The following is a 141,534-nucleotide window of genomic DNA, read 5'->3' on the forward strand; positions in this document are numbered from 1 at the left end:
TAAAAACAGGTTAACAACATAAACAATAGTATTATTAAAGTGAATGATTTTTTGTAGTGTTTAAATAAAAGTACATAGCAGCCACTTCTGGTATAGGGTGAAAGGCAAATAACTATTGATATGTTTTGCCACATTGCTGTCCTTTTCAGTCAAGCGATTCTACCTAACCTTGTAAGAGCATAACTGCCATTCGGGGCCTGGACCATACGTCATCAACTAGTTTCTCTCATACCTCAGTAATAAGCCAAGATACCGCCTTACCCTTCATCAATACGAGATAGACATCGGGGTCGCTTGTTTACTTCTTGGCCTTGTCGCACTCATCCCCTAATAGGTCCTTGAGGTAGTCCTTACAAATCTTCTCCCATATAGACCAGACGTCTATTGCATTTATAGCAACCCATGTAAAAGATTCTTACATCCAAGAAAAATATATATTAGTATGGGAAATTATCCAATGTTATACACTAATACTATATCCTTACGTTACCTCAAATTTTCGCCACATGTTATCCTTGTGCTTATGAAGAACCTACCTCCATATCGACCAAGGTCCACTGAAGTTGCTCTTGATAATTCGCGTAATCGTTAGAGTAACATCAGTCTCCTTAAAAGTATTACAAAATAAACTTATTGTTAGTAAAATGTATAAATTAATTAACTAAATTGACTACATTTAATTAATGACATAAATTGGAGTAAAGGAACTTACCTATCTCTTAGAGGATGTAGAAATATCTGTCGGTCCGAATAAGTCAGAGTCGACAAACAAAAACTCAACCCTCTACCTTTAAACTATGACATGTTGAACGCCATAGTAACGTTTGAAGTGGGGGTTTCCAACTGGAGTAGTCGAACTCTGCATCGGTACCTCTGCTTGTACCAGAATAATATCTATCATTGCAAGTGGAGTCTATGGTCTGAGAAGAGGAGGCGACGAATGTTGCCGTACAAAATGTCGAGCAACCGAAGGGCCTGCTACTATTGGGTCAAAAGCAATCCTTCATCTTCTTCTTCACCGTAACCATGTATGTCCAATAAAAAGAAAAATATACAATTGTTAGTATAACTATAAAAAATAGAATATGCATATAAACATTAATTTAAATGTCATAGTCGAAATAATAAATTTGTATAATTTTTTTTAAAAAAAAAACAAAAGATCCATCAATCATCATCGGAATAAGGTAACTCATTTTCTTCGTTCTCATATTCATAATCATCGGTATCGTTTTTATCTTGTTCGTCTGATTCTTCCTTTGTCTCATCGTATTCTTCTTCAACTTCATCATCTTCTTCATTATGTTCAATATCCTCCATCGTATTAACCTCTTCATATTCACCAGTAAGAAGAATTGTATTATTGTCAATGTTGACCGAACTATGATCAAATTGTGAATTGAAGGAAGCTTCATCTTCTTGATTCACCTTTTTGTTAAGGTCAGTCATTTCCCAATCACTTTGCTCATTGTCCATAATGGGAAATCGACTTTGAGCTTTCGTTTTGAACATTACCCACCAATCCGTCAATCTCTTTTGTTTGATGGATATGGAATGTAGTACAATTGAGTTACTTGTTCGGCTAAAATAAAAGGCTCATGGCTAGCAAGAATTTGTTGTGGGTTTAGTACTCATAAGTATACATATTGAACTAGTAATTTAGACAGTAAATTTAAAATCGTATCCCATAAGGATTTGCTTCTAATTATTCAAAAGTATCAAATTATGATAGATCAATCCTATTCAAGTAACTTGATTTTGTAGAAAATTAATTAAAACTAAATTCAATCTAAAACTAAATTTATTAACAAAAACTAAATATTCACTAAAGAAAGGTAATAGACTAAAACCTAGGATTATGGGTTTATTCAACACTTCATTTAACACCAATTTCTCTTATTATTTACATTCATGGGTGGTTTTGCTAACCTAAAATCCAAACTATGCACAAGTATCCATCGAGATGCTTGTACAAGTACCTAATTTAATTGGGTCACTATATATGTATAGTAATCAATTAAATGAGGTATATTAAGCTAGTGTTCTAATTTGGCTATGTATGGCATTGAGGAGTATGTTTACCTTAATTTCGAATGAATCACCTAAGTGACATGAATATACACTATTCGAACCTTAATCTAATCTACAATGACTCTGTCGAGTCTCATTCAGATTAACAAATCATTCAATTGCTAGCCAGACAACTAAAAGCATTATGAGCAGATTTGAATAAACAAAACCATACCCATTCATTGTAAATAAAAGAGAAACAAATATTCAAATTACATGTTGAAATCCATCACAATCCTAGAAAGATAGTTTAGCTCATAATAACTAATAAAAATATCATCCAAAGAAAATTAGTTATAAATCCAAGTCAAAGAAATTAAGAGAAACACAAAAGTAGAGAAAGAAACTAATAATTAAAGCTTTTGATCTCAATTCTCCCTCAAATTCTTTTACTTTCTTGCTTTGTTTTCGGGTTTCTTTTCTCCAGAATAGTTGCTTGTTAGCCTCTCTTGAAAACCTATGAAAAAGGCCCCTTAAATAGTCTTCAAAATCCTTAATTTCCAAAATCCCATGACAAAATTTTTTTTTGGAAATATGTCTAGTGTTGTGGCCTTGGTTTCTCAAGCATCGAGGCCTTGGCTCCTCAGGCATTGCGACCTTCCTTCATCAATGTTGTAGCCTTGAGATGAAGTATGGTGCATCTTTTTCTTCTAGCACTGCAGCGCTTTGCTCTTTGGTGTTACTATGATGCTCTGAAGCATCTTGGCGCCGCGACCTTGACTTATGTTGCCTTGTGTAATACTGCAACAATCTAGCCTTTTTTAACATAATTTTCACCGTGATTTGATTCAAACTGGGTGAAGTGGTAAATATGAAAGTTGTAGTCCTATCTCGTATATTTTCAATGGCTTAATAATTATGTCAATTGGACTTCTGTAGCTCAAGTTATTCTAAAAATACTGCAGCATGTACAAATGAAGTCATCTCCATACTTACAAGATTTTTCATCAAATAAGCCTTTCTCATCAAATTCCTACAAAAGTAATGAGAGAAATCAATAATAATTATACTTAAAGTAATTTAGAACAAAAAAACTTAAAATTATCTAATAATAACTTAAATTAAACTAATCAATACGGAATCAAACTTAACTAAGAAAAACACCAAAAATACTAAAATTCGAACCTAAAATTTCAAAGATCTAGTTACTTAAGTCCTCAAAATGTGTCAAAATAACTCTATATAATAGAGCTATCATACCCTTATACTTAAGATTGTGCTAGTCCTTAAGCAAAATATAAACTAAAATGCAATAACATAAATGAAGAAAACAACTTAATTAGAAATAAATTACACCAACTTAGCAATCACCTTTAATATCCTTATAAGTTAATTCATAATCTCAACTCTAAGCAACACACAAATATTATTCAAATCCAAATGCAAACTCATCATCATATGGATTTCTGTGTGTGTGTGTGCAATCTTTTCACCAAGAACATTATACAATTCGGATAAGTTTAGATGCATACAAAATTTAAATTATTATTGAAATTTCATATGTTTGCGTTTCATCTCTCACTCCACTAATGTAGACTAATACTAAGTTAAGGATCAATAGGACTTTATTAAGTTTGTAATGTATGGCTAGGGTTAAGGTAGAATATAGAATATTATGTAGCTCAAATCACCCTAAGCACATAGTCATTCTAAAACATATTTCGAGTTTTATTTTTGTCAGCAAGTACACCCTTTTTTCATCAAAATTTTCTTTTTGTTCAACACTTCATTTTTTTTCTTCTTTTTCTTCTCTTTTCTTTTTTCTTTTTTTTTTCTCAATATCACACCTCCAAACTTATTTTTTTTATAAGGTAGTAAACTGAATACAATCATACTTTTGATCTTTTAATCACTTTTCATCTTTACTACCTTTCTCACTATCTAGCTCATTACATTTCCTAAATTGACTTATGCACTTAGGAGTGAGGGATGCAAAAATTGAAATTTTTTTATGTAAGGGTTTGGGCTAATAATTAAGTGTTAAAATAAAGAAAAGGTTACATTAGACTTAAAAGCGGAAACTAAGGATAAATTATGTAAAAGTAGGCTAAAAAGGCTTAATTGGTCCAAAGATGGCTTAAATCATTTCCTGAACTAAGTACAGCCTAAGATTTCAACTCAAAAGAGAAATCAAACAAATTCTAGAACTTAACACATAATTCAAAAATTTACATTTACATAAACCTTTTTTTAAATACGTACAATGAATCTAAACAAAAGATATGGTGCTCAAATTTAAAAATCTCATCCTAACCACGAAGCTTAGTATAATAATTTACATAATACTTAAACAATAAGAATCAAAATAAGAATATAACTAGGTTCTCATCATTGGATATGTAAATTAAAAGAAATTGGTGCAATGAAATCTAGCTCAAGTTCTTAAAACATGCAACAAATTAAATGATACATAACTTAATTAAACTTAAGAGCTAAAACCATAAATGCATAATAAAGAAAACAAACCTTAAAAATTGAAAATTCTCCCCTAAACTTAAAATTAACATTGTCCTTAATGTTAAAAAGTAAAGAAGAAAAGTCAAGAATACTTTCTTGTGTAGCAAGATCCTCTGATCTTCATCTTCATCCTCATTATATCCAAAGTTTTTGGGAGGATCAATTTAAAGGTTTTCTACCAATATGGTTGAAGTTGCTATGGTAAAATATGGAGTCGTGAACTAGAAACTACTAATTGTTGTCCAACCTCAAAATCAAGATAACTATGAGGTGGTGGAAGATGCTCTTCATGCGATTGCTTGGTTCTGATATGTGGAGGTGGTGGTTTTAACTCAAAAGTTGGTGATTGCTCACTTGTAGATGGAGAAATAGGTTTACCCTCACCTGCATCAACTAAATCCACTCTATAGCAATTATCTGTAAAGGCAAGATGTTTAATTGCAATGAAACTATTAAATTCGACTGCCTCCTCTCCAACTTTAAAAGCAATCTTGCCTTCCTTCACATCAATGACTGCACTTGCAATAGCCAAGAATGGTCATCCCAAGATTAGAGGAATTTTCACATCCTCTTCCATCTCAAGCACAATGAAGTCCACTAGAATGTAGAGACGCCTAACTTTAACAAATACATCCTCTATAATCTCAACAAGGTACTTGATTATTCTGTTTAATAACTATAAGGTAACTATAGTAGGTTAAATCTCCTTATAATAAAGTTTCTTGATAATAGACAAAGGCATTATTGTTACACTGACGCCTAAATCACACAAAGCCTTAGAAATTTTAAAACTACCAATAGTGTAAGGAATAGAAAAACTTTGGTGGAAGCTTATTCTAGATTATAGCATTGCACTCATCAATAAGTGCAACTATCTCAAACTCTTCTAATTTCCTCTTCTTAATCAAAATGTCTTTTGAAAACTTCACATAGCTTTGCATGTTTTCCAAAGCTTCAGCAAAAGGAATGTTGATGTAAAGCTTATTAAATACTTCTAAGAACTTTTGGAATTAATGATCAAGCTTTTGTTTCTGAAAGTGTTGAGGAAAAGATGGTGGTTGTGGGTTTGCCTTTGTATCCTTCACTTGAACTGGCTTGTTAGCATTCTCAACCATTGTCTCATTCTCAACTAACTTATATTGATGTTCAGTTTACTTGCTACTAATTCCAACCTCTTTTCCACTCCTAAGAGTAATAACATTGCATTGTTCTTGACCTTCGCTCCTAGGATTTGCCTCTGTATCAATAGGTAAGGTCTATTGAGCTTTGTTGTTTAAGAAGTTGGCAAGTTGACCAACTTGGGTCTCAAGGTTCTTTATCGAGGCTGCCTGACTATGTATGATGGAATTGATCTTAGCTATGTACTGCATCAATAATTCCTCCATAGATGGTTTCTTTTATAGAATAAGAGCTTTTGCCTACTGTTGGAATCCATAAGGCATGTTTGACCATGAACCTGAAGATGATCCCTAATTATTGCCCTAAGAGATGGTTGTATGGTTCCTCCACCTAAGGTTGTAGGTGTTGGAATAAAGGTTGTTCTGTTGTCAGTTCCCCATAAATTGAATTGTCTCTGTATTGCTTGGACACAGATTATTTACATACTCATCTCCACAATACTCACAAACTACAAAAGGACTTTGAATTGAGTTAGCACCAAAAGAATCAAGTTTCTTAGTTAGAGTTGCTACTTGTGCTGATAATGTTGTAATGGCATCCACTTCATGAATTCCAACTACTCTCTTATGCATTAATCACTTTGCTGGCCACTAGTAGTCGTTCGATGCCATCTTCTCTAACAGGTCATATGCCTCATCAATTGATTTTTCCATTAGAGCTCCTCCTACATTAGCATCAATGGTGGTTTGAACATGACCAATAGTCCATTGTAGAAAGTTTGTAGTTGAAGCCACTTTGAAAAACCATGATAAGGGCAATGCTTAAGTAGATCTTTTTATCTTTCCCAAGCCTTGTACAATAATTCTGAATTTAGCTACATGAATGATGTGATATCATTCTTCATCTTTGCTATCTTAGCTAAAGGAAAGAACTTAGCAAGAACCTTCTAAGCAATGTCATCCCATGTTGTGATGGATCTAGTAGGGAGCGTATTCAGCCACACTTTAACTTTTTCCCTCAATGAAAAAAGGAAAAGCCTCAAACGAATTGCATCATTTATGACTCCATTGTGTTTAAAGGTGTCATATATCTTTAAGAAATTCAAACTATGGGCATTTGGATCATTTGAAAGACCATTAAATTGGACTGAAGTTTGGATCATGGTGATGATGACTAGCTTAATCTCGAAATTGTTTGCTTGAATAGTCGGCCTTCTAATGCTTGAGGGAATCCTTTGTACTAAAGGAAGAACATAATCTCTTAAACAACGATTCTTTTCCACTACTCGTTATTTAGATTTACTGCTCACCCTATTGATTAGCCATTGCAACAGTTTAAGTACAAACTTGTTCATTTTCTCATTGAAGTCTTCGGAATGTTCTATCAATCTCTGGGTCACAAGATACAATTCCCAAGCTTTTTGCTCTTTTCTTACAACAACAGATTAAACTTGAAAAACAAAAAGAAAAAAGAAAAACTCAATTAAAACTAATTTATTGACTTGTAACATTAGCAAAATAAATAGGAAAAATAAATCTCCGGCAACGACGCCAAAAACTTGTTATGGGTTTAGTGCACATAAGTATATGTATCGAACAAGTACTATAGACAGTAAGTCTAGAATTGTATCTCACAGGGATTTGCTCCTAAGTGTTCACTAAATACCAAATTTATGACAAATCAATCATATTTAAGTAGCTTGATTTTGTAGAAAATTAATTAAAACTAAATTCAATCTAAAACTAAATTAATTAACAAAAACTAAAAGTTCACTGTCCCTAAAACCTTGAAGCAAACAGTAGAATTCAAGTAAGTTAAATCAAAAAATTTTCAATCCTTAAAAGCCAAAACCTTACTAGCTTAGGTACGAGTGCAATGAATGGGAGAAAGGAAAAGATGAAGGTCGGCTGGATGAGAGGTTCAATGGTGGCCAGGGGTGGCCAAAGGAGCAGTCGGGAGAAGTGGGAGAAGTGTAAGGATGGGGACTCAAAAGTGGGAGGGCTATGCGATGGTCGGCGTGGGTCGTTGGTCATCGTGGGTGGGTCTGTTGTTGGCAAATGGCGCGCTCATGTGGGGTGAACAGTCAACTGGAAGGATCAAGTGGAGAGTGAAGGAGATAGAGAGGAGAAATGAGAGAAGAGAAATAGGAGAAATGAGGGGAGAAATCCCATGCTGAGATTTTTATTTTAATTGTCGATGGAAGAATCCTGTCACTAATTAACATAGTGATAAATTGGGGGAAAAATCTCGTGCATGAATTTTAAGATTTATCACCGACTAAATCATCGATGAAATATTTCGTCGATAATTAAAAAATAAATACCGACGAAAATTCCTTCAATAAGTTCGTTGGTAAACTTACCAATGTCTTACCACATTACTAATCAGGTAATCTGTCAATAATAAGGTTGGCAAATTCCATCAGTAACATATTACCGATGGGCAAATCTATCGGTAAATTTCGTGCTTGTTCATGCGTGCAATTATATTATCAATGGAATACCAACATATTTCATTTCGTTGATTTTTTTTTGTCGATATTTCTCAAAATCTTGTTCCATCGATAATTGCCGATAGATTATTATCGACATAATGGATTTCATCGGTGAAATCTAGTTTTTTTGAAGTATATAAAAATAATTAAAAAGATTTTATTTCTTAACTTTTTAATGAATTATAAGTGCTTTCCCTTTCTTTAAACACACTTGCATTATCACGAAACTTACGATGACCACCAATGAGTTAAAACATTCATTAGAAAAAGCTTTTAATGTCTCACTAATTGCATCCCCTTAATTGGTTACAATAGTTGTACAAGAACAATCTCTTTAGGCAAAATTTATAAACTCTCTCTCCCGCTCGCTCTAAACTCTTCTCCCGATCCTCTCTATCTTCCTTATTTTTCACACTTGCCAAACCACTAGAAATTTCAGAATTTGCTTCAATCTTCCTTTCTATTCCTTTCAACACACTCTGTTTTACTTGCTTACAATACCACCTTTCCCCGAGGACCCAGGGAGTCCCACTAGTATGGTCCCCTTTCTCACGATAATACTTATTTTTCTATCTTCAATTATTCATTCATTGTCCTTCCTGTTTGTCTAATAATTTACAAAAAAATGTCACTAAATTATTCAAGACTTGCACCCTTAAATTTTTTTTAAAAAATCAAAATTTATTAAATTCTAACCAAACGAGAAAAACATATTCTCAATATTCTGTTCATCAGAAAATTTTTAATATCAAGTGATGGAACATAATGAAACACATAGTAATCAACTATATCAAAATCTTTATTAGCCATGTAATCGGCTTACACATTCCCTTCCTTAAAAATATGTTGCTTTTTAATTTCCCATTGAAGCTGAAGAAGTTGTTGAATGGCTTGAATAATATCCCAGTTAGCACGTGGCTGAAAGTGAGATGAATTAATTGCCTGCAAGACTAATTTACGATCCACTTGTAGCTCAACTTTCCGATGACCAATTTCCCAATGCACCCTTACAACTTTTATTAGTGTCTGATTAATTATTTAATGACACAAAAGTGGAGAGGTTCATTAAATGGGAGAAGGGACTTAAGGTTTAACAAATTGTTGTATATATCAAACAATAAAATTATTATTTGTATATATATTATTATATTTAGGATGAAATAATTTTAAAAAAAGGTATAAAATAATATTTTTATGAAAAATAAATAAGCAAATTAAATAAAAAATATAAAATTAAAATAGCGAGATTTGAGCATAAGATTGAAGCTTCGAAACCTCTTTCTCAGGGTTAAAATAAGACGTCAACTGCCATGTAGAAATTTCAAATTTGGTGTAGAAAAGGCTCAAATTAAGAAACAAAAATCATATACTATCACCTTTTTTTTAGGCGACCAAGGGTAAACGGTCAAGGTAACTGGTTCACCACGGCGGTCAAAGAGTCAATGACTCAATCATTACGGTTTACCTCCGTCAACCCCAACAACCATAACGCCGTTATGTCCCCCAACTACCCCAAATGGTGACGTGGGAAGATCTTACCCGTTCATGTATTGAAGCTTCCGTAGAGCGTCGGATGGAGGCGCACGCGAGGTGATGACTGTTTTTGGGGATTTACACAATTATTTCGAGCAGATACAGGCGTGGTAAGAAAAAGATTGACCCCGACAATTTGACTGCAAACCATCAGTAAAAAAAAGGGGAAGGGGCAACTTGCAAAGTCATAAAAAGATTTCGACGAGAAAAAGAAAATAATATCCTAGTTTCTTCTAATACTCAGTTTTTTTTTTTTCCAATTAATCATCAATTCTTGGCATATGAAATAAGTAATGATCAGAAGTTAATTTTGAGATTTTGAATAAAATTAGCATCATCCATTTTCAAAGCAAAATTTATGGCATTAACCAAAGTTTTAGAAAGTGAATTTGGGTGGAGATTAGGTAAAGTTGAAGGGGTTTATTAATATATATTATATTATATTTTTGGAACCCACATTTGAAGAAATGAAGCTATAGGATGCAGAAATGCCAAAACGACTGCATGTAGATTGTTCCATGACAACTTGCAAACAAAAAATGCTCAAATTTCAAGAGCTTTCGTTCAGGGTTAGGGTTTTGGTTTTATGTTGTCCCCTTCAGCATTGCAAAATGAATAGAATAAAATCTAGTAAAAAAATCTCATCTCCCACCAAAAGAAGAGTTATCATCATCAGGTCTGAAAATTTTATTTTGTCACGGTGCTTCATTTTCAACTCTTGACACGCTCAGTTGTTCTTTCTCGTGCTATCCCTTTCCCCGCTTTGTGCTGCCGCCTGCCTGCCTGCGCTGCTCCTTCTGCTCCTCTTGGCTCTTGCTCCTTCACTTTTCCTCCTTCAATATACTACCCATATGCATTTATATTCTTCCTTTAAAAAAACAATTTTCAAAATGGGTTTACTGTCTTTTTGCTAACATGCACCGTTAGATTCGGTGTTGGTTAGCGGGATACGTGTTAAAGAAATAGTAAAGCACAAAACAAAAATTGTGAGAACAGTGGGTAAAAGGTTGCCCGGACTGCTCAGTGAGTTGTCGGTGGAGTTGATCTACAAAGTTGATGTAAGAAACAGCAAAAACCCAAAGATTGAATCACATTCACTTCTGGTATAATCAACAAAGATTTGTTTAATGTGGTGATCAAATAATTTCTTTCACAGCTTGACAGGTGAAAAAGGAAAATTTTACATCTTTTCCTATTACAATGTTATATTTTGACAATCAACTACCTTTTAATAAATCAAAGTGATTAAACAACATTGATCAAATATCTTTAATAGTAGTAGTTTGATTACAATTTACAGTGTTCACAAAGAAGAATAAATATCATAAATTCAAGTTTCTTTCTTTCGTCCTTTTTTTATGTCTACAAATGGATGATGTTCATACAAATCTAAAGTCATCTCGCCTTTTGTTATGGTAAAGTAAAGGTTTTCTTTCTCTCTTTTTTTGCAACACCAGACATAAAGAAAAATTTAGAGAAAAATAAAACAAATAAAAAGAAAAAAATTATAATATTAAGCAAGGCAGCTATCCAGAAAGGCCGAAGAAGCTTCTTTTTCTGCTTCATCAAAAACCAGCTCTCCCCAGAGCCTAACCAGACTGGTTCTCTCTCTTTCTCTCTCTTCTCACATTAGCCTTCTTCTTCTTTATTTTGCTTGTTGTATTGTATATATTTAAGATAAGAAGTTCTTAGAGTTTCAGACTTTGATGTCTACACCTTTGGAACATGATTACATAGGCTTAACAGAGACTTCTCCAATGGAAAGAAGCTCTGAGAAGATCTCTTCTTCTTCTTCTTCCTCTTCAACTCACTCCATTGAAGACAAAGCCAACAAAACTACCAACAATACTACTCTTAATCTCAAAGAAACTGAACTGAGGCTTGGCTTGCCAGGTTCTCAGTCTCCTGAGAGAAAAGTCTCTCTTTTTGGGAAAGATTTGGAGAGTAATGATAAAAATAGTGGTTTTTCTGTAAGCCCTTTGAAGAACTTGGTGTCTGGAGCTAAAAGGGGTTTCTCAGATGCTATTGATGCGTCTAATGGGAAATGGGTTTTCCCTATGAATGGTAAATCTGATGTAGAGTTGGCTAAAGGTGCTGGCTTGGCCTCTTCTAGAGGTTGTTTGGAGAGCAAAAACAATTCCCAGCAAGCAAAGGTATCTATACCTGCCATGAAAGAGGTTGGTGGTCTTCCTCAGTCTCCAAAGCCAGTTCAAGATAAAAAGAATCTTGTTTCTCCTCCAAATGAGCATGCTAGTGCTCCTGCTGCAAAGTATGTTTATCTTCAAACTTGTTGCTTCTTTTACCTTCTTTTTAATTGCTGAGGAAATTTGTGAAAATGGGGAAGAAATTGCTATTTTGAAGTTTTAAGGAAAAACAAGTTAGCTTATAGTGGTTTTTTTCTCTTTCAACAAGTAAGCAATATCTTTTTCCTTGTTCGTGCTGTTGATGGTACAACAATTTTCGAAGCAATATGAAGCACGCATCTGATTTTCCGTATTTTAATTGGTCTACTCTTTCTTTGGCAGTTTATTTGAAAAGTTCTTCTGAAACCAGAGGGGCTTTTCTTAGAGTTTTCGAGTTTTTAATGCGGTGTTCATCTTAGCCCATGTCTTGCTTTCTTTCTTTTATGCCATCACATACTTATTTCTTTAATTGTTGGGAATTTCGACCTCTTTGGTCAACTTTTGTTTGTATAACAACTGTTCAGTTTATAATTTTGCATCAATTATTGAGCAAGATTTCCGTAACAGGGCACAGGTGGTAGGATGGCCACCAATTCGTTCATTCCGGAAGAATACCATGGCCTCTAATTTGGCGAAGAACAGTGATGATGCTGCTGGTTGCCTCTATGTAAAGGTGAGCATGGATGGAGCACCGTACCTGAGGAAGGTTGACCTCAAGACCTACAAAAACTATACGGAACTCTCATCAGCTTTGGAGAAGATGTTCAGCTGTTTTACCATTGGTATGATTGCCCAATCCCATCAGGCATACATAGCTCTACTTTAGCATGCATTGTGTGCCCACCATTAGGTTGATTTAGAAAGGCAAAATTGGTCGACTAATCATGAGTACCATAAATTACATCTTTATTGTGATAAAACGAGTTACGGTTGCATTAAGTGTGAATATGTTCCGTAATTTTTGTTCTTTTCCTAACTCCAAGAAATGATTTTTCATGCTTGTTCTGAGCCACAAGGTATCTTTTTTTTTTTAAAAAAAAAAAAGGGATTATCTTAGTATCTGATATGTGTACTCTACCTAAAATTAAATAAGGGTTTTAACACCCTTTTTAGAATAAAAATGCCCTCTTTTCCTTTATTTTGGATTGAGTTATCACATATAATTAACTGCCATAATACAAATTTTTTACAAATATAAATTCTTAAGTCTTCAAAATATTTTTTAATATTTTGATTTCCTAATTCTATAACAAACTGTATTGCATAATAAATTATGCATAGAATATTTCATTGTCATTATTAATTTCATTTAAAATAGTGCTCATATATAACAAGATTCATGTGCAAAGTAGGCATAAATTAAAAAACCTTGTGGAATAAAAAATTCCTTGTATATGCTTGTTGGCAAGGTTTTGAACTTTGTGTGGTGACAGTTTTGGTCTGAAATTCTCACTGCCAATGCAAGCTTAGTGAGTTTTTAATAGCTTCAGCCACCAAACACTCTTTAGTAGATCATGAGTGTGATTTTGTTTTGTAACAGCCAGAACATTACTGTCATTTTGTAGTCAAGTGTGTGCTGACTTGGGTGTATGGATGACTGTGATTCAGGGCAGTGCAGTTCGCATGGGCTTCCCGTGCGAGATGGTCTCACCGAGAGTCGCTTGATGGATCTTCTCCATGGATCTGAATACGTCCTGACATATGAAGACAAGGACGGTGATTGGATGCTTGTCGGTGATGTTCCGTGGGAGTAAGTGCTTATCCTCCTAGATAGCACTTTACATATTCTTTTCAAAATCTTGGATGATTCTTGGTGGGATGTGGTTTTTGCGCTAAATTGTGTAATTTACAAACTCAGGAAAGAAATTGACTGAAATTATCTGCCGTCATTTCCTATATTTGATCATGAAGAGTTATATCAATGCTGATTTGAAAAATGGCTTGGCATTATTGTGCAACTTGACATTGCAACGTATCACACTTTTCCTAAAATACAGCCTAATTGATCTTATATTCCTGCAATCTGATTTCTTACATTTAGTTATTGTCTTACTATATTATTTCTTTATGATGATAGATTCCTTTATCATGTCATCTTTGTTACTCAGGATGTTCACGGATTCATGTAGGAGACTAAGGATAATGAAAGGTTCGGAGGCAATTGGACTAGGTATCTCTTACTGATTAAATAATGGCATTCTTTTCCTTAATCATGGTTCCAACTTTAAAATCTTCGAGCAGAAACACCAACGTATTCTCTCTTTTTTTTTTTTTTTCCCAATTTTATTTATAATTTAAAGGCAACATTGAATTGGCTTGCTTTAAATTTTGATCACATATTTGATTTCCCTGAGTATCAATTTGAAGTCATCCTGATATTGAGTGAGTCCATATGCCTGCTTCCAGCTCCAAGGGCCATGGAGAAATGCAAGAACCAGACCTAAAAGGAAGAGCATGGTGAAGACCAAAAACAAACAAGTCTTGAAAACTCCGGAATTTGAAGGGTGATGAGTTGAGCACTTTACTCAAGAATGAATGAATTAATTATATATATATATATATATATATATATATATATGTATGTATGTATTGTTTCAGATATGATAAGTTTGANATATATATATATATATATATATATATATATATGTATGTATGTATGTTTTCAGATATGATAAGTTTGATGTATTTAGCGGAATTTTAAAAAAAGACAGATGATGGCATTGGAGACGTATCCAATTATTTAAGGTTGTCTGGTTTACCTCTCTCTTCTTTTTATCTTTTCTCCATTTCTGTATTTTCAGTACTGTGTAAATGAATTGGTTGCCGATTGCCAATCTCTCCCTCAAAAAGAAGAGCACGCCTGCCTTCAAAAAGTCTTTCTACTCAATCAGACAAACAAAAAATAAAAAGAGAGAGAGAGAGAAAAGCCTCTGATTAGTTGCAGTTGCAGTGAATCTAAAGCTTGGGTGACAAATGTTAAAATGTGATGAGTGAGAACAAGCCCGCTTATCCCATCAATTCAAACTTTGCATTAGACTCATTCTGATTAGAGCAAATAAAGAATGACCCTGTTTCAGATATTTTCTTTTTGGGTAATGGATTACTCAGCATGGCTTTCACTTCCATGTTGCTTTCGCACCATTCCTTGATAATTATTTAGGACACCCGGTTTCTATGTGAACGATAAGATTTATCACAACAAAATTTAATTCAGACATAGAATCAATAGTGGATGATCAGTGAACTCTTCCGAAGATTACTAGATTGTGCTTTTGGATGACAAGTAAAAAAAAAAACATTGATAGTCACACCAGTAAATTACAATGGAAACACATCATAAGGTATGATCCTAAACATTTAACAAGAAAATATTCTCAACTGCTATGAGGAAAAGAAAAAATATGGACACGAGTGTCATCTAGTGAAGTTAAAACAGATCTGATCCTGGAAAATTTCAAGATTCTGGTTTCGAAATCTGCAGATACACCATCTGCGTATATCCATTAAATACAGATCTCTCAAGCCTGCCTAAACCGAGCCGCTGAAACAAGCCATACCGGCCATCTTCAACAATAGGAGTAGGTGCCCGAGCAGGATCATAGCGAGTTTGATGGGTGAGGGATGGACCAGCCGCTGGTGGTAGCTCCCAATAGACATCAAGAATCGATTCAACAAACCTGCTATTTTGGAAATGTTCGCCATAAGAGATTGCAGTCTTATTGTGGTTAAAGTTATCCCGCATCTCCCCACTAACACCCCACCATGCTTCATGTGGCCCACAAAGTTCATCTATATCCACAGCCTTCTCCCAGAATTTCTTTCTTTTCGATCTAATCCTGGCTTCATCACTGTCCCTAAAGCAGCTATGGCCACCTCCTGAATGAACAAAGCTCAATATTAGGTAAGACAAGAAAACAACCTCAAAAACCAATGATTCAAACATACTATATTTTATATATTAAAATTTACACAAACTATTATCGCACTTAGGGAACTACAGAAGAACTCGAAATAGAGTTTTAAAGAGAAATACCAAGCCTCCGAAAATGAAATAATTCCTCAAGACACAATGTGAAATCTTTTCTTTGTGCTGGCAAGAGATCATATTTATACACTATAAGTTAACACTTGCCCATCATCCAACTTCAAGCAACAACAAAAGGAAATAAAATACAAGATACTAAGAGAAATAAAACCATATGAGAAATACCAGAACATTTGGTCTTATTACGCTTAAAAGTATAATCATAACATTTTAAGAGCCCAGTCTTTCACTTATGAACTGATACAACAAAAACTTCATTTAAGCTTTATTGAAATTTAACTAATCTCATTTCTGTTCATATATGCTTTTACTGGCATGAATTTCAATAGTGATAAATTTGCAGGAAAAGCAAATAGAAAGACCAATCAAGACGTGATGGCCATGCAACAGCATTGAACCCTTCTAGTCTGCCAAACAAGAAATACCAGAAGATTAGGTCTTGTTACTCTTAAAAGTATAATCGTAAACCAGTCTCTCTTACTAACCAAGTGATATGACAAAACCTTCATTTTAGCTTCATTTAAATTTGACTAATCTCATTTCTGTTTATATATGTTATTACTCACATGAATTTCAATACTGATAAATTTGCAGGAAAAGCAAATAAAAGAACCAATCAAGACATGATGGCCTTGCAACAGCATTGAACCCTTCAAGTCTGGACTGGTAATGTATGATATTCACTGCATAGCTAGACATCACAACTGTTGGTTAAGCAGCAGTTTACAACACGGAGAAGATGAACAAAAAGGAATTCAACTAGAAATGATTACACACTTAGGAGGTAAAATGACAATAACGAGGGACAAAATCAAGAAAGCCAATTCAACTTATTAGTCATGTGACAATGACAATGATGATTCTAAAGAATAATATGATTTATGAAGAAAATTGGTATTCCAACTTTTAGAACTCCTAATCAGATACCTACTGATGATCTTACAAAAGGTATGGCAGAATGAGGGAGGACAAGAATTGAAGTCAAGGATATACATAGCAGACAAAATGAGAGAAGATAAAAGTAGATGCGGACCAGAGAAAGCAATATGAGAGGACACTCAGAAACTGAAAGGAATAAAAGAAGAGAAGATAAAAAGGGTGTGAGAACATGTACCTCTTATATAGAACTGGTCACATATCTGCCTCAATGAATAATGATCTCCGGTTCCAGTATCATAATTGTCTTCAAAAACAAGATGGTGGAAGCCAGCTTTCAATGCCTGCTTTAGCCTGTTCATGAAAAGCACAAAAAATTCAAAACCAAAAAAGGTAAAGTGCAAGACATTAAGTAGTCTTAAATCATCATAAACAAAATTTTAAACTTGTTAACCAATACTTAGATGCATTTAGTACCTTTTCAATTCATTTTGATGGTCATCAAAGAAGACAAGAACCCGGCTGAAATCAGAAATTCCATGATTTTTCAGCACCCTATCAAAATCAACACTTCCAAAATCCACAAAATCTTTTCCAGCAAAGTATGTGCAATTTCCATCAACATAAGCTGGCCCCTTTTTCAAATACTTCTCAGGATGCCGGGGTGTGAGTGAAATGATTGGTCTGTCAGGCATTGCTTGCCGCAGAACCCACGTTGAATGCCCCTTGAAAGCACCACTCTCAATCATTATATCCGGTTTCAGCCACCGGGCAATGAACCAAAGCCCAAAGCTGTGGTCAAAACCCATTCCGTACATGTTGTTTTTGATTGGACGTGTTTCATATACTGGTACAAACTCCTCCAAGCCCTTGATTAAATCTTTGGATGTCCATTCAACTGTTTTTCCATGTTTCGATCTGCCTTTTGCCAAGGATATGATATGCATTAAATGGGCACAAACGTAAGAGTTAAGAGTTAAGATTAACATAAAATCAGTTGTTTAGCATGAAAAAAAAATTTAATAAAATCTGATCAAGTTTGGCATCAAATAAATAAGTCCATCTTAAACACCATAAACTACTACAAAAACAATCCAAGGAGCATATCGCAAAGTTAAGAGGTCAAATATTATTAAATAGTCCAAATGGCCTAAATTTTGACATGGACAATAAAAACTCATACTATATAACAAATGACCAGGAGAAATTGAGGATTAGTTCTTGATCAATTGACATTGAACAACAAGCAATAAAGAGGGTTGAGCATGGATTCATGGTTTCTTATGAACAAAATACAGATTTGAAGCCACGTAGGCAAATTCAAATTGATTGATTAACAAACTTAACTTAAATTAGAAAGAAAGGATTTGGATTTCAAATTTAATATAAATTGTACAATAAAGCACATACAAACATATGACCTTCATGATTATTTTCATACTCATGAATTTATTAGCATCCCTATTTAGTGGCAAATTTGTGAATTTAAAATTCATCTTCTCATACCCTTTCAAATACATACATAGGAATATTGAATCTTAACTAAATTCTACATAGTGTATTCATTTCATCCTCACAATTTATATAACAAATACAAATCCAAATTCATGTTTCCAAACATGGCATAAACGTTTTAGCCAAATTTAGTGAAAAGATAAATCTGCTTGAAAATTAGTTCCCAAATAAAGTTGAAAAGTATCAACCCACTTTCTTTAACCGCTATCAAATACTATTATAGAGATAGTTGCATGACCAATTATTCCAGAACTAAGCTTTAAAAAAAAGAATCAACTTTTATATTTATGCTCTAATAAATGCATTAAGTAAAATCAAAGATTTAATAGTACATACAAAATGGTAATTTATTTAATTGTATTCAAAAGGTTATTTCAACTAATTAATCATTATAGGAAAAGAATAAACATTTGATCTAATCACCATTAAGAATCTGAAAATCAAGAGCAGATAGTGATATGCATAGCTCAACAATGGAAAAATGAAGCTAAGCAAGGCAATTTATCATAATTGAGCAAGGAAGCGGCGCCGCATTCAGCTGATGAGAATGAAGTAAACATAAAAACAAAGAAAGTTTCAGATCCGATCGAAAACTCCAATAAATCATAAAGCAAAACTTACACCAAGGAACGCCGAGGGATCCGAAATCGGAGTCGAGCCCATCGAGCCCGAAGAAACTAGCCCGCGAGATCGGGTCATAAGAGGAAACGCAAACGAAGGACCGAGAGTTGAGCATCAAAGAGAAAAGCATAAAAAGGACGAAAAGAAGGCAAAGAGAGAGGCAGAGACACGGCGATTTCACGAGTCCCAAGCGAGAAATGTAATTAGTGGCCAAGAGATAGAGGTGTTGTTTCTTGGTTTTGGACTCGTCGGCGAGTAAGCTTGAGGACTCCAAGTCGGAAGAGACGGCGGTGGGGGCGGCGGTGGCGGGGAAGTCGAAGTCGGAGTGGGGCTGCGTGCGGCGGGAGGAGAGTGCTCGGTCCAGCATTTTGGTTGGGGTTTTGGGAGAGTGAGAGTGAGAGTGAGAGTGAGAGTGAGAGTGGGATTGGGAGTGCCGAGTACTCATTTTTGGGAAGCGAAAACCTGGGGAAATGGTGGGGCTGCCTTGTTTAGTTTATTTCTTTATCTTTTCATTGTCTATTTAATGGTTGATCTGATTTTACTAAATATTAAGTAATATATTTTTTAATACATTAAATTTATAATTTTAATCTTCAATTGCTAATTTAGCAAAATATTGCTATTACAGAGAAATTTTAAATTAAATTTTTAAAAATGCTTTGAAATCATTATCCCTACTTCAAAACTTTTATTTTATTTTTTGGGTTCTATGGGCTATTGTACTAGGCCAAGGTGTATAACCCAAAATCCTTAATAAGTCCACAACAATTTATCTAATTATTCAAATCACATATTATAATATACACACTCATATTCAATTTAGTTAGAGATAAATAAAATATTTTAATTAATGTATAGATAAATATGTTTTGTTTTCAAAAAAACGAATTCATTACAAAAAAAAAAATCAGCTCATTAACTTGTAAAATTAGAAACAATTAGAAAGCAACTCAAAAGTTCATGAAGTTGGAATGTGGTGAGAAGTGAAGTGTTAGAATGGTTGAATGATAAAAGTTAAGGATCTGGAGTGGTTTGGGAAATTATAGAAAGGAGTTAATGGCTCTCCAGAGTTATAGACGAGATTGCAGTTATACAATACAGTATCTGATTGGACAAATCACCAGTACTATTCACTTTTTTACACCAGAAAGGTTGACCGTTCACTCCTTAGTCCATAGGATGTTTTACCACCAATCTTTTCTTTGCATTTAGGAAGGGAAGGGAAGGGAGAGACGACCCACCATAGCCACCAAGGTCCACATAAATCATTTACAAGCTCTTTCAATTGCAATATTGCATAGGAGAGAGAGAGATCATGGCCTCCCTGGACTCCCCCAACTCACCTCCAAACTCATCCTTTGCAATAAGGGAAACAACAACTCATCCCAAAACGAATGTGGCCTCAATATTAGACCCAGCTCCCAACTCACCTCCAAACCCTTCTTTTGCAGTAAGAGAAAGTACAGCTCATAGCTTCTTGAGAAGCATCTCCACCAAAGAGGCCTCCTTCGCTGGCTTCCATTTCTCCCCGCCTCGTTACAGCACTCCAAGTCTCCACTCTACTTCTCCTCTGTCCTCACCTCTCCGCACGTTCAGCCCCAACCCTGCTTCCAACCACACCATCAGCCTTGACGCTTCTTATAAATGCCTGTCTTCAGTCCTCAAAAAGGACGGTCAGATTCTATCCATAGCCATCTCGAATGGGATTGTTTACACCGGCTCTGATACCAACTTAATACGTATATGGAAGCTGCCCGAGTTCTCAGAATGCGGAGTGCTTAAGACTAAGGCATGCACCGTTGTTGCAATAGCGGTGTCCCACGACAGGCTTTTCGCGGGCTATGGTGATACCAAGATTCGTGTGTGGCGAAGGACGTGGGATGGTACGTTGAAGCATGTCAAGTTGGCCACGATTCCGAGGACCGGAGGCTATGTCCGGAGCTACATCGCCGGGAAAGATAAGATGGTATATAAATGTGTGCATTTATGACATTATCTGTTCTAGACTGTTGCCTGCTACGTGTCGTGTTTTGCTTGATGAAAAATATGGTTGAAAATGAGGGACAAGAGTTATAAACTCTGGAGATATCTTTATGACGGTGAGAGTGGGTCCCTTTTAGATTCAATTAAACTCAACGACTAAATTAATTTTAGGAATAAGGGCTTCACCTCATCCACTATAAGTTTACCCTGCTTATTCATGGAATTAATTTGGAGTCTAGTGCTGAAAAGTTCAACCATATTTTCTTTTTTTCAATCTTATCTTGCATTCCATTTTATACGGTGGATCAATTGGAGTCTCTAATGGATTGGAAAAGATATCTCCTTAATACTTATATATGTACAACAGCTCCCTAATGGTTAAATTGGTTGGAAAAGAATGAGGTTTATTATCCACCAAGTTCAATTTTTGAAGAACATTCAAATGTTTGATTCATTAGTTGATAGATGATCCTTTATTTAAAGAATAGAGTTTGGATCCTTTTATCAAATTTAAAAAAAAAAATATTCAGTTTTCCAAGAGGCTCATTGTTGAAGCATAAAACAACAAGGAGAAAAGAAAAAGACAGGAATGAAAAGGAATATCACTTCCCACCTTAGACACCGAATTAATTATTGTCTTACACATATTGCTAATGTTCTTTATGACCATAAATGCACTAAACTCTGAAAATTATTGGTTAAGTTACAGAAAATAGTACTGTTGGAGTTAGGCATTTCAATTTCAATGTGTTAATAGCAGATGAAAAGGTTCAAATCAATGAAGGTAGCACAGCGACCTCTTTTCTATACCACAAACACAGACGTTACTCTCTCTCTCTCTCTAATTATATGTGCAGAGAGATCGGGTTGGAAAGATTGATGAGTAGCTGCTATGATGATTTCAACAGAACTTTTCCTTTTTTCCATAAAAAAGGAAATATGTATTGCATGAGAATTGAAGTGTCAGTTCTTGAAGTTCATTTTTTTCTCCTTTTTAGACTGTTTCATAGATTCAGCACTTGTGGATTCTCTCAGTAGTTAGTTATAATATTTACCTTAATTTTAAGATAAAATGTTACATGCTATGAATAGATGTATACATATATGAATTGTCTCTGACCCTTGGTGACAGTGTTCACTTTAAATTTTAATTTGCCTCTCTCTTTTTTTCTTTTTACAATATAAATACCTAAGTTTGTGTTTCTCTGTTTATTGGAAATGTGACACTAATTAATGTTGTTCAATAAATTAACAGATGAGGCATATGGGGCCAATAACATCACTAGCAGTCAACATATCCGATAACATACTATACTCAGCTTCTCTTGATAAAACGGTGAAAGTTTGGAGAATATCAGATCTCAAGTGCATTGAGAACATCCCAGCCCACTCAGAACCAATCAATGCTATTGTTGTGGCTGATGATGGAATACTCTACACAGCCTCTGATGATGCCACCATCAGAGTTTGGCGGCGCAATTTTTGTAGAGGGGAGTGGCCGCATTCACTCATGGTAACCCTACCCGCTAAATGCTCACCTGTTAAAACTCTAACTCTAACTGGAGATGGGGGAGTGTTATATGGAGGGTGTACAGATGGCTACGTGCATTACTGGCTTAAGGGCTGGTTGTCAGGCCAATTGCGATATGGTGGTGCTCTCCAAGGTCACACTCATGCAGTAATGTGCCTGGCCACTGTGTCTAATTTTGTGATTAGTGGTTCAGCTGATTCATCTAGTAGAGTTTGGACTAGGGAACAAGATGGCCAACACGTATGTTTAGCAGTTTTGGTAGGCCACAGAGGACCTATCAGGTGTGTTACTGCTTTTTTGGGGCATTCAGGGGAGGAGGTTGAGGATGGTTGCACGATCTGCACTGGGAGTCTTGATGGAGTCCTAAAGGTATGGCGTGTAACACCTATGAAAAGTGCAAGTGGCCGCTTTGTGAAAAATGATTATTTTGAGTTGGAAGAAGAGGGAGTTTAAGTAATTTGTCTTCCAAGTGTACAGTGTAGTTGTTAACTATAAGACTGCAGGAGTTATATATGTCTAGTTTATACCAGTAATGAAAATTTTGCAGTATACTAACAAGCATTAGTCTCTATATACATGTAAATGGCAGCTATTCTTTTGCTAAATAGATATTTAAAGCCAAAGATTTTCTAGCGGGGAACCTCGATGTTTCAGGTAAGTCTTCAGATTCCATTAGTGGCAGCCAACAAAGGCAAACAATTAGTTTGATGTTTTTGCTGTGTATACAGTTATATTTATTTCTTTTTTTCAGTACAATGGTCAGGATGCCAGGAGGTGAGGGCATTGAATCCTGGTCCTGTATCTCCCCGCCCTCTAACGAGTGTATGCCCTTATCTCATGACATTGATTGCATGATGTGGCGCCATTCTTCTATTCTCTCCTTTTCATTTTCTTTTACCTTTGGGCAGATGGGAGGGAATTGACTGCTGCATTTTCTTTTCGTTCTTTCGTTTTTTTGGGGCTCTGGTTAATGGAGGAAAAACCTCCCAACTCCAGCAGGGGCCATGAAAGGCGAGCCCATGGACCAAAGGCTGTGGCTTTTGAACTACTAAAAATATATAGTTGACCTATGATTCTTAATTTGCTGCTACAAATGACATGGAACAACACACCTGACTAAATGTATGTATGACAACTTGATGAGAACTGTATATGGAGTAATATTTTCCTCAATATAATCGGAAGATATGTTCCGTAAGCAGAACTAGCTAGTAAGTAGTAAATGACAGAATGTTAAGAGTTAAGATTGGGTGCTGCGCAGCTCACAATTAACGATGACCTTCTCTAGGTAAAATACACAAACCTGGTTTCTGGCAATGCTCTCCTTAGGCAAACCCTATCAGCATGACTAGCATTTTGAGGTTGCATTTCCAAACCATCATTCAAACTCTCAACACCATGACCATCCCCCCTCTTCAACAAGCGGTAAACAATGTAACAAAGTATACGCAAGCCGAAAAGAGTGGCTATAATCACCAAAGCTGACAGAAGATAGTCTTTCACCGAACGGGAGCGTTTGCATCCAAACACAACATCTCGACAAACCATTGCTAGCTCTAGGCATGCAAAAGGGTTGTGCATGTTTGTAAGATACGGTAGAAAGAGTTATAATTGGGTGCCTTGATTATTGTAGAAGGTTTGTAGGTGCAGTCTATGGAGGTTACTTGGTGTATTCTTGCCTTCTATCCAGACTGTCTGATCCCTTCTTTCTCAAGTATGGTATAGAAAATGTTGCAGGCCATCAAAAGAAGAAAAAGGAGAGGCTGCTTCTTTAGACAGATTCTTTAAGATTCGTTTTTCCTTTTTGATAAGCTGCTTTTGCTTTCATGGACAGGTTTCAATTAGCCCAAGTTCCTCAGCTTCATTACATTTCTCAAAAAGCTTTTTCCTGCTCCTTAACCGTCTTTTAAATATTAATATTGGCAAAGTACTCAAATAAGGTTTTATTCTATTCAAAAAAATTTAATTAAGTCTTTATTTTTTAAAATTACATTTAATCAAAATTTTCTATCTTTATTTTAAATCAAATAAATGTCTATGATTAAAAATCAATTAATTAAAAATTACTTATTATTTTATATCATATGATAATAATGTGATATATTAACATGTTATAATAAATAATAACGTGATATATTGATATAATATAATGACATAATTATATGATATTTTTCATTATTTACATCAATATTATGTGAGTTTAAACAATAAAAAGTTACATTTTTTACTAATGGTAACTAATCAATTATTAGTTATAAAAATACACGTAATAGAACAATAAAAACTTATTTAAACTGTTTAAAATAATTCAAAATTTTTTAAAATATTATAATTATTTTAGTTACCTTACCTATCAGAAAAGAAAAAAAACTAATCTTTTAAATCCGAAAAGGGTTAAACACAAAAATTACATGGTCAAAAATTTTAAGAGGCAAAAAAAAAAAACTCTTTGTAGAAGTCAAACAAGTCAGATTAAAATGTGCAAAATAAATTCATAGATATTATTAATTGATTATTCTAATGGTAGAAATTTTAATTATTATTTTTTTATTTGATCTTTTTGATTATTTACAAGAATAGTTCAAATCATTAAATTATTTTATAACATCTAAATTCAGAAAATATATTATTTTGGCCGAGAAATTCAAAAAAATTCCTAGAAAAATAAAAGGTAATAAGTTTTTATTTTCCATTTTGTTTTTAAGTATTATCCCTGCATATTTTTCCATTAACACGTGTTTTACACAAAACATTCAAACGTGTGCAAACAGAGAAGAAACCAAAAAAAAATCCGACTTGGTCAAGTTCGCAGGGAGAGCCGAAGAAGTAGAAACATACGAATGGTAGCTTGCAGGTCTCTCTTCAGGTACGCTTCTTTTACTTAACCCTCTGTTTGGTTGCTGAGAAACTTATAGAAACTAGGAAGGAAATGATAGCACTCAGTTAAAGACCACCACCGTTTTCACCATTTAAACTTTGTAAAACAAGAAAAGAAACCCTCCCCAAAAACACAAAAAAGAAGGGAACTTGCACAATGAAGTTGTTTGTATAAGGTTTCTTTCCCAAATAAAATAAAAAATAGAGTTGGGTTTTTTCTTGTTGCAAATAGTTGGATTCAAATTTTACTTTCTTTTATTTTTCTCTGTTGTCCTGTCTGTTACACAGTATATATAAATTTGTTGCAATTAAAGCAGTTGTTTAGTGTATTGGGAAGTTTGATTAAGTTTAAAGGATTTAAGAGAAACACCAATGAAGAAATGATTCATGAAGCTTTTAATTGCTGAAAAAGCTTTCTGTTTTTTTTTTTTTTTTCTTTTTGAAACAATATGTTAATTGAGTTGTTATTATCTCTGCAGAGTTGTCCGTTTGTTAAAGTTAACAAACACTTATGTCAAATTGAAGCCTTTCAATTACTTTCAGGTTCTGAACTCAAAGAATTTGTGTTAAGATTACCATGATTTCAAAGATTTCCTTTTTCCCTTAAGCATTGGTTAATTATAACTTTTCATGCGATGAATTGCAATTAACTTAAGTAAGAACAGCCTTATTGCCAGCATTTAAATTTGATTACTACCCTTTGATTTTTCCATGCTGCCAATATGTTTACTTTGGCTGATATTTTGCAAATAAAAGATATTTATTATTGTGGTTTCCCTTGTGATTCCATCAGTGTAGGCATCTTTTGTGAGAAAACAAATCATTTGTGTTTTTTGAAGTAACAATAACGAAGATACCTTATGTTATATTTTCTTATCTTTTTCTGAGATGTAAACTGTATCATGAACCTAGATGGAGCATTCGCTCAAAATGGTAACTTTGGTAGTTCATCAAGTTTTATGAGCAGGCTCTTTGAGATTTCCTTGTTTCAGCAGTGCGATTCTTCGCCTTTTTCCTTCCCTAGTATTTTAGGTTGATCTTTTGTGTTATCTGTTAATGATTATGAAGTCCTTTACTGCATTGAAAGAAATATTAAACTTCTGGTTCATAGAGGAATTCTGTACTTGTCTTGTTGGGTTGAGAGTATTTATATTTGCAAAAGTAAAGAATTTGGAAGATATGTCACAGAATTTTATTTTTCCTGAAATTAGTGGTCTTATACACATTATGCCAATTGTAGTATTCATATTCTATAGAATAACCAGAAGGTGTCTGGATATAATTTGTTTTTTTTTCTAAATGCATCTAAATTTGAATAGACCATAGATTTGCTAGAGGTGGAGAAGATGAAACTTGTACAAGGTTGTGGCCAGGTTGATTAATGTAATACCAATTCATTTACAGGGGTACTATTCTTATCATAGTTTGAGCCTTGATTTGAGGATAGGTGTGGCAAAAAAAAAGCTGGGTACCATGGACAAGAAGAAAAGAAAGATTGGCACTCCTGTATGGAAGCCAGTATGTACTCAACCTAGTTCCCTCGAAGGTTTGTTCTGTTTTTGAAACTACATAATGTTCTTCTTCTCTTTCGTCTTCCTTTACTCAATGTGAATTTAGGTTAGGCTTTAATTTTGTTCCACAGTTCTTTTTCAATGATGTAATCATACATTTGTTTATTGGCGTGAATAATGATATGGTAGAATATTTCTAATGCTTCAATTGACGTAAATATTCCTACCGGATTTATGGAAGACATAAAAACTTTCTATTTTGTTTTTTTGGCTACTCGGTTTGCTGCATATAATTTTTACAATTTAGCAGTTTGGGAGCATATACTACTTTGCAGTAGATTTGATTGATAGTTGGATTTTTTGTTGATTTAAGTCATACTTTCTGTCACCTGTGAAGTCTTTTATGTTAATTTGCAGAGCATGCCATAAAGGATGTGATGGTTGAGTCTGAAAATGGAAGTGAAATGCAAGAAGTGAATGAAGTTACAAATGCAACTGTTAGTCCTAAGGCTTTGGAGGATGATATCGAAGATGGAGCGTTAAAAGAAGAGCCAGTGCTTTCAGATGAAAAGCACTCACTGTCTGTTGAGGTAAATTCTAATTGTTGAACCTAATAACAATTCTCTTACCTTTCTGATAAACAGTTGTTGAGCCTACTGGAGGAAATGATTCTAGAATAGGACTTTCTTTTAAGATTTATGTACAACATGCTTTTGCAGCTTCTTTTATTCTAGCTTTAGCGCCTGCTTCAACTTTCTGTTTATATATGATCTTGGTATCTACTTTAGGCATTTGACATTTCCTTCCATAGAAGCTTCAATTTCCCTTTTGTTTTGTGTGCTTGATATGCAGATTGGTGCATGTTTAATTCAATTTGTCAGATTAAAAGAGTATGAAACTCAGAATCTAAAATTTTTGTTTTTTGTGCTTGATATGCAGATTGGTGCATCTTTAATTCAATTTGTCAGAGGAAAAGAGTATGAAACTCGGAATCTAAACTTTTTAAGTCTTTAGTTACAGTTTTTTTCTTTGATTTATAATATCCTCTGCAGAGGATCTACAAAGGAAAAGATTGAAAAGGAGATGGGAGTTCAGATTATACTTCCATCATCAAAGCAGGAGGATTCTATTAGTAAGATTCTTTTTATCCTCTAAAAACGTTTTTGGTTGCATTCATTGACTATTGTGTATCACATTTCTTCCACAATTTTAATCTTATCAATGTCACACTGATCTGGTTTTAAAGATTTTACTCATTGTATGGTGTTAGTGAATTAAAACTTTTCTTGAACCTTCACCTAAATGTTTAAGCTTCTATTTAATGGTTCTTGACATCGTATTAGACCCCCTTTGACTGTGTGGTCCAGAGTTCAAAACCTTTCTGCCACTGTTCTGTTGAAAGTTCAATTCAGCATTCAAGGCATGTGGTGTGCCTGTAGATTGTCCAGCTTTTAACCCGATGGGCTTGTGCATGAAGGGGTGTCTTGGTGAATGAAAACTATTCTTGGACCCTACCCTACAGCTTAAGCCTTTAGGTTGAATTTTGTTTGACATATGAAATATGTGAATACATGGAATTAATTACGATAGTTATTGCTTGCAGTGATTGAAGGCACTTCAGCTGATAGTGTAACTAAAGCTTCAAAAGAGATACAACATATAATCGATGAGGTTGGTCAGCTGTTTTCCTGTATTTTGTAGTGCTATTTGCTAAAATATTTAGTCAGAATGCATGAGACATGGTACTGATGATCAATACATTGTTTATGATTCTTGTTTTCATAAGAGCCTGATGACTGTTGGTCAGGTCTACAAATCTCCCCCACCAAAAAAATTTGCTTTGAAAAGAAGCATGCAAAAGAAAAAACTATTGTTGTCAATGAAATATTGGTTAAATTTCAAATAGAGTTTAAACAGCATCATTTGATGAGCAGCAGGAAAAGAAAGACTTGTCATGGCATGATTCTTGTTTTAACTTGCCTACATAAGGCAAATGTTTTCCATTTTTCTGTTTCTGCTTCCTATCTTTCTTTAAATTGTGCTAAAATTTTTACTTTTTTGCATTTTGTCCTGTTTTAATAGTTATCCTATTATTTGCATTGTCTACTGTCCAGTGCTATTGTCATTTTTAATGCCTATTTGTTAAATGCGCTCAGCTTTTCCCCCACATTTTCCCTTAGATCCTCTGTCAAAATTCTTGAATAACACTATTCATCTTTCTTTGAATGCTCCCTACTGTCTCTGTTTTTTTTTTTTTTTTTGGGGGGGGGGTTGTGGTGTGCGGTGTTGGTTTCCATTTACAGGCCGTTAAGACCCCAAGTCTTGACTACTCGCACTTTGTCTCTCTTCCTTTGGCTATACATCCTGAGCTGGTTGACAAGCTTGTCGACTTTCAGAACTCCATATTGGGAATTAGTGATGCCTGTGTAGATGACAATCAGGAAGACAACTCAGATGGAGATACTTCTGGAGATGAAGCTCAGGAGCAGCAGTTAGGTAAAGGACCTGACATGGCAGTTGAAGTTAAAGTTTCTGATGACAAGAAAAGTGTTAAGGTGGATGTAAGCGGCATTCCTCTTGTTAGTTATGTACCTAAAGAATCAAAGTCTTCTAATTTATCAGGCAAGCGAACAATCTGGTTCTTTGATGCTTTTCTTGCTTATACAGTTTTCTATTCAGAGATCTCATTATTCTATATTTATAGCATGATACTCTGGTGCATGTGCACACATGTACACAGACATAAATACTTATATTCTATTTGTCTGAAATTGAAGTTAATTCTTCTTTTGGTTGTTCCAAGTATTTGCACAGATTTAAGGCTTGAAGTACTGAATTATTGTCAACTTCAAAAGTTTCCTGGACTTCTAAGAATTATCATTGTTTGCAAGGTTTTCATGTTTAGATAATTTTGGGAACCATTGCATTTTGTATTGGATGTGAATAAATAATTTCCTTCTGAAAAAGGATTCCCAGAGACTTTGTGGTTGTAAGCCTTAGCCACTGAATAACATGCTGCTGCCTGGTTTTCATTTGCAATTGCCAAAAGTTTTTAGTTGATTATTAAGTTGCAATGCTATGTCATATACCTTGGGAGTTTAAAGGATATTAATCAAGTAATCGCATCTCTGGCCAATATATATATGCTATCTTGTAATCCTATCATGTAGTTAAATTACACAGCTATTTCTCTTCCACCTTTTGAGAGTATTATATCATCTGATAGCTTTATTTGAATTTGCTGATGCTCTTTTCCTTGTATTTCTCTTGCCAATTAAAAACTCTTCTTGTTCTTATCATTTTTCTCTTCCTTTTGCTTTAACAAACCTCACTGATGTATGTTGCACATTACAGACTTGGGAATTGAAAAGTCCATATTTATTAAACCTAAAACATTTCACTTGACGGTGCTCATGTTGAAGTTGTGGAACAAAGAAAGAGTTAATTTAGCAGCTGAGGTATTGAAGGTAAATTCTCTTAAATCATATAATCAGTTAGATATTGGTCGGTTCTGGCACTTCTTATTGAATAATCTATTGCTTTTCTACCAGAGTATCTCCTCAAAAGTGATGGATGCTTTGGATAATCGACCTATATTTGTAAGACTCAAGGGTCTGGTAAGTTTATTATAGCCCAGATATTCTGACAGTGGCTTACTTAATACGTGGTTTTGACTTGTTAAGAGGTTCCATTGAAAGTGGTAATACTGTTCTAGCCGTTAGTGTGCTATGTCAGAGAGCATTGACTCTTTATGACTGTCCTTTAGTGCTGGGCTCTAGTTTATGGTCTTTTCCTTAATTAATTAATTAGTTTCAATTTATTTTGATGAGATTAGGGGGCAGAAAGGGTTGCTTTTACTTACTATTTATATGTTTGAGGGCCATTATATAAGACACACATGTGCACATATTTGAGGTCCAAATCTTTCTGTATGTGCAGAATTGCATGAGAGGTTCTTTGGCCAGAGCCCGAGTTGTTTATGCTCCTGTGGAAGAAATTGGCAGTGAAAATCGACTTTTATGTGCCTGTGGTATCCTATTTTTCCAGGTTATAGTATTTTTTTCTTTTGTTTCTGCACTTGGAAATAGGAAAAAGGAAACAAATAATTATGGTCCCTGTTTTCATTGAACTTATAGTTTATTTTTGTGTGTGAATATTCTCTTTTGAATTCCTTGATATTTCTTAGAAGTTATTATCAATGCTTTTGTTGAGGCTGGGCTTGTTCTAGAGAAAGATGCTAGGCATGAGTTAAAGGTAAGACTTTTGACCTTCTGGGTTTCATTCTCTTGTCCTCTAATATTAAATGCTTGTGCAATGCTTTTCTTTGAATAATTCACTCTTTCCTCTTACAAAGTCTCTGTATTTATCAATGATGCTTATTCTTTGAACAAAATATGGCATGCTTGTTTGTTCTAATCTATCCGCATAAAGAGATTTTAGTCTTTCCTTCAAACTAGAGTTACCATTTAGCAATATATAGAGCTTGTGACCTGTAAGTCAAAGACCAAAGGACAAACTTGTTACCTGCGAACCTACTTAGACTATTGTGATGAAGGAAATTAAGAGGAGAATGAAAATAACTTCTCTAGAAGTAGATATTTAAACTCTTGCCTGATGTGAAGCACTGTTTATTGGTTCTTTGTAGTTCATTTGCTTTTCTTTCCTTTTGGTCTCAAAAGTATTAATGGTATCTTCTGTTGTTAAATTTCAGTTGCATGCCACTGTGATGAATGCAAGGCATAGAAAAAGGTGCCACCCTGTTTCCTTATTTTGTTTGAATTCATTTCTTTCTTTTTTTAAAAAAAAAAAAACATGGTGCTTTACAACCTCCATGAGTTGGTCCTTCCCTGTGGTTGTTTTCTTCACCCTTTTCCATACTTTTGGTGTAGCTAACATTTAGGCTGTACTGTTCAGGAAGGGAAAGAGGGGAAAGTTTGATTCCTTCGACGCACGAGGCATCTTCAAGCAGTTTGGATCTGAGGAATGGGGCGAGTATCTCATCCGTGAAGCTCATCTTTCACAAAGATTCAAGTTTGATGAGAATGGTTATTACCATTGTTGTGCTTCAATACCTTTTCCTGAAAACATGCAAGTTGACTGAGTCCCCCAACAAAAATAAATAAATAAAAAGAATAAAGTATTAGAGAGATGGTTTTTTTGGTGTTGAATTCATGTTTACATGTATGAAACAAACTCCTTCCAACAGAAAAATACGGCGAGAGAGTCCTGTTTGATTGATGGCAAAGTTGGAATAGAGAATGGCTAAACTTCATGTTTCATGGCTCGTTTCGTTTTATCTGTTTGACAAATTGTAGAAGGATTTAAATCCTATGATCCTGAACACTTGAGGCCAGGATCTTTCCCGGAATTGTTTACGCTTAAGCTTCAAGATTCTAGCTTTTCCATAATAATGGATCATAAACAAATTTTATCAAGATTTTGTTGTCTCCGACAAATGCTTTTATGTGTGAAGCATTTAACAGGCAAGCCCCATTTGTTGGACAGCAAGCAGGGGTGATGGAATGAAGCCATTAAAGTTAGAAATGCCAAGAGGGTGGGGTTGGGGCTACCTTCCTCCCGTTAATACTAAACAGGGATGGGGATGTTCTCCATCTTCCGCATCACAGATATTAGACACATGCATTTGTATTTGTATTTGTATTTGTATTTGTATTTGAGTCGAAAATGAAAACGATATGTCAAATCCCAAAGAAACAAACACTAGAGAGTTTCTTTCATGATAAGAAAGCTTTTGTTCCAAGAAATGGATAAAAACATACAAAGTTTATATATACTCAAGGGCATTTAGCAGTTGAGCTAAAATTCAATGCCTGGGAAATTAAGTTGACTGTCTTCATTATCGGGTCTGTCCCACAGCCGATGAAACACTGCTAAATGCTGCTGCATTGCACCAGTCACTCTCAACCGTGGAAGTAGATAGCATCATAGTTCTGTACCCCCTTGAAGTAAATGCTCCTTAAACAATAAACATGACTTAATTCTGATTGCAGTACCAATTTATTTGAATTTTTTGTGGCATCCCAGTTCTACAAAGTATAGATTTTGGTCGTGGAAGAAATCATTGGGAAGGTCTAAAGAAGTTTGGGCTTTGAGTTGCTTAAACAGATGTTGAGGAAACCATCAGCTCAATGTTGAGATGCAAACATTTGTGATAGTGCATGTCATTTATTAAAGAAAAATGAGAGGAAATCTCAACTTGTTGAGATTAGCCAACTACCTAACATTGGGATAAAAAGTGGTTTAATTGGGAATCTTTGGAAATTAGCAAAGCATGGGATCCTCCATTAGAGAGAAAATTCCAGATTAGTATAATTAGCATTTCATCAAAAAGTCTTGATTGCCTTCTTACCCCATGCCGCTTAGATGACAAAAGAAGGTGACCCCATAAGGTGAAATTCATCCCATCATTTTGGATCGTCGGATATGACTGAATAATTTAGAACCCTTTTATGCTTTTGTTGATGACATGCTTACCCCTTTTTGTTTGTGTGTGTTTTCATTTGAACAGCCTCAAATCCTTTTATATAGTCATGATCACTTTTTATTTGGTTATGAAATTTCAACACTACACTTTAACCCCAAATGATAACGCCATGACAATTGATATTTCTTTGTTTTACGAAATTTAAATATTACCCTTAAACCTCAATGCCTCATGTGTCATTCATTATTTTATTTATATATTCTTCGTTTTATAACTAAATATTAATCTTAAATATGTGACATTAGACAATTTTGATTTGATCGTCTCAGTGCTGAAGAAAGTTTCCTAGATAAGAATTATTAATTTTTTGAAAGTGTAAGTGTAGGTTGAGAATTTGATTGACTTAATACCTTTCTTAGTGTAATTAATTATTTAGGGGGCCTAAACCATTGAATTTTTATGTTTAACCTTTATTAACTTTCAAATTCTATTACCATTAACGAAATAATAATGGGGATTTGGGTTTATATTTGATGTAATATCAACATATAATATTTATACACTATTACTTAATTAACTACAGAGTGCCACCTTATATAAATATATAAAAATAAAAGTTAAATAAATATTGTTAAAATTGTAAATATTTATTTTTTACAATTCTCAATTTTTAAATTTATTTATTAACAATATGATCATATTTGGTTTGTATGAAATCTATACACTAAGAATGTATCAACTATAAATAAACCCTTAACTTATTTAGTATTTGACACTATTAATTAACTTTTGTTTGCTTAAATGGTCTAAACTAAAAACTACAATGATCAATATGTTTATATGTTTGAGTTAACGTCAAAATAATAACATTTGTTAGCTAATTTTAGAATTTTATTATTGCCAAACCTATAAGGATCCAAATAGTTGATTCAACAAAATGAAGATTATAAAATTGTAATTAAATATGATGATGTATATTCTTACTCAATAACTATTAATTAACTTTATTTGCAAATACAAGTAATTTCAATTGAATTATATCCAACGGTCCAAATTAATGAGATCTCGTTACAATTCTCTAATGATTAATAAAAAAGAAATACAAAGTGGATAATCAAATCTCACCATTTGATGAGATAAACAAATCAATTAAGCTCAATAATAAACAGATAATATTAATTTAAAATGAAATTAAAACCCCTATCTCCTTTTGCATATATAGTAAATCTACAAGCAGGGCCAAAAGTTGCTTAAGATTCCTCCCTGTATGTATAATACATGTATCTTAATTCAGCCGTTCTATTCTTCATAATTCAAATGAAAAATAAGTTAAAAGCCAAATATTTACCGACTCTGGCTGTGTATCTCATCTTAATATAGTACCGATTAAGACTCGACCACTCATTTTTGACATCGCACCGACCCCGACCCTCATTCCTTGAACGTGGTCGGTGCACTGTGTGGCCCAAACCAAGTCACCTCCTATCGTCCCCTTTTTCTTTATGGTTGTTTTCTTCACGTATGACCCCATGGGATCCACTCTCAGACAAACACAAAAGAGAGAGGATGGTCACAACTCACATGGAAGAATCATTGATGAGCTTCCCGACATTTCTAATAAAGCACGTTAATGACAGCTAGGACGGTAACTGACTGGATATATATGTTTCTCCAGTACTTTCCATGATTTTATCCCTTTCATGGAAAATTTTTCACATATATAATAATAATAAAACATTATGAAACTCATGAACCTGTTTAATGTATAAGACCTTGTATTATTATACTCCTATTTCTCTATGTTTTCTCTTTAGTATATATATCTGACCACAAAAGGTTTCTGTACTCTATCTGGATTATTCTCTCTATCCTTATCTTCTTCACCAACCTCCCTCTTCTTCCAAAGATGGCTAGAATCGCCTTCGGTCGCTTCGATGATTCCTTCAGTTTAGGCTCTCTCAAGGCCTATCTCGCTGAGTTTATCTCAACCTTGCTCTTTGTTTTTGCTGGCGTTGGCTCTGCCATAGCTTATAGTTAGTTCCCTTCCCACTCACTCCAAATATTCAAAAATGGCTGCAGAGTTGTGAATGCAACTTTGAACATTATAGTAACTTATAATCCCGCTATTCGGATAGACTTTTAAACATCACAATATCACAGTTTATTTGCTATGAAAAAAGTAGAAGCATGTGTAAATTATATTAAACGTTTGCATGCAAAGGGTAATGATAATGTTACATTAATTGGTCTAGTTGTTCTTTGTGGTATAACCTTTTTTTCTTTTTTTTCTTTCTGTGCAGACAAGTTGACATCAGATGCTGCCCTTGATCCGGATGGGCTAATAGCAGTTGCTATTTGCCATGGTTTTGCTCTCTTTGTTGCTGTTGCCGTCGGTGCCAACATCTCCGGTGGCCATGTCAACCCAGCAGTCACCTTCGGATTGGCTCTTAGTGGCCAGATCACCATCCTCACGGGCATCTTTTACTGGATTGCACAACTTCTTGGATCCATCGTTGCTTGCTTCCTACTCAAGGCTGTCACTGGAGGCTTGGTAAAGCTTAAATTGCATATACACAAGTAGTTTCATTGACTTCTCCCCATCTAGTTAAATATAAATTACTAGTATAACAAGCTCAAAAATTTATGTACCTAGCTAAGGGCATTTGTTTCTCTTAAGAAATAGTTAATTCCATCCAATGTTTGTAGTCTAGTACTTGGTAAAAAATTGTTTTTCTAATTCTAAATATCGTCATTATGGGGCACTTGTTAGCATTTGCCTTGTTTAATTGGATAATTAATCTGTTTGGTCACCAAAATTTTTGTTTGAGTCATAGTCTAGGAAACTTGAAGAAGTAGCTTTTGTTTACTTCTTTTGCAGGCAATTCCCATCCACAGCGTTGCCGCTGGAGTTGGAGCCATTCAAGGAGTAGTGATGGAGATCATCACCACATTTGCTTTGGTTTACACTGTCTATGCAACGGCGGCTGACCCCAAGAAGGGTTCACTTGGCACCATCGCACCCATTGCCATCGGTTTCATCGTTGGAGCCAACATCTTGGCTGCTGGCCCATTCTCTGGTGGATCCATGAACCCAGCCCGCTCCTTCGGGCCAGCTGTCGCCAGCGGCGACTTCCACGACAACTGGATCTACTGGGTTGGCCCTCTAATTGGTGGTGGCCTGGCTGGACTTATCTACGGAAATGTGTTCATGCAGTCTGAACATGCACCATTGTCTAATGACTTCTGAGCTGGCATAGCTCAGTTGCCCTGCTCTTCGAATCCATTTGGCCATGTAATAAAAGAAAGAATGGCGGTTTGGGCTCTTCTTTCTTTTTAGCATCATTTTTCTTTTTCTTTTTGGTTGTTGTTGTCAACGTTGCTTTGTGGAAATGGATGAGGTTGGTGATGTGCAGCCACTCTTTTTTTTTTTTTCTTGAACAATTTTGTCGTCTGCTTTACTGTGCTTATTTTTTGTTTTGGAGTATATATGGTCCTATCCTTGCAATAATTGAACCAGATAGTGGACCTCAATGGAGTGTCATCCCTATTCCATAAAGGAAAGGAGAACAGCATCGCCTAACACAAGGGGACTATCCTATCTAGACGAATGAAGGAATCGACCTTTTCTGTTAAGATTCATATTAAGGGATGACCAGCTGGGACAGCCTCTTTGGAATGTGAAGGCTTATCTATATATATAAGTATAATACATGATGGAGTTGATGTGTTTTGTGTGTGGCACTGGCAGAAGACACCCTCTGCAATATTTAACCAGCAGCAAGCAAAGTAGTGGTACAATGCTTTTGGTTCATTCTTCATACCAATTTTCACAGTTTAGTTAACCATAATAGTACACCTTATCTCATCGTAGTAAGAAAAATTTTATTGATGGCAGGCGGCATTTGAAAGAATTTTTGTACAATAACTGTAGGCAAAAAGGTCTTCTAAGTACGTTAAGGCTCCTCTGAAGGGGCTATTGTTTCGTAAGTCCATTCATGCGCTTTCCACTCGGGCAGTTGTTGAATCACCAGCTGCGTCGGATAAGGAAACGAGATTTCACTTTATGATCATTCTCATTTCATCAGAAAGATTAATTTGCTAATATAGAAAGGCCTTGTGAAAGAGTACAAACCAGTCCCCTTGAATCTGGTTTACCCACTGTTGTTTGGCAAGCCAGTCTCCAGTTTTTCGGTTTCTGCAAATAACCCATGAGCATGAATATTAGCTATTCCTCACAATTCAGCACATATAGTACAATTACAGAGCAATGAGCATATCTTTGAAATCCTCATATTATCTTCGTCACTTGAGTTTGTATAGGTTAATTACTTACAAGTGGAAAGAAGAAACCAAAAAGAGCATTTGGTCATGAGAAATTTTACACCACATGGTCATGAGGAATCGACTGAGGCATTAGAATCACAACGTGATCAACCCAAATGAAATGAACAATGATGAAGAATTCATGCAATCATAAGCTATGATATACCCTCTTCAGCTTTTCCTTCTCTTTGTCTGTACGAGGAGTGAGTAGCTCCTTCCCTTCCACAACCTAACAGTAAAAACGAAATACAATTGAAAATTGAAATACATAACTGAATATAACAAGGAATAACTTCTAATTACTAACCCAATCTAACACATATTATTTCTCCTTTGATCTTCTAAGTGAAAAGAGAATTCTTTTACTTATAATTGCAACTATTCCCATTGAGCAAAAACAACCAAGACGCCTGGCACACTATTGGCAGGTGATATAGGATAGAACTCCTACACTGTCAGTGTTGAATACTTGAATCTTATTAAACTGATATTGCATTGAGGTGTTACTTAATCCTTTTGACAATATTATTTTTGCTTATCCATCTACCTAACTACATACTGCATAAGAAAACAGAGTCTAGAAATGACAAATCACATAATAATCTTGACAGCAAAAAGATGAGCTCCAAAAGTGGTATAATTCACCTCCACCATACAAGTCCCACAGGTCCCTCCTCCTGCACAGTTTAACAGAGGTCTAGCCTGAAAATTAACAGCAAATATAAACTCACTTTGCAACAGTGCCATATATAAAAGTCAACATACATGAAAACATATTGCAATTCATGAACTTACATATGGTCCATACAACTCAATGTTATTATCCAGCATTATATCCCTAAGTTTCTGCCCACCACAAGCACTACGGAAATGAACATCCGGGGTACCATCTGGGAGCAAAACAGACTAAAAACCGCAAGATGCAAAATCTCTCTTTAAATACCAAATTCATGTTGAGTATATGTAACATATTGGTCATTAGAGCGTTAAGCATACCATATTTAACTTACATGAACAAATGCAAAATCAACTGCAGGTGGTTCCTCAGGCTCCCTGGCCAGGGATTCGCTCTCGAGGACGGTGCTAACAGCTCTGATTCTTCCTCTAGAGATGCTGAGATGCCTGGAGAGTCCAAGGGCCTTGTGCGAGCTGCTGGTGAAGTTGAACTTATAGGGTACTGAGAGGGTAGCTAAGCCATGAGTGTTAAGCTGGAGAGTACCCATTTCAGATATTTTATTCAAGATAATAAAAAGGTCTCTAAGTAATTAGATGTAGCAATGAATTTTATATGTTTTTTTGCATGGCTTTTGTGGTGCTTCTTTTTTATCTTATCTAAGATTTAAATTGGGCCAAACGTTGATCATGGGCCTTGTTTTGGGCTCAACTGAAGACTGTCAATTTGCATAAATGGGCCACGTTTACAAATCGCAAATGGGTTTAAGATCTCACCCAAACGGATATTATCGCTAGAGGGAGGGGTCGAACCTTCGACCTTATGGTTAACAGCCATACGCGCTAACCGACTGAGTCACTGCAGCTGGTTGGTTTTAAATTTTGCAAAAGATTAAACTAATATGTACTTTTAATTAAATTTTTTTCCAAATTAAAACATAATGCTTACATAAATCTTAAACTAATTAAAAAATTTAAATAAGCTTTTATTTTTTTATTTGCATTTGATCAAACCTTTGTATTTTTAATACTAATTGTCATTAATTAAAATGTCACTTATCATTTTATATCCAAATGTTATTGACATGATGTTGATGTAAAAAGTAAAAAATATTACATAATCATATTATCATAACAAATTGACATATCACAACATCATCAATTATGATATATCAATATATTATATTATCATTAATTATAATATATTAACATGTTGCATCGGCGTCATGTAATATAGAATAATAAATGATATTTTGACTAAATCAATTACTAATTATAAAAATTTATTTGACTCAAAATAAATATAATAAAAATATAAAAACTTATTTAAATTTTCTTAAATAGTTTAGAAACTTTTGTAGATATTATGTCTTAAATTAACTAGTAGTAGTAATATTACATAATATCTTAAAAAAATCCTTAAACTATTCAAGAAAATTCAAATAAGCATTTATATTTTTATTGAGTTCAATTAAGCTATTGTATTTTTATTTTGATTAAATTATGTAATTAGTCTGTGTACTCTATAAAAAGAATAAATTTAATCCCTGTACAATAATTTATGTAAATTAAATCCTTATACTTTGAGTATTTGTTAGTTACCATCTCTACTTTTTAATATCATTAAATTTAATACAAAAACATGATAACATGATATGTTCACATGATATGATGGATATTGTTTTATTATATTTTTTACCTTCTACGTCAATGTTACGACAATGTCTTATGAACATAAAACAATAATGAAAACTTTGATCAATAAAAATTAATCAGACTTATTTGATTTAAATAAATATATAAAAATTTATTTAAAAATTTTTAAATAATTTAAAGAATTTAAAGAATTTTTTAACATTATAACTAGTAATATTTTGTATGCCACCAACCGTTTTCTAGCAATATTTTCCACCTTGTCCAAAACAAAGAAAAATGAATGAGCCAATTGGGATTTGCCAAAGGCCAAGCAGACTGCAAAGACAGTTATTTCTCTCCTCCGCAACACCCGAGCCAACCCAAAAAGGCCTCGAGCCTAAAACCCTTACAAAAACCTCCCAATTTGTTAAAAAAGACAACCAAAAAAAAAAAAGAAAAATGCCATGTATTTCTCCAAACTTGCGCCTCCTCTTCTTTCCTGTAAAACCGGCTCTCTCTCTCCCTCTCTTCATCTCTAAACCCAATCCAAAACCCTTCTCTCTCTTCACCCTCCTCGCTTCCTCCTCTCCCTCAAAACGACCACGTTCCGTTCCCTATCGTGATTCTCTCAACCTTGCCAGAAGGAGAAGCAGCACTTTCAACGAGCGGAAAGGCAGAGGCAGAGAAGTGGCAATGGAGGAAACAGTTGAGGAGTCAGGAGGCTCTTCTTCTTCGTCTTTTGGGTTTAATAAAAGAAGGGCAGAAGGGAAAGATAAGAGTGATAGGCCTAACAAGAATCCTCAGTTAAAAGAACGCAAGCTTAATCCCACTAATACTATTGCATATGTTCAGGTAATTTCCTCTTCATTTTTGTCTGCGGTTTGGGTTTTTTATGGGAATTGAGTGGTTTTCTGAAATGTGTTTCTTTTGTTTTTGAGACCAAACTTCGAAGTTGTGAATGTTGAGTAAATCAACTCTTGAAATTTTAGTCACATTTGTTTAGGGATAGTTTTGAACAATCATTCTGAAAAATTAAAAATAAAAAATGAGAAAGTTTTGGATAACAAAATGCATTATTTGACTTTTATATAAACCAATTATGTTAGAATTAATGTTAAATTTAAGTCATTGGTTAGGTTTTAATCATTTATGATTTTGCTTTTCACTGCTTTTAAAAAAAATTAAGTTCGATTAACATGATGTTCGTACTGGAATAGCAGAATAGTGATACTTCACACAGTATGGTGTTTCCGTGGTGGTGTCTTTTGTCTTGTGTTCCTACTGGGATTTATTATTATTATGATTTCTTTTTGTGAAAGTTCAACATTTTACTTGACAGTGTTGGGCAGTTTTAATTTATTTTGATTGCTAATGTCAGATATCTTTTAATTTATGGCAGATTTTGGGGACTGGGATGGATACACAGGACACATCACCTTCAGTCTTGCTTTTCTTTGACAAGCAAAGATTTATTTTTAATGCTGGGGAGGTAAGCGTGGTGGCCTATGTTAAAAATGTTGCTACACTTTTAGGGATTCTAAAGAGTAGAAACTAGTCCATACTTATTTCTCATGCGTAGCTTCAGTACTAGGATTTATTTGCATCATCCAGCATGCTGCTAAAGCATACTCATGGCCGATGTTTCCTCATTATGTATAACAAATATTCTAACTCTGCTTAATATATATATAGTTTTTGACTGCAGTAGAGTAGTAATGTGATTGGTGAGATAAATATTAATCAAGGAAATGACCTAGTATAATTCCAGGTGTTATTTATTAGAGTTGCTTCTTTATTAGTTCACTCAAAAAAGTTACAGAAAATGTATTCTGAGCAATTACTGGAATGTAGCAAGTATGGTTCATCTCAGAGCTATGATCCTTCTTCGTTAATTTAGCAAATACCTAATAGTGACCTATAAATATTTCATTCAATGAAGTGAATGCTTAAGCTGTTGTCTGGTCTTGCCCAATTGTTAAAAAATCGCATGACTGAAACATGTATTGTGACCAGAGCGGCAGTGCTTCAATTCATTGGATGCTCAACTGAGAGGTGTGGTCAATGTACAGTGGCCTATCATATAGTAGAACATAGAATGGATACCTGGCCTTTGTTTGTATAAATATAGGAACTTTTTATTTTTTTTGCTGGAGAAACAGACATATAATTGCTGAGCTTTCTGTTTTCAGGAGCCTAACTTACCTTGTCTGTTTTGGAGTTAAACTTTATAGAGTATTAGTGGTGACCAAATATGTTAAGATACAATTCCTCTAGAAAACTTATGAGCTCCTATCAATATTGTTATCAATTATTAACTGTTGTTATGGCAGGGACTGCAACGATTTTGCACAGAGCATAAAATTAAGTTGTCAAAGGTATAGAATACACTTTTGTTTTCTAGGTGATATATATGTGCCAATTTATTCACTTTCACTCTATAAAGATTGTCTGATATTGTGGATATTTCCAGATAGATCACATATTTCTCTCTCGTGTCTGCTCAGAGACTGCGGGTGGACTTCCAGGTTTATCTTGAATCTCAATTTGAAACATTTGTAGAAAGTCGATATACCATTATTTTTAAGCTTTAGTTTTCTGTTAATTTTAGGACTGGACATGCAAAGATGATGGTAGAGCCTGTCAATTGCTGAGTTTTAACTTTTTGTCACAGGTTTGCTGCTGACTTTGGCTGGCATGGGAGAAGAAGGGTATACTGTGAGTACTCAGCTCATCTAATTTCAATTTTCCTTGACATTGTTGTGCCCATTGCTTAATTACTAGCCTATGTTGCTGTGAAGGTCAAAATTTGGGGCCCCTCAGATCTCAATTTTTTAGTTGGTGCGATGAAATCTTTTATTCCACATGCTGCTATGGTTCACACACAGAGCTTTGGACCGGCTTCCACTTCGGATGATGCTGCTGATATGCCTACTCCAAGTAAAGTTGCAGATCCTATTGTTCTTGTTGAAGATGAGGTTGTCAAAATATCAGCAATTCTCCTACAACCACATTGCTCGGGACAGTCCCAAATAAAGCCCGGTGAAATGTCTGTGATATATGTATGTGAATTGCCTGAGCTTATGGGGAAATTTGACCCAAAAAAGGCTGCGGCTCTGGGCCTAAAAGCTGGGCCAAAGTATGGGGAGCTGCAACATGGTAAATCTGTGAAGTCAGACAGCCTAGATATCATGGTGGGTGATCTGCAAAGTAGGAAAATATTCATGGCCCCTCTATGCATTGGGTGCATCAGTTATTTGTCCGGTCACTATACTTTTCAACCCATAATATTTTTACCTTAATATGTGTAGGTTCATCCAAGTGATGTAATGGATCCTCCTGTTCCTGGTCCCATTGTCTTCCTGGTTGACTGTCCAACAGAATCTCATGTACAGGAATTGTTGTCCATAGAATGCCTCAATGGATATTATACAGATGTATCAGGTCACCTGACACAAGGTACTAAACCAGTGAACTGTGTCATTCATTTAAGTCCTGCTTCTGTTGTAAGCAGTCCCAACTACCAGAAATGGATGAAGAAATTCGGTTCAGCACAACATATTATGGCTGGACATGAAACGTAAGCCACTTTGCTTCCTGCATGAAAGTGATAATTGCGCCACTTGCCTATTGAATTGATGATTTCTCTTACATGTCATTCGGTTTGCAGGAAGAATCTGGAGGTTCCAATTCTAAAATCAAGTGCAAGAATTGCAGCACGACTTAATTACTTATGCCCACAGTTCTTTCCAGCTCCAGGTTTCTGGTCTCTTCAGCACCTTAATTACAAAGAATCAGATGCTATTGCTTCAAGAGAGGTTTGTTTACATCCTAGAAGTGACATTTTCGGACCATCAGGTTGATGATTGTGCCTTGAAAGTTTTGGAGGCAACTGAGTATTCATTTCCTTTTACCAGGGTCGCGCTTCAAAGATCTGTGAAAGCATTTCTGCTGAAAATCTCTTAAAGGTATTTTTCTTTTGTGTTGGCACAGGGGGGGGGGGGGGTTTAGATGCCAGTGCTTTTTTCTTTTTCTTCCATGAATATAGTGAAAATAATTGAGTGGTTAGAGGGTTTCTATAAAAAAAAAGTCAAATATTGCTGTTTAGAAGCTTTTGTGGAGATCACAGATTGTTTATCTATATTCAGCTCTGGACTTTAAGAAAATTTTAATACTGCAACAGTTTCCTGGTTAACAGTTTTTCATACTTATTTTGGACAGTTCACATTGCGTCCTTATGCTCAGCTGGGGCTGGACAGATCTCATATTCCAACTTTGATAGGTCAATCTGAAGTAATTGATGAACTGCATTCAGAAATTCCAGAGATTGCAGATGCTGCACAACAGGTCAGACAGTTATGGCGTGGGCTTAAAGGAAGTAGAGAGGAGTTAACTCCTTTGAATGATAATAGAGTTATAGTTGAAGAGCCATGGTTGGCTGAAAATACTCTGCCTAATTGTCTGGAAAACATAAGGAGAGATGACCTGGAAATTGTGCTTCTTGGGACAGGTTCATCCCAGCCTTCTAAGTATCGTAATGTTAGCTCTGTCTATATCAATCTTTTCTCCAAAGGAAGTTTGCTCTTGGACTGTGGAGAAGGAACCCTGGGACAACTGAAAAGAAGGTAACATGTCACAAATTTTTAGTTAGATATTGTGCTATCATGGTTTTTCCCTTGTCTTTTTAATTCATGATGGTTGGTCTATTGGGGGAAACAGATATGGTGTAGATGGTGCAGATACTGCTATTAGAAATCTCAAATGCGTTTGGATCTCTCATATTCATGCTGATCACCACACCGGTTTGGCGAGAGTGCTTGCTCTGAGACGTGATTTATTGAAGGGAGTGCCACATGAACCATTGCTGGTTATAGGGCCACGACAGCTTAAGCGATATTTAGATGCATATCAAAGACTTGAAGATCTTGATATGCAGTTCCTTGACTGTAGGAGCACCACAGAAGCTTCATGGGATACTTTTGAGAGCGATAAAGAATCCAATAATGATGGATCATCTCCAGGAAGTCCAAGACATTCAAATGTCAACAATGAAAGCATGCAAGATATTAATGGAACTTTGTTTGCTAGAGGAAGCCGCATGCAGAGCTATTGGAGGCGACCAGGCAGTCCAGTTGACCATTCTGCAGCTTATCCATTCCTGAAGAACTTGAAGAAAGTGCTAGGAGAAGCAGGATTAGAGGCTTTAGTTAGTTTTCCTGTCGTGCACTGTCCCCAGGCATTTGGCATTGTTTTGAAAGCTGCAGAGCGTGTCAACAGCGTTGGAAAAGTGATCCCAGGGTGGAAGATTGTGTACTCAGGTGACACTAGGCCCTGTCCAGAACTGGTAGATGCATCTCGTGGTGCAACAGTTCTCATACATGAGGCAAGTTACTGATTTCGATATTTAAGTTATGTTTAATTGATTTTCATCCTAAGCTAATAACTTTGCGGTCAATTGTCTTAAATAGCATTGTTCAAGATTGTATATTTTCAAGATCGATTTATAGAGGGTTTTTTGTTGTAGGATTAAGATATTTGATAGGTGGCATTTAAATGTATTCATACTTTCCATGTCTATCAAGTATGTCATCTCACTGTTTAGGGTTCTTGAGTGGTTTGTTCAGCTTTGAATTTACTTTGAAATTGATGACCTCTTTATAGTTGCATTGGCATCACCAGGGTAATATAATTTTGACCAGCCTACTGTTGATCGTACTGCAGGCAACTTTTGAGGATGGATTGGTTGAGGAGGCCGTCGCGAGAAACCACAGCACAACCAAGGAAGCCATTGAAGTGGGAAACTCTGCTGGTGCTTATCGCATTGTCCTAACCCATTTCAGCCAAAGATACCCGAAAATTCCTGTATTTGATGAGACACACATGCACAAGACATGCATTGCTTTTGACATGATGAGCATTAACATAGCAGATTTGCCTGTGCTCCCCAAAGTTGTTCCATACCTTAAATTGCTTTTCAGAAACGAGATGGCAGTTGATGAGTCAGATGATGTTATAGATACTGTGGGTGTAGCTTCCTAACAACTAATGAATTAATTGTTTTTGGCAATTCGCATATTTCTCTCCTGATTAAGAGCTTTCATTTTCCATATTAGTTTTTGGATGTTTTAAACTTGTCTGTAAGAGTTTGTTACATTGGCGGCAGAGAGGAGCTGCCTTGGCTACCCAAACGGCCTTTGGGTTTGAAAGTTGAAACCTCTCAGCATCTCAAACGTCTTTGACTGTTCATACAAAATGGAAAACAAGCTCTGTGGGGGTAAATTTTGTCTCATCATTGGTCTACCGATTGGTTGGTACTGAAAGAAGAAAGCGTGGAGGGAGAATATTACATGATCAAACTGATAATAATCCAACACCGAAAATCTGATCTTATTCCCTCAATATATATATATATATATAATTAACTCAAAGTTAGAGGAAAAGAATGGCACATGATTGATTAGAGAATCACAGCTTTATTGGATTAATCATGAACTGTCTTTTGTCTCATATTTTTGGGATTTCTTTCACAAACTAATAATTAATTTAATGCAGCCATTACTAATTAGTTTGGTCAAACATCAACAAATTAGGCTCCAGGCTCTACCAAGGTATAGAGTACTGAGATGTGGCCCTAACATGGACAAATTGGACTCGTAAATTATCTTCACCCGGACCAATATTAATATGGCCCCCACCCCCAAGATGTCATCACAGGACAGTTATCTGTTCATTCCAATATTTAATTTGGTTGTTGAACCTCATTTGCCAGTAACCAAATTGAGGAAATGGTCACAAATCCTAACCTGAAAAAGGGGAAACCTATGGTCACTTCACTCTTAGCTGCATGGAGGAGGGGCTCCTGTTTCACAGTCAATACAAGAAAACATTCTCCATTGAGCTTGAATTGAAACAAATGAAATCCATATAAGGGATCCTTTCTGAAACACTAGTTGCTGACTCTAGAGATCTTAGGCTCAGCAATTTGGTTGCTCATGGAACCCAGCTAGCTTGGCGGGTAGGAGAGGGAAATTACAAGCAATCTAATAAAAGAATACTGCCACATAGCTATAGAATTGCTTGGCATCAACGGTGTTGTCGAAGAAGGGAATGACAATATGCTTAGTACCGGAAGTTAGGTTAACAAGTTTCTCTGGACAGTCCAAAAATCTTACTTCAAACTAAGGTAACAAACTCCATCAATAATGAACACTACTTAACATCTTGTTCCAGCAAGGGGCGAATGCCAGCTGATAGCTAAGGAAATGACCATAATGTGCACAAACCAATGATATTTTAGTAATGATGATAGTACTATTATTTCCCCCCTTACTCTTAAATTGGAGTTTTTTAAGTATAAAAAAATGAGATAATAAGTAGCAGCATGAATCTTCGTTTTTCAAGAAAAATTATAATTTAGTTTAAAAAATAAAATTATATCCGATTGCATTAATAAAAAATTGACGTGCATGCATCCATATATCAATTTCTTTAGCCCTAAACTCCGAAGAATAATATTCAAAAGGAAACATGAATGATGCTTCATGCGTGGATTTTAAATATCAATTAAAATAGACAGCTACAACTCAAAATCAGCCTTTCTTTGGTTTAAAGGGATGGATGGGAGAGCCCTCCTTATCATGGTATTGCCTCCATTGGTTTAGTGATGGAAAAGAAACAAATCGGTGATTGTGATGCTTCTCCTCCTTAAAATCACCACACCACATAATCTCTCACATGGGATAGCCAAGGGAAGGGAGATTGAGGTGGACGACTTTTCAAGGCTGACAAATGTTGAATCACCCTCCTCCTCTGCCAATTGTTTTAAGTCCTTCGTACTACATGAGTACTAGTGATCTACTTACCATCTCAATCTCATTGTACTAGATTCATGACATTCAAACAATCTTAAAATCGTTAAAAATAAGAATAAACAAATCAACTCATCGGGACACTAAAACTATGTTAATATTTTATTTTTATATTGCATCGTAGGTAAAATAGAGATAAAATCTAATATGTAACAAATAAGAATTTCGTACAATAAATAGGTTTGGAGGAAGAGATGAAAGGGTTCATTGTGTTGGTAATGAATAGGGAAAAGTAGAGCAAATATTCTCCAAACATGGACTTAATTAAGAGTAAAGATGCTTAGCATTAAACCACATCCACATCTCATATCTCCCTTAAGACTTAACCAATTTCTTTTTAACATGGTAGAACCGAACAGGTGTATCTGAAAGACGTGTCCCTCCTACTTTTCACGCACCGAACTCGTCATATCTTGGCGTTAACAGCAGTTAGCGGTAAAACTGGGTGACCCCAAATCCAACGGCATACAAACAAAAAAGAAGAAGAAAGAAAAGTCTACAATTTTCTACAGAGAGAGAGAGAGAGCAAAGCATTGAAAGAAGAGTCTCCATAAACAATAAATAGCACTTAAATTCAGTTGGCTCTTGGAGTTAAGGAGCTGTTTCACACATTTGTTTAATGTTTTTTTGTGCATTTATAGCCTACTTCTCCCTGCGCTTTCTTCTTCTCTTTACCTACTCTTTTCTCTCTCTTCTTATCTCATTTTTCAACTAATCCTTATGTATTAGCAAAAAAATAAAAAAATCCCAAAGCTGAAAGGGAAAATATATATATATATATATACATATACATATTTTTCTATCCTCTATGCGACTTTCTATCTATTAAAAACCTCTCCTTTCCTGCACAATCTCTGGACTTTCTTTCGCTTTTCTGTCAGAAATGCTCCTTAAGCTTTCTGGGTTGTGTTCAGAAAACTAACTTGTTTTGAGTTCTTTTAAATAATGGGTAATAGCTTCATTTGCAGGAAAAAGAAAGATACCAAAGATAATGGATCCAGAAGCAAGAGAGTGGGCAGGTCTCAAAGGAAAATGCTTGCTGAAGAAGAGTTTTTGCACAGGCAAGCTTTGTCTATGGCTCTTCATCAGCACCAATTGTCTCAGAGATTTGATGGATCCATGTCTAGGAGAATTGGCACCACCAGCTCTAGAAGACACTCTGATCCATTAGCTAATAATGAAAAAAAGGTGGGCATTTTTTTTTGTATTAAATACCAATATAAAATTACTTACCTTAGCTTTCCTGACCGTCTTTTCATGTGTAATCATTGTGTTAATTACTGTTTTAGTTGATTGGATCTATGATGAAAAAGTGGGGTTTTGATGATTGATTGTGAAACAGGAGCAAAAGTTAGGAAAAAGTTATTAATCATGTTGGAAAACAGCATTAGTCAATGGTCAAGCTGGTAAAATAAGGGACAAGATGTGTTTCTTTTTCTTTTCATTGGAAAATTTAAAAGGAGAGCCTGGCAAAGCAATAGCTGAGTCTCTTTGCTTTTAGCAATTTGCAATTTTATAGTATCAACTGAGATTTTAAGTCTCTAATAAAATTTAGTTGAGAAGATAAAGAGGTCTTCTCTGTTTTATTTTATTTTATTTTTGATGAAAAGATAAACGGGGGATCTTATGATATGCACTTTTTGTATCAATGTAAAGCTTTATAAGCCCACAGGAATCACCTTTCTTTCAGATGTGTTACGAACGGCAATTTTAAAAGCCAACTTTATTCTATTTTGATGTGATGATAAAGGATCTGGAACATGGTCCATGCTGGTGAAAAGATCAGTAATTAACTTCTTGGAGACAATTTCTGTTGAGCTAACGTGAAAATAGAAATACTGAGGTGTAAAAACAGTGAAATAGACATAATTGTATTGGTATAACATTTTTCTAAATTATAACTCCTTTCTGTAAACTTGTCTAATACTATTTTCACGTACTTGTAGGTACTGGAATCTCTTGAAAATGTCAAGTTTAAAAGAATTATTCTGATACACGGAGAAGGCTTTGGAGCTTGGTGTTGGTATAAAACCATTGCTCAGTTGGAGGAAGTGGGGCTTCAGCCTACTGCATTGGATCTCACAGGATCTGGTATTGATCTGACAGATACAAACACTGTCACTACATTGGCAGAATATTCAAAACCATTGATTCAATATCTAGAGAACCTTCCTGAAGATGAGAAGGTAAGAGGGTACATTTGATATTACTATGAGTTTTATTCATCTAAAAAAGCCTGGGCATATGTTAAGTTTTTTTTTTTTTTTTGCATTTATGAATTACACGCAGGTTATTTTGGTGGGTCACAGTAGCGGAGGTGCATGCCTTTCTTATGCATTGGAGCATTTCCCAGAAAAGATCTCCAAAGCAATTTTCCTTTGTGCTACAATGGTGTCTAATGGTCAGAGACCTTTTGATGTGTTTGCTGAAGAGGTATTTTATCAATGCCTGGCTGCCAATTTTTGTACATCAAGTAATTACAGATTTATCCAGAATGCATTTTCTTCTGTGCCAAATAAATAAATAAATATAACGTCGCATACTAGAATAAATTGTATCTGCTCTTTTATAGCCCTACTTCTTGGATGAATGATAATAGATTGATACCTCTTGCTGTTCACAGACATCCAATTTAATTTGCCAGATGTATGATAATACGTGCTACCTTTTCCCCTTTATGTTTTATAAATGTTTTTATCTGGAGACACTGGACTTTATTTAGTTAAGAAGTAAATAAAAAGTTTGGACCTGCAAAAAAAATTTAGTTCCAGCATGAATCAATTTCTCCTGTCAGCTAGACCTGAAAAGAACAATCATCCTGCCGTGGTATTTTTGTCATGGACTGATATTGACCAAACATGTCAAAGAACCAATTCTATTCCAACCTTGGTAGTTATTATTACTGAATCTTTTTAGTGAAGGTTCTACCACAGTTTTCATTGCTCTTACTTATTTGGTTACATGGGCTCATCGAAAAAATTTTGTTGCAGCTTGGTTCTGCTGAACGTTTCATGCAGGAGTCACAGTTTTTGATTCATGGAAACGGCAAAGATAAGCCTCCTACAGGGTTCATGTTTGAGAACCAGCTAATGAAAGGGTTATATTTCAATCAATCGCCAACAAAGGTATGCTATAGCCTTACTGGCCAAGAGTGTCAAACTAGCAAGCCTTGAAATTTCCGATTATCATTTTTCCCCATTGCAGAATCTTCATTTTTGCATAATAATCTATCAAAGCTCTTTTTCAGGCTATATGTTTAGGATTCATTGTTCTGTTATTCTTTTCTTGCAACAGAATATTGACCACTGTCTATCAACGAATCCAAGTTGTATGAAAATGGGAGCGCTAGAGAATTATTTCTTTGAAGCTCTAAATTTGTATGGTGTCAAAACACCTTATGCAGTTAGGCTAGTCATTTCATTAGTCTATACATTACACATTTGCATAATGTGTTGTGACTAGTTATGCTTTTAGCTAGGTGTTCCATCCTTTTCTCTTATGAAGTATACATCTACATGGCCATTTTGGGGCCAATCTATGTTGTTGTATACGTGACTTGTTCTCTTCTTTGGTTTGGTCTGCATTATGGTTATGAAAACTCGTGATGCAATAGTTTGTGGACAATATAAAATAAAAAACAAAGTTGCATCATTAGACAAGTGAATGTTGTATTCTGCAAGAAGACGTTATGATGTAGGTTAGAGACTCAAGATAAACTAATTGATGACATGTTGGGTTTAACGGGGAATGAAATGTTGCATTGAACATGTTAATACCATTCGAGTCTAAATGCTGTGTGCATACATGGTGTACTGTTAAATACCGTATGAAAATTGTGGACTGATCACTATTTATGAAAGTGAGAAGCCTGAGAAGTAGTTGATTCATTGTAGCCAATTTACAGAATCATATTATTAAACATGGTATTGGGTTCCTCCCAGGATGTTGCTTTGGCCATGGTTTCCATGAGACCCACCCCACTGGGTCCTATCATGGAGAAACTGTCATTGTCCCCGGAGAAGTATGGAACCGGGCGGCGGTTCTATATTCAGACATTGGATGATCGGGCTCTTTCACCAGATGTGCAAGAAAAGCTAGTAAGAGAAAACCCACCTGCGGGAGTTTTCAAGATTAAAGGGAGTGACCACTGCCCATTCTTCTCAAAGCCACAGTCACTTCACAAAATATTAGTAGAAATTGTTCAGATTCCTTAGCTTAATTTTCAGATAAGAAAAGAACAGAAAAGGGGACTATTCTTTAATCTTTACTTGTATTTTCTGACAGACGACAGGAGGTTGGTCATTACATAGCTGTGATAGGCCGTTCTTGTATGTAGAACACTAGGGCCACCTGTCTGTAATTTATTCTTTTTCTTGCATTAAAGGGATAGGCTGTGATTCTCTTTGTAATTTACATGTTCTTCAAGCAATGCAACAAAACTTTTGGTTAATCATGGCTATGGATGGAAAATGCATTAACATGATTTGGAAAGTGGTAGACATTTTTTTTTTTTTTGAAAGGCAAGTGGTAGACATATGGTCTCTGTTGAATTGTTTAACTTGTTGCTTCTCATTTTCTTTGGCCCCTGCCTTGGCAGTGAAACAGATTCTTTCTTTCTTTAGCTTCCATTTTTCTTCTTGCAGTGAACATATAAACCATGAGCAGAAATTAAATTGAAAAGGCTAATAAACAATGCAAAACTTATAAAAATAATAATAAAGTAGCAAAACCATATTGAAGATAATCTAAAGTCTAAACATCATTCTTCACCAATAATATTCTACACATATAAACAATTCCAAAATATGGATTTTTTTCATTCTATGAGATTCAATCTAAAGCTTCCTTCACTACCAACATCTTAGGAATTTCTTCAATTTAAATGGAAACCTGTGGCGTACAAGACTTATTTAGCCAGATCATGAGCTACACCATTCCAGGTCGACTTGCCTTAGAATACAGCATCTGAGTATCCTCATCTGGCTCTTGATCAATGTATAGCCCAGCATTCAAACCAATTCCCCTCGGCGTCTTGTAGAGCCTTGCAAATCAACATCGTCTTATCGAATCACCCTCCAAAATAAACTCATTAAAGCCCATATCCCTCACAAAAGAAAGCTGTTCTCTGGCAGCATCATGTTCGGCGCACAAAGGCTCAAAGATTCACTTTTACACTATAAAAGATCTGTCATGAGTTAGTTAGTAACCAAAACATAAAAGAAAAGAAAAAAGAAAACCCATAGCAAAATATAGTTGATTAAAATTACTATTCTGAAAGCAAAATCTAACTGCAAAGACAAAATATATATATATGAATAAAACTCTAGCAAAGCAGAGGTGAAGAAAATTCTATTTGTGTAACTAGACTATGGCCCGTGCGTTGCACACGGGCCTCTTTCTACCTGTTTTTTTCTTTCTGTTTCTACCTCTCTTTTCTTTCTTCAATACCTTTTTTCTTTTCTTCTATGGCCTCCACGTGGCTAGAGGAGGGGCTTCCTTTTACTTATGTAATAGATATTCTTGTTGGAAGATCATATGTATTACATTACTACAAAAAGACATTATAGTAAATGAATAGAAAGGTCATCATTAAATGTGTAATGTAATAAGCTGAAATAAAATACATGAAATTAATGTGGTCTTCCAATACAAAATTTGAAATTCTGAATTCTTGCCTAATCTTCTTCCAAAAAAAGAAGTAGAATATTTGCCCAATCTAATAATATAGTCAACCTTTTCAAATGCCACATTTCTTATTTTCCATGTTTACTACTATAAATTAAATGCCATTTAAACTCTCATTCCATTAATTTGGCCTTTAGATTTATAGGAGGCAATACATTTCAAGGCAAAAATGAGACTAAAGGCAATTAAATGAATAAATTATTTTTTACATTAAAGATGTATCAAATTAATCAAACTTAGCATCAATCAAAAAACGCGTTGCATTAAATCAGGATATCCACACGTCAGAAAGCTAGGCTATCCACATAAGATTATTTACATTCTTGTCAAAGGCTTTGTCTTCTACATATCTATATTAGATTAGATTAGATTAATTACTTCCATAAGCCCAGAAAGAAAACGAAGTAACAGAAATATGGGAAGACTATGTAAGAAAATTCATCAGCTAATTTAACGGAATTAAATACAAAATTGCTTACCAACTAGGTAGATTTTCTAAGAACCTGAAGATGACTTCTGAACCCAAATTTGTTTCTACAAGCAGACAGAGAAAAAGATGTAATAACAAATAAAAGATGACAGCTCAATTCTGCAGCTGATTTAACAACAGTTTACTGACCTCATGGGCTCCAGAGCCAGTAGCACCTCTTTTGGAAGACTTGCTCTCACTTGATATGACAGACCCATCATCCTTTATATTATAGGCTGCTGAGCGCCGATCAAAATGTCTATTTGAACCTGCATAAAAGCAAATTTTTCAGGTAGCAGTGGTATCAACAAAATGGCATTCTATTAATACTGCATGAATGTGCATGTGACAACAATACTGAATCAACCAATTATAGATAAACTCACCATTTTCTGACGGAACATTACGCCCGCTTCTTCCATTAGGTATGTCGCCTTTCATTTCTCCTTGGATAACAGGAAAACCAAAGGCAGAAAGTGAGGTAAATTAGCTTTACATTAAGCAGATTCATTTCTTGCAAATTCAAACAGAACAATAACTTGATACAAGAATTCTATCCCAAAACCTTCAATGGAATTAGAAGAGGCCTGTGCAGATTGTGACATAGAGGGTGAGAAGCGCTCCTCACTAGCTTGTGAAACATCAGAACCTCGAAGAGGGGCCCATACACCACGATCAAGTCTATCCTTATTTCTTATACGTTTTTCATGCTTCTCACTCCCAGAACCTGAACCATGCAGTCCCTTTTTGATAAACTTGTCATTTGAAGCTCCTTTTTTATCACCATCAGATTTCAATGCAGGTATTTCATTATTAGAGACATGACCATGCATACCCAATCGTGTATTAGCAGGTCGAGGAGGTCTCTTGACATTGTCCAAATTCATAGTTTGAGTTTTCTGCTGAGGCTTGACTCCTGCTAAAGGTTGATTTTGGCTTGCTTCATTACTCAAAAGTATGCTCCTTATCAACCTTCCACCAGCCTCACGTCTTTGACTCTGTTTTGGAGCAGTTGAACCAGGTGAATTTGCTACAGGAGATGATGAACCCTGCTGTTCTGATGCACCCTGTGGGACCTAGGAAATTTAAAAGACATCATATTTGCATCCAGAAAATTGAAAGAACCAATTCAAAAATCAAGTCCACAAGCACATACAACACTTCTCAAGCCAGTACAATAAACCTTGAATATAGATAACAATGGACACCATGAGTGAGTAGAAAGGAGACCAAAAACAGAAAAATCTTACATGAGGAGCTTCTTGATCTTTTGGTTTTAGGAGCAGGATCTTTTTCTTCCCAGAATCAGCAGTTAAAGTAATTCCAGTTACAGGACCATCAATGCCGTAGACTGCAATGAAACTAATTAGGCAAAAAATATGGGGGGAAATACAATAAAGAAGAAAAGTTAAAAACCAAATAAACTGCAACCTAAGGTATTTAATATATCACCAACTTTCAGTCAACAGAAAGAATATAATCCAACCCGAAGGAGAATAATTGTATCAATTTACATATAAATAGACACGCATGCAAACAAAAGTAAGTTCACACAGAACATGTGGGTCTTGCACTCATTCCAGTATAATAAATAATTACAAGAAATCAAAAGGTCAGTGTGATTTAACACCTTCATGTCAGCAATTTTAACACACTGCTAAAAATATAGATGAGTTCTAGAGACAAATAAGGGTAGAATAAAGTATGACACTGGTTGAAACTAAAGCTCCATCATGGACTTCAGTTAAACAAAATTTCAGTGTTATATTTGCAGCAGCATTGCCTCATTAGTTTTGCTATATCAATGCTCCATAGGCCAGCTACATCTGTACAATGATGTATAATCTCTCTGAATTCCAAGTAGCATAGGGATAATCCTCATATCCTTGCTATTGGGACCATCTTGAGTGATAAATACTTAATTTCTTGTATTTCATACCATTTATCATACTCATGATGATATATTTTTCTTCATGATCAATCAAAAGGCACAAGAAAAATCTTTGAAACAGAAGTGTGATCACTGCTAAATCAAATGCATAATAACAGGTGGCCACTGGCTTTAATGATAGGTAAAGTGTAAAACAGTCCTTTTCTGAAACATTTATGATTAGCTTTTCAGTAAAACATATTCATTAAAAACATGCTAAGCTTTCTGGTTAATCCTTTTATGAAATATCCATTGTCACAACATGAAATATTTTTACAGACGATTTTGAACACTCAGAAACTCATATTAATTTAATCCAGCAATTCACTATAGAACTGCATGAAGCTTGTTAATTGCAACCAAAGAAAAAACTTATTTTTCTCTAGAACTGAATATTGTCTATGTTCAGAAACAAACAGTCATAATGATGATGCTAGCATGTTTGATACAAATTCTGCTAGCCATGTGGTCATAAAACCCTGCAAATACTGTATTTAAACCCTCACCAGTTCCATTCTCTCTTTTTTCTTTCCCAACAGAAGGCACTGGCTGATCCTCTTGCTTGGATGCTACAAAAAATTTGGACTTGTCCTTGTGATGTGTACCTTTTACACTGTCTTTTAGAATATACTGCCAATCAATCAAGTTTACTTCAATGAAAAATAACAACCATTCACCTTAAAAAATTGCACATGCACACAGAGTATCACATAATCATTGGAAAAAAATCATTTAAAATTGCCCATATCAGACAGAGGGAGAGATGCAATAAAAACAACAACTGAGAATATGAAAACTTCATGCAAAATTTGCTCCGATGATTTGTTACTAAAGTTATCTTCTTTATAAGTTAGGCAGCTTCTGACAAAGTACTGCAAAACCAAACAATACATTGCAATCACATTAATAGCAGTTTTGCAAAAGAGGGAGGGATCTAAAGATTTACTTATTAAAAACCACTTGGAAGAGAAGGAAAGCCAACAGAAGATTGAGAACATTAAAGTAACAGAAGCTAATAGACAGGTGTCACTTCAATATTTAGATAATTTCTCAAGCCGTTGGTTCCAAAACAAATGAAAACTATCAATATTTCAGCTTTCATTATGCAGAGCTAAGGGCTATCTAACAGACAAAGCTACATGGTGTGTAAAACAAATTGTCCTGGCAACCAAGTGCCAGAAACTTCAGATTAACAAGATAAAAGAAACTTTAACAAAAGGGAAGAAGTTTCATCTTTATAGGAAAATTTGTCCTTTAATCAGTGTCACAAAGTTCAGGGCTGCTTGACCCTCACTCTACCTTAAGTTTGTTGGTGCAAGCAAAGCCCTTCTTCTCTCTATAAGCTTTCAGCAATATCATTATACTTTTACATTTCTTAATATCTCTTACAAATTTCTTCCTTCTTAAGAGGAGGCATGACAAAGAGCAAAATCATTTAGCTCAAAATAAGGACACTTCAGTCTCTTTGATCAAGATAAAATTATTTATAGTTAGCCAATGTGAATGGTAAGCTTCACTCTCTTTTACTGGTTTTAGATCTGGTCTGCTTAGGTGTTGAACATCTTTTGAGCAAATGACAAACAAGGGAAAGATGTTGCCTAACTAAACTTTCCTTTTTCCTCTGGGTTCAACAGTCCGTTAGCCTAGAGGATACAATTCATTCTACAAAGCCATCCCTTTCATCAGTCATCGCAGCATTTATGATAGTGCAGAGATTCAGGTCCCTAATATATAGCTCATTCTCTAAACAGCGTCACTGATATGGGCTTTCTACACCTGCTTGTTTACATTCTCACCTTAGAGCCTGAGGTCTGGAGATTAGACCAATCTACCTAAAAGAGTATCCTATGGATGCATGCACCCTCTCTACACTTATTTTCCAGAGAAATCTCAAGATGCTCCAAATTTCAGAAACTAGCTTATCGTCACATCTTATTCCACTGCAAGTGCCTCCTTACGGTGCTTGCTGATCTTTGTACATGAGGGGAAAAAGAATAACTATCAACTACAAACAGAGTCACAATTATAAAGCAGATGATCCAGATAAAGTAGAAGCTATGCTCTTGTACAAATAAAAGGCCACTCATTCACCGGTAGGGTGACTTAACAAGCACAGTCCACAATGCTAAACGTTTATATCCAAGCAGCAAACTCCCATATGCTCAAATAAATTATCCAACAATATAATAAATAAGAAAACTATTGACTTAGACACCTTTTTCTTCTCAGAGCCACGCTTGCTACTTGATCCAGACTTGCCTGTAGATGCAGCACCAGCTTTTCTGCCAATCTTTCTTCTAGTAACTGGCCCCTGTCACCAAAAACAAACTAAAAAGTGGACACACAAGGACTATGCATCACTTTCATTTTCTATTTTCTATTTTTGTTTTCATTTTTTTGAAAATAGCAACAGAAAGCATGCTTAGTAACATGTTTTCATTTTTTATTTTTTGAAAACAAAAACAAAATTTCCAAAATCATTAGAAACAACAATTTCTTACTACCATTGTTTTCAGATACAATATTTCCATTTCTGACACAATTCATAGCAGGTGAATAGTGTATGTAAAAAATAATATTAATGTATATTTTTATAGTACAAATTATAAGTTAAAGTAAATAATTAATAAATTTAAAATAATATTAAATCTAATATAAAATATTCATAAATTAAAAATATTTAATTAAATTTTAAATACTTAAAAATCAACAAGTTGTTATATTAGAATCTTAAAAGTTTGAAAAATATATAATATAAAAAATATAAATTAAATAAAATATAATTTATTAATATCATATAATCAATATATTTATATTGTTTGGCATTTTAAATATTATAATACTAATATTTAAACTTATTAATATCATATAGTCAATATACCATGGCATCACTTAACATGTTAGACTGCAGCATCAATATACATTGGCATCACTTAACATGTTAGACTGCAGCATGCCTGGGTGATGTGTCTTGGACATTTTCAGGTCAAACTGGATTCTGACAATTCATGTGGAAATTTAACAAGAAGGAAACCATGCAAATACCTTAATCCTGTCCCTTATATGCCCATCATTATCTTATGAAATTGGTTCATAAGAAGTAGTGCAAGCTCAATGAGCTAAAAATAACATGTTATGTTAAGTGAAAAGTTGAAAGCACACAATGTCTTCAGCTTAAATATACAAGAGAAACGGAACCCAGATGATATAACCTAGCATCCTTTCCCAAGGTAATATACCTGAGTTCCACTCTCAGCAGCTCGTTTCTGACGCACAAATTCCATTAATGGTGTAACGACAGGGGTTTCTTTTGGAGCACCTAAGAAAGAATCAAGTGGTATCAAAGAAATCACACTCATATAAGGGTGACAAACCTCATATCCAGAATTCACAATTTTATTCCTTCTATCATTACTAACCAGATAGCTCCACTTCTTTTCTTTCCAACTGAATCTCAGCACTAGGAAGATTGTCAACAGGTTTTGCAATCAGTTTGAGGAATTCCAGATAATCAGGATCTAATTTACAAAGAAAATAAAGACATAGTATGAGATAACAGGCCATATAGTCACCTCAATGTTAGCACAAAAGCTTCCATATAATAACAATAAAATTCTTTTAAAAAAAAAAAAGAAGCACCTTTGAAAATGGTCCCTTCACGACCATCCTTTTTAGTGCCAGGCTTTGGGACACGCTGTGAAGGAGCATATTCAACAATGGCCTTAAATTGAGTACCTGTAAAAAGTGGCATCAAAACGATATTTTAGAATACAAGGAGCAACGGGTATATCTAACTCAAAGAATAAGAAATTAACATAATGCAAACAGAAGTTGTATTTTAGATATCTACTAAGCATCACATAAGCTGTCCACTAAACAAGAGAAACATGTCAGCAGTTCATAAACATCATAAAGAATCAGAGATTTAACCATGACATACCCTTCTCATTAACAAATACATGCCCATCAAAGAACTCAGCGAACTCAAAAACATCTTCAGGTCTCTTGAAGTTTATATAGGCTCGAGAGTACCTCTGATGCTTATGGCTGCAAAAAGTGTTTTAGAATAAGAAAAAAATTCCTGAGGGATCAAAGACAAGGTAAAAAACCAAAATAAGGCCAGTGTTCAAAAGATATCCTCAATCAAAATTTTCAAGATTTTTTCATTTCCACAAGTTTTAAAGCAACTATTCACACGCTATGTTAAGAAATCAATCATGTCTCAGTTAAATCCCATGTTCTTCCTAATGTCTTCTAATGTGATTAGCGTTTTGCAGGATTGTATAATATAATAATTTCTTTCCATTGCTTACCCAAAAAAAAAAAAATTTCTTTCCGTTTCATGCATTTATTCCTCAGCAAAGAAACGGAATATCATTAAACAAAAAAAAAAAACCCACATTCCTAAAGAAATAAAAACACAAACAAATAACCTTGACTCTCAAACTAGTTTCAAAGTTTACTTTCAATTATTTCAACCACTTTTTCCAACTGCTAAAGAAAAAAAATTTACTATATTAATGAAACAACATAACTATATCTTATCAAATATCAATCTCTAAAGGCCTAAACAAAAGTCAACAGTGTAATCACAAACTTGCTCCATATGATTGCTGAGCAACTAAATTAGAAATAATTCTAAAACGAATAAAACAAATGAAAATTGGGGGAACAAAAAATCGAAACCGTAACCTGGACTTGCCGAGACGGAAGGAGAACCAATTGTAACGATCAGAGAAACGATCGTCGATTTGAGAGAAAAGAAATGATTGGGTGACTGACGGTGGCAGATGCCTTATCACCACCTTCGTTCTTCGCAACGGTTCCTTCATCTATCGATTTCTCTTCCTCAATTCCTCTTTCAATTCCTTTTTCTTTTTGGATTCAATTTGTAACAACTTCCTAGTCTAAAACACACAAACTTCGTAAGAGCTTTTTTTTTCTCTCTTTTTGCGGGGGATTTTTTTTTAACTTAGTAAATTAAATGTTATAATTTTTTTAATAGTTTATAAAATTATTTAAAGTCATGAGTCAGCTGGAGTTTTTTTTCTTTTTCTTGACTTAAAACCTTTTATAAAAAATATTAATTTTTAAAATTAAACTAAATTTATTTGTTAAATTTATATTTATAAATTTTTTATGAATAAATTGTTTAGTAAAATAATTTATATAAATTTTAATTTTAATTAAAATTATCATAAAAAATCTAATAAATAAAAAATATAAAAAATATTTTTACATAGCATGAAATTTATAATTAATAATAAATTATGTACAAATAAAAATAAAATAAATAATATTAAAATTATTTTAATAAATAAAAATATTTTTGAAATAAAAAGAAAAATTTTTCAAAAAAATATGTATTTTTTAAAAAAATAAAATTCCTCTCTATCGCTCTTCTTGAAGGGTTTTTTTTAATTTTATTTTTTAAAAAATTATTTTTTTAAGAATTTCTAAAAATTCATGTTTTATCTAAATTCTGTTTTTTAAAAAATAAATTATAAAAAAAAAACCAAATCAAATAGACACTAAATAGCAAAAGAGGAGAAGAGTGACCGTAGCAAGTGGGCGCGTAGCGTTTCGAGAGAGAGGATTAAACTATGCAACCACCAAAGCAATCGCCTGATTGGTTTACCAACTATTTCACTCTCTAACCTGAAATTACTTTTTCCACGATTGAAAGCTTGCTTGAATGAAGCTTTATCTGAACCGATGATTCTTCCGTTACGGGGCCGGCCCCTGGGTAAAGTCACCCAACCCAAGGAAGGGCTTGAGGCTCTTAATTTGGAAAGGAATTATAATTTTATAATATAATTTATTATATTATAAAAATAAAAAATAATTAATAAAATTATTTATTTTTTATTTTTATAATTATGTGTTTAATAAATTTTAATTTTTTTATTTTTTTATTTTTAAAATATTATATTATTTCTAATTAATTAACAGTTATATGTATTTAATCATCTTCAATAATTATTTTTTTCTCACTTATTTTTTTTATTTTCAATCAACATATTTAATTATTTCTAACAACTATTTTTTCTCCTATATATAAAACTAATTATTTATTTTTCAATATATAATATCTACTTTTGAATTCTTCTTTTCTTATTTACTTTTTCTTCCCTCTTCCTTTAACTTCAATTTTCCTTCAAATAATACACAAGAAGTCCATTATGTTATTATCTTTATAANTATATTATTTAACTATTTATAAATTTTTTATTTTTTATTTATATTATATGTTATATTATTTTATTTTATGTGATAGTTATTTATTTGAATTAAAAATTTTGATTATTGAATTTGTATTAGCCATTTAAAAAATATAAAAACTTTACATCTCAAAAAGCTAGAAGAATAAAAATTTAATAATTTTTTTTAATTTCAATAAGAAAATGTTTCATTAAACATTTCGCTTTAAACCTTTAAACTTATTGAACCGCCCCTATTCCATTATAAAGGCTTAAGCTGTTTCCACATAAGCAAAATTGGTAGACCGCAAAAAGGAGTTATGTTACATGGACCACCATGAACCAGCAAGACTAGCGAAATGCTAGGTTGTAAATGAATATGAATGGATGCATTTCAATGTGATCAAAATATTTGAGAAGTCTCTGTATTAAGATATTTAGTTCAATTTAGTCATTTTATTCAAAATTATAATAATTTAGTCTTTCGATTTTGAAAATTATTTCAATTTAATCCCTTTTCCTAACTACATCTAATTTTATCATTAAAAAGAATGACGTCAGCGTTGACATGATATATTTTGATAATGTGGTGTCAACATGATTACATGGCAACAACATGATTACGTGGCACTAATATGATGATGTGGTAATGCTGACGTGACACTGACACTTGGCAGATTAATTTTTTTAAAAAAAAATTATGTCATGTCATAAAAGTTAAATTGAATAAAAATATATAATATAGAGACTAAATTGAACAAAATTGAAATGTTGAGGAACTAAATTAAAAAAATATTTAAAAAATATAAATATTTAAGTAGATGATAGTTATACTTATTACTAAGTTAAATATTTAAGTATAAAAGATTTATAGTGTTAAAAATATATAAAATATTTTCTTACTTCATTATTTGATTTTAGAATAAATACATTAATTTATCTTCTTTGCAAAAATTAAGTTTAAATGTTCCTTCTATACAAATAATTTCTAAAAAAATTTCATACTTAAAGCCAAATTTAAATAAATAACTTGCATTATGTTGGAATAAAATAATATAAAAAACTAAATAAATTCTGTCTTCTTCTATTTATAATAGTATAAAAATTTAAAATGTATTTGAGTTAGTTTTTAATTTAAGCTAAACTCAAATTAGCAAAATAGGTTGATTTAGTTACAACTTTTATAATTTACAAATACCTATTCTTTTGAAATTATTTAACTCTTACGCAATTTACCTTTTATTTAAATTTACTCAAAGTTTCTTATAAAACGATTTTATTTAAGTATAAATACCACAATTAAATTTTGCTAAATTTAAATTTAAATTATTAATTTGGATCTACGAAAAATTTGTAAATACAAAATAAAATGGTACAAATAATTACAATTATATTTAACTCTATCAGTCATAAATGTAGTTTTTAATCTAAGAAATTTCAATTTAAAAAGTATAATCTCAAATATTAAACAAAATAAAAGCATAAAAAATAAATAAAAAATTAAAAGGGTGAAATAGCTCAGATTTTATGATTGTAATTAGAGATTTGTCATTTCCAAATTAAGCAAGTCAGAATAAATAATTATTTTTATACTTATTGCTAACTCCATATCTCCCTTTTCCATTTTTAAAAGAAAAAACTAAATCAACCTATCTTGCAAATTTGAGTTTAGTTCAAATTAAAAATTAAATCAAATAAATTTCAAAATTTTATACTATTATAAATAGAAGAAAACAAGAATTTATTTAATTTTTTATATTATTTTATTTCAACATAATGCAAGTTATTTATCTGAATTTGGCTTTCGATATGAAATTTTTTTCAAAATTTTTTAATAGAAAGAGAATTCAAACTTAATTTTTGTAAAAAAGATAAATTAATGTACATATTTTATAATCAAATAATTAAGTAAGAAAGTATTTATATATTTTTTAATACCATAAATTTTTTACACTTAACTATTAGCTTATTAATAAGTGTATCTATTACCTACTTAAATAATTGTATTTTTCAAATATTTTTTTAATTTAATCCTTCAACATTTTAATTTTGTTTAATTTAGTTCATATATTATATATTTTTATTCAATTTAACCCTTATAACATAGTACAAAATTTTTTGACCTACCACATGGCACTGACATGTCAACATTACCACACCATCATATTGTGCCACATGGTACTACCACATTATCATGCCATAATGTTGGTGTCATGTCACGCCATAATGTTGGTGTCATGTCATTATAATGAGATACGTCAATGCTGACATTATTTCATTTAACGGTAAACTTGGATATTGTTAAAGAGAAAAACTAAATTGAAGCAATTTATAAAATTGAAAAACTAAATTATTGCGATTTTTAGTAGAAAGATTAAATTGAACAAAATGCTCTAATATAGTGACTTCCTAAGTATTTTGACGTTTTAATGCTTTCTGTTATGAAGGTTACTCCATGTACTTCTTTACAGCCTTCAGAGTAGGGTGGCAACATTTAATTCAATTGAATTATAATGATAAAATTTAACGCTGAGTCATAAGATAATGAGAAATTTGATAGTTATTTAAAAAAAATTATCATGAAGCAATTTAAAAAATAAAAAAATGATTTATTAATGACATAATGTTTGAATAAAATTTTAAATTATTTAAGAAAATTCAAATAAGTTTTTATTCTATTATTGTGTTCAATTAAACTCTTATATTTTATTTTGGGTCAAATAAGCTCTTATGATTAATGATTTACTAATTGTCATTAGTCAAAATACTATTTGTCATTTTATATTTATATGGTATGAGTGTTAATATAAAAAGTGAAAAATATCATATCATCATTATCAATTATGATATATTAATATGTCACATTATTATCAATTTTGATATATTAACATGTTATATCATTGTTACATAATATATAATGATAAATAGTATTTTGATTAAGTAAATCATTAGTTATAAGAGTTTATTTAACTCAAAATAAAAATTTAAAGACTTATGTGGCTCAAAATAAAAATATAAGGATTTGAATATAATAAAAATATAAGAACTTATTGAAATTTTTTAAAATAATTTAGAGACTTTTTTCTAGATATTATACCTTTAAATTAATAGAGATTTCCAAAGATCAAGCAGCTCGCTTAGGCTTGTAAACTCATCTTGACTTGGGTTGAGCCTTTTTTTTCTTTGGATACTAGAGAATAAAATAAAAATTAATTACATTATTCTAGATCAAGATATACTTAGATTATTTGCAAGTAAAAATATAAATAATCTTAGTGGGTGAAGAATTAAAAATATGAAGATCCAAAAATAAATCCCTATTTTGTGTTATCATCCAATCAGCACACTATTAGTTTCACGATGAGTGAGATAAGGAGCATTCCTAATTTAATGGTACTATTATATTATTAAATAATATATTGTATTAAAATTAAAATTTAATATATAAAAATATTAATATTAATATAAAATTATTTATAAAAATTGTTAATAATAAAAATATTAAATTAATATATAAATTGAACCAAGCTCAAATTTGACTTTAAAAAAGATTGGGCTAAATTATAACACCATTGCTAACTAAAGATGATAATAGATATTTCATAATCAGAGATACTATATCACTTGACTAGATTAAGCAAGATTAGATTACTTTCTAATTTGATTCAAGTAAGATTTAGATAGTAAAATTACTACTAATCATAAGTTCGTGTAGAATTCAGGAAGTGATTTTATGATACCTACAACTTGAATTTAGTTTTTTATTTTACATGCACAACTTGAATCTAATTATAAATAATAATTTTTTATATTTAAAATTAATTTTATATATTATTTATTTATAAATGATTTATAATTAATGAATACATACTAAAATTTACTAATTGTTCAAAATATGATTTTAAATTTTAAATTATTTTTTATGAATTAATTTTAATTAATTTATTTAATTTTGATTAATAATGTATATAAATTGATTTTAAATTATTTTAATCAGATTTGAGTTTTTTGTGAATAATAATAATTAGATTTGAGCGTTAAGTGTTAATTTTTAATTATAATCGAACAAAATACGATTAATTAAATTTTAATCAAGTTGAAAATTAGCAAATTCCATATCCTCTCTCATTCCTACTAGTAATTGCTGTACGTAAGCGGCAGAGACATTAACAAGGGGAATCACACAGGTTGGTGAGTCACCCCCCTCCATTCCTCTGCTGACGTGTTTTCCTTCCAAAACATAAAATCTGTCGATTGCTCTCTCCTTCTCTCTCTTGTCCTCTGTCTACGTTACGAAGTTTTCAGATTCTCGCTCTTGCTCTTTTCCTAATTCTTGAAGGAAGAAACCAAATAACAAAAGGAAAACCCTAATTGAATCCCATTGGATTGTCTATTGATCCCAATCAATCGAAATTCAACAGTTTCCCTCCTTTTCAACGGCCCTGATTCAACCAACCTATCAAGCAAATAGATCTATCTTAAACACTTTAACTCAAGCAATCAATTTGGGTTTTGGTGTTTCTTTTTATTATCGAAATGGATTCGAGCAGGCGAGCCGTGGAATCGTACTGGAGATCGCGGATGATCGATGGGGCAACCTCGGATGAAGACAAAGTAACGCCCGTTTATAAGTTAGAAGAGATCTGTGAGCTCTTGAGATCGTCGCATGTAAGTATTGTGAAAGAGGTCTCGGAGTTTATCTTGAAACGACTCGATCACAAAAGTCCCATCGTCAAACAAAAGGTAATTTCATTCAATTCCCCTTCTAATTTTGTTTGATTTTGGGTTAAATCTAGTCAATTCTAATTCATTTGTTGTTTTGGCTGAGAAATTTCACAGGAAGAGGGAAAAAAAGGAGAAAAATTGATCTCAATTTAGTCAAGTAGCTGTATAATAGTGTTAAATTTAACATAGATTTTGATTAGTTAAGTATCAGTATCAAAATATTCTATTTGTATTTGTATATAAACGCTACTGAAAGCAAAACGCAAGTAACATAATAACAATAAAATGGGCCTGATATTCTTGAAAGGCGAAGAAGTTTTGAGGTACTGAGGGTTAATGTGTGGGCAATAGTATCCTATAACTGTTAATGATCAGAACATGTCGTAATCAGTTGCTAGTGGGATTTTTTCAGGCTTTGAGGCTAATAAAATATGCAGTGGGAAAATCTGGTGTGGAGTTTAGGAGGGAGATGCAGAGGAACTCAGTGGCAGTGCGTCAGTTATTTCATTACAAGGGGCAGCCAGATCCTTTGAAGGGGGATGCACTTAATAAGGCTGTGCGGGACACAGCTCATGAGGCTATTTCTGCTATATTTGCAGAGGACAATAATAATACTAAACCTTCTCCTGCAGATGACCTTAACAAACGAATACAAGGATTTGGGAATACAAACTTTGAAATGCCCTCGGATGATAAGAAATCATTTCTAAGTGAGGTAGTTGGCATTGGAAGTGCATCTATCAAGCAGGGAATTAGTAGTTTTACTCAGGGTCATTCACTTAGAAAGAACGATAATGGAAACTACAAGAGTCCTACTCTTCGAAGATCATTGACAACAGAAAGTGACCATTCTGATAGGTATGAACCAGTTGAATTGCGAAATGATACTCAAGGGGTTTCCAAGATTACTGCTAGTGGACCTTGGGGCCAGGATTCAAAAGTATTAAAGACAGAAACGACAAATGGGGAAGCTAGTTCGAATTATTCGGAGACTAAAACTCGTGAAGAAAGATTGTTGGAAACCATAGTAACATCCGGTGGTGTACGTCTACAACCTACTCGAGATGCCATTCAGGCTTTCCTTGTGGAGGCTGCAAAGCTTGATGCCTTGGCTTTAAGTCATGCCCTTGAATCTAAGCTTCTATCTCCAATGTGGCAGGTAACTCTCTGTTCCCATGCATTAAATCATGAGTTGACAAGGTGACAATTGGGGGGTGGGGGGGTATGGTTACTTAGCTCAAATCTAGGCTCTTGAAACTTTGCCACCCACACAGGCACACTGTTCTCATTAAGTGGTTATGTTTACAATGGGGATAATTTTATGTTGATTTCTTTTCGAGACTATGAATGGAGTATTTATTTCCTTAGTTGTCTTTTGACTTTAACAAGAATTATTGATGGTCAGGTTCGCATGAAAGCTGTGTGTGTGCTTGAGTCCATTTTGAGGAGAAAGGAAGATGAGCATTTTTTAATTGTGGCTTCTTATTTTACTGAGAACAAAGATGTTGTTTTGAGATGTTCAGAGTCTCCCCAAACTTCTCTAAGAGAAAAGGCTAACAAGGTAAATATCTCAGTCAGCCTTCTATTTTACTTTTAATGAGGAAAATAAAATATGAAAGCACTGTTTTCAGTGGCATGGTTGAAGGGTTTTCTTTTTCTTTTTTCCATTTGTTTTACTTAGCAACTAATGTATACTCTAATTCAGTAACTGGTTTCATGGGGGAAAAGGAAAATTCAACTAACTTATGTTTGAGAACTTGCTTTTAGGGATATGGATAGCTTCAATTAAAATTATTTTTAAATGTTGATTGTACCTTGGTTTCATGATTAAGTGACCAATTGAACTGCCCATACTGTTTGAGTTTATTAAGGTTTGCATTTACTGATAGCATATTAATGCAGATCTAAGTTGATATAGTGTATTAATTCTTCTTTTAAATAAAAGAAATCTATGAAATTTTTGTGATCTATTATATAATGAGGTTTGATGCTACCTCATTTTTTTCCTTAAACATCTGTCCGGAAGTGTAAATAGCCCCTTCAAATTGATTTGTTTGTCGTTTCCTTTTTATTATTATTTGAGGACACATCTATCTTTACTTGTTAACAAACCTATAAATTGAGATATTTTAGGTTGCTCTTGACAGATGTCACATTATGTTTCATTTCCCTTGTTTTGATTACTCTTCTGCATAAATAACGGTATTCGTGATCTCTGTATGATCATTTTGCTTAATCTTTTATTTCTTTCAACCTTATGATCCTTAATGTTATATGACTTTGAATAGTTATTATTAAATGCTAATATAGAGCTGGTAGGGATACTATTTTCTTAGTTAATGAAGTAGATGTCACAATTGACATATATATTTAATCTGGTAAACAGGTGTTGATCCTTTTGAATGGGGAACAGACAGGTGGTTTGGCAAGTAATTCAGAAAAGTCTTTGAAGGCTGAGACCACTCCCGTTCAAATGCCTGACCTGATAGACACTGGTGGTCCAGATGATTACACTGGATTAGATAATTCCACAAAAAACCAACATGATCAAAATATTGCGAATCTGACAGCAACCCCGCTTATTGATGACTTATTTGGAGATGGTCTGGATGCTGGTCTCAGCACCAGTGAACAGAAAAATGATGATGATCCCTTTGCAGACGTCTCATTTCACACTGATGAGGGTAGAGAAAATGTGGACGATCTCTTCTCTGGGATGACTATAGATGACAAGTCAGTTGTCAATGGTAATCATGCGGCTGCAAATATAAAATCTGAGCTAATTGATATCTTTGGGACCAATTCTGAAGCTCCATTTGAGCCTGAGAATAAACAAAATGATGTCAATGATTTAATGGTTGGCTTGTCGATGAATGAGAATTCATCTAGTTTGAAGCAGAAAGGAATCTCTTCTGAGGCACACCCTGAAAATATATTTGCTGATATAAACACTCATTCTAGCCATGAAGCTTCTAATGATGCTTTGAGTGGTACCCTTGGTTCTCAAGCCGCTGGGATGAACACAAATCCGATGTTTCCTTTAGGGACCATGCCATATTCCTTTTCTCCTGGAATAATGTTGAACCCAGCCTTTTCTTCTCAGCCCATGAATTATGGTGCTATGGGGAGTTTCTTTGCTCAGCAGCAATTGCTTGCAACAATGTCTAACTTACAACACCTTGCTAATCTTAATGCACAAAATGCTGCCATCAATCATGTTTCCAGTGGATCAAATGGAGGATATTCTTCAGCTCTGCCTGATATATTCCAGTCCAATTTTCCTATTCAAACACCTAGTTCAATGATGAACAGTTCAAAGAAAGAGGACACCAGAGCATTTGATTTTATTTCGGTAAGTTTAAGTTCTAGCATGTGCTATTTAAGGTGGTGTTATACCCATTTCCTCTTCATATGATAAGTTATGTTCTTGAAGTAATTGTTCCATAAATTGACAAAATTTATGAGTCCTATCCTGGAATGTGTCTATGTTTTCCAATGACTTCTGCTGTTTGTCTTGTGAGTCATGGTACATGTTATTTAATGTTTGATGGAAAGCATTAGCCACCCTGCTGGTGGTCATACCTAATTATCTTAGCCAGGTACTTGGGTATTAAAATCTTGTTCATGCGAACTCTATCCACTAGTTAGGCAGTTAAAACAGCATGTCAAAGGTGGAGTGCGAAATTAGTTAAGAATTGCTGTTTATGCTGGATGCTTGATGCAGAGACAAGTATAACTTGCCATTGAACTTGTGAAATCTCACATGACAGAATGCATTATCTTAATATAGTTGACGCTTCTCCATTGTATTTGCATATATTGTGGCGCATCAGTTACTCACACATCTGTTTAAAAAAGTGCTAATTCAATCTGGTTGGACCACTTGTCTAGTTTCATGCCACAACATCGTTTCTTTATTATTTACATTCCATATGCTGGTTATCAGTGCCTAACCTAGCTGACAACATGGCTCTGCCTCTGTCTGTGTTTTCTGTTTTTTTTTTTTAATATGACATGAGATTTGAATCAGATGAAATATGGTTCAGATCTGAAGTTGTTTGTGGATTACACCTCATAAAATCTTGTATCTGGTTTATGTTTTGCAGGACCATCTTGCAGCTGCTCGTGATCCAAAGAGGACAATGTAAGGTGTTGTGCTTGTACGGACCTAGCGTGTAGAATCTCCTGGCACTTCAACGATGGTAATATTCTTTTGAAATAATGGAGCAGTGATATTACATGCATCTTTGATTATTGCATTGCATGTAATATAAGTGGGGGGACGTCCTTAAATTAAAGAGTAGGCTACAATCTTTTAGGCTATGTTTGTATTTGAGATGAAAGAAAATGGGGAAAATGTTGTGCAGTTAGCTGTTTTAGTTTTACAAGTACTTTTTTTTTTTCTGTTTAAATTCTCTTCTTTTTCTTCTTGTAATGGATTTGTAGAGTTTTTGTACCTCCAGTTTTTGCCACTACCTGCAGGCGAAGTGCATGTGTTAAATGCAGAGGGATAGAAAATTAATAAATGTTTCAACTAGTTGTTTGCTCTCGCTGGTTGTTATATTTAATTGTTTATAATCGACTACAATTAATGCCACATTTTGTTTTCAGTGGCATAGCTTTTGGGACTGAGAAACAATACATCAAAGGCGGGCCTTGAGTCTAAAACAATACATCAAATGCTCTGACCTAATTCCCTGCCTCAACGCCGTTACTTTTGTTCATGCCTTGTATGATAGTCAACTCAAAGTAAGAATTATTTCAGTGGTTTCTAATAGGCATCATGAATATCTACAAAACAATATGCCACACCAAACGAATACGGACCAGGAAGAAACTTGATCAATTCCCAAATCAGTAATTCTTTTCGAGCAGCACAAATTCTTATTGCATTGCCACTCAACAGATCAGTTGGGTCATATCCCCTAAACAATATGCCTGGTTCGCTAATTAGGTTAGTTTCAGTAACGCACATCAGAAAGGTAAATTTCAAATGCACTTAATGCGATTGAAACATATTGAAGGCACAATGAAGGTATAAGGACAATGTTCATACACTGGAAAATTCATAGTTCATACAGACGCGGTCTCTTGTCATCAGCAACAGCAGGCAAGCTATTGACTTTAATTCGAATTTCATCAACCTTTTGCTTCAACAGAGTCCTGAGAAGGAACTTTACTGGTCCCATAAATGTAAACGGCGGGCCAAGGCTATGCATTCAAAGTTACATTGTACTTTTTAGTGTATCTACGTATCAATGAGTATGTACAGATTCTGAATGTCAAACGGAATTTAATTTTTATTAGGCAGCAGGGCCTGGATTAACATGAAAAGGGTTTCCATATTTTACAAGTTGGTGCCTTCAAGGTTGCTCCACGATTTAACTTCCATCTTCTTGGTTCGTTTTAGTTGTTTTGCAACATCCAAACGCTCAGAAGAAAATGGTGATGGAATCTAGTTGAGCAGTCAATGAGAGTTGGATTAGCACAAGTTTAAGGTATAAAGAATACGGGTAAAGAGAAGAAGACACCACAAAAGTCTCACCAAAGATGGTATGTACTTGTTGATAGCTGCTAGCATTGCCGCATGCCCTACAGCAGATACCTGGCAATGACAATAGGGCAAAAAGGACGTAAGCTACTGAAACAAGTATCTAAAATGCACACAACCAGTGTGCATGCACAAGAATAGACATGCAAGACCCAAAGATTTTGTTACAAGTTACAAGAAGTGGGATCATATATAGAATACACCAACAAGCATGATATCTAACATACAAGTAGCCGCAGCAGAACTTTAGATCTGCAAATGTTAGTTCACTTAAGGACATTGCTTCCTTCCGATTAGAGCTAGATGATGACCACATTCCAGAAACCACAACATGGATGGCAACTGAAGCATAATAAAAGGAAGCTAAAGGGATATTTTAAAAGGCATTACAACGGATGAAGGCTCATTCCACAAAGTATCCTGATATTCTATTCCATTTAGTTTTCCTCTTCTATGTTAAGACCTGATAGCAAGTGATCCACAGTCAAGGACATGGAAACTAATAAACCTAATAGAAGAATTTAATGATAAGCTTTATCACACATGAGTAACTAGCTGCTCACTCAATGAGTGATGAAGCATTTGTAATAGAGGGTAAAACTGCTTACAGGAAGGAGCATTAGAATTGTTACGGGGATAAGTGTAGCAATGTCATTCAATGTTCTTTGTAACTTCCTCTTATCTCTTGCTGTAACCTTCTGGCCACGCAAACGCTTTAGGAGTAGCTCCAGGGAAACCGTGATGTCAATGAATAGCAACTGAGTTCCCAACCATACATCCTGCAGAACTCTCACTGGGTACTGTTAGTGCTCAAGTATAAGCTCTAGTGTGGTTCTGTTCATTGACAAGAAGCAGGACCAGTGGCCTTACAAAACTTGAAGATATCAATTTGATGCTGTATTTTCTAATTAAACTCTCATTCGGGGAATTCGACTTGGGGATGTCAATTCCCTCCCCACAGGTTATTGCATGTGTGCTGGCTGAACTGGAGGTCTGCAGCAACTGGTAGCAAAAATTTAAAAATATAATATAATGGTAATGGTTGTCCAAAAAATATGCACTTAAGCTGTCAAGGCTTCATTTATGATTTTCAAGATCTCTTTGAAGCTACCTGTCAAAGTATTTAAATAATGTAATTTGCTGGTGCTTTTGTTGGTTTCAAAACTGCATAGCAGTTTTACTTTTACATCAGTGATCAAATATTACTGAATGAAGTTTCAATTTTCACAAAGTAGCCTTTTCCTTTCTGTTAGCTAATGACCTTAAATGTGAAAACTATCCAAATAATGAGACCTCGTCACTTAGCACCATACATGGGAATTGCTTTTTTCTGCACACTTCTCCTCATAGGTTAAATTTCATGGCATATTAAATACTTTTTTCAGCACTGAACATCATACCTCTATCATCATTTTAATCCTGCTCCTGGAATCTATCTCATTCTTGCGCCATTAAACTGAACCTAGTTGGTCATCTTATCTGGTTCTATACTCACTGTTCATATAATCATGTCTGATTTCCCCTAATACTATAGCAGCATATGTTTTCTAGAAAAGAACATAACTTTCTATGCTTTCTAGGGTAATCACTTCTCCATAAATCCTGGTTTCAGCCAATCATGTTTCACATGCAAAACACTATGGCACTGCAACTTTAAAGACTTTTTTCCTTGACTGATATTGATCATAGAACACACTAGAAGTGCTTGTTCACTTCATCTATCACACTGTCTCTTCTCTTCTTCGGGAAATTATTTCCAGATAACTAGGAAGATGTAACTTGCATATGAGATTTTTTAATTTTCTCAGTCAAATTACAATGCATAAACTGCATTTGTTCTACTTACAATCATACAGTATTTCACCAATGTTTTCTTTTCAAATCTAAAACAATTTCTTCCACAGAACTTATGATGAAAGAAAATAACATAAGTTGCTGACAGTGTAGTGGAAATATACATATATAGTTGTGTATCTTAATATAAAATCCATACCTTTTTCAGCATATGCTCATGTTCAGATTCATCATTTTGACATTCCTCTGTCATCAAACCAGTTAATTCTTCTTGTGCTTCCATGACCACTGCAAGCTGGGTTGTGCCAGTAGCTCCTGTCGATGGTGTGTGCCTAGAGGCTCCTGATTCTGTAATCTTTAACGGTTCACTGCCAGAGAAATCAATATTAGCACAATTATTTCTTCTTTTTATAAAACAGTGCTCATTGAATTGTGGACAATAACATGGGAATGCTATCTGAAACAACTAACATACCCTGATCTATCATAAGCAGCCCAGTAATCCTCCAGGCAAATGGTTAACAGGCTTTGGCTGAAAAATTCAGAGAACCATGTCTTAAAAAGCCAATTTACTGCTCCAATAGGAAAAAAAGGTGAAATAACCAAAGCTCAAATTAGAATAGAAATATTATTGGCTACCTCCGGAGTAAGAATGCTAACAATTCAGAATTTAATGGCTGTTGAGCTGAGCGGCTGAAGTGTGCAAACCCAGAAAAGACATCATAGCAAACAGTAAAAACTTGTGATAATATAATTTCTTTCTCTGCCTGAATTGTATGCTGCTTGGACCTTCTTTTTTCTTGGTTGCTTATGCAACGAGTTGTATCATAAAAATCAAGCCATCCTATTTCATCAGTTACTACCTGTAAATATTATTTTTAGCATTTCGGTTAATTTTGGATTTGAGGGACTGAAACATGTTGATTGAAATTTACACTCATAGTTCAATGTGATATTCTAGGCCAGGAGTAGAGGGGAAGAATAAACTATAATGCCTCTTGCCAAACTCCATGGAAATCAATCTCAAGAAAAGTCATTCACAGCCAATTCTAATCCACATAAGATGGTTCGCATTATGCTTTTCAACAGAGAAGAATAATAAAACTAACCTCCATGAAGAATTGGTAAACTGATATGGAAGAGAACTCTGGGTAAATGAAAAGGCTGCCACATTCCAAGTAGCTGCACCCAAAGCACTACACCTCTTAAAGTATATTTTAATGATGAATTGCAATCATCAGGAGTCAACGAAATCAAATATATTTTACCTCAGGAAGTCCTTCACCAGCTCATCAAGATCATTTATGCGCATTCGTGACAAATATAATCTAGTCTTCCTTCCTAGATATGCAAAAAGTCCTAAAGTAGCCAAGCTATCTGCTTGACCCTGTCAAAATTGAAAACCAAATGTTTACGTTGCTGCTTAACAACTAAAACCATGAGAGCAGGGAAACATTGAGTGTGAAAGACAAAGACAAGGACAACTCAATATTAATTGAAGTCATTAAAATTTTTCTTGACCCAATGTACATTAAAAGTAAGTCCACAAGTCTAATATTCATACACGAAGTGATAAATTGTTAGGGGGAAACACAAAGAACAAGGTAACAATGAGAAATCACATAAAAATAAAAGGTTGAAATATCTAATACTTATTGACAAAGAGGCCATATCAGCTAGGGAAAAATAAAAAGGAAAGGAAATTTGCTGTTAAATTAGTTTGAAGTGAGATGACAATATGTTCTCAAAGGACATTCTCACAGAAAATACTAAATGACTCAGGAATCATAAAAAACAAACCTTGCTATAAATTGCCAGTTTGCCCGGAATCATGGTCTCTTTGCAGAAAGCTACGGAGAGTTTTCTCAGAGCCAATCCAATCCAAAATTCAAGCTCATCACTCTTCTTGCTAGACAGTATTTTTGCACCAAAATGGGACAGGAAATCAAGTTCAAATCCTGCCTCAGTAGCTAACTGATGTAATTTGTCAACAGAAACAATACTATGTGAAAGATTCATAAGTTCCACTAGCACATCCCCTATTGACATTGTAGACAAGGGACAAGAAGTACGATCAGAACCCAATTTCTCTACAGCAGCACAGCAGCTTATAGCCACAATAATTCCTGCAACACCACTGAATATTCTTGTGTTTAGGTTAAAACCAACGTACAGAATGATCACTGAATTTCTTCAGCAGGGACATTCTTAGCATGAGGGAATAAATAAACATATGAACTCCATCCACGTTGGCTATAGGAGTTATTAAGTAGGAGGGGTGTCAACAATCCAATAGGGAAAAAACTTTTAAGTTAAAAGCAGAGGTGTATTCTGAGCAAACCTTCCTGCATACTCCATAGACCACTTCTTTAACAATGGAATGAAAAATCCCGCTATCCGTGGAAGTTCCACCACTCTGAACCATTGTACCAATTCTGAATGTCTCAATTTCAACTGAGTTTCAATGAACTCCTCTAACAAATCTGTCTCTGGGGTCAAGCTGAAGCAAATGGCAAGACAAAATGTTAGAGCTGCTAGGAACATATTATCACCAGGCATACTTGAGAAGGAGAAACGACCGTAGATTGACCAGAGAAACATATGTTTTCTTGGGAATTTTCCACATGTATTAGCACAAAAACCAAGTACAAAAACTATCTGAGTTTAATCTAACAGTATGAAATCTTTGACAACAAAAGGAGTTGGTTTTTGAAGTTTCTGATCTCTTATATCAGTTATAATAATAACAGAGATTTGGTGAACTGCTACAAAAACTTACATCTTTCTAACTGGGGATGGATTATTATGACGTTCTTGAGAGAGCAAAATCTCCACTTCGATTGCTGTTTTCAACAAAGCATAAACAGCTACCTGAAGAATTACATTAGTCAATGATTCTTCTCCTAGACCTCACTTCCTTTATTAATTCATAAAAGAATGCCTGTCTCCATTCTACAAAAATATCTATGCAATGGTTGTTCGAGGAACAAACAACAAACAAAAACCCATAAATGCTTGCATCATTATTAACCTGTCTATAAGTAGTTTCCATCAACATGTACCATTAGTAGACTATTTTTAAAAACTTTCACAGGCACGTTGTTTATGTTATTTAGGGGCCTCAAGCATACCCGATGAGCAATATGTCTATGCCATTGATGCACATCCTTTCCATTCCAAGCCATTGCAAGCTCTGCACTGCTTCCAGCCAATTCAAGTGACTCAACTGCAAGGGAAAAGCTTCTGGCAGATTCATGTAATACCCATACAAGACAATTCACCCGATTGAATTCGACTGCAGGAGGATCTGGCTCAGGTACAAGAGCCCCATCTCCACTCTCAGTTGGACCGCAATAGTTAGGTGAAGAAGACATTGATGACAATGCACTTTGAAATATAACCCTTGAAAAAGTGTAACCAGCAAACCATAGTCCAAGTGAGTTGCTCTTTTTTGCCAAGAAATTATTCCCTTGCTGCCTTCCTCGGAACTTTGAACAATGGGGTGCACTTGAATTAATCTTCCAATTCCATCCGTTATATGATCGAAAAGTTTGTCTGTGACAGATAAATATGTTCAACTTCTCAACCCAACAAATCCATTAATATTACATTGCTTTCCATTTTTAATTTTCTTCTTCAAGCCTTTTTGGTTTTAAAGAGTTGCACAAAACTTGAGCCAAAGCTGATACGACATGAATCAAAGTGGGTACTAAGCAGCTATGTAGAAAATAGAAAAAGAAAAAGGTCAACCAACTTCACATATATAATAAAAAAAATCAAATAAATGCATGTTTTGAATCAGTTAAAACTAAAAAACAATAACTTAACAAAAGCAATAAGTAAGATAATTGTTTTATGCAGGCATTTTGAACTCAACAGTTTCAACTTTCAACAAAGCAAAACATGGAACACGTAGATAACATGAGAACTTACGTGTAATAGGAGAAGTGGGGCAGTTGAAGAGACAAATGGGAAGCCATGAAAGAAGAAGAAACCCAGAAAGAAAGAGGGAGAAAAACGAGGAGGAAGAAGAGAGGAATGGTGTTGTTTGAGGTTTTAAATGAAGAAAGTTTTAGTACTAGCGTAGCCATCGAGGTAGAGAGAGAGCTAGAAAATTAGTTTTGTTTTTGTAATTATATGGAAAGGTAGAAGTTGGTGTGTGTGTGTGTGTCTGTCCTAGGGTTTGTCTCCCGCCAGCCGTTGTCAATGACAGTAACTACGGATTAATTAAAGTTGTTGTTTGTTTTTTGGTCCGAAAAGAGGGAATTCACAAAAAAACAAAAATAGTTAGGAAACATCAATGCTGTCATCTACCCTTTAACAGACAGGCTCTAAGGAACACAAATGCTCATCCTACAGCTAATAAATCCATTAATATGCAACCCAAAAGCATCCCCTTCGTCACCGTTACTCCTAGCAAGTTTGTCAGCACAGTTATTTTCCCTTCCTGCTAGGTGTGCCTCACTGCTACCACATTCAGCTGTTCCATAAAGGCATCTGCACTCATTGAGAAGAACAAGTAAGGCATTATGGATGTGAATATATGGCCATTCCCTGATTGCCCACAGTTCAGCACTCCTGCTGTTTGCAAAACCCCAATTTTCTGACAGAAACCAGTGATGATATTTGCCATTGCCAGCACTATTAAGGCCACCAGCTCCAGCCAAGCCAGGAACATTAACAATGGACTTAGCAGGCTTCCGTTTAGGATTCAAAGCACAAGGCAAAAGAATTCCACAATCTTGGTTTTTCATTTTCCTAAAGTAATCTGGAGAGGTTTCTTGTTGTCCCCTGAAAACTTTACCACTACGTTGGAGCCATACATTCCAAATGGTGAAGGTGAATACAATATTTCAGGGGATATGAAAAAGATTCGAGGGAATGTCATCGCTTTGCAAATTTTCCTTGGATTGTTATCACTATAACAAGCTTATTTATATTTATCTCATATTGATAGATACTAGGCACTGACTATACATCCTGGTTTCACCGTGTTAAGCAAAAGGGTATGCCCGCCGTGTGTCTCTTTGGGGTGGCAATTTTGCTCTAACACCCTCGACCCACCCAAATTCACCCTAAAAATTATCCACCCATCTATTAATTAATTCCATTTAACCATTTAAAAAAGAATAATATATGAATAAAAAAGTATTATATAAAATCCATCTCCTTAAGATATCACACGTAAACACTACGTGAGTCCCTCGTCAGTATAGTGGGTTTTTCAATCATTACTAACAATTGTCTTTAATAGTTCTATATGTCAAATTATAAAAATCAAATTACTCAAAATTTAAGTAAAGAGATCAAAATACAATTTTTTGAATACAAAAATTAGGAAAATTGATCAACTTATTCATAAATTGCTAATTGAAAATAAAACCATATGGTTGGACCAAATTTCATCTATGTAAGCAATTCTCATTATCGTCTGTGTGTATTAAATATTTGTTGTAATATATGTGTATGCAATTTTGGGGGTCAATATTGGATAAATAATCATATTTAATTTCACTTGCAATGTCAATATAATACACGATTAAGTTTAAATGTCATTTGATTTAATCAACCTCGTTATCTATCATTCCTTAAGAGGCTTGACATGATAAAAAAAATAAGCATATGATGACGAATCTCATAAAGAATGCCTGGGAATCTCTAAGTATATTTCGCATTGGTTACAAAATATATCCGGTTCTGTTGCTTCAAACCTTGGAACAGCCTGCCTTTAAGCTATTAAGGGCCGCATGTCATAAGGTCAAAGGACCCTCGGCTTCATATTAAGGGCTGTCAACTTATTATAGATAAGTATGGAAAGCATGAGGATTGAAGGCTCAAGATCAAGATAAATGCTCATCTTTGTTTGAGTAGGAGCCTCGGAAATGAGAAGGACGAGAGGAAATCAATGTGGAGAGACCTAGCTGGATTGAAATAACAAGAGTGAATGGTACAATATCAGAAAATTAAGTGAGCATTTTATATTGCATATACAATAATGGAAAATTAGCTGCATTATTAACAATAAGATGAAACAATGAATTCCATCGATTTTTTAACTTTCTCATCAATATTGAATTACTACAATGTCATGTTGTACAAAGTTTGAAAGCTCTAGTTTCTGGGTTATCAGACATGTATTTTTCTATAAGGAATAAACCACCACTCACACAAGGAACATTCCCATGAGCCCAAGAAAAAATGCTCAGTAATGCGAGAATCTTTCATCGGTAATCCTTGAGAGCGTCAGGTAATCAGCTTCAATTATCGATCGTCTGAGTATTCTTTTCTCCAGAAGCTTCCATCTCGGACTGCTTACCAAATCCAAGTTCCGACAAGTCCTGCTTTGCCATCAAATTCCTGTGAAATGCCAACCAGGAGTTACTAGAAACGAGCAACCATTTTCCATTTTAAAGTCAGAATAATCAATTTAAAAATGAGCTCTTAGGTCAGGATAGAGATTTGTTCTATGTTAGATGGGTTTGGCATGCATATATAGAGGATTATGACATGGCATTTTTGGTAGAAACAGAAACTGAAATGATATATGGAAGGTCAGTAAAACGGAGCCACAGCAACCTAAACTTCTAAGCAAACAGATATTCTTTAACAAAATTTTCTGTGAGAAAACAAAAACAATATCATAGGAAAAACATGAAAACGGGTACCAATCACGGCAGAAATCTAAAACAATTTAAAAATGCTAATAAGAATATGTTCATAATACATCCTTTTCTTTATCAGAAGCTAAGACAACTCCCACTGTAACTTGATTCACAAAATCATTTTTTGGCAAAAAAAACAAGCACACTTAAAGCATAAAAAGATGCAAAAAGAGAAAATTAACACTCACTTTTCCATTCGACACTGCAAGTATTTCTTGGAAAATTGTCGACATTTGTCCGATTTATGGCCAGAAGTTTTAAGGCAATTGAGGTACTCTTTCTTCTCCTGAAACAAAAAGCCAGTACAAAAAGGACACCTTCCACTCAAAATCTCAATTACAAAATCCTTGTTCAAGAAAATAGTTTCTTTAAAGAGCTTCAAAGCAACATCACTTACCAAGTCACATTCATGCAAATGATCCAAAGGGAAGATGCCTTTCTCTGGTGGCACTGGGCTCAGCCCTCTATTCCCACCAAATGCACCACCTGCCCCAAAACCACTACTAAGTTACTTCAACACAAGTAAAAGGAATAGAAACAGATTTCCCAGCAGCAGAAATGGGGAGGCTTTATTTGTTCAATTAATCTTCAGTAAGGTTTGGGAAATTACAAAACCAGCATCTTCCCAGGACATTTATCAAACAGCTTATGAATTTCCAATCGAACCTAAGAAAATAAAGGGCTTGTCAGAAACAACAGACCCAAGAAAAGGGTTTCTTTATCAAGCTTCAAAAGTATGGGAAATTGACGATTGTCAATTTTCAAACGCATGAAAAAACGATATTTTTAAGGACTATAATGGCAAGCTGGAAACTTTGAAGAGATTTATTTCTAAGAAACACAATATATCTCGTAAAATTAAATGGGGGAATAATCTCCATGTTATTTCATTACCTGCGCTCATTTGACAGTGTTTTGATGGCTAAGTTGCCTCTGCTTTTAGCTCTTCCAGTGTTTGCTAATTTGCTATTCTCTCAAAAGACTCACAGGGGTTTCAGAAATGGGATTTTCAATCTGCGGGCGTTGGCAACCCGGAATTAGTCGGATCGGGTAGAGTTGGTTTTAAGTGTTGATGGACCCGAATCAAGATGGGTTTTTTAAGTGGAGTTTATGCACATATGAATGATTATGGTTTTCAATTGATAATAATACTAATGATATTTTTTAATTAAATAATAGTATTAGAAATATTACTAGCAGTATTACCACGTAATGTTAAACTAATGTTACGTTAAGTGCTCAAAATATTGCAGTGAAGGTTGCAAATTGCAATGGAGAAAAATGCACAATTTGTGATTGATGGAGAATATTTGGATACGCATCTTGATGGGTAGTATGTTTCTCTAACCCATGTGAATGAATTTTGACATTTAACACTTTCAGATTTCTGTAAGGTAAAAATGAAAGGAAAAATTTGTGTAAAACTTTGCTGCTTGCCACTCGGGCTATCCTAATCTCTACTTTGCTTTGCTTGTAACTCTTGCATGAACATGATCCTCAGACTGGAATCTGCCGTCTAAGACTATGCTGGCTGTTTTCTGGATGAAGGTGCGGCCCCTGATGTTGGCCTAAATGCATGTGGATGCTGAATTATCACCAAAACTGAGTCTCTAGGGCTTTTGTCCCGGACAGAAGTTGGCTACAGCAGTAAAAAGCATTTTCGTAAACAAGGGAACTTGATGTTCCAAGCAGCAGACTACTAAACACAAAACCCTATTGACATCACAGTTAAAAACGCAAATACGGAATGCAGGTTGTTGAGAAAGTATAGCATTGGTGCGTGAAATGAGTTTCAAAGATAATAGATGTTGATGCATGGAGCAACAACTCAGGAAATAGCTCTTACAAGCTACAACCATCAATGAATGTAAAGTTGAATCTGACTTGCTTACCACACCAATGTGCCATTCATGACTTGTAAACTCTCTGAAAGTTGTGGCATCCATTTCCTGCAGTTGCATGACTTGGTATTGTCAGAAAATAGAAAATAAGAGTGAAGCTTTTTTTACAGAAGTATAATCCATTCATCGACTCCAGTTTATGGAAGGCAATAGATTAACAATTACAAGCAAGTTATTTCTTGATATCTTAAAAATAAATAATGTAAAATGAGACAAGCTGCACCAAGTGGATATAAAAATCAATTTAATCATTTATGCAATGTAAATTACGATTTTAAATGACTCCATTTAGATGGAAACTTATGCCCAGCTCTCTAAGTCTATTATACAAAGTATAGATCACAAAAGAATTTAGTCAGAATCTTCTCTAATTGTTCAAATGGCAAATTTTAACTTACTATACGATAGATCGGAGGAACCATTGAATCCACTATGGATTTCAAAGTTGGCATAACTGAAAAATGTGTTGCCAACTCTTGTGACCTAAAAGTCCATCTGCAAATGACAAGGAGCAAAAGACCATTAACTATTGTATTGAACTGCTTAATGTCTAAGCAAGGGATTAATAAACATTTTATGATGATACTTTTGATCTACAACACATGAGTTCGCTAGTGACTGAGAACTACAAATTTCCAAGGACTCATGATTGCGTGATTCATGCATACCCAATGTACATAAAGATGCAGAATTGTGCCCACTCTCGAACCAACAACCGAAGCCAGTAATTCTCTGAGAAGTCATCCATGTTTAAGTATATCTAAACATAAAAATGTCACGTGGTCATATCAGTCATGAACTTATGATCTGTACATTGCACATATTACCATAGCCAGAGAAGATGAGGTTGACATATTCATACCACAGTTTCAGCCATGGCAACTATTAGCATAGCACCCTGAAATTTCCTGCATAGTTATGAACCAAGCTTAAGTTATGATATTTTCTCAATAAACACAATCAATTAATTCAAATATTTAAATGGAAACGTACTTGAACATTTTGTACTTCGCATAAACAGCATCACGCATTGATTGGACATCCTCATCCTCGATAAATGTCAACTGTTCCCGCAACACTACTAGATTTCGTGATATATGGTGAAAAATTACATAGAATGAAATTATGTAATTAAGCAGTAGAAGAACCTGTAAAACGGTGCATTAAAAAGTACTATTAGTGAATTAGTTAAAAGGTGAAATAAGCAGAAGTTATTGTTAATTAGTAGCAGAATATATTACCTAATCAAGAAACTCACCGTGAAATAAGGTACAGAAGCTCTGTAGCCAACAAGAGTTAAGTAAAATACACATCCCAGTGCAGCAGTAGTCCGGCGCTCTGTTACTGAAAGGCGCTCACAGGTGATGCAGTATCCATGAGAGATCAGCACAAAGGAAACAAATGAAGCTGTCTGAAAGAGCACTCCAGTTACATACACCCCAAATGACATCCACAGTGAACATACCTGAAGATAAAAGCATGAATACCTGCAAGAACAGTCCCTTAAAATCTGAACAATAGCTTTGTCACAAAGTAAAGGAGAGTTTAAATAAGCAACATAGCTAAACTTCGTATAGCCATGAAATGCAGCTTGTAGTACATACACCAGAGTTTCGGCAGTGGCTTTCTAATTATTCAAACTACAACCAAATTAAATAAATAAATACCATTAACTTTGCTGTTTGACGGAGACTTCCCATTGTCTCCACTATAGCTGATATTTATTTCATCTCTTTGATCATCATAATCATCCTCATACCCAGCCTGAAACTTTCCCTTGCAGACTGGAAATTTTGAGACTTGGCATTACAGAGGTTTTCCGATATGCAGAATAGTGGCATCGAATCAATTAAAATGGAGTAACACTCAGAGAAGCAAAGCTGTCATTATCACAAATTTTAACAAGCTCTTTCCCATTATGGGTGCAACTGATGAGGCAATCAAAATGCCCATTTCTAAGTTTTTAACCAAAGAATCACAAAATTCTGGATACTTGGAATTACATACAAACGTGATGCTCATAAAAGCCCATTTCTAACTTTTTGTTTCAAAGCTTAATAAAGATAAACAATTTGGGTTTCGTTGCAAGATGGAACTTACCAAAAAAGGAAGGATAGTGTGAGTTGAAAGGCTTTGATCAACGGAACAGACGCAAGAGTCCACTGTAAATTATTTGTCTGTTCTAGTATAACAATAACACAACAGAAAAACAAAATTACAACAATGATAAAAGTTCATACGAAACATCCAACAATCTGTCATTATTAGGAATGGAACAAAAATGAAAGAGACAAAATTTCCATGAAACAACTATGTGCCTTAACCTTATAGAAAAGAACAAAATAAGATAACTGGATTTAGAAGGAACATCTAAAGTTCAAAACCAACAGATAAACTTAAAAACTTCTTTGGCCAATTTCAAGATGACTTAAAATTTTTGAACTTTTATAAGGTAACTGCATTTTCTTCTTTCAAGCTGTATTTATTTATATCTAAAGCAAAAGAAAAAAAAGGCCACGCTTCTCATTAATAAACTGATTACAATTATATCAACAATTAAACCCAATTTACTTAGTGGGAAAACTAAAAGAAAAACACAAAAAAAAAAAAGAAAAAACAATGAACTTTGGTGTCAGCTTAACATAAGCAGTTATAAATTTTCATTTTCTATCAAACAAATTGTGGGAAAAGAAACCGAAAAAAAATCCAACCAAAGCTAAAGATTTAACAAAGAAAGCAGCAAAATTCGATCAAATGGAACGCAAATTTTCTCTAAAAAAAGAAAACAAAAGAAACTAGAAGAAAAAAGACCTGGAAGTGGCGGTTTTTATAAGTGTTGAACGTCCAAGAACAAGCGGAGAAGAACCAAATGGAAAGGAAACCCAAGTAGAGAGAAGGCAGGGGCCGATACGACTCGTCGAGTCCAACCGGGTTCGACTCACCGATTTCTGACACGTTCATTTTCAAGGAAGGAAGAGAGAGAGAGAGAGAGAGAGAGGTAGGGTCNTTCAAGGAAGGAAGAGAGAGAGAGAGAGAGAGAGAGAGGGGTTCGGCTGGGCTTTTGTTTGTGTTTGATTAACAAAGTTTAGTGTTTTAATGTTTTAATTGTGCTTTACTAAACACTTGATAGTTTTCAGATTACTAAATAGTTGATTGTTGTTGTTGTTGTTGCTGTGCTGCCTTGTTGTTGGGTTCAGCTTTGGGTTTTATGTTTGGTTTTTATACTAAACTGTTTATGTTCTTCAATTCTACCGTTAGTAACAAGCTACTTACATTTCTTAAAACCTCCTCTCTCTTTTTTTTTTTTTTGGTGAATTTAAATTCAAAGGAGTTTTTGTGAGTTAGGAAAAGGGTAATCTATTGAAAATAAAAGGCTTGTAGAGCATAACAACTCTGAAGACTTTGTGTGTGTGTTTTAGGGTAGGGGATGATAGGAATGCAAAGAGTATGGGGCCCAAAGTTTTAGAGGGAAACAAAGTGCATGTTGTTTTCATTCAACAAAACCAAATCACTCCTCATTACTAGCCTACAATTTGGAGCAACAAATCAAATCCTCAAAGATTATTCACACCTTGGGTCAAAGAATCTTTCTTTTTTCTTCCAAAATATGAAGGCTATGCCTTAGGGCTGCCCTTACCAACAAACGTGGACAGCACCATTATCTTATATTGTCACTCCATTATTTCCAAAGTGGGATTTTGACCAAATCAAATGCAAATGAGAATGTTCACCAAACCAAGGCCCTTTTTTTTAAATCATGAGTTTGTGGGATCATCTACTTTAAGAGTTTAGGCCTACTGACTTTGACCTTCTTACAAACTATGGGCTCCTTGTAACATATCAATGCCAAAGTTTCAGATTTTTAAGTAGTCAAAATAAAAAATCAGACAGATAATCACAAGATATTAGTTGAACAAACTCACTCAACTCAAATTTTTGTTTCCTTCAATCCTAATCCATTTATTGAACTATTTTCAGGGTTTTTTTTTCCGAATTCAAGTACATGTAAAAAATAATTATTCCTTTTAAGTTACTATTTAGGATAAACTTTGGGGGGTTTTCCGGTTAAGTTACAGGTTAACTTTCCAAATTAGTGGTGGCATACTGTTAGGCAGCCTATTGTTTCAACCACTTTGAATTTGGATGACCAAGGATCATAAAGAGTAGTATTACATATATAGTTGGCAAAGTTAATTAAAATCACATATTAATCATATTTTGCAAAAGAAATTTGAAATTTTAGATTAACAAAAAAGCAAAAAAATTTGGTGCATATTGCAACAAGCAAATTTTATTTTATTTATAAAATTTTTTGTTTTTGTTTTCACATGACAAATTAATTTGTTCTTAATAATGGCTTGTATCCAATAATTTGTAAAATTGAAGTCGTTACCAAGAAATTACATGCCATGTATTCTTATTCCTCACTTCTATACTTTGGTTTTAAAAAACTTAGATTGTAAAACTGGAAATGAGTAAGAACTGCCTTACATTCTCATTTCATTGTAGTATATGTATAGTACAATAGGTATCGATAAGATAAAGTTAGACCGCACCCGAGCATTTGGCTCGTTATTTAAATAAATTCTTGAACTACACTAAAAAAATCAATTAAACTTTTATACTTTTATTGCATTCAATTAAGTTTATAAATTTTACTTTTAGGTCAAACAAGTCATTTTCACTATCTAGCATTCAATTAAGTTCATAAATTTTAATTTTAGATCAAACAAGTCATTTTCACTATCTCTTAACTAATTTTTGTTTGTCAACGATACAATTAGTACTTTTATATCACATCATTTACCACATGGTATGTTGACATGTTAGTTTGATGACATTAATGTCACATGGATGATAACATGGTAATAAAACTTACCACCTAATAATTGTGTGTTTATCTTTTTATTCCGTTACATGTTTAAAAATAATTGAATGAGGAATTTAAAAAAACATAAAAAAGATAAAAAAAAATTTCAAGTCAAACCTTCATTATCATCCTATTCGGTTCTTAACCTTGATTTAGGGTTTTTGTTGAATATTTAATAAATTATCTAAAAAGACAAAAAACCAAATCTTTAACTTTGATTGTCCATTGACACCGTTGAACACAAAATTCTACCATAATTCTCAAATAAAATTTAATTCCATTCTTGTATAATTGGATTCCATAACACATCCTTTGAAAATCCTAATACTAATTAATTAGTTCTAGACAGATAGTTTCACCATGAATACAAAAACCAACATTTCAAAAAATTTAATCTTAAGAATGGAACTGCCTAATATTTCTACAAAAATATTGAAATAAATGTAAAAAAATCATTACTTAAAATAAAATAACAACACAACAAAAAAAAAAATCATCAAAGAAACTTGGAAAAATTTTCATCTAGGCCATCTATGAAAACAAAAGAGGTTGTCATGATTCTTCTTCAAAGTCACGGTCAATTCCACATCTTCCAACGTCTTCCTCGCTCAGCCCTAAAATCACGAAAATGAAAAAATTAATCAACTAAATAAAAAGAAAAGAAAAGTACGCTTTCTAGAAGTTTAATTATGGGGTTCATCATATTAATGTATGATCAAATAGTACACCATGCATGGCGAGTGATGTTGGAAGAAGGTACAAAATTCTTTTTTTTTTGTTAATTAATTTTTTATGTCGGAACTAATTAATTAGTATTAGGATTTTCGAATGGTGTGTTTTAGAACTAAATTATACAAGAATGGAATTAGATTTTATTTGAGAATTACGATAAAATTTTGTTTCCAACGATATCAATGGACAATGAAAGTTAAGGATTTACGTTTTTGTCTTCTTGGATAATTTGCTAAATTTTCAGCAAAAACCTTAAATCAAATTTAAGATTCAAATTAGTTTGATGACCTTTTATTTAATTTATTTTTCAAAATATTTATTTATTATTTTTAAATAAGTGACAAGTCAAAAAAGTAAATACACAATCTCTAGGTGATAAGTTTTATTGTCGCATCATTTGGCATTGAAATCATCAAAATGACACATCAACATGTCATATGACAAATGATATTGTATAAAAGTGCCAACTGTATTGTTGATTAACAAAAGTTATTCAATAATTAATGAAAGAGACTTATTTGATCTAAAGTAAAAATTTAAAAATTTAATTGAATGTAATAAAAATATAAAAATTTAACTTTTATTATAATTCAGGATTTGTTTAGATATTTAGCCATAAAATTATAAAGGATTGCAAGTAATATAACATTTGAGTTCAACTTGAGGTAAAGTCAAGGTTCTTCCAATCTTTTTATCTTTGAATCTGTCGTCTTTCTTATCTTTGAATTTGTCAGCTTATGCTTCCTTCTTCTTACCTGTTTAATCACTTTTTATGGATTATTGCAACATATTTTTATTCTTGTTGTCATAAATTTGTTGTGGTTGCTTCATGCATGATTTGATGTCATGGTTGCATTGATGCGCTTGCCCATGTTGCTTTAGTTTAGATTTAATTGCATCAACTATTGAAGTTATTGCACTTATTCTAGTTGGTGTGGCAGCAGATTGACCATCACATGAGGTTCTCTAACATGTGCCTGCAAGATGGTGCACCATTGGTGACACTAATGTTGGATAGAAGATAAAGGAATCAAGCTTTAAATAAGGGTTTGGAGTAAAACCTCAAATTTCTAAATAGAAAAAAAATAAAAAATAGAAAATTGAATCTAAAGGTAAAATGGTTATTTTCAGGTGAATTTTTTTTATCAAATATTGTATATCAAAAATATCATTTGAAAAGAAATATTACTTAGATAAGCTTCTAAAAGCTCTTCCTTTTTGGTATGTGTCAAGATCGAACTTTACATCAAAATAATATATATAATATACTATTTTGATTAAATAAAATAATATATCATTTTCGTGAAAGCTAAATAATGTATTATTTGAATAAAAGTAAAACTTGCAAGGATTATTCTTTAGAAAATAAAAATAATCCGAATCACCTTTAAGAAGCTTTGCCTTTTCTTTTTCTCAGTTTGGCCGGCCTCCACACTTCTCATTTTCTTCTTAGCTTAACCTCCCTTGTCTTCTCTACACTTTTTTACTTTGTTCTTCATTTTTCTTGTTTCATCGTACGATCTCAGCCTTTACCTTTCTCTCTTGTCCATTTTTACTTGTCAAAAACCATGAGCATGTGTTCTTCAATTCCAAAGTTAAATTAAGGTTGAATTTGTAGACACTATGAAAAAATCATAACAAAAAATTATTATTAATTAATTAAAAAATGATGAAATGAGTTAAAAAAAAAAGAGAGTACTGGCAGGGCGCGGATGCACCCTGCCAGTACCAACCATGCACCCCAACAATGCTAGATGCGAAAAACTCGCGTCTGGCAGGGTAGTGGAGCAAAGCCCCTGTAGAAGCCAGGACCAAGCTGGACAACTGGGTATAAAACCCCATTGTAACACCTAAACAAAAAAAACCGACAATTCAAAAACCCTAAAAAAAAATAAAAAATCCTAGCCTCTAGCAGCCGAATACCACAACCAAATTTTCTCTACTCTTCTAACAGCCAGAATCAGCCACAAATATAAAAAATATATATATACCAAGCAATGCCAAAAAAAATACAAAAAAAAATAAAAAAATACGCAATGGGAGGAGGTGAGTAGCTGGGTTTTTGAGGGAATTCTTAGCTGGTTTTTAGAGAGATTTAGGGGGTTTTATGCGACTATTTTGGGAAAAGTCTTGAGCTTTTTAGGTATCCCGATCGAAGGAGAAAACAGGAAGTTTGAGGGAGTGCCGCCGGTTGTGGGAAAGGAGATCTGGTGTGTGGGTTTCGCTGCCGGACAAAGAAGGAAAGGTTGGGGTCTTGCTGTCGCCGACTAAGAGGACAAAATTTTGGATCATGGCGCTGCCGACAGGAAAAGAAACCCGATTTGGGGCTGTCGATTAAGGGAGAATAAGAGAGATCCGGTGAAAAGGAAGCTTTGGGTCCTGTCGCTGGTGGGCATAGAGAAAGAGAGCTGCAACAAGGAGGGTGGAGAGCCGATTTGAACGGTGAAGGGACAATCAACCGACGGTAGAGAGAGAGGTCCGTTTGGTGGTGAGATAGTGATGGAATAGAGGGGTTTTTTTTGTTTGGGTGAGAAGAGGGGTAGGAAGTGTAGCGAGAAGTTAAGCAACCGGCCGCTAAAGAGAGGAAATAAAAGCAGGAAACGAAAAGAAAAAAGAAAGAAGAAGCTTAAAGATCGATGGGCAAAACGACGTCGTTTTGCCCATAAAGTTTTGGTGCCACAAAGGGGTCGGACGTTGCTTTGGAACGGACGGCAGGTTGGGCTGATAGTTTGGGTCCATTTGACCCACAAAGGTAAACCCTTCTATTATTCTTCTCAAATTTGTGGAGTGATTTGGGGCTGGTTTATTATGTTGGTCCTTAGGATCAATCTCCAAATAGGTATGATTAGGATTTAGTTGTTTTAACTTAATATTCTAAATTACATAAATATTAAAATAAAATACCAATGGAAAATATTATATATATATATATATATATATACATGTACACATAGTAATAAGAATATTTAAGAATGAAAAGAATATTTAAACTTAAGTAAATGAAGCATATATGCAAAACAAAAGTAGATTGCTAAATAAAATATGTTTATAGTGATAGATTTAGAGAACAAATATAGCAAGAGTAAAAATAATAAAATAATAATAATACATAAATAAATGAAATAAGTGGTAGGCTAAAGATTTATATATAGATTAGATTAAGAAAATGGAAAATATTAGATTAATTATTAAAATAATTACAATAAAATAGTTATGAGAATCAATCTTAGAAAATTTAACTCTTAAAAAAAAATACCATGATATTAATTACAAATATAATAAACTGATGATGGGATGGTTGGACGGGACGCGAGAAGTCGCAATCCCTGACCAATTTTCCCTAGGTTCGGAATTCGAATTAAGGCCTCACCAGTACGATGGGAGGGCCTTGATTTCGAGATCCCAAAATTTTTATAAATGAAAATTTAACTATACAGAAATCATATTTAAAAAAAATATAATAAATAAATAATAATAATAAAAAAATAATAACGATTCAAATGTATATATATAATAATTGTATAAAAAGGTAATATCCATGGCATTAAATAAATAGACAAGTAGTATAAACTATCAACAAGAAAAATTCCAAAACAATAAGTAATTTCAAAGTTAAACACTAAATATCTAGTGATATAAACTATAGATTAATAAAATGTTATATAAAAGAAATAAAATAGAAAGTAAAAAATGGAATTAAACATAGATATAAAATTTTAGGCATTAGATTTGAATAGAAGATTGCTTACAAAAAAAATAAATAATAATATAATAATCAAAATATAAAATAATAAATAAAATAAAAATAAAAAAATAAAAAATAGTAAAAAATAAAAAAATTTTGTCCACTAAAATAACATGGAACCATAAACAATTTATAAACAGGAAATACAAGAGAAACTTAGAATAAAAAAATGTAAAGTATAAAAAAAATAATAATAAGAAAAAATAGAAAAATGAGATAAGAGGAAAATAAAAATGAAAATAATAATTAAATAGTATAATTGCCCAAAAAATAGATAATTGCATTAGCATAGCATATATATATATATATATATTGTATCGTGCATATCATTGCATATAAATATTTGCTCACGAGTTAAGCTCCGATGATGGGATCTTTCGAGGATTTTGCGAAGACGGGTATTCCTCGAAAAGTTTCTAGGTGAAAAGGTGTTCTCGGGTCTCACCAGTATGATGGGAGGGCTCGAGAGACATCTTTAATAAAAGGCTTTTGTCTGAGTTAGGTTCATTATGCACAAAAATATTATTTTAAAAGAAAACGTACGATAACCTCGATGACGGGAATTATTTGTTGAATTTGCGAAGACGAATTTCTCGGATAATTCCTTAGGTGAGAGAATACCCCGAATCCCACCAGTATGATGGGCGGATCCGGGAAAATATCCTCAATAAAAGGTTATTCGTCCAACATATTTTTATCCCACGCCATGCATTTCATCTTGCCTCACATTTGCATTCCATTTTAGGTTAAATAGGAGATAAAATAAGAGAATAATAACTAAGAAAATATAGTGAAATTAAAAAACAAAGCCTAATAGGATAATCTAAAAATGGTACCGTTCATGGAACGGGCGTTCCGGTGGTGCTAATATTTCCCCGGGCGTAACCGTACTCCCGAACCTAGATCTCAAAAAATGTAGACCAGTTTAAGGTCCTTTCGACGAGCTTAAATCTAATTAAGACTCCGCCGATTAGAATCGAGTCAATAGGTGGCCAATCACACCTAGTAAAAAAGATTGGTGGCGATTCCTAATTTTTTTAGAGTTTTCACTCGCATCTAGCGGTCGGGTTCCTGGACCCGCACGTTACAATAGAATTGACACTCTAAATATTATTATTCAAGGGTTTTATATTCAATATTATTTTTCATAAATCCAAGTTTTCTTGTTTTTGTTATTTTGTTAGGAGTTGAATTCAATTTTTCTATTTTTAAATTACCCAAAGTAAGACTTCTAAAAACACGTAAGTGACTAAAATGGGTGTGAATTTTGAGACAAATGTTGAAGAGAACTTAGTTCTAAGGATAGATTAATTAGATGGAAAATGTTAAAGTGATAAATTATATTTTCTTTAGCTTAAAAGAATGTATGTGAGAGAAAGTTTTCAGGGAAAACCTAAGTTGTTGAAATAGGTGCAAAAATATGACAGCAAGATAGGGAGAACCTAAAGTAAGAGAAACGATTGTTAGAGGTTGTTAAATGATTTAACTAAATTTCTAATCTTGAAGTAAATGATAGACTCCTTTACTGTGTTGGTTGTATATGTTAAGCTCTATTGAAACTCCAAGATTAACTAGCTAGAGGACCTTGGTTAAGTAGCTTAGCCTTGATTTAGTGACATATAAGGTGAGGGATATGCATTTAAATTATTTTTTTAAATTGCATGCAATGTTTAATTATGTTATGATCAATGTTTTAAAAAATATGCATAGAAAATAAGCCCTTTATATTGTATGTTTTGTCTTCAACTATGTCTAAATTGGTAATGTTATTAATTTATTTGAGAGCAGTGTTGTAAGCATATATGGTTTCTATGATTAACTTGTTTTATGAAATGCTATGTGTAGCATGACCATATTCTTTTTAATACATGTTGGACATAAAGATCTTTTAAAAAGTGAAATGAGTTATAAAGAAAATGTGAAACATTTTCAATATGGAGCACTTAAAGTGAGGACTTAGGATAACAGTAGTTTTGCTACCTATTGTGCACAATAAGACCACCCTAGCTAACATGGGAAAGTGGGGTAAATGGCACTAGTCTTGGGACCGGAGGATGGCACATGCGTTAATGAAGTTAATAGACTGGAGAGCATTAACTATATGGGTTGGCCAACCATCATGTGAGATTTGTTTGAATTTTGTACTTCTTAAGTTGCTCAACTAATGTATTAAATTTACATCATGATACTTGGACTATTTGATATATGTTGTTATAAGCTTTTCACTATGAACATGTTGGAATTTAAATAGTTTGTGAGCTGTGTGATTAGATTAAGTGCGGTAAAGTTTTGAAATGAGAAAAACACCAAAATATACATATTTTGAATGAAGTCTTAAGACTAATTTCTTGTGTATTAATGCTTATCTCTTGATTTCAATAAAAATGGTTCTTTTTTTATGTTATTTGAGACATCAAGACTTTGGTTTTCCAGAATATGATTATATCAACATTCTATAAATTAGATATGATGAATTCTGAGTACATGTATGCATAGTTTTATGTTTTCAAACAAAATTGCATGATTTATTAAATACTCTCGCATAAATACTTGTTTCCCTTCCTTATCCCTCACTGAGTAATTGTACTTACCCTTTCAAAATTCATGTTTTTTGTTTTCAAAACAGGAGTTAGCTAGATTGTAGAGGAGCAATTCTATCCTTATTTATCATTAGGTGTTACTATGGCATTCACTAAGCCCCACCAACCTATATCACTCTATTGTTCTGTCATGTTAAAAATACTTATGATGGAGAATGTATAAAGATAATGTTAGCACTTGATGTTATAATATTAAATTTAAGCATATTCAAAGTATGTTAAGTGTTTGGATATGAATAGTTTATGAATATAATGGACTTTTGCTATATGAAATGTGTGAAAATCTATCTCATATTAGTATGACCATAAAACTTGCTTGAACTCAGTGGGTTTTGCTTATTGGATCCTTGCGCTGGTCATGGTTTGAGATTAGGTCGTGACATTTGATAAGTGCATTTGCTAATTGGTGTAGTGTGGAAATGTGTTTGATATGAAGTTGTCCTTGATTAACCTTTTCTCTAACAAAGAAGTAATCTAAAGCAAGGTGCTTCATCTTTGTGTGAAAAACAGGATTTTTGCAAGTGTAAGTTGCACTTAAATTGTCATAATACACATTTAGAAAGTTAAAGGCAAATATTTTGAGTTCTTGAAGTAAAGATTAAACCCATGTGACCTGGAAAACAACAATTGCAATAGCTTTATATTCAGCCTTTGTGGAAGACCTGACTACTATTTTTTGTTTTTTTGAGCACGAAAAAATGGGAGTCCTACCAAGATATTAACAAAGGCAGAAGTAAATGTTCTATCATCTAGATTTCCTTCCCAGTCAGAGTTTGAGAAGACTTTAAGAGAGAAAGTAACTTCTTGCTTAATGAGCAGACCATGAAACAATGTTCCTTTAAGGTATCTCAATATCCTTTTAAGGTCTTGATAGTGCATTGTGGTCAGTTTATGCATAAATTGAAAAAGTTTATTGACAACATAACATATATCGGGTCTTATGAGAGTGAGATACTGAAGTGAACAAACTTACTTTTTGAATTCTACCTTTTTTTTATAATCTTCTGAATTCTACTTCATTAGCTTTTATAGAGCCGTCATGCAATGTGAGTGACCTTGAAATAAACAAAGTTGTGGTACAATCCTTAACTCCTAACGTGTCAGCTTGTGTAAGAATATCATAGATACAGTTGTGTTAAGACAAGAATAAACCCTGTACTGTAAGAATAACTTCAATGCTGAGAAAATAGTTTTGTGAGCCAACATCCTTCATATAGAATTGCAAGGACAAAGTTTGTATTAAGTTAGGAATGAGCTTTTTATTGTTGCTTGTCGAAATAAGATCATCAACATATCCCAACGTATAGGTAGGCTTGCCATTGTTATTATAAATGAATATGGATGAATCACCAATAGAATTGACAAAACCATACGAGAGCCAAATGCTACTTAATGTTTGATATCATGCCCTCGAAACTTGTTTGAGACCATAGATTGTTTTCCTTAGTCTACAAACAAATTTTGGTTTAATTTTTTTTTGTATAAACTAGGGAGCTATTTCATGTAATCTTTCTCAAAGAGTTCACTTTATAGGAAAGCAATATTGACATCCGTTTGATGGAGAGGGCCATGTATTTGATGTTGCTAAGCAAAGAACCAGTTCGATAGTGATAGGTTTTCTTACAAGACTATATGTTTCACGGAAATCAAGAACTAGCTTTTGAGTAAAGCCCTTGGCCACTAATTTGGCCTTGTATCAAGATATGGACCCTTCAAGATTTCTTTTTAGCTCCAAACACCCACTTACAGCCAATTATTTTTCTATTTGATGGTGAGGAAACTAGTTCCCAATTCTAGTTATTAGTGAGGGTAGCATATTCATCAAGCATAGCTCGTTTCCAATGAGGACATTTTAATGCTTGAGTGACACTAAAAGGCTCAATGAACATATGTAAAGGATGTTTAGTCGTTTGGTGAACCTGCTTAGGTTTTAAGATATTATTTTGATACCTGGTGGATTATTTGAACCTGTGGCAAGGCAGATGCATAGGTGTTTAGATTAACCTTCGGATCAATAGTAGGAGTAAAAGATTGTATCTAAGCTGAGGAAGGAGGGTTGTTACACGCTTCTGCCACTTGCGCAGGTGGATGAGTAGAGAACTGAGTTGCAGCTTAAGTTCTCTGCTAATGGAACAATATTGGGTGAAGCATAGGCAAAATTCTAGGTAGAATTTGAATCACTAGAAATTAGAGCAATTGATGAAGATTTAGTGGTAAATGGAAACTTAAGACTCATCAAACAAGACACGTCTTGATACAAAGAGCCTTATTTTATGAGGATCTGGATAATAATAGGCACTCAGTTATTTTGAAAAACCAAGAAAAACACAAGGTTTAGATTTAATTTCAACTTTAGGTGTGTTTTATAGTTTGACCCATGGATAACACAAACATCTAAATATGCTAATTTTCAAGAACGGGGATGACAGCCTATTAAATAAGTAGACAACTGTAGAAAATAAAAATGACCAATATGATAATGGCATGGATGCTTGATGCAATAATGTTAGACAATACTTCTATTCCTTCCTTCAACGTTGAAGGGTGTGTGGCGGTGTTTGCAAGTGCTATATGCACAATGAAGCAAAGTCAGATTGCAGCTTAATGAATTCACCACCATCATCAAAATTGATGAACACTCCAAAAGTTTTGAAGTCGTTTTCAACCAACTTTTAAAGCTTAGGAAACAAAAAGTATGCATTAGTTTTATATCTCATAAGGTAGAACCACATGTATTTGATAAAATGATCAACAAAAGAAATATGACCATTTTATCTATTTAAATTAATTTTTATAATCACATATTATTTCTATTTGTTCTATGGGTTGATATTAAGTCTAAGGTCAGAATTAAGTTCTTGAAAGGGTTCTTTTGGGCCTTTAACAATTTCAGGCCTCGCTTAGACCAGACCCAACTCCTAGTTTTTCACTAACAGATTCTGTTAAAATAATTAAGATAAAAATCGATCAAACACTAATATTTAATCAAATTAAGCTAATAAATAGCATTAACCCAAAACTAAAAGAATAATCTGGAAGCTCAATCAAGCCAGCTGGCCACACAAGCAAACAAAGAAATTGTACAACCATGTGATGCAAAATGCGCTCTGCCAGCTGAGATTTCTTGCACCTGGCAGAGGCCAAGATGATGGGATCCAATGGCCAACTGAGGAGGTGCCAAGAACGGCATCCTCAGCTCCGTATAAATACAAGATGTGAAAAAAAAAAGAAAAGAGGAAGCCCTAGAAAAACAAAAAAAAATTAAACAAAACCCTTGAACCAAAAAATTAGAAAACCTTAGAAAACTTAGGAAATCAAAAAACAACTAGCTTTTCTACCAGCCGCATACCACAATCAACAGAAAAAATCAAAAAATTGTAGAGTAAAAAACCAAAAATATACAAAGAAAAATGAAGTATTGCTCTGAGAAAAGATGTAATTGGATTTTTTGGTTATTTGTAGGGCATCAGGAGTGACGGTAGAAATCTGAGCGAGATAAACGGAAGAGCGAAAGGGAAGATCGACGACTTGAACGGTGGAGGCTTACGGCAAGGACTGGAGCTTAAGGCAGTTAGGGTTTGGGAAGAAGAAGAGAGGTTCGTTTGGTAGAGAGAGAATGAGAAAGAGAGCAATGAAGAGAGAGAAAGAACAAGGGGTTTAAATCGGTAGGGTTTTAAGGAGAATAGGTGTTAAAACGACACTGTTTCGGAGGATTCAAAAAGCTCTTCAATAGTGCTTGAAACGGTGTTGTTCGTAGCTGAAAGTGCAGGCTTGAAGCTGTCTACTAGAGAGAGAATGAGAAAGAGAGAAATAAAGAAAAAGAGGCTTCAATGGTACGATTTTAAGGAGGATAGGTGCTAAAACGGCACTGTTTCGGAGGATTCAGAAAGCTCTTCAATAGTGCTTGAAACAGCGCTGTTTGTAGCTGAAAGTGCAGGCTTGAGGCTGATCCTTAGCAAGACGGGCGTGGGCAGTGAGTTGGGCAAAGAGAGAAAGATGATAGCCCATTTCAGCAACCTGACCCCTTAGGCAGTCCTTAACCCAAACTTTGGTATGGTTTTGGGCCCTTTAGCTTATTGGGTTTGGCTTGTTTGTTTGTCTTTTTTTTTTGTTTTATATTTGTCGTGTTTATTTATTTAATTTCTTTAGTTCTTTTCCCACTAATATATATAAATGCAATTTTTTTCTTATGAAAAACTTAATTATATAAAATATTATATGGTAATATATACATGTAGGTATACCAAAATAAAAATAAAACATGTAAACCTGTAGTTTACTTTCTACATAATATTTTAAATTAGTTGATGTTATGGAAGGGAAAATCTTGTGGAAGATGCTCCTAAAAAATTATGTAGAATGTTTAGGCTTAATGTGCTTGTACATGTTGCCTTAGTTCGAACTTAATTGCAGCAGATGTTGGGGATGCTGCACTTATTCTAGTTGGTGTAGTGGCAAATTGACTTACAGATGAGGCTGATGATGCTTGTTCTCTAATAGTATGTTTTTTTATCTTTCTTTGTCACAACATTGTCCCCAAACACATGCTATCTAAATAAGTCTCTATCTCTTTTTCCTTACTGAAAACTATTCAAATCATTCCTTATTATCATGCATTTTCACAAAAGTTAAATTTGTTAACAGTCGGCTGCCTAAACTCAATGTTTTGATGTACTTTAAAAAATTCAGAAAATCCTTTTGTCTATTGCATCCATTCCATTCAAGTTATTTTTAAAGTGTAAAGAGTAGGTTTAAACCTCCCTTCTCCCAATCCTAAAAAAAAAATTTAGATGGCTGGACCTAGTTATATCCACTCGTATTGATTTTGCTTTTTTTTTTTTCGTTTTACAATTATTTCTAACTATTCAAAACCCACTTTTTTATGGAGGAGAATGCTGCCATTTTTGCATTAAAAATGGCCGTATCCTCTTAGGGTTTTTAATGCTTATTCTTCATTTGAGTGCCGTCCCGATCTCGATTTCTCCGGTGCATCGATAGGCAACAAGCTCGAGTCCGATCGAGCCGACGGGTAACGACGGCATCATTTTGTATTGGAGGAATCGACGACGAGGGTTTGTCGTCTCTGATCTTTCGTTTCTCGCCAAAGTTCGTTCGCCAGCTCAGCATCAAGGCTTGCCCCAACTGTAGCAACATTGGTGTCCCGCAAATCGTCGCGGCTTCGTGGTCGAACAGTCCCGCCTCAAGTTCCCCTTCCTCAGCGGTGGCTGCAGCTCAAGCAACCGCAGCCACCACCGTCCACATTTCTGATGACGTGGCAGTTGTACAAGGTTGTAATGACAACGGTAGTGTACTGAGTGGGGGTTCAGATAATTCAACGACATTCTTTTTGAGCTCTGATAGGACCATCACAGTTCATGCTATTGACAGATTAGGTTGGGGTATAGTTATTGTTGCAATTACTACTCCAGTGATTAACACTTAAAACTTAGGAGCTTGTTGACTTCAAGGAGACACGCCATGAAAGTTTTGAATATGGACAGCGTGGAAATCTGACGACAGTGGTTGCGGAAGAGAAGATAAGTGCACTTGAGGGTGCTGAATTGACCCTAATTGTGGCATATGGAATGTGCGTTAGCACAGTCAAGTCATGCTGATGGCATTGGTTCTTGCTGGTGGGCATATGGTGACAACAACGAATTGCTACCAGAAGACTAGGACATTCATTGAGACAATTCTGCCTAAAATGGGAATCTCGGCTACTGTTATGGACCGTGCTGATGTGGATGACTTGGAGGCTGCACTGAACAAGAATAAAGTTTCTCTTTTCTTTACTGAGTCTCCAACAAATCTGTTCCTCAAATGTGTTGCATAGAAAAAGTTTCAAAGCTGTGCCACAGCAAAGGAGTACTTGTCTGCATTGATGGTACCTTTGCTATACCTCTTAACCAGAAGGTGCTGGCCCTTGGTGCTGATCTTGTTTTGCACTATGTAATAAAATTCATTGGGGGCCACAACGATATTCTTGCTGGTTGTGTTAGTGGCTTTTTTTTTTTGAAAAGCAAAAGCATCACTTTTCCATTTCATAATAATAATGGAGAGCAAGACCAGCCAAGGTCTGGAAGGTACAAAAGCACGGTCAACTTTGTGACCCAGTAAAAGCAGAAAACAAAAAACAGATAAATTCAATCCTGTGGGCACCCAAGGTTGCATAAGAGATCAGGGTACACACAATTTCATCCAAATCTCCTGGCAACCTCAAGGCCTGATCCTTCATCGTCTGTACAGACCATATACATCCCAAAGAAGTGACAGAAAAAAAAAAAAAACTATCCATAGCATAATGATCTTGGCTGGGAAGAGGCAACGCTGCAATTCAAGGTAGTCATTGACAAAAAGACCAACAATAACGTCAAAGAATTCACGACCCTCATCCTTATCATAAATTCTCAACAGGCAAAAAATAAAAGAAAGAAACATATAAAAACATTGTGTTAGTGGTTCTGAAAAGTTGATTACTGAAATTCGTACTTTGCATCATATTTTGGGCGGTACTTTCAATCCGAATGCATCGTATCTAATCATCAGAGGCATGAAGACATTGCATCTTCATGTACAACAACAGAATTCAACAACATTAAAGATGGCAAAGTTTTAGAGGCTCATCCTTGGGTGAAACGCTTCTATCATCCAGGTTTGCCAAGTCATTCGGAACATGAAATTGCCAAGCAACAAATGACTGGCTTTGGTGGTGTGGTCAGTTTTGAGGTGGATAGAGATTTGATGACCACTATCAAGTTTGTTGATGCATTCAAGATACCAAACATTGCCCCATCCTTGGGAGGATGTGAAAGCATAGCGGATCAGCCAACTATAATGTCTTATTGGGATCTTACCCAAGCTGAGAGGCGTAAGTATGGAATCGAGGATAACTTGGTTCGATTTAGCTTTGGAGTTGAAGACTTCAAAGATTTGAAGGCTGATATACTCCAGGCCCCTAGAAACCATATAAAGGCGTGCATTGCCTTCCTTATATTTATATTTAAAATTTTTGACTGTTCATTACAAACCTTTTGGTCTGGTCTAGTTGTTTTGGTGTTTCAATTGGCATTGATCTCCAAAGTTTCTGTTGTGTTTCAATTGGGCAGCTCATTGCTTGAATGAAGTCATGATCTTTTGAATAATGTGCAACTTTATTTAATGCTTTTTCTCAATGCGATGCAGATTTTGATTCAGTAAAAAAAAAAAAACCCACTCTTGTATGAGTTAAAGGATACTTGGACTTGGTTCCTAGATCAGCCCAAACTTGTTTTCGTGTAGAATAAACCCAATGAAGCAATTAATGTTAGTTGAGCTGAGCCAAACTGCAGTCTAGATTGAGACAATTTGAGATGTATTGATATGCTGCCAGGGCAAGCTTAGACTCAGGCCTACAGTGTGCAGGGACTCAAAGAAGCCCACTGCTATTCCCCTAATTTAATGGATCTCTAGTTATTTTTCACATGCGCAATGGTGAATAATTAGTAATGAAGTCTTGTACGTATAAAGGACAATGATAGATATGTGGAGAAGTAAAAGAAGAGTGAAGACATTGGACTTTTTCAAGAAAATAAGATAAAGCAACATGTGCATGGGCAAAATGAAATGTGAAACTTATGATTCAACTTCACCCTATATATAGTGCTAAAGAAAGTTCAACCAACTTTTTATACCATCCATTAATTCCAGGACCTTTTTTCGACACATGCCCCAAACACTAATATTGCATTGTTTGGGGCGGCTGTTTACATACAAGCTACTACATAGCTTCAAATGTCATATTAGTACACAACTTTTTACTAGTCAAAATGAGGCAGTTGAAGGTGAAAAATGAAAACCATGTGGGTCGCATTTATCCTTAAATTTTCTATTTATTAATAACCCTAAGAGAGTAATAAGACGATGAGAAGAAAAAGTCCATGAATGTCAAAACAGAATATTCTGAGGTCGTAGCTTGGTTGTGACGGGTTTGACTATAGATGGCATGCTCAAAATACGCAACGAAAAAAAAATTAAAACTTTATAATTAAACAACCAAAATATGCCTCCACCCATAGATCATCTTAGTGATATTTAACACATAAAAATACAAAATAAATTATTATTTAGAAAATTACCTTGCCAAGTAATTCCGTGATCACAATGGCATTTTCTAAAACAATCCCGCGAACACCACAAGGAGTAAAAACCCTAGCTAATCAAGCGTTTGGCCTCCAACGGTAGTACACACGATTGCACCTGAACCTTCAACAAAGAAAAGAGTTTTTAACTATACTTTGTGTTAGCAAAGAGGACAACAATTGTCTTTTTCTTCTTTTTCACAATCTTAGCCGAACCTCTCTTAAAAATTGCTTCATAAGCAATTTTCTCTTTCACATAAAAGAAGTGGTGGCAAAGAGAGAAAACACTTTTCTTTTTTGACAAAAACTAGGTTTTCTTCAATTGTGAAAAACTTTCATATGAAAAATAGTTAAAAGGTGACTTATATAGTTAGGTTAAAATAACTTCCGTTTTGCAATTAAGCCCTCAATATTATAACACATTATAATATTGAGCCCATTACTTAATTGAACTCTTTTAATTAAGTCTTTGAAAATTAAAATCAAAATTAATTTCTTTTATATTTTGCAATCAAGGCCTTGTAATTATAACTATTTACAATTATGTCTAAAACTTAATTAAACTCTTTTAATTAAGTTTATAGAAGTTAATTACCTAGCATGTGATTTAAGTCTAACTTAAATCATCACTTTCCCAATTTAATTCAAATGCAATCATTGTGTGTGACCCATTAGGTTCCCAATATGTTGGCAATGGAATTGATTGATGACTTAATTGATTATTATAAATTTCAATCAATTAAGTTATGATCAATTCCATAGACCAAGATTGGCATATAGCAATGCATCATGGCCATCCAATTGTTAGGAGAGTTAAAATGTTCTTTGACAACCTTTCAGCGTATAGCCAATCAGTGTAATTCATTCCCTCATCATATATCCCCGCAATAATAAGAGCTTGGTACAGTATCTACTCTTATTTACTTCTATTTTTGTTCTTGCAGTTATAGCATTAACTTTATAGAAAGTTATGAAACCCTTTTTCATAATCTCCATGTCACCTTGGCCAACGACTTCAATAAGCTAATGTTAACCAAGAACTGATAGGATATGTCCTCTAAAACACTTGAGGTGATGGTTCCTATCTTGACCACTCATTTGCCTTCACATGCTTCATACTATACCCAAAAGCATCATGTTTTGGCATCCTTAGTTAGGCACCCGTAGGGATAAAATCAAAGCATAGCACTCCACATATAAGACAACATGGTGTCTCAAGTCTAAGGAGTATTTACACGACTGAGACATTAGAAGTGTTGCAAAGACACTGGAGTGTATTACCAGATGCACTTCCATGGTGGGTTATGTTTAGTGAACTTGCTTTCCAAGATAAACACCTATATTCTACTTCCAAGTATCTGTATACTTCAATCTGTGAGATCGATTGCTTACTTCCAAAGTAAGGAACATAAAATATACCAGTCTCTAAGCATCATTGATATCCAATCTCAATGATACATTGACTAGGAACATTTTGAGATTATGCTTTGATGCATAAGGATCTCATAATTGTAACCATTACAGTTCCTTTGTAAGGCATATTAATCTCATGAATTTCATCCAAGTAGACTTATAACTCATTATAATTGATGTCTTATTGACGAAGGAAAACCTTTAATCATTCAACATGAATGATACTATTGCATGATTGGAATCAAGCCTTAACCAATCCTAGTTGGCTACAGGGCTCATCCTAACATCTCCCACTAGCACAAAGCCAATTGTTACCTTATCACATGTGGATTCAATCCATCTAGCAATCATGTCTGCATGTAGACTCGCTTGTGCCCTTTAATTTGGTTAATTACTTTTATTTATCTTCGTGATGTTCATGCATCACATCATGTCATATTACTATATCTAGATCCAATGAAACCCAAGTTCTGCTAGTATGGCTCCATTGTGACATTAACAATGTTTAGAACCTTTTATTAGTTCCATGGACTAACGATCTATGTATCTTCCTATTAGAGACCTTTTAATATGATGTATATTGTCGTAACGTGCTGGGTCTGGGAACCCGATCACTAGACGTGGGCGAAAATAACATATCTTGGAGTCACCACCAATCTTTTTTATTTAGGTGTGATTGGCCACTTATTAACCCGATTCTAATCAACGAAGTTCTAAATTAATTTTAGATCTGTTGATAGAACGAAAACTGGTCTACATTTTTTTAGAGATAGGTTCGGGAGTGCGGTTACGCACGGAGAAGGGTTAGCACCTCCGTGACGCTCGTTCCACAAATGGTACCATTTAATCTTAAGTTATCCTATTGTAGCCTACCTTGATTTTATTCTTGTGTTTCCTTAATCCTTTTTATTAATTAATTCTTTATTATGTTTTTTGATCGAATCTTTTAGTTAGTTAAACAAATGCAAGTGATGCAGTCGAAAAATGATGTTATGATTTGTCCAATTTTAAATGATGAGGTCAGTAATCTTTTATTGAAAAATCATTCGTAAATCATCCCAACGCTTTGGTGAAGTCTCGAAGTTTTCCTCACCTAGGGATATTTCGAGAAGAACTCGTCTCTGCAAGTTCTTCGAGGAAATCCCATCATCAGAATTTTCACCCCATTAACAAGATAAATGTGGCATGCTATGACAGTATAAGATGATGATGTCTACATAATCGCGTTTATTAATTTAGTCGATTCATAATTTATGTGATAATATGTTTAATAGTTTAGAGTGGTTTATTGTCCTGTTTACATATTAATTATTATTATTTTATTATTTATTTTTCTAATGTATATTATTATTATTATTATTATTATTATTATCTTTTAATAACAATTGTTTGTATTAATAGGTATTGGAGTCTAGAATTCGGCTTTATCCCGACGCTTCGGTAAAAATCCGTTTCGAACTCCAAGTTTAAGTAACCCACCCGAAAGAGGTAGCTCTTTGCCTTTTTTAGGTGAAATTACTCAAATAATCATTTTTATTTATTTTATAATTTTTATATTAGTATCTTGATTTTTTTATTATATATTTACAAGTATATATTTATAAATATTTCTTTCTTTCTTTTTCTTTCTTTTTTTTGTTTTATTTTATCATTCTCATTCACTTATTATTATTTTAAACTAAAACTAAACTATTATTGGTTTTCTTACCATTTACTTACTTATTTTATATATATATGTTTTTCTAATTCCTAATTTTTATGGCTACCAAAATATTTAAAACACTTGTTTTTTACTATTTTTACCATCATTCACCATTATATTTCTTACTTGTACTAATCTTCATATTTTAAATATTATTTAAAAATTTTGAAATATTATATTAAATAATCCAACTCAATTCTATATCACCAAATCACTTATTCAATCCAATCAACCCAAAGCACAATAAGCTCATAAAAAACAAATATAGTTTCTTTACCTAACTTGGGCCCAGATGGTGACCTAAGAAGAATTTTGCAGCCCACTAGACCTTCCTTGCCCAATGTGCTGTAGGAAGCCCAAATGAAGAGTTTTCCTCCTTTGAAACGCAACTTCCTCTTTCTTCTTCTTTTTTTTGTTGACTTTTTGCTTTCCATTCTCCTTTCCTCTTTCTTCCGCTTATGCCCCTATTCTTTTTCATTCTCCAACTTCCTCTCTAACCATTGTTCTCTCTCTCATCTCACCAATCTCTCTCTTTCCCTTAGCCAAAAATTTCTCTTTTTCTCCTTTCTACCGACATCGCTCCTCTTTCTTCTCTCCAAGCTCAACCGGTGACACTAACTCCAAGAGCAAACTCACTCATTTGGTGCTTGCCCAAAGCCAAAACGCCTCCCTAAGAAATCAAAATCTCTCCAAAAACCCAAACCAACAAACTCTAAAAAATAAAACCCGTGCTTTTCCCTTTTTTGTATATTTTTTTTCTATTTTTTTCTATTTTTGATTATTTTTTTTGCCTCCCTTAAATCTATCCAAGGCCCCCCCTTTTTAAGAGCTGGATTATCCAAAAATTTTAACAATCTAGCGGTGAAATCATGCTTTTCTGAGCATGATTTCATAAGGCTCTGGCATAAATGGGGGCTAATTGCCGGAGGTAACTATTCCCCAAAATCTGGCTGTTTTCCAAGGGCATTAAGTGCCCTATAATGATAGACCATAGAGAAGAGTTGAGCACACACTCAGTTCTCTCCCCGTTTTCTTTTCTTTCCTTTTTTTTTATGATTTATGATTTATTATTTTTATTTTTATTTTTGGTTGATTTTGAATGGGTGTCTACAGTTGCCCCTCTTTGCACATTCTTGAGAATCAAGAATAGCACAAAGACGTAGACACTGCATTTGACTTATCTTGAGGCAAGTTTGATTTGAGCAATTCAATCTAGGCTTGACCTATTTTGAAACAAGTTTGAAAATGAAATCCCTAGGCTTGACTTGGGTTCGAAAAAAATAAAATTTCTAAGTACGACCTATCTCACGACAAGTTCGATTTAAAAATTGAAATTCCTAGACTTGATCTAGGCTCAACTTATCTTAAAATAGGTTTGATTTTAAAAAATTGACGTTTTTAGACTTGATCTAGGCTCAACCTATTTTAAAATAGGTTCGACTCAAAAATTGAAATTCCTAGACTTAATCTAGGCTCGACCTATCTTAAAACAAGTTCGATTTAAAAAGTTGACATTCCTAGACTTGATCTAGGCTCGACCTATCTTAAAACAGGTTCAATTCAAAAATTAAAATTCCTAAACTTAATCTAGGCTCGACCTATCTCAAAACAGGTTCGATTCAAATATTGAAATTCCTAGACTTGATTTAGGTTCGACCTATCTTAAAATAGGTTCAACTTAATTGGATTAACTTCACAATGAAAAATTCAAATCCTTCTATCAAAGTTTTACAACCTCAACATTTTAGATTAGGTGGATTCCTACTTTCAAAACTTGGGACATTGAATTAATTTTGGTTTCTTGTTTTGAAAATGACCATGTGCATGGCTAGGCATGTATGCATGATTGAAATAATAGAATGCTTTCATTTTTATGATTCATTAAGGTTTCAAGACCCTTATCCTGCTTCATCCAATTTTTCACTGCAACTTTCGATCATTTTGCCTGTTTACTTTCCTTTTGGTTACTTTAGGTAACTCTGGATTTTCCCTAAGCACCTTTTCTTTTTGACATTTGACTTTTTGCTTAGGTTTAAAGCTCTGCCATTCCTTTTCCTCATCATTAAGTCTTTTGTTGAACAATGACTATAATTTCTTGCTTAATTAGTTTCCTTCTTTTACCAGTCATCATTCATTTCTATGACAATCATCATGTGAAATCATGGGATGGTAAAGAACAAGAAGGTTGAAATAAAGAAGAAAATGAGAGTTTCATATATGAGAGTTTAAATAATTCAAGGAATAGAGAATTTACAGAGCAAACATTATATCTTTTTAAGTAATGAACACTCGGACCATTAAGAGAAAACAATATGATTTTCAACTTCAAGAATTGTCCTTGATTAATACCTTGAGCAAATTTGCAGGTTGCAGACCTTATAACTCCCCCTGTTTTGTGAAATTGTGGAGCTCTATTCATAGTGTAATTTTACCTCACTCTTGTACTCCACCTAGGCTGACAATTTCATTCCAAATTCCTACCTTTTGGCCTCAAGCCGCCCTTTTCGTGTTTTTAGCGTGAGCCTCCTCCTTTGGGTATGAGTTGCCATTTTCAAGTTTTTAACACAAACCCCCTATTTTTTTTATTTATATTTTTATTTATTTTTTTAAGCATAGTACTTTTTCACCGCATCCGCATTTATCGAATTAGGCAGATCTTCCCCGTCCATGGCAGCCAAAATTAAAGCTTCTCCCGAAAAAGCTTTATTTACCACATATGGTCTTTCCCAATTTGGCGTCCACTTTTCCTGAAAATCAATTTGATTAGGGAGTATTCTCTTGGGAACCAACTCTCCTTTTCGAACCTTCCTAGGATGAACTTTTTTCTCATATGGTCGTATCATCCGTCGTTGATACATTTGACCATGACATAGGGCGGTAAGTCTCTTTTCTTTAATTAGATTCAGTTGCTCTTGACGAGAAAGGACCCATTCAGCTTCTTTCAACTTTGTCTCCATTAACACCCTTAATGATGGGATTTCTACTTCAACAGGTAGAACTGTTTCTGTACCATATACTAATGAGTATGGAGTTGCTCCTGTGGAGGTACGTACAGAAGTTCGATATGCATGCAAAGCAAAAGGAAGTTTCTCATGCCAATCTTTATAAACTTCAGTCATTTTTTCAATAATCCTCTCAATGTTCTTATTGGCCGCCTCTACCGCTCCATTCATCTTGGGATGGTAAGTTGTTGAGTTATGATGCTTGATCTTGAATTTAGCACAAACATCCTTTACCATTGTACCGTTCAAATTGCTTGCATTATCAGTAATGATCATTTCTGAAATCCCATACCTACATATTATCTCCTTTTTGATGAACTTGCACACCACTTTTTGCGTCACATTAGCATAGGAAGCTGCTTCTACCCATTTTGTGAAGTAATCAATGGCCACCAATATAAATCGATGTCCATTAGAAGCTTTTGGAGTAATGAGCCCAATCACATCCATTCCCCATATTAAAAAAGGCCAAAGCGCTGTGAAGAAGTGTAATGGAGATGGTGGAGTGTGGATTTTATCAACATAAATTTGGCATTTGTGGCACTTTCGAGCAAAATTTATACAATCTGCTTCCAAGTCAACCAATAGTATTCAACCCTCATAATTTGTCTAGCTAACATATGTCCACTGGCATGAGCTCCACATGATCCTTCATGGACTTCTTCAATTATCTTATTAGCTTCGGCTGCATCCACACATCTGAGGAGAATTTAGTCTTGGTTTCTTTTGTAGAGTATTTCCCCATTGAGGAAAAAACTCATTGCTAACCTTTTGAATAATCTCTTGTCATTCTCTGTGGCATTATCAGGATACACCTGATGCTTAATGTTTTGCATGATATCATAGTACCATGGTTTGCCGTCAGGTTCTTCTTCAACATTCATACAATGAGCAGAGACCCCTCGAATTTTCAAATTAAAAGGACGGATGTCAACCCGTTATTTATTTTGAACATTGCTACTAGAGTGGCTAGAGCATCTACAATCTGGTTTTCTTCTCGAGATAAATGATTGAATCTAATTTTCTTGAATTATTTACTTAATTCTACAATTAGCTTTTGGTATGGAACTAGTTTAGAATCCCTAGTTTCCCATTCACCTCTCATTTGACATATCACTAAAGCTGAATCTCCGTAAACTTCTATCATGTCAACCTTTATGTCGATTGCTGCTTGTAAACCCATCACCAACACCTCATATTCTGTCATATTATTAGTATAGTTGAAATTCAACCTTGCCGTAGCTGGATAATACTTTTCATCTGGAGAAATCAACATTGCTCCAATTTCGTGCCCCAAAGCATTGGATGCCCCATCAAAAAATATTTTCCAGAAATTAAGTTCGTTGGGATCATCTTTTTCTATGTGCAAGATGGTCATTAAATCTTCATCTGAAAAATCGAAACTTACAAGTTCATAATCCTCAGCAACTTGATCTACAAGGAAATCAGCAATGACGCTCCCTTTGATTGACTTTTGGGACACATACACAATATCATATTCAGACAGTAGAACTTGCCATCGTGCAATTTTTCTAGACAAGAAAGGTTTTTCAAAAATATACTTGATGGGATCCAATTTTGCCGCCAACCATGTTGTATGATACAACATATATTGCTAGAGCCTTTGGGAGGTCCACGCTAGTGCACAACACATCTTTTCGAGCGTAGACTATTTGGACTCATACTCCGTGAATTTCTTGCTCATGTAGTATATGGCTTGTTCTTTCTTTCCAGTTTCATCATGTTGCCCCAGTACACATCCCATGGAATTCTTGTTCATAGTTAGATACAAAATAAGAGGTTTTTCAGCCGTTGGTGGTACCAACACCGGTGGATTTGTAAAATACTCTTTGATTTTATTAAAGGCTATATGACATTCTTCATTCCACGCTTCTAGGTATCGTTTTCGAAGCAGCTTGAAGATTGGATCACATTTGAGGGTGAGTTGGGATATAAATCGAGCAATGTAGTTCAACCTCCCTAAAACTCATCTCACTTCTTTTTGCGTTTTAGGAGTTGGCAACTCTTGAATAGCTCGTATTTTATTCGGCTCCACTTCAATTCCTTTTTCACTTACTACGAATCCCAATAATTTCCCAAAAGTAGCACCAAAAGTACATTTTACAGGATTCAACTTAAGCTAAAATTTTCGCAATCTCTCGAACAATTTCTTGAGATTAACAGTATGATCCCTTTCCGTACGAGATTTTACAATCATGTCATCCACATACACCTCTATCTCCTTATGCATCATATCAAGGAACAAAGTTACCATTGCCCTTTGGTAGGTGGCACCTGCATTCTTCAATCCAAATGGCATTACTTTGTAACAAAACGTTCCCCACATGGTTACAAACGTTGTTTTCTCCATGTCTTCAGGTGCCATCTTAATCTGATTGTATCCAGAAAAACCATCCATAAATGAGAATAAAACATGTTTTGCTGTATTGTCTACAAGAGTATCGATATGTGGTAAAAGGAAGCTATCCTTCGGACTCGCTCTGTGTAAGTCCCTGTAATCAACACACATTCAAACTTTTTCACCATTTTTAGGAACCGGGACTATATTAGCTACCCATTCAGGATACTTAGCCACCACCAAGAACCCAACATCTAATTGTTTTTTTAATTCTTCTTTAATCTTCAGCAACATATCTGGCTTCATCCTCCTTAATTTTTGTTTAATCGGCTTGCAATCCGGTTTCAAAGGTAGCTTGTGTACAACAATGTCAGTATTAAGACCCGACATGTCCTGATATGACCAAGCAAACACATCCACATACTCACGAAGCAATTCTTCTAACTTTTGCCATTCACCAGATGATAGCGAGGTGCCAATCTTAACCTCTTTCCTCTCTTCCCCATTTCCCAGGTTAATCGTTTTTGTGAGTTCCTGATGAGGTAAAATCTCTCTTTCCTCCTGTTCCAACAATCTCGACAAATCAGGGGGTAAGTCATAGTCATCCACTTCCTCTTCATTTTTCAATTCATCAACATTTGGAACTATCTCGAAATCAAAATTCAAATTATTGTCTAGATTGTCTTCGTGTTCATCATTTAAAGACCTGCAAATAGGTAAAATTGGACATATGTATGGGCAAGTATTTATTGGCTAAAAGAATAAATGAAAAGGAAATATGCAAAAAGTTGATGAACTATGAAACACATCATGCATTGTCACTTATTTAAATGATTAAGGTAACAGAAAGCACTACTTAAGCAAGAGATTACTCCTAATGCCTTTAGGCATAGGCATTTAGGTAAAATTGTTCATTAGATTTTTGAAGACTTAAAGATGACAGGCTCTGTGGCTGTCCAATTGGTTAGCTCTTCTCCTGACAGTACTAGATATACCACAAGGATCTTCCTGCTAGGTTCCTCATCCTTAATCATATGGATTGACAACTCATAAAACATATGGAGAACCTAATTGACTTTTGTCGGTGCTTTAGAATGAATGTAACTTGCGAAACGAAAAAGTCTCAAACAAGTATAGAATTGTCCTTCTCCGTCTTCTACATAAAACTCAATTACTGACAAATCCATCAACTCTTGCATCTTGCGATGAAAGTCGTCATAATTTTGAATGGAATGTCCAACAGCCCCCATATGCAACTTGCAAAAGTGAGTGAGGTCATGTCCCAATTCTTTTGTGTCTACTGGTTTTGGAGTGATGGCATTTATTTTGAACAACGCCTCAAACACTCTATCCATTGGTGTTTGAATCTCAACGATGCTCCTTTTCACCCTTCGAGTCATCCCTTCATGCATGGCGTTCACTGTCGGCCTTCCATGGTTAGGCAAGGGATTCCCGTCGACATTTGAATTATCTTTTTTAGCAAAATTTAAAAGTCCTGCCTTAATGAGTGCTTGGACTTTATGTTTTAAGGTAATGTAATTTTCTGTAGAGTGCCCTTGAACCCTAAAATGATAATCACATTATGCATTTTGGTCGTACCACTTTGGAAAATGAGGTTTAAGTGGTTCTATAGTGGTGCGGGCAAGGAGTCGATTTTCAATCAACTGCGGTAATAGAGCAGTGTAAGAAATTGGGATAGGATCAAACTGGGTTTTTCCTTGAGTGGTTTTGGATCCCTTTTGAGTGTTATTAGAGTTGTCGATCGAAGATGTGGGTTTCGGTGCTGGTGTTTGTTGGAGGGCATTGGTTTGAAAGACTGGTTGTAGAGTAGGCTGATAGACATAGGGATTTTTGGCAACGTTGCCTATACTTGGATAGGAAGGTGGATATGGAGGATATGGATGGTAAGGGTTGATATCATAGGTTTGTGGGCTGGTATAAGCAACTGCTTGTACGTCCGCTTCCTTTTTCTTGAATGTGGTCCCTCTCTTGGAGTTAGCGATTTCGTCCCCTTCTATTTTTCCATTCTTGATTGTCCCTTCACTTATCTCCCCTGAGAAGACTAGATCTATAAAATTTTTAGTAGCGTTGCCAATCAACCGTTTATAGAAAGGAGCTTTGAGCGTATTTATAAACAATACAATTATCTCTTTATCTGTCAAGGGTGGTTGCACTTGTGCCACTACATCTCTCCATCTCTAGGCGTATTCCTTGAAGCTCTCACCAACCTTATTTTTCGTGGTCTGAAGTGGAAAGCGATTAGGGGCTAATTCAGCAACATGTTTGTATTGTGCCATGAAGGCTCTATCTAAATCCTTCCAAGTTTTGATGTGACTCCGATCAAGTTGCACATACCATCTGGCTGTCGATCCAATTAGGCTGTTTTGAAAAAAATGAATTAACAACTTATCATCATGTGAGTGTGCAGCCATCTTCCGGCAGTACATGGTAATATGCACCATTGGGCATTTTGTCCCATCATGTTTTTTAAACACTGGCACCTTAAATTTGTGAGGGATTACCACATCGGGAACCAAGCATAACTCCACTGCATCCATGGTTCCGAACCTATCCATTCATTCCACAGCGCGAAGGCGCTCTTCCAACAGATCGTACTTTTTTTGGACCTTTTCATTTTCTCCTACTTGTGATGAATCCTTTCTTAATTTCTCTTGCTCTTTTGGATCGTCTAAATCTGAGACGTGTATTGGTTCAGCAGGATTTATCCCAGAATTCAATCCAAATTGCCCATGAGTTGGTTGATTGCTCATCGGGGGTAGCATATTGTAATAACCAGATGATGTCACCTGAGGGTGGACCCTTGGAAAAGTCTGGGCGTTGGGTGGAGTGAACCTCGGGGGATAAGGTGGATAATCCCTTGAGTTTTCAGTGTCTTGTGCCGGTGTGTTTTTTGGCGGAGTTGACTCTTCTGCTACTTTTTTTCCTTTACTCAAGCCCACCATCAATTCCATCATCTTTGCTAACTGCTCTTTCATTTCTTCTTGAGCTTTTTCCATTCTATCCATTAGCTCCCTTTGTTCTTCTTCCATGATTCTTACTCGTCAACGCGTATTATGAACACGCTGGTCACTGATTTTAGGTTGTCGATCTATCTTGAAATCTTTATTTTTAAATCATAAACATGAATTAGATGCATTTTTGGTGCATGAATGAGATGAAAAAAATGCACCCATTATCATTATTTATAGGCGAAAACACTTATTATCATGAAATGGGGGTTTATGCATGTATAAATGAATGATCATGTACTAAAAGTACTTGTCACATAACACCCGTCAGTAAAGTAATTCAGTGCATAAGATATTGTTTCTTGTTGCAATTTAGGAGTCATCTTTTACATCTACTCCGTCAATGGCTGTTAGGTGACAAATACTTTTCTTATATGCAAAATTGTGATGCAAACATGCATATGCAAAATGAAAAGGATAGCAAGTTCAAGTTAGTACAGTAATTAGAAATTCCAAAAGTAATTCTGATTAAAAAGATGAAAATAATTAGTAGCATGATACCTTCATTACTTTGCAAAGAAGAATTCAAGATATGGGGACTATGAAAATTCCTTCATGTGTATCTAATCAGAGGGTATTCTCTCACGGGTGAAGCTCTACATAGGTAAAGGCTACTCAAGGTATTTTATATGCTGGATTTGGGTCGAAAAGGGAGCTAAAGGTTCCCAAATCGTTCCTCACTGTCGTCCACATTGACTAGTAAGGCACCCCGATCCTCACTCATTACAGGCTTCAAACGGACTAGGTTCGATCTGAGTGGGAGTTTTCACTAGCCCATGCAAAGGTATTACCTCACGAGAGTGTAGCTACTTAACCCCCTCCTAATTAAGGACAAAGCCAGAGTAGAAGGCTTATGTATGAATGCAAAAAGTGTCTTGTGTGTGAAGGATTATATCGATTTTGGACCAATAATCTCACATCCCTCTATCCTAAATTACCCTTAATTATTAAATGGCAACAACAATAGCAAAACAACAAATGCAACAAATAAAGGAAAATGCTTGAGGTTAAGGAAACATTAAATTATTTAAGGCCTAGGATAACTTATGATTAATTAATGGCTTGACTCTCTATTGTCCCTAGTGGAGTCGCTAATCTATCGTAACGTGCCGGGTCCGGGAACCCGATTGCTAGACATGGGCGAAAATAACATATCTTGGAGTCGCCACCAATCTTTTTTATTTATGTGTGATTGGCCACCTATTAACCAGATTCTAATCAACGAAGTCCTAAATTAATTTTAGATCTGTTGACAGAACGAGAACTGGTCCACATTTTTTAGAGATAGGTTTGGGAGTGCGATTACTCACGGAGAAGGGTTAGCACCTCTATGACGCCCATTCCACAAATGGTACCATTTAATCTTAAGTTATCCTATTGTAGCCTACCTTGATTTTATTCTTGTGTTTCCTTAATCCTTCTTATTAATTAATTCTTTATTATGTTTTTTGATTGAATCTTTTAGTTAGTTTAACGAATGCACGTGATACAATCGAAAAATAATGTTATGATTTGTCCAATTTTAAATGATGAGGTCGGCAATCTTTTATTGAAAAATCATTCGTAGACCATCCCAACGTTTTGGTGAAGTCTCGAAGTTTTCCTCACCTAGGGATATCTCGGGAAGAACTCGTCTCTACAAGTTCTTCAAGGAAATCCCATCATCGGAATTTTCGCCCCATTAATAAGATAAATGTGGCATTCTATGACAGTATAAGATGATGATGTCTACATGACCGCGTTTATTGATTTAGTCGATTCATAATTTATGTGATAATATGTTTAATAGTTTAGAGTGGTTTATTGTCCTGTTTACATATTAATTATTATTATTTTATTATTTACTTTTCTAATGTATATTATTATTTTTATCTTTTAATAACAATTGTTTGTATTAATAGGTATTGGATGATTTCTATTCTCACAAAAAACTAATTTTAAATCAAAAGTATTTTTATAATTTTACTAATGAAAATTAACATCCTAACTCCTATGGGAATAGAAATTTTCTGTATTTAAGAGTTTACGTGCATGAAGGAAAACAAACTAGGGTTTTATCAGTCTATCTAGGCTATATCCTGTGTCCTATATGTAATGAAATTGAGAAAGAGATGAAACTATGATAGAGCAGTGGACTTCTCTTCTATGGAGAAGGAACAAAAGCAAAACGAGAGAGAGAGAGAGAGAGAGATTTCTGGTTAAAAAATTGTATTTCATTCAACATGGACCAAAATATTTATACAAGATATATGTGGTTAACACTTGTTAACATAAAGAGACAAGTGTTATTAACTAGCCATGCACTAAGACACCTCATAACACTGGTATAGATCAATGAAGCAAAATACATAGTAAAACAAAATGAGAAAGTCATTGCATGCTGAGTCAATGCATGCTTTAACTCTAACACTATAAAGGTACAAGTTCTTTAAGAAAATCCCATCATCGGAATTTTTGCCCCATTAACAAGATAAATGTGGCATTCTATGACAGTATAAGACGATGATGTCTACATGACCGCGTTTATTGATTTAGTCGATTCATAATTTATGTGATAATATGTTTAATAGTTTAGAGTGGTTTATTGTCCTGTTTACATATTAATTATTATTATTTTATTATTTATTTTTCTAATGTATATTATTATTATTATTATTATTATATTTTAATAACAATTGTTTGTATTAATAGGGATTGGAGTCTAGAGTTCGGCTTTATCCCGACGCTTCAGTGAAAATCCGTCTCGAACTCCAAGTTTAAGTAACCCACCCGAAAGAGGCAACTCTTTGCCCTTTTTAGGTGGAATTACTCAAATAATCATTTTTATTTATTTTATAATTTTTATATTAGTATCTTGATTTTTTATTATTTTTTATTATATATTTACAAGTATATATTTATAAATATTTCTTTCTTTCTTTTTTCTTGTTTTATTTTATCCTTCTCATTCACTTATTATTATTATTATTATTATTTTAAACTAAAACTAAATCCATTATTGGTTTTCTTACTATTTACTTACTTATTTTATATATATATGTTTTTCTAATTCCTAATTTTTATGGCTACCAAAATATTTAAAACACTTGTTGTTTACTATTTTTACCATCATTCACCATTATATTTCTTACTTGTACTAATCTTCATATTTTAAATATTATCTAAAAATTTTGAAATATTATATTAAATAATCCAACTCAATTCTATATCACCAAATCACCTATTCAATCGAATCAACCCAAAGCACAATAAGCCCATAAAAAGGAAATATAGTTTCTTTACCTAACTTGGGCCCAGATGGTGACCCAAGAAGAATTTTGCAGCCCACTAGACCTTCCTTGCCCAATGTGCTGTTGGAAGCCCAAATGAAGAGTTTTCCTTCTTTGAAACGCAGCTTCCTCTTTCTTCTTCTTTTTTTTGTTGACTTTTCTTTTTTGACTTTTTGTTTCCACTCTCTTTTCCTCTTTTTTCCGCCACTTATGCCCCTATTCTTTTTTCGTCTCCAACTTCCTTTCTAACGATTGTTCTCTCTCTCATCTCACCAATCTCTTTCTTTCCCTTGGCCAAAAATTTCTCATTTTTTCCTTTCTACCGACACCGCTCCTCTCTTTTCTCTCTAAGCTCAATCGGCGACACCAACCCCAAGAGAAAACTCACTCCTTTGGTGCTTGCCCAAAGCCAAAACCCCTCCCTAAAAATCAAAATCTCTCCAAAAACCCAAACTAGCAAACTCTAAAAAACAAAACCCATGCTTTTCCCTTTTTTGCATATTTTTTTCTATTTTTGATTGTTTTTTTTTTTTTTTGCCTTCCTCAAATCTGTTTGAGGCCCCCTCTTTTTAAAAGCAAGATTGTCTAAAAATTTCGACAATCCAGTCGTGAAATCATGCTTTTCTGAGTATGATTTCACAAGGCTCTAGCATAAATGGGGGCTAATTGACGGAGGTAACTGTTCTCCAAAATCTGGCTGCTTTCCAAGGGTATTAAGTGCCCTGTAATGATACACCGGAAATGGGGGTTGAGCACACGCTCAGTCCTCTCCCCGTTTTCTTTTCTTTCTTTTTTTTTATGATTTATGATTTATTATTTTTTTATTTTTATTTTTATTTTTGGTTGATTTTAAATGGGTGTCTACATATATGACTTTAATTGTGTACATGTACATAGTCCTCTTTCTTTCTTTAGAACCATTCCAACTAAACTATGCTGTATGCATCATATGCATTTGTCACTTTTCATTGTGCCATTCGCCCTTTTTAAATTTTGGCACTTTCTTGGTATACACATTGCATCCCATGTAATTGCATCACCCAAGAATTGTATTCACTCTTACTAACCTCCTTTTGTGTATGAGATAAATACACTCGTACATTTTATTAAATCTAACCTTTTGGATCCCATTTAATAGAACAAAGTGTATAACTCCAACGAAAAACATATTTAATAGTTCATTTCATATGAATAATACATCTCCAATGCATCCTACTAGATCCATGGAGTTCTCATACATATGATTATGCATCTCTATGCAAATTCTTAAGAGTTAGATTCCAATGTAACCATTTAATAACTAAGAAACTCCTTTCTTAGTGTCATCATGCTCCCATTAAATCTAAGATCTTTTGTGAGAGTAATAATCAAACTCTTTTGAATTTTTCATGATGTTACATACATACATCTCAACGCATGCTTGGAATCATATTGGTTTGGAATAACATAATTGGCTATATATAAATTAGAGAGATATGGACCAAATCATATCACTATATGAATTTGCTTTCTTCTTTGAACAAACATCTCTATGTTCTATTCATAAGAAAGTTTCATTTCACATGCATCTACATTCATCTTTTGAATAATTAATTAATAAGTAAGAGTAATCTTCACTAAGATCATATCTTAATAAGAGTACTTCATACTGTATAGCTTCTACGATCTTATATTTGAGTTCTCTGAACATTTCAAGGTTTCAAATTTTATTTCTTTAAGTATACAAGAAAAAATCTCAATTTGGTTTTGTGTAAACTTAATGAATTAGGAACATTTTCCATAACATTTTATGTTCAATGGTTCGTATACATCTATATGTATAACACCTTTTGAAGATACCAAGTCATTCACTTTTGCATGAAAATTGATGTGGTCATATAAGAATTACTAGCTCCTTTATGATTCTTAATCAAAAGGATCTAAGTATCTTCATACTCTAATTCTTACTTCAATGACCAAGACACAAATGCCATAATTGAGATCATATGCAATCAGTCTTCTTGACATTTATATTGAGCATTGACTTACTACTATTATTTTGCGCTTTATGTCATTACTTAAATGCATTCAACATCTAGTATTGAATACTTATGATGTTAATACAACAGTAGTAACTTCTAGCTCAATCATAAACTTTGGCAAAGTAGAAGTTTCTATAAGCTTGTTCTTCTTTAGCTCTGTTAAGGAAACATTTTTTTTTAATCCCTCTTTTGTCCATCTTTACCATAAAGATGTTTAAGAACATTTCCAGTTAGTGCCATTATTGTGGTTGTCTTCCCAATTCATAATTAAAGTAATGTAAATTCCATCTCATGGAAGCTCACTCCTAATTATGAATTGTATTTGGTAGAGATTGCAGAACGAACAACCTTTTGCTTGAGAACATTTCTCAAGTCTTAGTACCATTAAAAAGGGTTTGGTCTAATGAGTTTGATTTGCATCTAAGATGCACCATAATGACAAATTATTAGCGATGTATATAAATTATATTTAAATAGATTAAATAAAGCAATAAGTAAATATCATGCATAAACTATTTAAAACAAGGTTTTATAATTTTAAATAGTTCTCCCACTATTTGCTACAAGATGGTAACCCTCCATATCACCTCGAGAGATCTCTACTAGGATTCTTTCAGTGTGCTAGGATCCCATCCATCTAGTCATGGCCTTGAGTGCGCTCAACAAACCATGATAGGTGGATTTGGTAGATAACTGAGCTTACCAATTGTATCTCTATACAACTCCTAGATTAGTTAGGTGACAACACATTGCCTAAACATATCATATATGTTTCGCCTAACCTTTGCCTTTAGTTTCAAAATAATCAAGTTTCCAAGCACTTAGATTTTATGAAACTAGCTGAGTAAGACCCACTAATAGCTCAAACATATTCGTGTAAAAGTGTGACCTTAAGTGTGCTCAACAAGTTTCCGATTAAAAAAAAGCAGCCAAGTTATCTTACTATATGGTGGAGGACAACTTGCACATGCGTGGCATGTGACTCAATAAATAATGAAGGATTTTTTTTTTGCCTTTATTAGGGTCTCATCTTTGCATGCATAGTATTTTATTAAATCACATAAAATAAATCTATCACATGCATACTACTTTGCATTACATAGCATTTATTAAATTGTATAAAATAAATCTATCACATGCAAACTACTTTGGATGATTATGGATTTTAACTATACTAATTTCGTTGAGCCATTAAAGGAAACTAGGTGAGTCTAACTTAGGGGATTACATATAAGAATCTTCAAAATTTGCTTGTAATGTCCTTGTCTTTCTTGGCACCTTGGGTCTTCATTGTCAATTTTTTCAAAATTAAAATTGTAATCTATCCTAATTCTAATTACATTTGAATGTAGAAAACTCAAGTTACATTTTAGGGGAGTAAGATAAGGAACGAATTTTACAAATTGAGATAAAGAGATATGGCAGGATACGCAAGCTCTATTTCAAAAATACCAAAAATATACATTCAACCATAGCATAATCATATTGGGCCTAAGTCCATAATCATCCACATATATTCATCAATGTGAATAAAATTTAAAGACATGTCTCATTCAAATTGTTAATCATATGAGGTATTTGAGATTAGCAATTTTCAACATTTGAATTTTGCCAATTTCAAATTTTCGGGTAACCATTTAATTCTATATATATGGAAACTTCTTTCATATATGGTAAGTATTACTAATCAAAATTAATAATTTATCCATTCCTAATCTTCTTAGGATGAGAATTAAATTTTTTTATTACAAATTACAAATTAAAACAATTTTAATTTGTGCTCTTAAATATTTTACACAACCTATTGTTAATCTCATTTAATTAAAGATTGAATGTCTATTATTACCTAATCTTATTAGGAAATATCTTAGACAATTTAATCTTTAAATTTAATGTCAAATTAGAATTATCATCTTGTAAGAAGTCAATTCAAAACAAAATTTGTCCATAAATATTTAGACTTCCACTACTGCAAAGAATCTATTCCTAAATTAATATAGTCTTAAATTATTTAAATTTTGACACCCTTAAATTAAGGAATCACATTCCATAATTTATTAAATAAATTATCAATCTTTATGAAACATATTCCATAAATATTTAATTGGCTAATGAAGATATTTTAACTTCCATAATTTTAGAAATCATATTTCTTTATTTATGGATGTTAATGCATTATCTTTGACATCTTCAATTTTAGGAATCATATTCCTTAAATTAAATGTTTCAAAAAATCAGCATAATTATGGAACCAATTCCATAACTTATCCTCAGCCAATTAACTAATTTAATTGATCATTTATTGGTGTAAAATTTGGACAAATTCTATGTCTTAACCAAGACAGTGTCCTGCTGCAGACAGCAGCAGACATGTCCTACTTACGTGGCATTATGGTGATCTATCTTTAGAAATTTAATTTCAATAAAATTTATCTTGATAGCTAACTCATGGAAATATTCTAGAATAAATTTTCAGGATTTTAGGAGGTGATTTGGCCATTCAAAAAATTCAAAAACCGTGACCTTTATCTGCAGGTGGCAGAAACTGTTTTTGAGAACTTTTGAAATTATTTGTGACTAAAACTTATGAATTTAATTCCTAATAAAATTTATCCTGATAGATAACTCATGGAACTATTCCATAATATTTTTTCAGGATTTTAGGAGATGTTTTTCACTTTCAAAAAAATTCAAAACCATGACCTTTATCTGCAGAGGCAGTTTCGGTTTTGTCTTTCTTTTGAAGCTATTTGGTGGCATAAAATCAGGAATTTAATTCCCAATTAAATTTTCCTTGATAGACAACTTATGGAACAATTCTATAATAATTTTTCAGGATTTTAGGAAACGTTTTTTGTCAAAACCGTGGCTTGCTACTGCAAAAGCAGTAACAGTTTTGACTCCACCAACTCAGTTTTATGAAGGCTTAATTATAGGAATTTAAATCCTTAAAATTCTTGGCAACAATTTGGATAATTTATGGAATATTTCCATAAAAAAAATCCTCAGCCAATTGGTGCAACTAATTGCACAAATTTAGACTTTTCTTAGTTGCCAAGCCAAATAAAACCGTGACTGTCACTGCTGCAAACAGTAGCTGTTTCAACCACGTTTTGATAGCTTTACCTCCACCATTTACCACACAGAATCACACATCTTGGAACATTTCCAATGTGGATTGATCCCTTAATTTTTCTGTATTTTATGAAGCACTTAAACCTCACTTTTATGGCTGAAAATGGACCAATACCATAGCTGGACAGAATCGAATTCTGCCATTTGAATCACACCATAATGTCATGAGATCGAGTCTTTATTTACTAAATTAATTTGTGCATCTCATGCACTTGTTAATCTGCAATATTTTGACATTATAATGAGATTAATATTATGACAAATAAATTTTAAAATTTATAATTAAAATCTATCTAGAAATCAAAATAACCAAAACAAATTGTAAAACTTTAAAGCTTACTACTTTGTGTAGAATAAAACCCGAACACCTCATACTCCTTTTTAACAAGGCATTAACAACAATAGACATAAAAAATGTGTTAAAATCGAACCAAGGATGGATGAGTTTGGCTATGGACGGCATGCTCAAAATACGTAGTGGAAAGAAAATTAAAACTTTATAACTAAACAAGCAAAACATACCTCCACCCATAGATCACTTTGGTAATATTTAATATATAAAAACACAAAAAAAATTATTATTTAGAAAGTTACCTTGCCAAGTAATTCCATAATCACAATGGCACTTCCTGAAACAATCCAGTGAACACCATAAGGAGCAAAAACCCTAGTCAATCAAGCGCTTGGCCTCCAACGGTAGTACACATGATTGCACCTGAACCTTCAAAGAAAGAGAGAGTTTTTAACTATACTTTGTACTAGCAAAGAGGACAACAATTGTTCTTTTCTTCTTTTTCACAATCTTAGCCAAACCTCTCTTAAAAATTGCTTCATAAACAATTTTCTCCTTCACACAAAGGGAGTGGTGGCAAAGAGAAAAAACACTTTTTTATTTCTAACAAAAATTAGGTTTTCTTCAATTGTGAAAAACTTTCATATGGAAAATAGTTAAAAGGTGACTTATATAGTTAAATTAAAATATCTTCTATTTTGCAATTAAGCCCTCAATATTATAACACATTATAATATTGGATTCATTACTTAATTAAACTCTTTTAATTAAGTCATTGGAAATTAAAATCAAAATGAATTTCTTTTATATTTTGCAATCAAGGCCTTATAATTATAACTATTTATAATTATGTCTAAAACTTAATTAAACTCTTTTAATTAAGTTTATAGAAGTTAATTACCTAGCATGTGATTTAAGCCTAACTTAAATCATCACTCTCCCAATTTAATTCAAATGCAATCATTGTGTGTGACCCATTAGGTTCCCAACATGTTGGCAATGGAATTGATTAATGACTTAATTGATTAATATAAATTTCAATCAATTAATTTATAATCAATTCCATAGACCAAGATTGACATATAGCAATACATCATGGCCACCCAATTGTTAGGAAAGTCAAAGGGTTCTTTGACAACCTTTCAGCGTATAGTCTATCAATGTAATTCATTCCCTCACTATATATCTCGGAAATGATAAGCGCTTGGTACAGTGTCTACTCTTATTGACTTTCATATTTGTTCTTACAGTTATAGCATTAACCTTATATAGAGTTATGAAACCTTTTTTCATAATCTCCATATCGCCTTAGCCAACGATTTCAATAAGCTAATGTTAACCAAGAACTGATAGGATATGTCCTCTAAAACACTTGAAGTGATGATTCCTATCTTGACCACTCATTTACCTTCACATGCTTCATACTATACTTAAGAGCATCCTGTTTTAGCATCCTTGGTTAGGTACCCGTAGGGATAAAATTAAAGTATAGCACTCCACATATAAGACAACCTGATGTCTCAAGTCTAAGGTGTATTTACATTACTGACACATGAGAAGTGTTGCATAGACACTGAAGTGTATTACGAAATGCACTTCTCATACTAGGTCATGTTCAGTGAACTTGCTCTTTAAAACAAGCACTTATATTCTAGTTCCAAATATCTCTAAACTTCAATCTGTGAGATCGATTGCTTACTTCCAAAGGAACATAGAATATGCCAATCTCTAAGCATCATTGATGTCTAGTCTCAATGATACATTGGCCATCAACATTTTGAGATTATGCTTTGATGCATAAGGATCTCATAACTGTAATTCATTACAATTTCTTTGCNAGCATATTAATTTCATGGACTTCATCTAATTAAACTTATAACTTTTTTTAATTGATGTCTTATTGATGAAGAAAAGTTTTTAATCATTCAACATGAATGATAATATTGTATGATTGGAATCAAGCCTTAACCAAATCCCAATTAGTTACAGGGTTCATCCCAACAGGTTGAAAATCCTAACAATCTTTCAAACCAAAATTACGTTGTGAATGTAATCTCCATATACATAATTATTTATATTATATATATATATATATAATATATATATATATATATATATATATATTATATAGATGGATGAAACACATGTGATATCTCTGAGGCATCTGGTAAGAGATTAACAGTGGCTTTTCATGATTGGTTTCCCCATGTGCAAGGCTGATTCTAATTCAGTGGCCATGTCTCATTTTCAGTATATTCATAAATATGGTGACAGAAGCCAATTCTAGTCAGTAAAATTAGAAGCTGAAATCAAATACGGCCTCCATGGAAAGGAAAATTAAGGACCATGTATTTCTCGTCTGCCCTACTCCTTTAATGAAAGGATAAAAACGTAGGAGAATTAAGAATTTTTATGTCTATAGAGCAATGACTTAGTAAGCAACCAACAGTATGAGGTCAACCCGGTAAATTTTAATTAAATTAAATCATATTACCTAATCCATTATACCTTACATTGTTTAGTTAGGGACAAAAAATATTAAAAATTGAGCAAAGATATTTCTTGTTAAGAAAGTTTATTAACCTCTCCAAGAAATTCCAGAGAAACTTTGAACATTTTAACTTTTTCTATATTTTTGTAGTATTATAGATTGCAACATTGGTCTAAAAGTTAGAGCTCTATTTTAGTAATCATGTGCAAGAAAATAGAGAAAACAATTCAACCTTGGTCTAAAAAGCCACACCTGCCTCAAATTCATAAGCCATGTGATAGGGAATATTCATTAAGAAAAAAAAAATAACACTATTATTTTCTTCTTCTTTTTTTCCTCCTTCAATCAAGTAGCTGTTAAGGCAACATCGATCCGTATAGTTTTAGCCACGTGACACGAAATTCTGATTAAAAAAATTATTTTATTGCAAAAGTAAACTATAGATGGAAACCATTTTTCTTTTCATATGATACACATTATATAAGAGCTGATCATACAGCTAATTAAACCTTGGCTTACTCTTTTTATTCATTTGATTTGATAACATATGCATGATTAGGGTTTGAGTGATATATTTAAAGGAATAAAAAGGGGCAATTAATATTGGTGAATTAAATATAGAAATATCATAATCAGAAATCTGGTCAGAAAGTGAAATACTAACGTACAAATAAATTTCCGGGGCTGCTAAATTAAATAACAAACAAGTGTTGATTAGTTATATATATATTAAGCATAAAACATATACTCTCTATTACAAACAAATTCTGTTCGTCTAAAATTCTGAGACTAATTAATATATAATAAATACAAAGATTACATCCAAACTTTTGATTGAATAATTGATGATATATAAAAGAGTAAATTCAATTTCTCTCTTTCCTAAATAAAAAACTAGATACAGAGTTTAATGAGAGTCAAATAATTGAGAAACCAAAATATATAAAATACTCAATTTCTTGAGACAAAAATATCTTTGATTTGTTGTGTGTGTTTCTTTGATGATGGAGGAAATCTCATTAGTCAAAGAAAGGGTCCCATAAATGAAATCTCTGAGTTGTTTCTTTTGCCACCGAGCAGTCTGATGTAATCAGTGTAGAAACTTCTTGCTATCAGCCACATCTTCTTTATTTTAATCTTAAATTTTGATTATGCGTGCTATGAAGGGATTAATTTATCATAAGAAAAAAAATAGAGGAAATTAGGGATAACAGCTTCTAATTCTAAACCAATGGTCTGAATTATTTATATATTTTAATCATTATATTTTAATGTAATGTTGCACTAAATCTGTCACTTCATAATTACGACAGACTTCAATCGACATTTTGATGCTCCTTTCAACACATATATATAGAGAGAGAGCTCATCTTTCGGAAAAAAATAAAAGTCCATGTATTTTGTCACTTTTTACCTTTTTTTTTTAGCATTGATAACTTGTATAGGAAATATTTGAATCTCTAGAATTTTAGTGTCATTAGAGGAGGATATGAATTGGTTGATCTTTGACCATTAAGCAAAAAAACCAATGAGAAAAGGAAAATTTTGCCGATGGTATAATGTTTAGCTATTTTGGCCATCGGAATCACAAAATCAGTATTGTCCTTTCTTGCCTTGAAGTGGTTAGCTCTCAAGTGTTAACTTCTGAGCTATTTAATTATAAGAACAAAGTTTATAATAATAAAATAGAAAACAAATTAGATTTTACTAATAACATTCATTCATCCTACAATTAAGCATGTCTTAATGAAAGTAAATATTTTTTAATTGGGATTTAAAACTATCTATCTATATATATAACAAAAACTTTGGCTTATCTCATAGACTCTACTCTTTCCATATCAAGATTCAGACTCAATATTATAAATTAGAATTTGAAGTTGTAAATGCTTGATAGATATCCTTTAGGAGATATTGAAAATTTAGTACTTTAAAAGCAAGGAATACTAAATTTAGTGGATGAGAAAGCAAATTCATAAACCAATTGAATTGAGATCGTATTGTCTTGTTAAAAGAAATGAAAGCAAGTGGGTTATATCCTCAATTGGGACGGGTTACATATAAAACATAAATGAAACTGGAGTAATTGAGAGAATAGAAACGTTCAGCAACAGTGAAAATGGCGATGATTGGAGTCACCATGATGTGGCTTTGAAAAAGATAAAAACAGGGAAGAAGAAGAAGAAGAAGAAAGGATTTTGTGAGACGTGGACTAGCAGCAGTGGGCGCAAACAACACAGTTTCAATTCCAAACGTTGCAAAGAGACACTTGTATCTGAATGTTCGTGTGGAACCCACCTTCACCATAGCTGATGACCCATTCGCCATGGTCCCACACTCCTTCCCTTATCTGTCTTTCTTTGGGGTTGTTGTAGGTTATTTATTTACCAAAGTTCCTTCATTCACATATGCCTACAATTTCCGTGCATTTTTATTTGCAAGTTTTTGTCATAATCAAATAATGGTAGGTTAAGGGTCACTTTGGAGAGAGCGTCCTTTTTCTATCATCGCAGAAACCATCCAATTTCTCTCTATATATATTCTACATAAATCTCTCTCTTTTCTCTAGCCTTGTTGCGCCATTACAATTACCAAAAAATTTGGGTCACTCTTTTTTAAGACAATGACAGAGACAAACCATTCATCATCAGAAGTTGAGAGCTGCAGCAGCAATAACTCCAACTCCTCCGCATCTTCTTCTTCACAAACTCGCCAGAACTTGCCCAGGAAGTCCAATCCTGCTCAATCCCCTGAAGATAGCAGAGCTAAAAAACCAAGAGACTCAAGCAGCAAGCATCCAGTTTACAGGGGAGTCAGAATGAGGAGCTGGGGCAAATGGGTGTCCGAAATCCGTGAACCCCGCAAGAAATCTCGCATTTGGCTTGGTACTTTCCCTACCCCAGAAATGGCAGCGCGTGCGCATGATGTAGCTGCTTTGAGCATCAAAGGTGACTCGGCCATTCTCAACTTCCCTGAGCTTGCCGAGTTGCTTCCCCGACCAGTTTCATTAATGCCCCGTGACATTCAAGCTGCTGCAGCTAAAGCTGCTTCAATGGTCAATTTCGATACTCTATCATCATCATCTTCTTCATCGCCGGAATCTTCATCCTTGTCAGAGTCCAATGCGTCGGAAGAACCTGAGGAACTGGGTGAAATTGTTCAGTTACCAAATATAGAAGGGAATTTCGACTCGCTATTTGACTCACGGAACGAGTTTATACTGCTTGACTCGGTTGATGGGTGGGCGTATCCGCCACAAGATTTCTATGGAGGATTTTGTGATCAGATATGGGCAACAGAGAATTTAATCCCAGGCAGCTTTGGAACTTCCATGTGGGAATAATTTGTAAAAGTCGATGGGCCTGCCCTTTTTACTAGTTCCCCTGTTTAGGATTACTGTAGTCCTGGGGGATTTTGCAGTTTGTTTGCCTTTTTTTGGGCTAACAAGGTCACTTGTCACTTTTTCATATTTTTGTAATATAATTCACACGCAAGTCACAGTTAGGTTTTCTCTATAAATATGTATACAACTTGAACAACCTTTGCTCATGAGATCTCTATTTCCAAGTTTATGAATGACAATTTATGGTTGTTTAGCTCCCTACAATCTTTGAGAAATTAAGTCCTGTCTTATTTACTCAACAAGCTTTTTCAACTGGTTCAAACCTATGGAATCTTGTTTAACTTATTGATCAAGTTAAGTTGAAATGGTCGTGCTTTATACTTTATATAATTTTTACACAAAATCAAAATAGTCTTTTTATGGCTGATGGTCATTGTCATCTCTCCGTCGCTTCGACTTTGTATGTATTTGTGAACCCAAATCCACGTATAACTGGGTGGGGAACTAACCGACCAAATACGAAATAGGATTAGCTTTAAATTGCAAGAAAAAGAAAATTGGGAAAATGTACCGTTGAAGATATTTGAAATTTGATAAAAATCCAAAAAAAAAAAGAAAAGCCTATGCAATGAAAATGGACCGTTGGAAGAGGGGTTTTGAAAAAGAAATGGAGAGACTCTGATGATAAGAATGGACGTCATGTCAAACGAACGAGATAAAATGTTTTTCACTTTGATGTTGAAATGTGAGGAGACATTTCTTTGGAGAAACATTTTTGATAGCCAAACAAGACTTTGTGTCTCTAGTTAACAGTTTATGGATGAAAAGGATTTCCACCGTCCAAAAGGCACCCACATACTAAAAAGAAGGACAATTTGGATTGGTTCTTGGCTTTCAGTGAAATTAATTTAATATATATATTTATATATAAGACAAATTCATGTCATAATCTTTCTCGTAACGGTAAACTATCATCATGCTTATTATGCTTGTTGAGGCAATTGGACAAGAGCCAAAAAATTAATCATGAATACAAAAGCTATTAGGCTTACCATTGCAATTTTTTGTCTTCTAGGTTTTCTAATCTTTTTTTTTTTCTTAAGTTGAGTTTAGATTTTAAAAAATGAATATTTAATCGAGTTCAAGTTAAATTTCAAATTTTAAAACTAAAAAAGTTTAATCAATTTTCGAGTTAAATTCTCATCAAATAGGTGTCATAAATTTTTGTGTGCTAAGATTATCATAATAATGAATTTTCTTCTAATTATTTACTAGAAATATGATACAAACTTATTTGACTGAAAAATGAAACAACATGACTTTTTAAGTTAATTTTGAGTCAAAATAAACAAATCTAACAGGAAATAAACATGTAAACAACATGCCATCCAAATTGCCACCCTTAATGGCAATGACCAAGCCCCAGTGTTCATGATTTTGTTCATGACAAAACCAAAAAAAAAAAGTGGGGAAGGGGAATTACAGAGCTAAACGGCCCATAAACAGCAAGAACGTAACCACCTTTTTCGCTGTCTAATGTCTATGCACAAAGATGGGCCAGTGTCACGGTTGTTCTGTCACTTACCTAAGCTTTATAATAATATTGCCATTTCAATAAGTCTAATTAAATTCCTAAAACAAAAAATGTTAAAAATGTTCGCTATTCTATTAATTTTTTTTTTACTTAATGAGTGCTAAATTTTGATGATTTTATTATTTATTATCTTCGTACCATTTATGAATAGTTAATTAGACCGTCTAACCATAAGGTAAAATAGCATATTTTACTTGAAAATCAAGATGTATAAAGTTGGTTTTATTTAATTGGTCAAGTTTTACTTGCTTTAGCAAGAACCAAACCGAAAAAACAAAAAGTTAATACTGGTGAGTAATAAAGTGGGGATTGATATTCTCAAGGGTTTAGTTAGCTTTAACAACTTGGAAATAAATTACTTGTAAAATTAGACAAAAGGGTCAAGCTTTACAAAAGGAGAAAAACGAAACAATATTCCAGAAACTTTACTTTTGAATGAATCAAAGCCTTCCTCTGTCACGAGGTTGATGGAAGCTTTGGGGATTATATTTTTTTCTTAGCATGTGCCCATGACTAATGAGCTTAAGAATCAACCATGGATGTGTACAGTTGAACTATTGTTTGACATTAACACAATATTAAGTATTAATTTTTAAGACTTTTCTCCATATTTATTTTTTAGAGAAGAAAATCTCAAACTTTCTAAATTTTAGTTGAAATTTTAAGTAAATTTATTAATTTTCGAAATGGACACTCCACTCTAAAAATATAAACACCATTAATAGAGATTACAAGAAAATTAAAATGTCTTTTTTTAAAATTAATTTAAAATTTTATTATTATATTTTTAAAAAATTAAAAAAAATAAAAAGAAAATAGCACCAATCAGTGCTCCCCAAGGGAGGGAAGCACCAGATTGGTGCTCCCAACGAAGGGGAACCCGATGCTCCCCTAGGGAGCCCTGATCGGGACCCTTTTAGGAGGCACCAAATCTGGTGCTTTCCATATTGGGAGGTTTTTTTAAAAAATTAATAAAAAATAATAAAATTATATAATAATAATTTTAAAAATTAATTAAGAGTAAAATTATCTTTTCACTCTTATCACGTCAACAAGTTAATGAAAATATTAACGGCTGGACCTACGAGTCAGATGAAAAATATTTTTTTAAAACGAGATGTTTATTTCGAAAACTAATGGACTTCTATATAATTTCGATCAAAGTTTAAGAAAATAAGGATATTTTACCTTATTATATATATATATATATATTTAAGTATTTGATTCAAGAATTGACTTTTTTTCTCAATTCAAAGATTTGGGTAAATGAATATTTGAATTGAAATTTAATTCTTCTTGATCATACACCAACAAATAGTGCTTGAAAAACAAAATAAAAGAAAATGTGAAACTTTTAGATTAAGTTTCATATAAGATAAAATGATATAAGATTCTAATAGTTAGTATATTATTTTAAAAATTGATACTATCAAACTACTTCTTATCTTTCTTTGCTAGTGGCAGTTCAATAATCTTAAAAGCTTAAAGCTCAATATTTAAATGAGATACTTTTTTATTGAAATTAAAAAAATTATTAAAATTATATTTTTTTAGCTTTTTGAGATGCAAAATTTCTAATTAAACTTTTATAATCAAATTCTCTTAATATTTCTTTTTCAATTGATAATGTAACTAGTTCATTTAATCTTTCTTAAGATATTGTTGATCTTATATAAGATTTTATTAATTTTAATTTTGAAAGATTTATTTCTACTAAAGCATCACTTACTGAAATTGTTAAACATTATTTTAAAAGTAAATGAGGAAAGAAGAATTTAAAATTAGATATTATAAATTAAAAAAATAATTAATTTTATATATAGAAAAAAAATAGTTGTTAGAGATCATTAAACACATTTTATCATTAGTTGATTGGAAATAGAAGAATTAATTAAAAAAAAGTTTTTGAAAATCATTAAATACATAAAGAAATAATTGAGAAGTAATAGTATTGTAATAATTGGGAAGTAATAAAAAATTAAAATTTATTAGGTATATAATTAGGAAAGTGATGAAATATGTTATTTTATTAATTATCGTGACTTTTACATGAGAAATGAACTAAATGGGGGAAAATAGATATTTATTAAGTATATGTTAGTTTATTGATTATCTTAACTTTTACATAAAAAATAAATTAAATAAAAAAATAGATATTTATTAAATATGAGAGAATACATAAATATTTTTTTAATTATTTTAATTTTTATATATTTTTAATATAATCAATTATATAAGATTCATATCATATCAGGTAAAATGAGATAAGATTCTAATAATTAGTACATTATTTTAAAAATTGATGCTATCAAACTACATTCCTATCTTCCTTTACCACTTCCTTCCTTACATTTTTTTACTTTAACCCATCCTTTCTGAAAAGCCAAGATAAGATTTCAAAATGAATCTTGGGTTAAGAAAATATTATGGAAAGTAATGGTAATTGTGTAAAGATTAACACTCATTAAGCTAAACTGCAACAAACTTATTTGCAAGGTTAGACCACAGAAATGATTGCATTCAAATGATTGAATTCTATAAGGCAATATTTTTCTTCCATTGTGTTTTTTGGTGGAAATCATATATGGCAAAAATTTCGAGCTAGATCATGTGTCAATATCAAGAGCCAGTAGCTCTGAAATTTGGGTTAGCTTTTGGGGGACACTGTATAACTGATGTGTTGAAAGTGACATTTCCTTGGGATAGACGAAAATGACATCAGTCTTTGCTCTCTTCTTCTGCTCCTCTCCATGGCCAACCTTTTTCCCAAACCCGCAACTGCAAATTGAATTTAACAACAGAGAAGAATAACATATTAATTAACCTGAATTCAATGAAGTCATTGTTTAATACCAAAAGAAATATAGATCAAGCATAGCTCCACCTCCACCATGTAAAAGGTTTTTTTTTATATCATTTCAAAGCATTATTTATCAATTGAAAACTTCACATGAAAAAAGAGACTAATTCACATAGAAAAAATCTCTATACAAGTTGAGAGTTTTCACATAAAATATAGATTTTAGATTGTTAGAGTTGAAACATTTAATTTTCAAATTATTATGGCTTTTTGTCCTCTACCATTATCATGGCTAACGGAATACCCCATGATTATTGACGAAACCAAAATACTGACCAGTGGCGGACGTAACTTTTTAGTTTTTAATTTATTATTATTGTATATATAATTTAAAATATATAAATTTATGATTTTATATAATTACTTTTTACTCCATTTTTATGTAAAATTTTGTGTTCGTCACTATTCATGGTCATATTGCATGCATAAAATTTGACAAATTTTGGGTGCTAAAACAAAGAAAAATAATGCTACATTAATTTGATGTGTATCAAATGAAAAGGAAGATTCTCTTAGCAGCTAAAGAATTTGGTTAAGGGGTAACTGCTTTAATTGTTTTTCTTTTCTTTTCTTTTTTATGAGAGTTTATTTGTTATTCCTTTTTAGACAAGCGTGGATGGAATGAGTTTCTCACCAAATACAATGACATTGCCATGCAGTACTTTGCTTAAGAACTACAATTTCCTACATTAAATATTTCTGCTCTTTTTTAAAAAAATTAAATTGATTAATGAGGATATCTGTTAAATATCTACACAAGAGAATGGTAACTTTCACCTATTTTATAAAATGAGATTTTCTTTCTCTATAATTTGAGTATGATACTTTTTTAAATTTAAAATCTTAAATTCTAAACATAAGAAAAAAAAAAACACTCTTGGTGATAATAAGAGCACATCATAACGTTTCAATATGTACCATAAGTTTTCTCAAAGGTAAAATATTCTAAAAGACTTTGATTTGTAATTAAGAGAGTTTCTCCAAAATTATGTTTACGGATATAAGCAAAACAAGGGATCATCAACTTTTAATTAATAAAACGTAACCTAATTTATAATTCTAATTACATTGTTCTTGTCTTGTTAACATATTAATTCCAGTGACCTGTACCATTTCGATTTTTAGTTTATTTTATTAAAATAGTAAAGACAGAGTGGCATGAATGATCATCAAGTTGGATCGAGAGAACTGACTTTATTAATTCTGAAACAATAAGGGTCCAAATTAATTAAAGATAAGCTAGCCAGGAACATATTAAAATGAAAAGTAAAATACCAAGATAATTATCATTTTTTTATAAAAAAAAAATATAGGGCGACTGAAAATTAAGAGTTGGTGGATTCCATAAAAGTTGGGACGAAAATCATTTTCCGGATATTGAAAAGTGCCTAGACATGTACCCATTAATGAAGGTCAATTGCTTGGGATCGATGCTTACCAATTAATTAATTAATTAAAATAACACTTGAACCTAATTATTAGTACTAATAATTAACTAGGCATTTTGACCAATCGGATTCCTCATATCTTTGCTGTCTTCTTATGGCAATTTTTTTTTAAAATTTGTTGTTATATGGAAATTTTTTATTATTGTTTAATTCCAGCTTTTGAAAAAGACTTGAAGATGCTATAACATCAATTCTAGCATTAAACCATTAAATATTTCAAGTTTACAAAAGGAAATGGAAAAAAATTGGTAAATTTGCATGTTCTCCCATTAATTTGATTGAAAAACTATTCCATTGAATACTATTTAGGGTAGCCAATTAGACCACTTCCCCTATATGTTCACAAGTTATTACAATGCATAATGTGGCATTTTTTCCCTATCTTTTGACTTAAAATAAGTATATAATCATTGAGTCGTTACAAGTTGTGTAGATAGGAATCAACTTGATTCTAGAGTGCATGATTGATATTTCTCCATTGTTTTTTGAACTCTTGCCAACAAGTGCCATTAGAGCAATATTGGAATATCTTTAAATACTATATGTACTATTATATTTTTGTTCAACATTTTTAAAATATTATATTCATGGTTCAATTTTTGATTTGAAATGAGATTTGAAATTTGGTTTTTTTAAGTAGAAAAATCATGCACTACTATTAAATTAATTAAATGCTTAGATATTTCATTATTAAATAATAATTATAACATTGAATATAAAATGGTAACATTGTAGAACTTAAATATTCAATTTTTGCTGTATAGTAACAATATTGTTTTAATTAATTAGTATATAGTTTAATACAAAATGGTAAGTATGATTGAATTAATAGCTGATTGTGAGATTCATTGTCTGCGAGTTACAAAATTCGTTGGTGAAGAGAGTCTCGAGTGAGGAGTTGCATGTGTAAGAAACATTTATAACCATTTGATACGTTGCATGATTTGACGTACGTTATGTAACCAATGGACAAACAATAGATAGGAGAGGACACATGAGCCCCATATGCATTAAAGGGCATTGTCTCCAAGGGCCACCGTAATTTGTATTTCTTATATAGACGACACGAAGACATGGACTTTTATTGCAGAGTTGAATAGGGTAGATGACCCTCCATGTGGTGAAATGGAGGATTGAAGGGTCAGCTACGGTGGGTCTCTTGGGTGGTCTGTTGGTCACCGATATGTTCAATCACTCCTTTCGGCGACTCTGCACGACTTGGCCAATCTTTGTGGGGTGGGTTGCCCCTCCTTTTAGCTAGCATGGACCCCAAGAAAATGAATTTGAATAATAGTGGAATATCTAGTTAATTTCATATTTGGTATTCAAATATGATAATATGTTTAATTTAATACTTCAAATTTAAAAATTCGTAATTAGATTTTTAAATTTTACTTCTATTAAATGTATAATTTGCATCTGAAACCAAAAGTAAAAATCTGGACCGATGGTGTTATCTCTTTCTGGTTTAACCAGTTTACTATATATCCCAATCCTTTTTCTTTTTTCTTTTTTTTGAAATGGAATTTTAGTAATAAATATATATTAAATATAATAAAATGATATGAAAAAATACATTTGACTAAATGGTTAAAACTTTAATTAACAATCAAGAGGATAAGTATTCAACTCTTGCTAATTTTCGAAAAAAAAAAGTATTCAACTCTTGTCACTTTAAAAGAAAATAAAATAAAAGTCAATACTTTAATAGAAAAATCAATTTAATTAGTTCAAAACCTCAACCAAATCGATTCAATCAAGAAGTTGATTGTTTCAACTTTTCTTGAATGCCTTAGGTTCTTTTATCAAGTTGAATAGCTAAAAGTTCGATCAATTGATCCAATCACCAATCTATTTTCTAGAACGGTTTGAGACTAATATTATTAGTCAAATATGTAACATAAAAAAAATATTAATAGAAATGGATCATGTGTCAAATCATATTAATTATTTTTTTATTACGTCATTCATTTTTCTTATGATGTTAGCAAAAAAAGTAATTGATTTAATAAAATGAAAATATGAGTACTTAATTAGGAATTTATTTTTTTCAAGTATCAAATTGATAATTTTATTAAAATTGGAATATCAAATATGCTATTAATCCAAAAATTTTATGAGACTCCTTTCTTATGGCAAACCCAAGATAGCATAAAAGTTGTCCCAATACAAAAATGAAAATAAAAAAAGAAGAAGTTTGTTTACATGTTTTTAGTTAGGTGAAATTCATTTATAAAATAATGAAATCTTTAATCTTCATATTCTCAAATCTTTGAGGTAGTTTGCTGTCTCATCAATGGGACAGTCGTTGATTTCTCACTTTGCCAAACTCCAATAGAATGAAGCTGATTTGGTGGCAAAGATGGTCTTATCATTAAGATCCTAAAGCTTTTAATGGTGCCACGTATTTAATTGGAATCTTAATTGCTGAGTGCTACAAATAATTCACTCTGTAAATGCAATTCTTTTATTTATATATAAAAGGAAAGAATCTTCTGAATATTCTTTCAAGTTCCTTAATATTTAATCTCTTACATTTGATTTCAAACTTGATTCTTAAGCTGGGGATTGGTCACGATGGACTAAAGATTTTGAATGATGCTTGTGGCATTGCTTAATTTGTTGCATTTCTAGCTAGTATTGGTTTCCCTTTATTTTTATGATAAAAGAAAAAGAAGAGAGAAATGAATACAAGAGAAAATAATGCTGTAAATATTTTTGGTAAGTGAAAAGAGATTTTGGTTAGAATTTATCTATGATTTATGAAAAATGGTTTTATCTTTCTAGCAATTACTTTAATTTGATGTGATTGAGAAGTGCTTTTCAATAACTTGAAGGTGTTCTATCATTTCAACTGAAGTGGTTAAAACAAAGTGAGAATTTAAGTTAAAATCCTAATGAAGGATACAATTTAGACAGTCTGGGAATATGTAAACTTCTTATATATTTGATAATTATATTATTCGATATGTATATGAAAGGTTAGTTACTTATTTATCAGTTAATTTTTCAAGAATTTTATTTTGCTCACGATTTTAAAAATAATTATGATTTAATTATTAATGTTTATAAAAACTAATATTTTTGATCACTTAACATTAGATTTAATAGTGGTCTAATGCCATTAACGTGACTTTCCAGATCAATCGATCTTGACCATATAGTATGTTCATGTCAACTCATCCAGCATGTAGTAATAATCTACCTGTCTCATTGTCTTTGGACATGCCACATGCCCCAAAATTAACTCATTCAAAAAATCACGTTACGCCCTCATTGATTTTTAGTAAATAAGTGATCAAAATATTAATTTTTAATTTTCTATAAAATATAATAATTTTATTCTGCCAATTATAAACTTCAAATTATATCTATCTTATTAATACTTCTTGATGGATTTTCTTTCTGTATGCTTTATAAGATGTATTGATATGATCATAATTATGCATGTAATGATGTACTTCCATAATAAGACAGTGAATGTAGGATTTTTCTGGATTTGTGTAAAAAAGGAAGGGGGTGGGGTTTCTAAAGATGGATGGGCATGACAAAACAACAAATTAAATCTCTTTCATGTAGGTATTCATTTGTCAAATTGGGGGGGTTGGGTTTATTCCTTATGTGTTTATGCTTTGTGGCTTATCTCCATCATTCAAACTTGAGGGAATCATTGATTCAAATGCTTTTGTATAATAAAACAAAAAAAGGGGTCCTCTATTCATTTTGACTGCACAATATTTAATGTTATCAATCTCTGATATCATTTGTAAAATGATTGTTCAACAATTTGTCACTGTAATCATTTTGTGCATGTTTGGTATAGTTTTTTTTTTTTCAGCTTATCTACCTCTTAAAAGTAAAAGTCAGATCAAACATTATTTTGTGAGAAACTCTTAAAAAAAAACTTTTTTTTTAAGAACAAAATTTTAAAAAAAAAAGAGTTCCAAGGAGGAGCTTTTTATTCTCTTCTTTTAAAAATATAAGAGAATTTTTATTTTTTTTCAAAAATATCCTCATTTATTAAAAATAATTATAATATTACCCTTTCAAAAAAAAATACCTTCTATGATAATTTTAACAAAAATTATAACTTATAAAAAGAAATTTATCAAATAATTTTAACTTAATTTTAAAAGCTATTATTTTTTATAAAAGCTTCATAATAACTTTTAACTTAAAAAAAAGTCAAGTCAAACAGGCTCTTTGTGTCAGTCGCTTTTCTTTAACAAATAATATTGGCATAATATAGCAACTTTTCCCAAAAATGAAAAAAAATAGAAAAATAAAAGGCCAAATATATGACTTTTTTTAATCATATCTTTAAGCTCCTTTTAATTGGTATTTTTTTTTATTTATTTTTCTTTTTTTGACAAAAGTGAATAGAAAGCAAAAGGTAAAAACAAATAACCAAAAATATCAACAAAACATAACTTTAATTATATTTGCTATTAATCAATCATTAATCTTCAAAAGTACAGCTGTATAGGGGAAAGCAGCCACCTCAGAAAAAACAAAACCCCATTTCCCATGCATGTTTGAAAGCAAAAGCTAGCTTACCGAAAGTCCCAAAATTAAGCAGTATGCTGAGGTGTATTATCAAAGACTAAACCTCTTCTCTCTTGGGCTGTGCCATTTGCCTCTTAATCATCAAAGCTTGTGTTTTGCAACTCCTCAAGTTTGCTAGCAAGTGGTGGTTTTCTTGTTGAAGATTTATGTGACTTTATGCAGCTGGGCCTACATTTTGATAATTATTGTTCTATATTAAGATAGTTTTTTCAGCACAATATTTTTGTAGAAAAAAAAAAGACCCATTTCTGGTTACAAGCCATCATGATTAAATATTACTGTATAATAATTCAGTGTCTTGCTGTTGTGATGGGCAATCATTTGAACTGAAACCATTAGGAAAACCCACAATATAAATATAGATAATGATTTGATTTGAAACCTTTTTAAGTGCTTCATGATTAAATTAATCTACTGGTTTTTAAAAAATTAATAGTTGACAATAAAGTGTTTGATTAGTGTGTCTCAAGACTAATGTGACTTTTTTCAATTAGGAAGAAAAGCAGTTTGCTAACTGACACTTCTAAAAAAAACAAAATTTGATTATCTTGAATTGGAGTGGCTTCTTATCTTTTGCATAAAAGATTCAAGTCTTGTCAAGGAAATCTTCCATTGGAGGTTGGATCTGTAATCTGAAAAAGAAAGATTATCCATGGTTCTATTAATATGATTGCTGCTTAAAAAACCACTTTTGTTGGCTTGGAATATGTTTGTGATTAATGATGTCAGGCTTATGTGTAGAAGATAAAGATGTTAGAAAAGTTCCATTACAAGAAAACCAGGCAAATGCAACAATAAAGAAATGATAAAAAAAAAAAAAGAAAAAATCAAAAAGAGAAAAATAAGGAGAAAGAGAAACCCACAAGAAAAGATTTTCCATATGCTAACACAAAAACAGGGTTGGTAGATTGTTCATAAGCTTTGATATTGTTCATATCTCCCCTTAATATATTACTGAAAACTAATATATCAATCAATTTAATTCAATATTACTAGATCCATTGTAACAAGTCATACATCATCCATACATTTTGTTTTGTAAAACAATGAGTTTGTACTTTGGAAAGTTTGATATGGTTGTTGATGATTAAACAGTATGAGGGGTGGTTCTTGTGTTGTATTCAAATATCTACTCTTTTTAACATGCCCACCTTTAATTGCCAGCCTTTCTTTCATACTATTTATGGAGTTAAAGAGTTGAAATTAGCCCTCTAATTGGTGGAAACCAAAATTGCTGTAATGGTGGCTTGGGACAGCTGGGGACAGAGGCAATACAAAAGCGAGAAAGAACAAAACCCAACAAACGGTACACTTACCAAAACAGGGATAACTGAGATTAAGGAAAAGAGAATGGTAGTGGAGATTTTGACAGCCATCACAATAATGCAAATGAAGATAGTGCGCCTAAGTTGGTGAATGGATTGAGCTTTAAAACCCATAATTTACTTTCACTTTTATCTCACATTTTCTTCACTCCTACAAAGGAATGGCTAGGCCTTCACCAAAACTACTATTTCCCATCTTTTCGGAGCAATATGCTTGGATTTTTTCGAGTTTCGAGAATGTCAAAACTGGGTAAATTCCCTTTAGTTTCAGCAGTTTTTGTGACTACCTTTAGACCTAAGCCGAAATATTCTGAAGACATAATTCAATAAAATTACTTTAGCACAAAAACAAGGGTACAGATATACAAACAATTTTTTTGACTATGCTCAAATGTGTGGTACCTTGCTTTCACAGGGGTACACATGCCTGCATTTACTGGAAACATGAACAATCCTACCATCTCTAACAATGCATAATTATTAGGGGAAAAGCATCCAATCTCACTACCAGAATGAAAGACTATAATTGGAAGTTACAAAATTATGACTTATGCCTCAATGGAGAAAAAAAAAATTGAGCCTCTATAGTCTCATAAACCTTGGTTCAGCTGCTGCCATTCCGCCACTGGGACTAAAGAATAATTGTTTTCATCAATGTGCACGGTAGTTTAGTACCCATAACCTAATCACAAAAAGCAAGGCAATAGGTTAACCAACCATTTGAACAAAGCTTAAATGTTGAAGGTCAAAAGCATCAAGTAGTGCTTCCAATCAACAATAAAAACCTGAGTTATCCATAGGGTTCCCAGCAGCCGCAGGTTCAGGTTCCTTGATGTCAACAACCACAGCATCTGATGTGAGGAATGTTCTTGCAACAGAAGCTGCATGCTCCAAGCAACATCTTACCACCTATGTTTCAGAACACCATAAGATTACTTGATAAATCGCC

At 33.5% G+C, this 141,534-nt stretch overlaps 15 protein-coding genes, 1 non-coding gene and 2 pseudogenes across 25 annotated transcripts in view; 10 read left to right on the top strand and 8 right to left on the bottom strand.

Annotated features, from left to right (window-relative positions):
• Window positions 11,172-14,416, top strand: LOC18595976 (auxin-responsive protein IAA27). The gene is made up of 5 exons (XM_007024167.2): window positions 11,172-11,942; window positions 12,424-12,638; window positions 13,465-13,606; window positions 13,965-14,026; window positions 14,263-14,416. Exons 1-5 carry the CDS (start codon window positions 11,380-11,382, stop codon window positions 14,298-14,300), a joined length of 1,020 nt encoding a protein of 339 aa, XP_007024229.1. The 5' UTR covers window positions 11,172-11,379; the 3' UTR covers window positions 14,301-14,416.
• LOC18595977 lies at window positions 15,085-19,414 on the bottom strand. Of its 2 annotated transcripts, none has more exons than XM_007024169.2 (4): window positions 18,914-19,414; window positions 17,255-17,699; window positions 17,016-17,131; window positions 15,085-15,732 (listed from the first exon to the last, which is right to left on the bottom strand). In XM_007024169.2, the coding sequence occupies exons 1-4, from the start codon at window positions 19,356-19,358 to the stop codon at window positions 15,311-15,313; spliced, it is 1,428 nt and encodes a 475-aa protein (XP_007024231.2). In that variant the 5' UTR covers window positions 19,359-19,414; the 3' UTR covers window positions 15,085-15,310. The 2 variants fall into 2 exon arrangements, with proteins under 2 accessions (XP_007024231.2, XP_017979452.1); XM_018123963.1 differs by having other exon boundaries at window positions 17,255-17,695; window positions 18,914-19,004.
• Window positions 19,826-23,250, top strand: LOC18595978 (WD repeat-containing protein tag-125). 2 transcript variants are annotated; one of them, XR_001928291.1, is made up of 3 exons: window positions 19,826-20,879; window positions 22,152-23,081; window positions 23,179-23,250. XR_001928291.1 is itself a non-coding variant. In XM_018122503.1 (2 exons), the coding sequence occupies exons 1-2, from the start codon at window positions 20,229-20,231 to the stop codon at window positions 22,878-22,880; spliced, it is 1,380 nt and encodes a 459-aa protein (XP_017977992.1). In that variant the 5' UTR covers window positions 19,826-20,228; the 3' UTR covers window positions 22,881-23,250. The 2 variants fall into 2 exon arrangements, 1 of the variants encoding a protein (XP_017977992.1); XM_018122503.1 differs by having other exon boundaries at window positions 22,152-23,250.
• Window positions 25,172-32,094, top strand: LOC18595979. Of its 2 annotated transcripts, XM_007024174.2 has the most exons (14): window positions 25,172-25,293; window positions 25,784-25,847; window positions 26,709-26,850; window positions 27,233-27,405; window positions 27,755-27,792; window positions 27,868-27,947; window positions 28,419-28,486; window positions 29,119-29,437; window positions 30,170-30,282; window positions 30,367-30,432; window positions 30,755-30,845; window positions 31,002-31,069; window positions 31,527-31,564; window positions 31,730-32,094. In XM_007024174.2, the coding sequence occupies exons 1-14, from the start codon at window positions 25,268-25,270 to the stop codon at window positions 31,914-31,916; spliced, it is 1,473 nt and encodes a 490-aa protein (XP_007024236.2). In that variant the 5' UTR covers window positions 25,172-25,267; the 3' UTR covers window positions 31,917-32,094. The 2 variants fall into 2 exon arrangements, with proteins under 2 accessions (XP_007024236.2, XP_017978845.1); XM_018123356.1 differs by lacking the exon at window positions 25,784-25,847 and having other exon boundaries at window positions 25,181-25,293.
• Window positions 34,993-36,694, top strand: LOC18595980 (aquaporin TIP2-1). Its single transcript, XM_007024177.2, has 3 exons — window positions 34,993-35,293; window positions 35,561-35,811; window positions 36,139-36,694. The coding sequence occupies exons 1-3, from the start codon at window positions 35,167-35,169 to the stop codon at window positions 36,505-36,507; spliced, it is 747 nt and encodes a 248-aa protein (XP_007024239.1). The 5' UTR covers window positions 34,993-35,166; the 3' UTR covers window positions 36,508-36,694.
• Window positions 36,680-38,850, bottom strand: LOC18595981 (photosynthetic NDH subunit of subcomplex B 3, chloroplastic). 2 transcript variants are annotated; one of them, XM_018123358.1, is made up of 6 exons: window positions 38,594-38,849; window positions 38,379-38,489; window positions 38,229-38,285; window positions 37,750-37,812; window positions 37,393-37,455; window positions 36,680-37,291 (listed from the first exon to the last, which is right to left on the bottom strand). In XM_018123358.1, exons 1-6 carry the CDS (start codon window positions 38,804-38,806, stop codon window positions 37,214-37,216), a joined length of 585 nt encoding a protein of 194 aa, XP_017978847.1. In that variant the 5' UTR covers window positions 38,807-38,849; the 3' UTR covers window positions 36,680-37,213. The 2 variants fall into 2 exon arrangements, 1 of the variants encoding a protein (XP_017978847.1); XR_001928519.1 differs by having other exon boundaries at window positions 37,048-37,291; window positions 37,393-37,665; window positions 38,594-38,850.
• On the bottom strand, window positions 39,048-39,121 carry TRNAN-GUU. The gene has a single exon. It is a non-coding gene; the product is annotated as a tRNA-Asn (tRNA).
• On the top strand, window positions 40,338-45,994 carry LOC18595982 (zinc phosphodiesterase ELAC protein 2). The gene is made up of 12 exons (XM_018123878.1): window positions 40,338-40,742; window positions 41,290-41,379; window positions 42,221-42,265; window positions 42,361-42,415; window positions 42,562-42,605; window positions 42,689-43,081; window positions 43,199-43,467; window positions 43,558-43,705; window positions 43,805-43,855; window positions 44,109-44,512; window positions 44,607-45,270; window positions 45,609-45,994. The coding sequence occupies exons 1-12, from the start codon at window positions 40,350-40,352 to the stop codon at window positions 45,924-45,926; spliced, it is 2,874 nt and encodes a 957-aa protein (XP_017979367.1). The 5' UTR covers window positions 40,338-40,349; the 3' UTR covers window positions 45,927-45,994.
• LOC18595983 (putative methylesterase 14, chloroplastic) lies at window positions 48,287-52,205 on the top strand. Of its 2 annotated transcripts, none has more exons than XM_018123377.1 (5): window positions 48,287-48,943; window positions 49,702-49,941; window positions 50,045-50,188; window positions 50,746-50,880; window positions 51,050-51,325. In XM_018123377.1, the coding sequence occupies exons 1-5, from the start codon at window positions 48,701-48,703 to the stop codon at window positions 51,215-51,217; spliced, it is 930 nt and encodes a 309-aa protein (XP_017978866.1). In that variant the 5' UTR covers window positions 48,287-48,700; the 3' UTR covers window positions 51,218-51,325. The 2 variants fall into 2 exon arrangements, with proteins under 2 accessions (XP_017978866.1, XP_017978865.1); XM_018123376.1 differs by lacking the exon at window positions 51,050-51,325 and adding an exon at window positions 51,697-52,205 and having other exon boundaries at window positions 48,305-48,943.
• On the bottom strand, window positions 52,466-60,822 carry LOC18595984 (regulator of nonsense transcripts UPF3). 4 transcript variants are annotated; one of them, XR_001928522.1, is made up of 14 exons: window positions 60,532-60,822; window positions 59,780-59,886; window positions 59,479-59,574; window positions 59,259-59,357; window positions 59,079-59,158; window positions 58,055-58,150; window positions 56,346-56,469; window positions 55,160-55,260; window positions 54,475-54,985; window positions 54,296-54,355; window positions 54,060-54,178; window positions 53,920-53,974; window positions 53,204-53,303; window positions 52,466-52,929 (listed from the first exon to the last, which is right to left on the bottom strand). XR_001928522.1 is itself a non-coding variant. In XM_018123375.1 (14 exons), the coding sequence occupies exons 1-13, from the start codon at window positions 60,669-60,671 to the stop codon at window positions 53,936-53,938; spliced, it is 1,464 nt and encodes a 487-aa protein (XP_017978864.1). In that variant the 5' UTR covers window positions 60,672-60,822; the 3' UTR covers window positions 52,466-52,929; window positions 53,920-53,935. The 4 variants fall into 4 exon arrangements, 3 of the variants coding, with proteins under 3 accessions (XP_017978864.1, XP_017978862.1, XP_017978863.1); XM_018123375.1 differs by lacking the exon at window positions 53,204-53,303 and having other exon boundaries at window positions 54,475-54,636; window positions 54,745-54,985; XM_018123373.1 differs by lacking the exon at window positions 53,204-53,303.
• On the top strand, window positions 66,213-71,618 carry LOC18595985 (VHS domain-containing protein At3g16270). 2 transcript variants are annotated; one of them, XR_001928536.1, is made up of 6 exons: window positions 66,213-66,782; window positions 67,177-67,923; window positions 68,170-68,325; window positions 69,151-70,116; window positions 70,871-70,966; window positions 71,376-71,618. XR_001928536.1 is itself a non-coding variant. In XM_018123622.1 (5 exons), exons 1-5 carry the CDS (start codon window positions 66,576-66,578, stop codon window positions 70,910-70,912), a joined length of 2,118 nt encoding a protein of 705 aa, XP_017979111.1. In that variant the 5' UTR covers window positions 66,213-66,575; the 3' UTR covers window positions 70,913-71,313. The 2 variants fall into 2 exon arrangements, 1 of the variants encoding a protein (XP_017979111.1); XM_018123622.1 differs by lacking the exon at window positions 71,376-71,618 and having other exon boundaries at window positions 70,871-71,313.
• LOC18595986 lies at window positions 71,737-78,110 on the bottom strand. The gene is made up of 14 exons (XM_018123621.1): window positions 78,043-78,110; window positions 77,241-77,664; window positions 76,889-76,980; window positions 76,451-76,609; window positions 75,910-76,246; window positions 75,378-75,496; window positions 75,219-75,291; window positions 74,749-74,972; window positions 74,585-74,641; window positions 74,309-74,477; window positions 73,186-73,317; window positions 72,924-73,094; window positions 72,310-72,369; window positions 71,737-72,219 (listed from the first exon to the last, which is right to left on the bottom strand). Exons 1-14 carry the CDS (start codon window positions 78,087-78,089, stop codon window positions 72,112-72,114), a joined length of 2,172 nt encoding a protein of 723 aa, XP_017979110.1. The 5' UTR covers window positions 78,090-78,110; the 3' UTR covers window positions 71,737-72,111.
• On the bottom strand, window positions 80,098-81,829 carry LOC18595987 (cytochrome c oxidase assembly protein COX19). The gene is made up of 4 exons (XM_007024196.2): window positions 81,666-81,829; window positions 81,169-81,257; window positions 80,960-81,057; window positions 80,098-80,466 (listed from the first exon to the last, which is right to left on the bottom strand). The coding sequence occupies exons 1-4, from the start codon at window positions 81,673-81,675 to the stop codon at window positions 80,367-80,369; spliced, it is 297 nt and encodes a 98-aa protein (XP_007024258.1). The 5' UTR covers window positions 81,676-81,829; the 3' UTR covers window positions 80,098-80,366.
• On the bottom strand, window positions 82,044-85,975 carry LOC18595988. The gene is made up of 10 exons (XM_018122637.1): window positions 85,718-85,975; window positions 85,484-85,666; window positions 84,773-84,849; window positions 83,931-84,159; window positions 83,666-83,820; window positions 83,535-83,580; window positions 83,341-83,432; window positions 83,071-83,167; window positions 82,664-82,720; window positions 82,044-82,410 (listed from the first exon to the last, which is right to left on the bottom strand). The coding sequence occupies exons 2-10, from the start codon at window positions 85,631-85,633 to the stop codon at window positions 82,294-82,296; spliced, it is 1,020 nt and encodes a 339-aa protein (XP_017978126.1). The 5' UTR covers window positions 85,634-85,666; window positions 85,718-85,975; the 3' UTR covers window positions 82,044-82,293.
• On the top strand, window positions 99,533-100,751 carry LOC18595989 (annotated as a pseudogene).
• On the top strand, window positions 101,062-101,741 carry LOC108662445 (annotated as a pseudogene).
• Window positions 127,900-129,045, top strand: LOC18595991 (ethylene-responsive transcription factor TINY). Its single transcript, XM_007024200.2, has one exon. It carries the CDS (start codon window positions 128,073-128,075, stop codon window positions 128,790-128,792), a length of 720 nt encoding a protein of 239 aa, XP_007024262.1. The 5' UTR covers window positions 127,900-128,072; the 3' UTR covers window positions 128,793-129,045.
• Window positions 140,908-141,534, bottom strand: part of LOC18595992 (ruBisCO large subunit-binding protein subunit beta, chloroplastic) — a 5,875-nt gene continuing 5,248 nt past the window's right edge. The window contains exons 14-15 of the mRNA XM_007024201.2: window positions 141,371-141,494; window positions 140,908-141,267 (exon numbers count right to left, since the gene is read on the bottom strand). Of these exons, the coding sequence (XP_007024263.2) occupies window positions 141,254-141,267; window positions 141,371-141,494 (138 nt within the window). The 3' untranslated portion in view covers window positions 140,908-141,253. The remainder of the gene's footprint in view (window positions 141,268-141,370; window positions 141,495-141,534) is intronic.

Source organism: Theobroma cacao, chromosome 6 (genome assembly GCF_000208745.1).
Source record: "Theobroma cacao cultivar B97-61/B2 chromosome 6, Criollo_cocoa_genome_V2, whole genome shotgun sequence".
NCBI lineage: Eukaryota > Viridiplantae > Streptophyta > Magnoliopsida > Malvales > Malvaceae > Theobroma > Theobroma cacao.

Bases quoted from the DNA above. Each gene is read 5' to 3' on its own strand.
- LOC18595976 (XM_007024167.2), top strand. From the start codon at position 11,380: ATGTCTACACCTTTGGAACATGATTACATAGGCTTAACAGAGACTTCT. The intron at 11,943-12,423 runs GTATGTTTATCT...TTTCCGTAACAG, and splicing joins GCTAGTGCTCCTGCTGCAAA to GGCACAGGTGGTAGGATGGC. The intron at 12,639-13,464 runs GTATGATTGCCC...ACTGTGATTCAG, and splicing joins GTTCAGCTGTTTTACCATTG to GGCAGTGCAGTTCGCATGGG.
- LOC18595977 (XM_007024169.2), bottom strand. From the start codon at position 19,358: ATGAGTACTCGGCACTCCCAATCCCACTCTCACTCTCACTCTCACTCT. The intron at 17,132-17,254 runs GTACTAAATGCA...TTTCATGAACAG, and splicing joins CATCAAAATGAATTGAAAAG to GCTAAAGCAGGCATTGAAAG. The intron at 15,733-17,015 runs GTACATGTTCTC...TTGTTCATTCAG, and splicing joins TGACCAGTTCTATATAAGAG to GAGGTGGCCATAGCTGCTTT.
- LOC18595978 (XM_018122503.1), top strand. From the start codon at position 20,229: ATGGCCTCCCTGGACTCCCCCAACTCACCTCCAAACTCATCCTTTGCA. The intron at 20,880-22,151 runs GTATATAAATGT...ATAAATTAACAG, and splicing joins TCGCCGGGAAAGATAAGATG to ATGAGGCATATGGGGCCAAT.
- LOC18595979 (XM_007024174.2), top strand. From the start codon at position 25,268: ATGGTAGCTTGCAGGTCTCTCTTCAG. The intron at 29,438-30,169 runs GCAAGCGAACAA...TGCACATTACAG, and splicing joins AAAGTCTTCTAATTTATCAG to ACTTGGGAATTGAAAAGTCC. The intron at 30,433-30,754 runs GTAAGTTTATTA...CTGTATGTGCAG, and splicing joins TTGTAAGACTCAAGGGTCTG to AATTGCATGAGAGGTTCTTT.
- LOC18595980 (XM_007024177.2), top strand. From the start codon at position 35,167: ATGGCTAGAATCGCCTTCGGTCGCTTCGATGATTCCTTCAGTTTAGGC. The intron at 35,294-35,560 runs GTTAGTTCCCTT...CTTTCTGTGCAG, and splicing joins TGGCTCTGCCATAGCTTATA to ACAAGTTGACATCAGATGCT. The intron at 35,812-36,138 runs GTAAAGCTTAAA...CTTCTTTTGCAG, and splicing joins AGGCTGTCACTGGAGGCTTG to GCAATTCCCATCCACAGCGT.
- LOC18595981 (XM_018123358.1), bottom strand. From the start codon at position 38,806: ATGGGTACTCTCCAGCTTAACACTCATGGCTTAGCTACCCTCTCAGTA. The intron at 38,490-38,593 runs GTAAGTTAAATA...TGCGGTTTTTAG, and splicing joins TTGATTTTGCATTTGTTCAT to TCTGTTTTGCTCCCAGATGG. The intron at 37,813-38,228 runs GTGAATTATACC...TTTTACTGTTAG, and splicing joins GTGGGACTTGTATGGTGGAG to GTTGTGGAAGGGAAGGAGCT.
- LOC18595982 (XM_018123878.1), top strand. From the start codon at position 40,350: ATGCCATGTATTTCTCCAAACTTGCGCCTCCTCTTCTTTCCTGTAAAA. The intron at 40,743-41,289 runs GTAATTTCCTCT...AATTTATGGCAG, and splicing joins ATACTATTGCATATGTTCAG to ATTTTGGGGACTGGGATGGA. The intron at 42,266-42,360 runs GTATAGAATACA...GGATATTTCCAG, and splicing joins ATAAAATTAAGTTGTCAAAG to ATAGATCACATATTTCTCTC.
- LOC18595983 (XM_018123376.1), top strand. From the start codon at position 48,701: ATGGGTAATAGCTTCATTTGCAGGAAAAAGAAAGATACCAAAGATAAT. The intron at 48,944-49,701 runs GTGGGCATTTTT...ACGTACTTGTAG, and splicing joins TAGCTAATAATGAAAAAAAG to GTACTGGAATCTCTTGAAAA. The intron at 50,189-50,745 runs GTATTTTATCAA...ATTTTGTTGCAG, and splicing joins TTGATGTGTTTGCTGAAGAG to CTTGGTTCTGCTGAACGTTT.
- LOC18595984 (XM_018123373.1), bottom strand. From the start codon at position 60,671: ATGAAGGAACCGTTGCGAAGAACGAAGGTGGTGATAAGGCATCTGCCA. The intron at 56,470-58,054 runs GTGTCTAAGTCA...ATTGATTGGCAG, and splicing joins GTGGCTCTGAGAAGAAAAAG to TATATTCTAAAAGACAGTGT. The intron at 53,975-54,059 runs GTCAGTAAACTG...GTCTGCTTGTAG, and splicing joins CTGGCTCTGGAGCCCATGAG to AAACAAATTTGGGTTCAGAA.
- LOC18595985 (XM_018123622.1), top strand. From the start codon at position 66,576: ATGGATTCGAGCAGGCGAGCCGTGGAATCGTACTGGAGATCGCGGATG. The intron at 66,783-67,176 runs GTAATTTCATTC...GGATTTTTTCAG, and splicing joins GTCCCATCGTCAAACAAAAG to GCTTTGAGGCTAATAAAATA. The intron at 67,924-68,169 runs GTAACTCTCTGT...ATTGATGGTCAG, and splicing joins TTCTATCTCCAATGTGGCAG to GTTCGCATGAAAGCTGTGTG.
- LOC18595986 (XM_018123621.1), bottom strand. From the start codon at position 78,089: ATGGCTTCCCATTTGTCTCTTCAACTGCCCCACTTCTCCTATTACAC. The intron at 76,981-77,240 runs GTATGCTTGAGG...GTAATTCTTCAG, and splicing joins ATAGACATATTGCTCATCGG to GTAGCTGTTTATGCTTTGTT. The intron at 76,610-76,888 runs GTAAGTTTTTGT...CATTTGCTTCAG, and splicing joins CCATCCCCAGTTAGAAAGAT to CTTGACCCCAGAGACAGATT.
- LOC18595987 (XM_007024196.2), bottom strand. The intron at 81,058-81,168 runs GTAAGTGATGTT...TTTTTGTTTCAG, and splicing joins ATTTGCATGAATGTGACTTG to GAGAAGAAAGAGTACCTCAA. The intron at 80,467-80,959 runs GTGAGTGTTAAT...GGCATTTCACAG, and splicing joins TTGCAGTGTCGAATGGAAAA to GAATTTGATGGCAAAGCAGG.
- LOC18595988 (XM_018122637.1), bottom strand. From the start codon at position 85,633: ATGAACGTGTCAGAAATCGGTGAGTCGAACCCGGTTGGACTCGACGAG. The intron at 84,160-84,772 runs GTAAGTTCCATC...CTGTTCTTGCAG, and splicing joins ACACTATCCTTCCTTTTTTG to GTATTCATGCTTTTATCTTC. The intron at 83,821-83,930 runs GTGAGTTTCTTG...ACCGTTTTACAG, and splicing joins CTTCTGTACCTTATTTCACG to GTTCTTCTACTGCTTAATTA.
- LOC18595991 (XM_007024200.2), top strand. From the start codon at position 128,073: ATGACAGAGACAAACCATTCATCATCAGAAGTTGAGAGCTGCAGCAGC.